General features: G+C 39.7%; 10 protein-coding genes and 1 long non-coding RNA gene across 25 annotated transcripts in view; 5 read left to right on the top strand and 6 right to left on the bottom strand.

Annotated features, from left to right (window-relative positions):
- LOC137191368 (uncharacterized) overlaps positions 1-1,871 on the bottom strand; it is a 7,677-nt gene extending 5,806 nt beyond the window's left edge. Inside the window, exon 1 of one of the 2 annotated variants that reach the window (XR_010930392.1) lies at positions 1,661-1,871. This is a non-coding gene — a long non-coding RNA (uncharacterized lncRNA). Of the gene's footprint in view, positions 1-683; positions 1,597-1,660 lie in introns of those variants that run through there. The other variant, XR_010930394.1, reaches the window with a different exon arrangement.
- A 2,779-nt stretch (positions 1,872-4,650) lies between these two features.
- LOC137191330 (TNF receptor-associated factor 2-like) lies at positions 4,651-20,560 on the bottom strand. Of its 2 annotated transcripts, none has more exons than XM_067601346.1 (10): positions 20,000-20,560; positions 17,223-17,301; positions 16,611-16,709; positions 15,947-16,108; positions 15,656-15,730; positions 15,449-15,523; positions 12,945-13,427; positions 12,383-12,560; positions 12,112-12,260; positions 4,651-4,755 (listed from the first exon to the last, which is right to left on the bottom strand). In XM_067601346.1, the coding sequence occupies exons 1-10, from the start codon at positions 20,185-20,187 to the stop codon at positions 4,654-4,656; spliced, it is 1,590 nt and encodes a 529-aa protein (XP_067457447.1). In that variant the 5' UTR covers positions 20,188-20,560; the 3' UTR covers positions 4,651-4,653. The 2 variants fall into 2 exon arrangements, with proteins under 2 accessions (XP_067457447.1, XP_067457439.1); XM_067601338.1 differs by having other exon boundaries at positions 4,651-10,758; positions 20,000-20,555.
- A 1,511-nt stretch (positions 20,561-22,071) lies between these two features.
- On the top strand, positions 22,072-38,270 carry rabl6b (RAB, member RAS oncogene family-like 6b). Of its 2 annotated transcripts, XM_067601297.1 has the most exons (17): positions 22,072-22,231; positions 23,981-24,380; positions 24,483-24,617; positions 24,934-24,981; positions 25,175-25,204; positions 25,581-25,633; positions 25,814-25,902; positions 26,705-26,845; positions 28,252-28,357; positions 28,542-28,645; positions 29,872-30,257; positions 31,138-31,285; positions 32,081-32,284; positions 34,159-34,420; positions 34,531-34,717; positions 35,334-35,392; positions 35,475-38,270. In XM_067601297.1, exons 2-17 carry the CDS (start codon positions 24,251-24,253, stop codon positions 35,664-35,666), a joined length of 2,274 nt encoding a protein of 757 aa, XP_067457398.1. In that variant the 5' UTR covers positions 22,072-22,231; positions 23,981-24,250; the 3' UTR covers positions 35,667-38,270. The 2 variants fall into 2 exon arrangements, with proteins under 2 accessions (XP_067457398.1, XP_067457406.1); XM_067601305.1 differs by lacking the exon at positions 25,175-25,204.
- Positions 37,830-47,434, bottom strand: si:ch211-102c2.4 (uncharacterized protein LOC568178 homolog). Of its 2 annotated transcripts, none has more exons than XM_067601383.1 (5): positions 47,335-47,434; positions 40,195-40,482; positions 38,882-38,962; positions 38,633-38,655; positions 37,830-38,539 (listed from the first exon to the last, which is right to left on the bottom strand). In XM_067601383.1, exons 1-5 carry the CDS (start codon positions 47,432-47,434, stop codon positions 38,447-38,449), a joined length of 585 nt encoding a protein of 194 aa, XP_067457484.1. In that variant the 3' UTR covers positions 37,830-38,446. The 2 variants fall into 2 exon arrangements, with proteins under 2 accessions (XP_067457484.1, XP_067457493.1); XM_067601392.1 differs by lacking the exon at positions 47,335-47,434 and adding an exon at positions 41,343-41,630.
- On the top strand, positions 41,790-46,437 carry imp4 (IMP U3 small nucleolar ribonucleoprotein 4). The gene is made up of 9 exons (XM_067601359.1): positions 41,790-41,886; positions 42,675-42,783; positions 42,882-42,965; positions 43,062-43,171; positions 43,487-43,619; positions 44,296-44,450; positions 44,547-44,641; positions 44,728-44,801; positions 45,971-46,437. Exons 1-9 carry the CDS (start codon positions 41,884-41,886, stop codon positions 46,081-46,083), a joined length of 876 nt encoding a protein of 291 aa, XP_067457460.1. The 5' UTR covers positions 41,790-41,883; the 3' UTR covers positions 46,084-46,437.
- Positions 46,855-64,898, top strand: araf (A-Raf proto-oncogene, serine/threonine kinase). Of its 3 annotated transcripts, none has more exons than XR_010930388.1 (17): positions 46,855-46,940; positions 48,538-48,751; positions 49,868-49,971; positions 50,812-50,914; positions 51,094-51,248; positions 53,172-53,270; positions 53,377-53,521; positions 53,874-53,901; positions 54,034-54,164; positions 54,285-54,487; positions 54,940-55,116; positions 55,660-55,706; positions 57,148-57,266; positions 57,577-57,708; positions 58,359-58,493; positions 58,907-62,549; positions 62,580-64,898. XR_010930388.1 is itself a non-coding variant. In XM_067601323.1 (16 exons), exons 2-16 carry the CDS (start codon positions 48,641-48,643, stop codon positions 59,045-59,047), a joined length of 1,830 nt encoding a protein of 609 aa, XP_067457424.1. In that variant the 5' UTR covers positions 46,855-46,940; positions 48,538-48,640; the 3' UTR covers positions 59,048-64,898. The 3 variants fall into 3 exon arrangements, 1 of the variants encoding a protein (XP_067457424.1); XR_010930389.1 differs by lacking the exon at positions 46,855-46,940 and adding an exon at positions 47,482-47,578; XM_067601323.1 differs by having other exon boundaries at positions 58,907-64,898.
- A 304-nt stretch (positions 64,899-65,202) lies between these two features.
- LOC137191349 (leukocyte surface antigen CD53-like) lies at positions 65,203-70,903 on the bottom strand. The gene is made up of 8 exons (XM_067601372.1): positions 70,741-70,903; positions 69,784-69,868; positions 68,715-68,903; positions 67,874-67,948; positions 67,677-67,778; positions 67,456-67,557; positions 67,255-67,338; positions 65,203-65,588 (listed from the first exon to the last, which is right to left on the bottom strand). Exons 2-8 carry the CDS (start codon positions 69,844-69,846, stop codon positions 65,517-65,519), a joined length of 687 nt encoding a protein of 228 aa, XP_067457473.1. The 5' UTR covers positions 69,847-69,868; positions 70,741-70,903; the 3' UTR covers positions 65,203-65,516.
- A 7,900-nt stretch (positions 70,904-78,803) lies between these two features.
- pnpla7b (patatin-like phospholipase domain containing 7b) lies at positions 78,804-97,995 on the bottom strand. Of its 5 annotated transcripts, none has more exons than XR_010930373.1 (36): positions 97,874-97,995; positions 96,437-96,500; positions 96,118-96,192; positions 95,829-95,916; positions 95,230-95,309; positions 94,842-94,936; positions 94,348-94,488; positions 93,074-93,233; positions 92,851-92,931; positions 92,607-92,735; positions 92,366-92,446; positions 91,279-91,399; positions 91,109-91,180; positions 90,627-90,709; positions 90,077-90,229; positions 89,780-89,857; positions 89,248-89,453; positions 89,026-89,157; positions 88,657-88,780; positions 88,359-88,548; positions 87,941-88,090; positions 86,721-86,784; positions 86,114-86,282; positions 85,648-85,830; positions 85,351-85,469; positions 84,728-84,884; positions 84,450-84,566; positions 84,125-84,194; positions 83,869-83,985; positions 83,155-83,303; positions 82,868-83,020; positions 82,665-82,778; positions 82,323-82,407; positions 81,951-82,081; positions 79,709-81,798; positions 78,804-79,628 (listed from the first exon to the last, which is right to left on the bottom strand). XR_010930373.1 is itself a non-coding variant. In XM_067601223.1 (35 exons), exons 2-35 carry the CDS (start codon positions 96,476-96,478, stop codon positions 81,739-81,741), a joined length of 3,969 nt encoding a protein of 1,322 aa, XP_067457324.1. In that variant the 5' UTR covers positions 96,479-96,500; positions 97,874-97,995; the 3' UTR covers positions 78,804-81,738. The 5 variants fall into 5 exon arrangements, 1 of the variants encoding a protein (XP_067457324.1); XR_010930376.1 differs by lacking the exon at positions 97,874-97,995 and adding an exon at positions 97,812-97,857; XR_010930379.1 differs by lacking the exon at positions 97,874-97,995 and adding an exon at positions 97,629-97,749.
- Positions 97,996-98,459: 464 nt separating this feature from the next.
- On the top strand, positions 98,460-99,623 carry mrpl41 (mitochondrial ribosomal protein L41). Its single transcript, XM_067601286.1, has 2 exons — positions 98,460-98,564; positions 99,048-99,623. Exon 2 carries the CDS (start codon positions 99,065-99,067, stop codon positions 99,470-99,472), a length of 408 nt encoding a protein of 135 aa, XP_067457387.1. The 5' UTR covers positions 98,460-98,564; positions 99,048-99,064; the 3' UTR covers positions 99,473-99,623.
- A 23-nt stretch (positions 99,624-99,646) lies between these two features.
- Positions 99,647-108,200, bottom strand: dph7 (diphthamide biosynthesis 7). Of its 4 annotated transcripts, XM_067601263.1 has the most exons (12): positions 107,923-108,200; positions 107,738-107,830; positions 106,204-106,245; positions 105,041-105,213; positions 103,968-104,101; positions 103,598-103,685; positions 102,798-102,892; positions 102,532-102,692; positions 102,333-102,405; positions 102,186-102,251; positions 101,857-102,029; positions 99,647-101,016 (listed from the first exon to the last, which is right to left on the bottom strand). In XM_067601263.1, exons 4-12 carry the CDS (start codon positions 105,176-105,178, stop codon positions 100,604-100,606), a joined length of 1,341 nt encoding a protein of 446 aa, XP_067457364.1. In that variant the 5' UTR covers positions 105,179-105,213; positions 106,204-106,245; positions 107,738-107,830; positions 107,923-108,200; the 3' UTR covers positions 99,647-100,603. The 4 variants fall into 4 exon arrangements, with proteins under 4 accessions (XP_067457364.1, XP_067457350.1, XP_067457373.1 ...); XM_067601249.1 differs by lacking the exons at positions 106,204-106,245; positions 107,738-107,830; positions 107,923-108,200 and adding an exon at positions 105,494-105,600; XM_067601272.1 differs by lacking the exons at positions 106,204-106,245; positions 107,738-107,830; positions 107,923-108,200 and adding an exon at positions 105,494-105,600 and having other exon boundaries at positions 102,532-102,689.
- Positions 108,201-110,155: 1,955 nt separating this feature from the next.
- Positions 110,156-135,087, top strand: LOC137191250 (endophilin-B2-like). Of its 2 annotated transcripts, XM_067601206.1 has the most exons (12): positions 110,156-110,313; positions 111,325-111,466; positions 117,839-117,967; positions 122,217-122,350; positions 125,437-125,529; positions 128,054-128,116; positions 129,270-129,293; positions 130,535-130,624; positions 131,150-131,250; positions 132,083-132,284; positions 132,781-132,907; positions 134,100-135,087. In XM_067601206.1, the coding sequence occupies exons 1-11, from the start codon at positions 110,251-110,253 to the stop codon at positions 132,886-132,888; spliced, it is 1,149 nt and encodes a 382-aa protein (XP_067457307.1). In that variant the 5' UTR covers positions 110,156-110,250; the 3' UTR covers positions 132,889-132,907; positions 134,100-135,087. The 2 variants fall into 2 exon arrangements, with proteins under 2 accessions (XP_067457307.1, XP_067457298.1); XM_067601197.1 differs by having other exon boundaries at positions 132,781-135,087.
- The last annotated feature ends 6,071 nt before the right edge of the window (positions 135,088-141,158 follow it).

Raw genomic sequence — 141,158 nt, 5'->3', positions numbered from 1 at the left:
ATTTTATATTGCAGTCCAGAACAGAGGGAATATATTCTTCTGTTGTTTTTTCCTGGTGGGGGTCCTTATACTTATGCAATCCATATAATTACCTTTATCTGTTACATAGTTCATTCATTGAGTGATTACTCGTGTAATGAGGGAACCAGATGTGGCTAAAACTTGTACTTGCAGTACTGACTTGTCTGTGTGTGTGTGATTATTTGATCTTTGCTTTTATGTGTTTTAAAATGGATTGCTGCTGTTCACTGTCATCCCTCTTCTCTTGTGATCTGTGTCTTTATCGCCTGCCTGCAAACCAAATTTCCTTTGAGATAATAAAGTCCTTGGCTGCATGTGCATGAAATGATTAACAAGACAGGAAAAGAGGGGAAAACTTTTCTGCTACACAAAATGTTAGATTTTATTCTCTTATCTGTTTTTTATTGTGATAATATGTGACAAAGTGGGTGCGACCACAACATTTGTCCTATTACACTTTACTGTATTTCTTAACATTTGTTTGCTTTAACCAGTATACCATCTATATTTGTGACATTGCTTTCACATACACTCTCCCAGGTTTTGTCTGTTTTGCTAGATTTACATCTGCATTTCGGGTTTAATCAAGTATTGTTTAAGTTCACTTATTATTTATTGATTTAAGTTTCCTGAGTTATATATTGGCTTGCTTTGTTACTTACCATACTCATCATGCTTTCCAGGAGACAAAGGGGGAGTCACCCGATGACTTCCTGATTTTAAGCTCTTGCTGAGATCACCAGTGATGTCATGAGTTGGACCAAGTTTATGTTATTTGTGCTTATTTTGGCTCAGGGTGAAGACTATATTGTGGATTGAGTGTGTAAACAATATTAAAGCTATAATATGTAATTATTCCACATTAAAATGTCTAAGAACAACTAGACCTATGTTATATATGTTGTTGAGTTGTGTGCTTACATTATCCCAAATGTTTCCAACAATGTTCAAACCCAGAGAAATCTGTAATTTAATCAAAGTAACGGACCGTTTCATTTGGTCGCCTGTCAATGACGTCATACCTCCTCTACCAAAGAGTAAACACGCACCAGATGCATACGGCGGCGCTGTGTTTGTCCGCTACAATGGCGTCTACCAAAGAGTAACTTAAACACATACAAGATAATACATCGGCGTTGTGGTTGTTCCACACAAACTGTTATAAATTGACTTTTATTCAGTTTTAAGTCACATTTTCATGATAAATTTAGGTTGCTTTCAACTATATCTTTTAGCCGGAAGAAGGATTTTAGTCATTGGACGTCTGGATCTTAAGTTATCAGAGAAATAAACTGGACAAACGTTAGCAGCAGCTCGGCTAACAGCCCCTCCAGGAAGTCCGGTGGTCACCAAACATCGTCGGAGAAATATTGATTTTTTTTTAGGTGAAACAGCTTTAATTAGTATTTTTAACGATTTTAATCTGCGTGTACATTTGTTTTTGGAGAGGAGGAGACCTCTGTGGATAATTCGGCTCCCGGGAGAAACCGGCCGAACGTCTGGATCTAAAGTTATAAGAGAAATAAACCGAACAAGCAGCAGCTCAGCTAACAGCCCGTACCGGACGTCCGGTGGTCGCCGTACATCGTCTGAGAAACACTGATTTTTTGGGTAAAACAGCTTTATTCAGTGTTTTTACCTGTAATCTCCGGGTCCGTTTGTGGAGAGGAGGAGACCTCTGCAGGTAAAAACATCCTGAACGATGAACACTGTAGTAATCCTATCCCGGTGAAGCTAGTTATTTAACAACGAAGACAACAACTCCCATGATCCCTTGCTACTTCACACCGTCGTCACACTCCGTCTTTTGTTATTGTTTTGAATGAGACGCCTAGCGGCTGAAATTACATATTGTGCCTTTAAGTGATACAAGTGACATTGTCATATAACAGTTTTTGGTATAAGGGAAAGGACACTCCTGTAAGAAATATGGGTCTGCCCAGATAGATCTGAGGGCCTTTTTAAGGGGAGAGTTGTTGCTTTAGAGGTATAGCAGTAAGTAAAGAGGATGTCTGTGCAGCTGTGTGCACATAAGCATGTCTCAAGTTGAGGTCACTTGAGTTAAGCCAGTTAAGATAACTTTGATTTTTTTTTCTTTTTTCTTGAGACACTGGTCTGAATAAATCACCTTTTTAGTGATTGGACGAGTCTGAGTTTGCCTCCCACGTGCCTTGACACTGTGGCTAAGTTCCCTCACATAATAATAAACAGTTTTTTCTTCTCCAGGTCTGTAAAACTGCTTGAGTGAAACAATCTCAGTAAGACAAATCACTGTCAGTCACATGCAACCTGTGACAGGGGCTTACAAGTAGACATTAGTTTGCTTTTAATGACAAAAGGTTGTGTCGTTTATCAAACTACCCTGTCTGTGTAGGTCTCTGTGGAAGCTATCAGCTTCTCAATCACTCTTCCAGACTCAGTCCCTGTCAAAGGAGCAGGTGATGTACTGAAATGCATTCAAGGTCTCCTTGTAGCCAAGGCAACCAACTCTGGAAGTTATGAATATGACTTGTTAGTCACACATAGCAACAAAGTGGCCCCAAAAGAACTGTAGCTGTAGCCGGTCTGTAACAAACTTGTTTACCAGCAGTTGACATGCTCCCATGCACTTTGTCCTTAAGGTCCCATTTTACTCATTTTGTGTTTTATGTGATGTGCTGTTTAGTCAAAACATGTAATCTTATTTTTTTAATCAGTCAAATCTAATATACCTATAATATATAAATAGATATGGATGGGAATTTTGTTAAAATGGAAACAAAAAACCCCAAACTGGAACAGGAAAGAAACTCAGAGATGGAGATAATTATTACCACATTAAGTGCAGACAAGGATGCAAGAAGAGTTATTGCGTATAAAATGAACGCTAACTTTATTCTTGTGGCTGGCACATCTGATAAGTTCATAAAAAAAAAAAAAAACGTGGTGTAATATCCTATCACGTTTAAACAAATGCAAACAGTAGGCTACAAGAACAGTATCCTGAATTACACGTTGTTTTATATAACATCATCATGACCTCTTCCTGCACTGCAGACGTGTAGGACTTCCTGCTAGAGAGACCTCTGCAACTGTCTTAGATTTAAGAGCATCTGTTAGTCTAAATGTATTTTTAAGATGTTTACTTCAATCTTTCACACAAGTCACAATTTGATAAATTTTAGATTTTTGATCAATTATTCTCCAGACAGGTGTTTACAATGGCATGATTCTCCTCCATGCATCTTGTTGAACTGTCCAAATAACGCAGCAGTCAGCAGTTAGATTCAGTCATGGGTTTTCAGGATTTGTCATTCGGGGGAACACAGGCCGACAGTGAGTGTTTTGTTTAGGTCTTCTAAAGGACCAGTGTGTAGGATCTAGTGGCATCTAGTGGTGAAATTGCAGATTGCAACAAACTAAATACCCCTCCCCTTTAGAGTGTTTGGTTTGGTAATGAAAACACAATTCTTATTGTCAGGTGATTATACACTAATTAAAATATACTTATGAATATTATATTCCTTTCTACCAATAGCTTCTCTAATCTTACACACTGGTCCTTTAATCCATTTTTGAATAAAATTGATTTATAACATTGTTTAGGTATCTGTCAAATATTTCCATCAGTACGTGAGAGCTAACAGAGTTACAGCATATTTTAATATGTGTTATGCTGCACCTTGAGAATAAAGATGTACTTTATTTATTACCCACATACAAACAGAGGCCTGCTTCATTTATGGATGATTGAAAGTCTGTTGTTAGAAAAAACCTGGCATCAACACATAATTAATGTTAGACTACCACCTGCTTGTGTTTGTGAAGAACAAATCTGTTCTGGTCCAACAGGCCAAAGTTAGAATTTACATATTTAAATATACTGTCATTTTTGGTAGGTTTATTATGCACTGTTAGCGTGACATAAGCATGGTTTAAATGCCTCTCCTGGTGTTGGGGCAGTATTACATGTTACTGTAACAAGCTAATATTCTGGGATCTACAAGAACCTTGTGTTTATTTCTTCATCTAAGATAGATTTGTGAAAAAATATGTAAAGTTGTGAAAGTCAAAAATGTAGCTTTCATGTGCTTTTCCTACTCTGACATGTGAAAACGTGTCTTGTGTAAAAAGGGAATATTCTCTGAGATGATCAAACACTGGCATGCTGCAGCTGTGTGTGTGTATGCATGTGCGTTGTGCGCCCCCATGTGGTAAAATAGAGTTAATCAAAGCTGTAAGCAGCAAATGTATCAACACTTACATTATAAAATGGAGAAACAGTCCACTTCTTTGCATAGAGGGCATCTTTAAACCTTTAATAAAACAAAACTAAATACAAATATGGAACAAATTTCCTGTAGTACAAAGAGTTTACTAACACACGACTTACTATCCACACAATGTAGCAGAGAGAACAACAAATAGATTGCAGTTTGATGTCATTGCTACAGATGAAGGCTCTTCATCTTAATCTCAACATGGGCTTCAGAGGATTCATACACAGAGAAATAGATTTGTAAATAAATCAAACATCAAACTGAGCTGTTTCAGTTTGACAACTCTGACATGGTATTTGAAATACATACATCACATTGACATATTGTTTATTCTGTTGCAATAACAGTGAGGAAGTGTGGCATTTCTGACAAGTCAATATCGCTGATTCAGCATAACATCAACCAGCTCGAATGTGATCTCGTTCCTCAGCTGGAGTCTTGTGAAGGTTCTGTCCAATCCATTAAACAGGTCAAGCTACAGCGGGGGAAACAGACATATGCGTATGTATGCCTGTATGTGACATTTAGCAGATGGAAATGCAATGTGAAGCCCTTTTGTTATGTTCACCAGCTATGAATAATTCTGAAATCCCAGCCCACATCAAGTAACACGTTTTACAAGAAAGAGCAAAGAGAAACATCCGTACAGTACTGCCAGGCTGCATCTACGAGCAAGAATCAGCACATAGGGCCCAACAAATGTAGCAGCTAATTTATTTGAGGCCGCGGTCATACATGCAAAATGTAGTCTACATAATGTGCAACGATAACAACGTAGTCTAAAGAGGAAAAAAAGAAGAGATATGTTTCTATCATGTCAAGATAATCAAACATTTCTGCAGAAACGGCCTCTCGAGGTCAGACTGCAGATGCATGTTGTCTCTTGCTGATGGTCACAATCAGCCAAACAAACCAAACATGCTTTTAAACTGTCTCAACATACTGTACAGTATATTTTTTTTGAAATTAATGCAATCTATATATTATTTAGATATGTTTAACTTTCTCACAGCGGCACACACCTCATCAAACTTCAGCATCACCAAAAATGATATCACACACTCACAGTAATGCTCCTAAGCTGTATATATATACAGTATATAGTTCATGAAATCATAAAAAAATAAAATGCTGGTCCACAACATGAACCAGTGCTTGATATATGTATTTTTTCCTACTGAACCATCTCATGCACAGAGAGGTTTCAGTATATATGTTGAGAGGTTTAAAAGCATGTTGTACATGTTTGGATGAAAAGGCCGATATTTTGACTTCATTGAATCTACAGTATAGTTAAAGTAAACACTGTATAACATTCATTCGTTCTATGTCTGCAAAGGGACAATGGAAACATTCTTAGTCACTTAGATTTCATCACATCAAAGGGCCCAGGCGAGGGGGCTTCATCATTGACAACAATAAGAAATTAAATATATACTGCGCAAAATCAAAAGTTTCACATTTTGGTAGTTTAAACTCACATGAAAGCACATCCACAACTCAGTGGGCTCATGAAACATAAAAAAGGTACAGGCACTTCTTTTTCTGTAAAAAGTAGGTCAGTTCAAAGCTGTAAGGAAAGCCAAAAATAGGAAAATATAACGATAGCATCAACGATTTCCTCAACCATATCTAATATGTCTGCTCTGCTGTCATCAAGAGGCCTTCCTGTCTCAGTTCCAGCCTCCACATGTCTGAGGGCTACACCCCATATGGAAATATAACTCGGTGTCTTCACAAAGTGTTCAACGATCCCAATGTTTTCTGCATTTAGTAATGTTGCAGTGGAGGTGCAGCCAGCACTCTCTCTATGTCTTTTTGATATGTTGCTACAATTTGAAGGGAATCCTCATGTGGTCAAGATTTAGAGAGAAACACATCAGACTGTATACGCCCCCAAAGATATCAGTGCATGTCACAACAGAAACAACCCCTGAAGAAATGAAAACCATAACATGAGTCATAGTGAGGAGTCTAAAGGCCTCGGTATACTTAAAACTGTGTACTTAAAACGGTATACTTAAGTGCTTGTCGGATTGTCTGACAGCACCCGAAACAAAATCTCTGAAGGTGGAATTAGCTGCGTCTGAGGTCTGAAAGCTCCCTCAAGCTCTCCTTTTTCATTCTTCACACAGTACTTAGGTCACTTTTCGTGTGTACAACCAAGAGAAAGACCATGAATGCCTTTGAGGAGAGTGTGCAACATTATGTTTTCCCCTTTTGTAGGATTCATCTCATCGAGCCTACAAAGAAACAAATAAGAGTTGGTGGAGAGAGATCAGAGAGGCAACGGGATGCAGCCAGGAAGACTGTCATGGTTGGGTGACACCTCATACAAACTAGGTTGTTTCAAGCATACTGCACCCTGGTCTGGCAAACTGGCTCACAATTGCGACATGGAGCAACTGCTGAAGCCAATCAGTCCACAGCAATAAAACATGCCACTTGTTGCAGTGTCACTACAGACCCTTTGCCCCTCCGATCCCCACTGAACAGCAGAGGAAAGCTGGTTTTATTCTTGACACCAGGTGTTAACAGGAGTCCCGCTGTAGATGGTAGGTTTTAATGTACAATCGAACAAGGGATGTCACTTGATAACACTACTGCAACACTACTGTAGAAGCACGTATTATACACCATCAGGCTCTATTATGTTTCAAATATATTCCCAAGAAATTTCTCTTATTTACCTTGTGATAAAGAGCATCAATGGCCTAACCACATACTTATAGAACTCGAGTGACATCCAGGTAAACGTTATTTCGCATTATTTTTTTATTTGTCTCATTACTGAATAGGAGACTATAGCCGTGCAATTGCCGTGTTTATGTTCATTAATAGAAAGTGACGATCAAAGTGAGCAGCATGTTGTTGCAAGATGTGTGTTACTAAATAGGAGTGGGTTACCGACCCTTTCTTCAACCTGCCAATCTCCATCGGTATCGGTGTTCCAACTGCAAACCTCAATAAAAGGTACACATCTGTTCACCCAGCGTTATTTTAAGTCAACACGGAAGCTGTGTTAGCTACTGCTAGGGGCAGTTGACCTTTTCATGATGATCAAGAAAAGGATATTCCATTCATGGCCATCAGATCATAATAAATATATATAACATAAAAATAAATACCCTGCATATCAGTTTTACTGAAAACCTTCAGGATGAAGTTGAACGGAGAATCTGTTTAGTTTTAGTCATCTTAGTTTAGCATGTTAGCATGCTAACATGCTAATTGTCCTGTAACACAAAGTACAGCTGAGGCTAATGGGAATAGTTTTACAAGCATGAAGTTGTAAAACTAAATATTAGATGCACAGACATTTTAGATCTAGATCAAAGTTATTACAATTACTCCTGAGGGGAACATGAACGTCTGTGCCAAATTTCACTGTAAACCATCCAATAGTTGTTGAGACATTTCACTAAAAAAAAAAAAAAAAGTGATCTGATCTGGCAGCACCAGAGGAAAATCCAGAAGATCACCAAAGTCATTATGATTCATCTTCTGGGGACCATAAATGTCTGTACGAAATTTCATGGCAATCCATCTTATAGTTGTTGAGATATTTCATTCTGGACAAAGGTGGCGGACCGGCTCACCGACCAATCCTAGAGCTACGCTGTTAGCATTGCTAAAAACAGGAATTAAATACTTTGTGAGGACACTGCAGTGGACATATTTTTTGATATACCTCTCATGTGGGTATCCAGGTACAAAATCACTGCACAAATATATTTAATATTCAAGTTTGGACATTTCAATATTTGTACGTATGCATGTTATAAAATATTACAAATTGCTAAAATGAAAATGAAAATATCCTTAGTAAGATGGTCAAAGAACTGTTTTATATGCAGACAGCAAATATTGAAATATAGCCAAAGTCTAATATCAAAAGATATTTATTGAATCTATAAGAACTTGTATGCAAATATATGCTTTATTTCTAATAAAATATGTTATATTTCCATTTGGGCAAATCAGCTTGACTACCATCGCTGTTATAGTTTCCTGGACACAGCCACAGTTGCAAGCTACGGTGCATCTTCCACAGATCCAACATGCAAACAAACACTGCAACTAACAGCAAAGAATTGGAACAGTACGCACACACACGCACAACAACATTCACAACTTAAATACTGCACTCAGAATTCATGGAATTCAAGCAATGTCCACCGCCACAAATGATTACCAATGAACACAGGACTTGAGAGTTGGGAGGCATAGATGTTAAGAAAGAGTAAACAAGTTCAAAATCCCTACTGCACTACAAACTGTGTGCAAAGCTGAGCGATATTGTGAAGGCTACATGGGCATCACACTGTTATTGGAACTCCACATTTGTAAATGCAAAAACTGCAATTGAAAGAACATTAATGGTCAACACAATGTCAGGCAGTACAGCCAACAGTGAGCACAAGCGCCTAGACCTGCTTGATCTATCGCTGTGTTTGTAGTCTGTTTAAATCTACATCGCTACGGTGTCACTGGTCTAAGGCTCATAATTTTCAGTTTTTTTTTTTATTTTCAAAAACAAAAAGAAAAATCTGGGAATTTATTGGTGTTTGAAATTTCAAACTTTAAAAATACAAAAATACAATACAAAAACCCAGGTGAAAATCGATAACAAAAATACTATTTGCATCACAAGCACTTTAGTTTGACGTTTGTTTTTTTTTAAAGCTGCACTATCAATATTTTTTATATTAACAATGGGGCAAATGACTACATGTGACATGAAATGAGTCACTCATAGTGACATACCTACAGACAGTTATCAGTTTCCCTCAGCTCTACGGTGTGTTTTAGCTTCGTTTAGCTAATCGTTTTGGTTTTACAACCTGTAATTTTACCGTTTTGGTTCAGTCTCTCACCAGTTTTTTTCTTGCAGCGGCTCACAGCTATTTCAAGTGAAAAAGCTCTGATAAAGCCGCTGTACACTACCTGTCACAGCACTAAACGGCAGAGGCAAAGTTAGCCACTAGCTGGTAAACAGCGGAGCATTTAGCAGATAAATATGATCAGATGATATTTTTTCTCAGGGGTTGGTGGAGACCAAAACAGAGCTAAAAAGGAGAGTGAATATTGTACTTACATTTATCTGGTCACCAGAAACACAACTGCAAATGAATGCTAATGCTGCTCTGCTGGATGTGTTAGCTTGCTAACAAATGAGCCAGAGCAACTGTACAAGGCCATAGTATGTCAAACGTGTAATTTTTAGCTTGTTCTGCCCCCAAGTGACAAATAAAAAACTTGATGCAGCTTTAATTATTTTTGAGGGACTCTGGGCCATAGCTAGCAGCTGATTGGTGTCCCTGCCCCCCCCCCATTTTTGTCCTCCCTCTCTAATACTTAAATCAACATATGAGCTGCCCTTTTTATAAGAAGACCATATTTACTTGCAGCAGGAAACATCAACCTTTGAACATGAGGGGACATAAAATAGGGATTAAAATAAGTTCTTGTGAAAAACTGAACATGATAAGCCTCATCTATGGTGCAAGAAGCCATATGATGATCACTAGAGATTAGAGACATTAGAGTCATCTTAGTTGTCTACTTAGCATAATATTCTATGTAGGTCTTACTGTGTTTTCAGACAGAATGCAAAGCGAATTTTAAGGGCGGCGCGATTGCATACAAATTCAATGGAAAGACTTGAGTGGACGCAAATTTGCCCAGATGTGAATACACGTCCGTGTTAGTTGATAATGTCTCAACTTGAGCAAAATAATTACAGAGCGGGTCGGTGTGCCCGTTGCTAGCTAGTTTACAGCTAATGTACAGTTTGTATTTTGGCAAATAAATACAAACGGTCCAGCAGTCAAATACGCGCAAATGAGGCAAGGTGAAAATTTGCTTCATGTTCTGTCTGAACACACCTTTAGGATGCGTCTATCAGCTGAAATGCTGCGTGAGGGTCAAATAAACAACTGTCACCAGACAAATACTGGCATATGTGTTGTGTTCACTCGCCCAGTCACTTTGGTAGGTAATATTTTTGTTGAATAAAAAGTGTTTGATTGGTAAAACAGTTACAGTGGCTAAGGAAGACCACCAGCCACAGTGGCTAGTGGCCAAAAAAAGTTAGTTTCCCGCTCTGGTCTTGCATATTGCCACCAACAATCCAATACCAAATGAACTAGACAGACCCCAAAGAGAAATGCCAGTCACTGGTGATAAAAATGCCTGCTGATTCAAACAGGTTAGTAGCAACAAAAGGCAGGGTTGGATTAATGCCCTCATCTTTTGCCTAGAGCCCGGTGAGGTCTACAATGGCCTTGATGAAGATGGTGTCGTCACGAATGTAGGAGTTTTTAGAGTCCAGCTTGGAGAGCGGACAGAAGAGCGGGCAGCCACTGGCGATGTTCATATCGCTGACGGGCCTCTGGAAGGATGAGGAGGAGATGTCGGGCCGGAAGGCATCGATTATGTGCTCCCTGTTGTTCTGGTCGAGCAGCATTAGGGTGACCTGGGTACAGATGTTAGCCAGAGTCTAGCCTTACAAAAACTGGAGCTCACCTACTAATGCACTTCCAGAAGCTAGTTATAAAGTAATATGGTTAACATTGTATTCAAAATTAACAATGGCTCATAGAAGGTAAATCAAATTAATAAAAAAAAGACTTAAATCAGAAACTAATTTAAAAAAATAAAATCAAAAAAGACCTACATGGTACTGTACTTTTGGATTTTAAAATCATCTAAAAATAAAGCCAAAAGTCACCTGCAGGTCAAAATGATAAACTAATTTTTATATCCAGTGTGTATGAAATATTGTGCATGTTATACACCAGTAGCTTTGTTCTTGAGAGTTAGATGTAAAGACTGATACCGGTCTCATGTCTGTATGTGCAGTAGGGAGCTGCAGTATGGATATATAGCATAATACTGTTTAACAAAATACACCTACCAACACATAGAAAAGGTTGCTAAATAAGATGTTCCTTGTTTTCATAAACTGTTCATAAAAATTATGTTAGCTAAGAAATAGTTCCAGCATGTAACTTCTCTTACATTTCTATTTGTGCACAGGTTACACAAACAGGATAAAACGTGTTAATAAGTGAGCTGTAGAGGTGTCGGTAGGCATATTTTTCAACTCTGGACAGAGCCAAGTCAGCAGTTTTCCCCGTTTCCTGTGTTTCTGGTAAGGTAGGCTGTTAAAATACATCCTGATTCCAGCTCCGCATTTAGCGCACAGACCTGAGAGTCGGATCAATCATCTCCTCTCACTCTCAGAAAGAAAGGAACTGAGCGTAATTCCCAACTACGCAATATGTCTTTGATGTTTGAGCTTCACTGTGCAGAATGATGTTTGTGCAGAGTTTGACACTAAATTAAATCTGATTTAAGACATTCATAAGAGCATAACTTTGTGATATCACAGCTAGTGTAGAAGCCAATCCTAGTCCGAAATGCAACTTAACACTTAACATTTGGAAACATGAAATTTGCCACATACACAGACTCTTCAGTCAAATAGGAGACTTCAGAGTCCAGTGGGTGAACTTTTGAAAAGACACACATTTTTATGTTTACAGATTCTGGAGGTTTCATTGAGGGAAAAGGAGTAAATTTATATTATATATTTAACTAGGTAATTGGAATTTTTAGTGGAAATACATTATTGTTCAGAGGATTATTGTTATTTGTCTTAAATCACGTCTGGTTGGGATCTTTAAGCATTTCTTTTCATGTCAGGCCAGTACATTAAACCTATTTGAATAATATAATATAGTTTTATATGCATATATGTATATATCCATTTCAAGCTAATTATTTGTGTCATTATGTCTGTCTGCAAGGTGGAGATCCTGATTACCTTCTGATTAAAAGGCCACTTGAGGAGTGCGTCACTGTGTCCTCTCATCACCACAAAGAACAGAGATAAGTGGGTGCCTCGTCCGGTTCCGTCACCGTTCAGGTAGATCCGCAAACACATTTTGTAGCCGTATTTACTGGTATAAAAGGCTGGAAAACATATTAATGTGTGTTATTCACTGCAAGAAGTGGACAATCTTAATTAGAAAGATTTCTCATCATCAACTGTCTGAATTATAACTCAGATGTTGGTCGTCATGTGAAGCTGTTACCAGGAGAGAACATAGCAGGGGCGCGGCCGGCCACGGCGTCCTGCCTCTTCTTGGTGAAATCAGAGATCTTCCAGACAAAGATGCCGTCATACGTGGCTGCAGACATCTCCCTCATTTTCCCTTCCATCTCCACGATGGACAGGTCCCTCAGACTCACAGTCCTCTCCAGCTGACGAACCTGCAGCACAAACAAGCCTGTTCAGATGATGCTCGCTGTCGAGTAGATGTAGTTTAATGTAACAAGCTAACACCTGAATAATAATAATAATATTATAATAATTCTACTAAATATAGGTGACAGTTGTTCTATGGATCATAGTGCAATCATTTACGAAACATTTGGATTATGTTGAAGATGTTTTGAGAAATATATTAAACCCTTTTTGACTGACAGGGATGAGAACATACCGACAAAGTGACCATTTAATATTCTCTAGTGTTACTAGCTATATTTTAATTCCTGTTGCCTTGACAATATAATGTCCCACTGGGATCATTAAGATTTCATTTAATGCAGTGAGATCCACCATTGGACTGTATGTCATTATTGTCATTTTGTCACCTTGTTGTTGAGGATCTCGATCTTGTCCTGGTCCAGTCTATGTTGGCGGTTGTAGGCCTCCATGGTGGTGCAGGAGCGCTCCATCTCTCGGTTGAGGACGCAGACGATGTTCTCGAATGTGCTCACTTTAAGCTCCAGTTCCTGGCAGCGCCGGCTCAGCTCGGCCACCTTGGTCTTTTCGCTCTGGAGCTGCAGTTCCAGGGCGGCGCCCATGGCGCTGGGCAGCGGCGTGAAGGAGGTGGTCAGGGTTGGGGCGCATGCACCCTGCACGGGAGCTGCCACACACCCACCCAGCTGGCTCATCTTCATCTCTAGGTCCCTGAGGGACTGGTGGAGCTCCTGCAGCTTGTGGCTGGCCACCTCCAGGCTCTGGGGTTGCAGGCTCTCCAGACTCACCTTGATGCCCATGATGAAATGCAGGAGCAGGTTGAGGTGTTCGTACGAACACTGCCGCTCATGGTCATGGATCTTCTCTTTCTCCACCTTTGGGTAAAAAAAAAGATACAAGCACACACAATACACATTACCAACACAGACAATATTCTCATCCGTTACATGTGGATGACAATGATGTGTGACACTGAGCCATAAGCATACAGCAAAGAAATCATGGAGCTAATGATGGATAAATACACTATTCAAAGTATTCATCCCCACAGTTTTCCATGTTTTATTATTTAAGCACAATGACACTGAACAACAGAAACGCTTTGATATTAAAGTGAAAATTGAAATATAAAACATAACTATTAACCCCCTTTACCATCATCATCATACTTTTGGTTGCATATTAAGCTGAAAGGAGACTAGCTACATGTAGTGAAGGTAAGAAACTAATCTTAGGAGAAATAAACCTGCATCTGGATGGTTCAACGGCAGATTAGTCAGTTTTCTGTCAAAAACTACAGGATGAAGACAAGAAATCTGGTCCAGAATAATGTGAATTAAAAGGACCATTCAAGGGAAGAATGCAAGAAAATGAACAAGGCACTGAATATGCCTTTATGCCTGTATGCATATTGGTACAGTAATAAAACTGATCAATCATTAAAAAAAAACACCAGACAAAATGCAGCACAGCTGTTAATCTGGTTTGAAAACTGGGTAATCTTACGACTATTGAAAAAACTCACAGGACATCCTGGCTAGTGATGGTTTATAGTCTACCACAGGTGCATTCTGTGGTCTGTTGACCTGATCTGATACTAAGCACAGCACATGAGCAGAAACATAGCATCCCCTGCTGCACACCCTGCAGAGACTGTGAAAGAAAAGGTCAGATGATCCTGGAGGACAACCTGCTGCAGGAGAACTTCCATTTGGACCGATATTTATATTTCAGTATTACATCAATGCCAAACATCAGAACAACAGCAGTAATGAGTTAGAGCCCAGATCTGTGGCTGGACTTCCTACACCTCCACACACTGATAGAACATGAAAATTCATTCTTGACTTTGGAAACTGCAGTTTAACAAGAAAAAAAAAGGAAAAGTGAACTCCAGGCGGTGCATATGTGAAAAAGTTATATAAAACTAAGAAGCTGTGTGAAATCTGATACATTTCCTGAAATGATGTCACCTGAGTCAGCGTCGACTGGGATGAAGACTACAAGTGTAAAAAGTTAAAAAATCTGGGAGTGTGGAGTTAGAAAGAAGTGACCAGACCTCCTCGTCTCTGCTGGAGGCTAACAGCTCCAGGCTACATTAGCTGCTACTAGCATAACACACCCGAATCTCCGACAGAATTGTTGGTGGTTGAGTTGCATTCTGGGTAATGTAGGCACCAGCTTTTGACAAGGAAGAAGAATGCATGGATTAAAAAAAAAAAAAAAAGACGCTATCTCTGGTTCTGCTGCAATGTGCAATGCTAAATCAGTGAAGTGCTCTTTTAACTCAAGCTTTTTCCTTACTAGCTTTCAACTCCATCTCACCATCTTCTTCAGTCTGCTTTGTTAAATTATTTGATCTCAATTTCACAACATTTTGTAAAGATGAATAGTGGGAAAGCTGCAGTGTCCAGATATTCATAGTTAGAATTTCTTCTGTAATTTCTACTGTAATACAGACTTGCAGGGGTCAACACTGCAATCACAGTTCTGTTGATCAGTGTCTGAACGCAGCGACTTCATGTGTTATTGTAGAACAGTAACACATGAAAAAGTCCATGTTTGATGAATACTTTCTATAGGTATTGTGCATACACACACATGAGCTTCATACTCAACAACATATAATTAATTTACAGGCATGTAGCAACCAACTATTGAATAATGTAATACCTTGGCAAAATAAGGAATCTTCCTCTAAATGGTGAAAATATAATAACAACATGATATATAGTTATTAGTCAAAACATCAGTCTGAAAATTGTATCTTACAAACTCTTTCTATCCACTAAGTGGGTTATTTTGTTGATTTTTGCCAAGTTATTAAATAATCCAGCACTTCTTACATTAGCCATTGTTACACATACAGCAAATTATGACAAAAATGTCTACTTACAGACGTATCGCAGCCAACAACATGAAATCTGCATGGTGCTTTAAATTTACTGCAGAACTTAATATGGTCCACATACTGCAAAACAAAACAAAAAAATGAAAGAAGCTAATGATGTATAGAACACTGTGTACCTGGCTAAATGAGAGTAAATGAGATCAATCTAACAGAATTATGAAAAATCACTTTAAAAACAAATATCTGGCATACCTTTTCTCTGGGAATCTTTTTCTTTGCACAACCTTCACAAATCATCGGGTACTTTGGACAGATTTCATCATGAGCCTTAAAAAAAAAAGACAAAAGATTAGCTCAGTTTGAAATATCTCATCCTAGATTAGTAAATATATTTTAAAGGTGCAAAGTTCTCTTAAAGGTTTTGCTTTTAATTCATAATATATATTGATTATAACATCAGTTGCAAGTATCGTGTTACAGTATTACAAGATGATATATCTCTATAATAAATCCATATACCTGGACCAAACTAGCACATCTCACCTTGATGTTCTTTAAGAGAAAGGGTTCTTTGCAGTATTTGCAGTTGAGTGTCCTCTCTGGACATTCTCGCTCATTGTGCCGTTCCTGTTCGTTGGCTCTCATCAGCTCTTTACAGGAAGGACACAGGATGATCATGAAGTCACAGTGGCCCTCATGGCTGACCTGCAGGTGACAAAAATACAGCAAGGAATACTTTAAAAAAAAAATAAAACATGCTGACACACTGTCTATCCGTGCTAGTGACAGATCCAGTAGTGATTGACCAATATTAAATCATTAATTACTGATAGTACACAAAATGAACAGCAGTATTTTATGATATTATAAAATATTTTATTTTATGATATTAATTCAAATGCGTTTTTTGTCTTTTTGTAACTGTGAAGCGCTTTATAACCCTGCTTTTGAAAACTGCTATAAAATCAAGTTTTACTTCATTAATTACTTACAGTCTTATCTAAATGAGCTGCTCAGACTGAATGCAGGTTTCTTTGCAGTAGCCAATGTATTTACATTCAGAAATTAGTTTTTATTAGTAGTGACGGATTTAGGTCACCTAGCTAAACACGAGGGATTCACAGGAAATCAGCCTGAGTGTTTTTCACCGTGTAAGTGTACTAAATGACTGCTAATGCAAACAGAACATCCCGCTGCTGCTGCCCACCTCAAATTCTTTGATAGTCCCCGTCCATGTGCAGCCTTCATTGGGACAGACGGCTGCCAAGGCCTCCACTTCTCTCCGGGCTGCATTGTCTGGAAACGCCTGGATGGAAAAGCAGAGATTGTTGTCGCTGGTTTGTGTCTTCGGTTACAGTCTGAAGGGTTGTGTTACCTACGAGCAACTCTGCATCAGTTTACTGAGGATCAGGATACTTGGAGCTCACTTTTCTCTTCTGGCTCTAATTTCTCCCCACACATATGGTCATTGTAGGGACACTGGACTATAGTTGCTCCATCTATTGTCTGAGCTGCCAAACATCATGAAGCAGTCACAAAGTTTTCGATCTGGGACAGTTTTTGTTGTGTTGGCGCTGTGCTCCGGCACAGTGGATTAGAAAACAAACAATGAGTGTGACGTTACAGTGCTGACTCTTTATATCTCTTTATGTTACTTAAAGGGTTTTTACATCCAGAAGAATTTTGGCTCTCATTCCCTGCAACCAAAAATACCAAACCTGGCTGAACTCTTCTCCTAATTACAAACTGTTCCTCATGTTAACAAAGTGTTGTATCAGTGCTGTATTTACTGTGACCATGAGAAACTCTGTGTACTTACACCACCCTGCTTGAGAATGGAGGTGGGTTCTTCAAACAAGTCCTCCTTGATGCACGCGCTGCATTTCTGTGGCCCAGAACTTGAAGAGAGGAAGGACACATAAATAAATGAACTGCATTATCAAGATGCTATCTACCCCGCGTCAGACAAGATACTTGATGTTACTTGAGCTGCAACTAACAATTATTTTCATTATTGATTCGTCTGAATATTTTCTAGACTCATTTTTTGGTCTATTAAACATCAGAATTATTAAACTATTGAAAAATGTCTGTCACAGGTTCCCAAAATGGCAACAATACAGTATTTTATCTGACAATGATACAAAAACAGAGAGGCTGGAAGCAGAGAGTAGTTTAGATGTTTGCTTGAAAAATGTCAATTAACAATTCATCTATTATTTAAATGGTTGCCAATTACTTTTTGTCTATCAACTAAACAATTAATTGACTAATCCTTTCAGCTCTAGATTTGACTATATTCATTATTAAAACACTGTTAAACTCTGGCTGTGGTTGGTAGGCTTCTCTCATCTCGAACATATGACATCAGCATGACATCACGGTCGACAGCGGCAGGGTAAACTACAGCGGTGAAACAACGAGGACCCTCAACAAGAGACTGAATGAACAGTGGAAACAGATAACATTGGAAGTCTGTGAACATCAGACCTTAACCAGACACAGTATCCACTGGGAAAAGGTCAAAGGTCAACCACCAGGAGTCAGTGGATCTTTAAACAGAGACCCTCCTGCAACTGAGCTGCAACGATTAGTTGATTAATCAATACGTTGATCGACATAAAACCAACTGGCGACTATTTTGATGACCAAATCATTGTTTTAAATATCAACCTTTTACTGGGTCCAGCTCCTCTAATGTGAAGATTTGATGCTTTTACATAATAGTAAACTGTCTTTAGGCTTTGAAAAACTCAAAAATACGTTTGAGGATGTAAAAAAATAAACAGCAGATTCACTGATGATGAAATGAATCATTAGTTGAAGCTCCACCACCAGTTTACCTTGTGTTGAGATCATTTTATCATTGTATTGATTGTATTTTATCTAATGAGACACTGGTCTCGTTAGTTCAAATACAGCACCTGAAAATGTGGAAAAGCTTGAACCATTGTAGCAAAAGCTGTTCACATTTACATGCACACAAGAGAACAGATGACTGTGAAATTTGATAACAAGACATGAATAACATGTTAACATAGTCTGATTACTGTAAAATCTTGTTTACATGCAGATGTCAGTGATCAGTTATTACATTCTGCAAATGCATGACCATATTAACTTATTAAGAGGCTCTCTGGGGAAAGAAATCTGCTGCTGGGCCACATGGTGACATCAACCTCCCACCTCTGTGTCACTGCGTATGACAAGTTCCCAGAAAACCAATCAGCTCTCCTCTGGCAGAAATATTACAACCTGACCTCAGGTTTTCTGTCTGTCATTTAGTTGTGGTTATTTACAAGTTTATTTAGGAATATGCAGCATGTAATCACAATGTAAACCACAATAACTACAATAAAACTCAACACTGAGACCTTCTACACGACAGGGTAAGATCATAATTCCTTAGCATTTGTATTTTATATACTCCATAACAATGTCTAAATACAAAACTTGGACTTGTTATTGGGGTGGGGATGAGAGCGTCAACACAACTACATTTACACCGACAAAAACCTTATTTCTTGCCCATATAAGCAGTTTGATTATGAATTCTGTGACCTGAGAAAGTTCACCTGTATTCCTGATGCTACATTTCATTTACTTTATTCATTTGATGTATTTCTTTATTGCATTTACATACTTTACTGCACTTGTAGCTGTTAGTAAAAATGTGACTCTACTGTAATCATATAGAGCCACAGATTCTAGTGTAACACCTGTTTTGTAAGATTTTTTTTTGAATATGGGAATGACAGCAGTCATTAATCAGAATCATTTTACTAAACTAAAACTGAAAATGTTTCCATCATACACATGTAAGAAAAACAAACAACAACCAGCAATAAGCAAGCTTGTGTTCTCACTTCCAAATGCAAATAATAATAATACTAATAATAATAATACTACTACTACTACTAATAATAATAATAATAATAATGATATGGGAATATTCAATGTGCTCTTTCTCTATTATGATTGTTTAAAACATATTCTCGTCCCTGCTGCTGTTAAGCTAGAATATAAAAATGTTATGATGTACATAGTGAATAAATTGGATGGATCATAATCAGGTCACTTATCTACAGTATTAATAAAGGTCATCCTAAACTACGATTAGAAATTGATCAGTTTAAGGTTCGCACGCTTATCGACAAATATACACACCGAGTGAAATATATTATAAAGACTTTAACAGTTGCCGGACCTTGTAGTAAATTCGGCATACATACTGAACTGATATGACAGTAATAAAAGACACTGTCAAGTTCAACTTGTGAAATGTACACGGCTAGCTCCGGCCAGCCTCACAGAGGTTAGCGGGACGAGACTGCGAGGACAGCACATCAACAGTGGAGATTTTATCGGGATAAAGTGGTTGTTGGTGAATCATATGTACGCCGAATTTTGCAGTGGCTCTTTGCAATTTTAACACCCTAACTTGTCTGTTTACTCGCTAACTGTGACAATAAACAGAGCAGCATTAAACTGAACGGTTTTAGAGGTAGGGTTGGTAACGAGCTCTGACTGCTCATATGTGACTGCTGCACATCTCACTGTTAGCTAGCTCGCTTGCAACCATGACACTACACTCACCTCACTATTTTGTTGAAACAGAACGAACAAAAGCGGTGACCACATTGGGCTTGCAGGGGCCTTCTCAGGACTTTCTGGCACGAATTGCACAAATGCTTGTCTTCGAGGTTGTTGGCCAGAATTTTCTTTGGGAAGCCAGGTTTGTTGCCTTCCAGGGAAGATGGTGGAGACGGCTCCTGTGCAGCCATTATTCCCCTTGAACAATATCGGGGTACTCAGCGGGGTGTGTTCAAGGCAGCACACACAGCTGAATGTGATTTTAGCAATATTCTCCAGCAACGACTCATTGCGCTTTTGCTATTTATTAAAATATGTATTCCTGCTCATGTTAACAACGCGTAATGATATGTGATCTTCATGCGCTTAAAAAAAAAATAGGACCAGACGCTTTAATGTGATAAAAGTGACAGCAGAGGATGCTACGTTCAGGTGCACTTCACTGAGTCTACCACTAGGCGCCGCAAGCACGAGGGAGCAGCATGCAGGCGAGGACGTTTATAGCCGGGATGAAGTGCTGTCATCCTGTCTGCAACGCACGAGCGAAGTGTTTCTGTTCGTGTGCGTGTGCGTGCGTGTGTGTGTGTGAGAGAGAGAGAAACAGAGAGAGAGAGAGAGAGAGAGAGAGAGAGAATTATTTATATATTTGACGACAATGTTGCAATGTGATACATGTGCGTATATATGTTTGTTTGTATCTATAGTATTTTTAATTTGTAACTTTAATGTAGCTTTTACAATTTTTATTTTATTTGTACCTGCTGTTGTTGTCTTTTTATTTTTTAATTATTTATTTGTTTGGGTTTTTTGTGAATATCATCTGAAAAATGCATTGAACTGTCTATTTGGATATCTGTGAAGGAAATAATAAAAATCATAATTGAAAAAATGTTGCAATGTGATACATTCTGTTTACACATTCCCTTATTCTAGTAGATATTTACTTATAGTAGCCTTTTTTTTGGTTTCTTTTTAGTTCACACTTGCTTTGGTAATGTAAACATATGTTTCCCATGCCAATAAAGCCCCTTTAAATTGAATTGAATGGAATGGAAGTGAAGTGAAGTGAAGTGTCTGAAACTTGATACTATATGCATTGTTATTGTGTGCTTCCATGTGGCCAATATCAAAATCATCAGTTTCATCTGGTAGAATATGAGAGATGTGAGTGACTTGTTTTCATCCTTGGTATGGATACTGGATTGGATGGTGTGAATATGATGGAGCAGGCCCAGCTGTTGCAGAGGAGCCAGTCAGTGTCCATCAAACCACTGTGGTTAAACTGAGCAGTTCACACTGCAATTATGAGGGGCAACTAATTAAAGGGTCACTTCCAATTTATCCAACTTACAAAAAGACATTGTTTTCGTACCTGCCATTAGTGGCACTATCTTGCAAATAGCTTCAGTATTATGTACTCAGATTTTGAGGATTCTTCTTCTGAGATTTTTGCTGCCACTCTAATTTTTATATACCGAATAAATACTCTATATCTCTATATACTCTTATATCTGCTCACGCTGATGTCTGTGGATTATTCTGAATAACAGGGACTTTGTTTTCTGTAAAGATACATTCCTGATGACTGTCTAAAGTGTAGGGAAAAAAACTCCCCTCATGTTCATTTAGTAGCTGCCCCGGGGCTTTTGGTTATATCACACGATCTTCATCATTAGATTGAGTTTGTCTAGTTATGGAATTACAGATCTCAGGTTCAAAGTTCATTCTCGATCTTGGATGAAGATTGCTGACGATGATTATGTGATGAAGCCAGGTTTGTTTCCTTCAAGGGAAACTTCTGTTTCCAAGGATAAGAATGAACTTACATTTTTACATTTTATTTTTTCAATGCTCTTAGAGGCACAAACACTATTTCCATTGTACTGTGGTGGCAACACAAGTTTAGAGGTTTGATCGTTATGGGACCTAAAACTGAAACAAACTGCATGACCAGACAGCATAGGGCTTAAGAGAGAAAATCTGATTTTTGTGAAGGTGACAGGTAAATAATATCTTTAGAGACTGTTTTGTTTGTAGCTGCTGTACTCGTCAGCTGTTGTTTGAAACACTGAGCGGAAGTGGTGCAGTGTCGTGTGGCGCTTGACGCTCGGTCGCTGTTGCTGCTGTCTTTGCAGAGGAATGTCGCTGCTGTTGTATTTCTGTCGGGATGGAGGACTGACAGATGTTTTGAAAAAAAGATGTCGGGACTGCAGTTTCTTATCTTATTAAATAACCGTGAGTATTTGTAGTTGATACGACATAGAAGAAATCATCCAGTGTAGCTGCCGTTTAACGTCAACGAGCGTGGAGGAGGAAAAGCTAAGCTAATGTTGTCTGAGCTAAGACAGAGCCAAAGGATAACGTTACCTTTTAGTCAGTGTAGGTAACAAACTGTTTGAAGCCTCGGGTGACCTTGACATACCCTTTAGAGTATTTGGCTTTAATATTTTCAAACATAATTGCCTCAAAAAATCGGTCAAACCTTCTGTTAACCGAGCTACCAGCCTGGGAAGCTAATGCTAGCTGGGTAACATTAAAGGGAAAATTCACCCCAATTAGAATCCATTCACTGTGTTATAGTTGCAGTGTGGCGTTTCAGCTTTGAATTAGAGCTATTTAGTCTCTCCTCAAGCTGAACAAAGACACACTGTGCTGATGATGTCAACTGGAGTCAAATCCCGAAGCTGATCTTGATAGTGAATAATGAAATACCTCCTGGGACACTGTGACAACCTATTATGAGTAAACGGAGACATGCTGTGATACACAGCTGTAAGCCGTACATTCATCTGTCACTAATATGGCTCTAATATGTCACATATAAATCCATGAGCTACTTACTAATAAGTTCCTAATGGACCTTCTGCACAAAATGTCACCTGACCACATCCTCAAACCCAGCTCCAGTGTGTGTCTCACATGTGTTGCCATTAAAGTCAGAGAGCTAAGAAAGAAATAACCAGCAATCTTTGAAACACCCAGAAGGTTGGGTTACAACACTTACTGTTGTTCTGAGTATTTCCAGAATCATCAAAGACTATTCTAACCACCTGGATGAAAAACTATTTTGTCCGCTGCCTGTCAAAAAAAGATTATTTTTTACCTTTTTTAGATGTTGTGACCATATTTCCCGTCCAGTAGCCAGAACCTACATATGTCTTTGACACATAAAAGAATAAAAACACTTAATTTTGTATGGAAATATAAAATTACACAATGAAACATAAGTGATAATAACACTTAAACCTTGTTTCACATCGTAGAAATTGAGGATACACACGTCATTTCTTGCTACTGTCTTCCAATAGGTTTGGAAAACAGGTTGGCAGAAATGGAATATAATATTTATAAGTATATTTTCATTAGTGTATAATCCCATGAAAATTAGAATTGTTGTGCTTTATATCTACATAAGGAGTGGTTCCTCATCCGCACAGCCCGCCATGTTGCACCGCCATGTTTCTACAGTAGCCCAGAATGGACAAACCAAACACTGACTCTAGAGAGGGCCTTTTTTTGCATTTTCCGTGAGTTTCGCAGCCACCGTATTGTCTCCTACACGCGTGGAAGGGGGGGGGGGAGGTGTGTTCAGTTAGTTGTGATCTGCAACCTCACTGCTAGATGTCACTAAACCCTTCAGACTGCTCCTTTAACAGGCAGCAGATGCAATATTTTCTCATCCAGATGGTCTCGACAGTCGTTGAGGGTTCTGTACATAAAGATCACCAGGCAAAATCTGAAAACCAGATGTTTAGTCTTAATGGTGTGATTTTCATCTTAGAGAAACAATAGTCTGTGTTTCTAGATATTTGTTGACCCAAAATAAGCAGAATGTGTTGTGTGTGGGTGTGTTTGGCTGCATCCTTTTAGTACATTATTGCGGGTATATGTTTTTGTAAAACCTGCCAACCTGCTAATTCACAACACCTGCATTCCTCCTCTTTATTCCTCTGTTTATTTTTGTTTTGTTTTGTTTTTTCACAGATGATGCTCAAAACAACATGGTAGTTCCCTCCACCTCTGACTGGCGAGCAAGAACATCTGGTCAGATTTAAGAGCAGCTTCATTCAATTCAGACTCAACATTTAGTCATTTGACATCATATTTCTTTTCTTAGTATGGACCCTTAACTTCCTCAGCCGTTAGGATACACCGTTACATTTTCCTTCAGTAGTTGTGCGACGAATCGTCGGGGGGGGGGAGTTCCACCGTACTACCGAGTATTAGCGTACAAGCTAGCGAAGCCTCGGCAAGATGTTTTCAGCGCTGAAGAAGCTGGTGGGATCTGAGCCGGGGCAGCTCGGTCCAAAGAACATCCCGGCTGGCCTGCAGTCCATGAACCAAAGTTTGCAGAGACGCTTCGCCAAAGGGGTCCAGTATAATAGTAAGTCATCCAGCCAATCAGGTGTCAAATATGTCTCCTGTATAAATATCAAATTTAGCTTCTTAGCTAAGCTTTTTAATCTGCTTCTTTTCCCCACTCAAGTGAAAATAGTCATCCGGGGAGATAGAAACACTGGAAAGAGTACTTTATGGCACCGACTGCAGGGCAAGAAGTTTGTGGAGGAGTACATACCCACTCAGGAGATCCAAGCCACAAGTATCCATTGGAATTACAAAAGTAAGTCTCTGAGCATCACGGCTTATTTTATCTTTGATTTTCTTACTTATTTTGCTCATATAAATATTTGACATTCGCTGTTTTTGCCTCGACAATTAATTTCAGTGGCTCCATATCAAGGTAAAAATCAGACTGCTTAGATTTAGCCTCAGCTGTCCTTCTTAGAGTAGATATCCTGTATCTGTGTTAGTTGTTCCAGCAAACTTTTGTTGTAGTGTTTATAAAATGATCATTTAGTTACTGCATCTACATATATTACAGTAACTTAACAACTGTACATTTGAATCATGATAATCACCTGTTCTGTTTCTCTCAGCTACTGATGATGTGGTCAAAGTGGAGGTGTGGGACGTAGTAGACAAAGGTGAGTGTTGACACACATGCCAGTTAAATAAGCAGACTTTCTACTGTGGCTGACGTTGCCATGCCAAGTTATAACTTTTTCTGTCTACTGCAGTCGACAGTGTTTCATGACATCAAATAGACGCATGGTTGCTTGTTTTTCTGTCCTCAGTGTTGATGTTCTCTTTTCTGCACCTCTCTCACACTCATCTCAGGCCAAAAATATCCTCTTCCTGAAGGTGTAGGTGAGCACTACTATAGTGTGTAGTTTGCCCTGCCCCGTTCCACTCTTATCTGAATGTCAATATTCTCAAGGTTTGGCTATCCCCAGGTTTGCTGCGTGGCTACGTTTCAGAGTTTGGCTGATGTTTTTCTTGCTGTGTATAGATGGAGCCTGAGCGCCTGCACTGTGTGAGACGTAACTTAACGCAGCAGCGTTTGTTAAAAGGATCATGTGTGTTGGAATTAGGCTGCAAGATGCTTTTCCATAAGAAAAGTGGCTGTGCTGCTGTGCTTGCTTTACTCATCATGGACAAATGTAAAGCAACAAACTTGAGTTGTAGACGATGATGATGTTGCCTTTCAGCTAAACGTAACACTTCTGATTTCTTGCTCTTTCAGGCAAAGGCAAAAAGCGTGGAGACAATTTGAAACTGGAGAATGAGCCCCAAGAGGTGATAGTCACATGATTGTCATGTGTTTAGAGGAAAAAAAAAAAAAAAGCTCAGTCTTGTGGGTCAGTGCTAGAATTGGCCAAAGAGATCTTCTCGGCTGTAAATCATTTTTAAAAAAAAAGTTCTCAAATATTCTGTTTCTCTCCATTATCATGTTTAATATGAATATATGTGTTGCAGTCAGATGAGGTGGCCCTGGATGCAGAGTTCCTGGATGTTTACAAGAATTGCAATGGAGTCATCATGATGTTTGACATTACCAAGCAGTGGTAAGAGTCGTCTGTCTGTGTTGTTATCCAACAGTCTGATCAGTGAACTCTAATACATGGAAAGATTAGGTTTCAGTCAGTCTGCGTGTCAGTGAAGCTGAGAGCTTCCACTGGTGGATTTTGTTCAGCTTCAAAGGCAAAATCCTCTAAAGACATTCTAGCGTTGCTATTTTAAGCAGCATATCTGAGGGAATAAATTCAGGAAATGATCACAAATGATAGCATGTCTCACCACAAGGGACATGATGCAGCGATAGGTATTTAAACGCTTTCTGCACTTTACTTATATTAACAGTTTGGTTTCAGATTCATTCATGTTTTTATGCCAATCTGTCAGACGTACATTAGAATGGTAGTAAATAATAAAAGCCGTTAAATGATTATGTGTAATGTGCAGCTCACAGAGTCTTTGAGCCTCTTTCTGCTCATTGTTTTGGTTTTATGAACCACAACTTTACTGTTTTTCGTTCATTCTCACTGCTCTCATCGATGATCCGTCAGCCTAGTGCAGATTTAACAAAATATTAGCACTTGCATAATTTTTCATGCTAACATTGAAATATGTTAACCTGGTGATCAGTGCCTGCAGCAGCACGCTTGATGCACATTTGATTAATATTTGTACCTGGTAATATTTATACAGTAAGTATGAACCTTTGCCATCTTTAAGTAAGTTTTAGCAAACTAATATGGAGAATTCTTTACATCCTCCACTAAACTGAACCTCCACTCATTCATTCTTCTAATCTGATGAAGTGCTGTGTTGTGATGAAGAGTCGTGTCGTAATCTTTCTAACTGCAGGACATTTAACTACATCCTGAGGGAACTGCCCAAAGTACCCACTCATGTGCCGGTGTGTGTGTTGGGAAACCACAGGGACATGGGCGAGCACCGCGTCATCCTGCCCGATGACATAAGAGACCTGATCGCTGGACTCAACAGGTAGAGATCAGCGCTCGAGTTTCATACACGACAAATTCAACCGAGCTCTCCTTCTTCTCCTCTTAAGCTACATCAGAGAATGACAGTGCTGCGTTTATACCATGTGATGAAGCAACAAGTTCAAAGAAAAAGGTTTTGGAGAAACAACAAAAAACGAGAAGGAAATGAGTCAGGCTGTGAGAAACAGGAAATACATTTATCCAACCCGACTTCTGACTGTGTGACCCTCATTGAAGTCTCCTCACTAGTTCACTCAGTCAAATGAATCGCTTTTCTCTTTCTGATAGAGTTTTTTTCCAGCAAATTAATCATTCGTGTTTGCAGATAGTTTAATTTATCTCTTCAAATTAATAATAAGTTTCCTTGGTTTAGCAAATTGATATAATAATGTAGATACCTGACACCAGTAACTGTAAAAGCCTTAAACAGTGCAGCGACATGCACGGCTGAGAGTTGAGAGAAGATTTAATCTCAGTTCTGGGTGAGAAATTGTGCAACTGCATGAGTCATGTTGGTGTTTTCCAAATGAAATGTTACAGCTGTACTCATCTGTTTTCAATATCAACAATAGATCTAATGACTGCTGCTGCTGCTTATAGCGGCAAAGCCACAGAAAATTATTATTAGTTCAGGTCACCTCTGCAGAGTCTTTCTCCTCATTTACAGCCTCGGCAGACACCTGCTCTGATGAAACCTGCTGTAATCTGATGACAGTGGTGATGTTAGTCCTTTAAAATTACAGGAAGGACTTCAGGCACTACTGAGGAGGAAAATAATATCCTTTTCATCATATGAAAAGTAGCAGAATTTGAAATAAAGATTAGAAAAAACATTGAAAGCGACAGGAGAGAAAACTGATTTAATCTCACTGATAAAACTTGGAACTGGATGAATTAATGATATTAAAAAAAGTAGAGAAGACCTAAAGACGAAGCAATGAACATTTTAACTTCAAACTTTCTGATAGAGAGGGATCACTGGCTGCTGCTGAACAAAGTCACAATGATTTGAATAAGTGTCAGAAGAACAAAATGCATTGCTGATTGCTTCAGTTACAGTTGATCAGACCAGATTCAGTTGGCTGCAGATAGGTTAAAAAGAGGGAAATGGATGGTTACATCATACTATTGATTGAGCATTTAGCAGTTAAAGAGCCAGATATTCCTCTCAGGAGTTGATGGAGACCAAACAGCTAAAAGGAAAGTGAGTACTGGACTTCAAACACAACTTCAAGCACGACTTCACTCTGTGTCTGCTGAGTGTGTAAAATGACAGTTTGCTCATTACAAGTGATTGTCAGATAAAAAATAATGAATGCAGCTTTAACATGTTTACAATCCTAATGTTGATATATTGAACATATAAATATACTGCTTTTGATTTATGAATCTACTTGTGTTTTTCAGACCGATGGGATCATCTTACATCCACTACGCTGAGTCCTCTATGAAGAACGGCTTCGGCTTGAAATATTTACACAGGTTTTTCAACATCCCCTTCCTGCAGCTACAGGTTATCTTTCACTCCTCATCGCTAGCATCATAATGGTTTTATTTATCAAGGATTCATTCCTCTGTTGTTATTGCTACTTAAGATTCTTAATGTAAAGCTGCGTGAATATGAAGGCTTAATCTCAGCTCCTGCCCAGTCATTCATATATATATGTGTGTGTGTGTGTGTGTGTGTGTGTGTGCAGAGAGAGACCCTCCTGAGGCAGCTGGAGACCAACCAGCTGGACATGGACGCCACCCTGGAGGAACTCTGTGTGCAGCAGGAGACTGAAGATCAGAACTATGAGATGTAGCGTCTGCTTTGTTTTTCTGCCGTTATACGACACCACAGATAGTCCTGCAGTGTATTAACTAGTCCTGCAGTGTATTAACCAGTCCTGCAGTGCATTAACCAGTCCTGCAGTGCATTAACCAGTCCTGCAGTGTATTAACCAGTCCTGCAGTCTATTAACCAGTCCTGCAGTGCATTAACCAGTCCTGCAGTGTATTAACTAGTCCTGCAGTGTATTAACTAGTCCTGCAGTGTATTAACTAGTCCTGCAGTGTATTAACCAGTCCTGCAGTGTATTAACCAGTCCTGTAGTGTATTAACTAGTCCTGCAGTGTATTAACTAGTCCTGTAGTGTATTAACTAGTCCTGCAGTGTATTAACTAGTCCTGTAGTGTATTAACTAGTTCTGCAGTGTATTAACTAGTTCTGCAGTGTATTAACTAGTTCTGCAGTGTATTAACTAGTCCTGTAGTGTATTAACTAGTTCTGCAGTGTATTAACTAGTCCTGCAGTGTATTAACCAGTCCTGCAGTGTATTAACTAGTCCTGTAGTGTATTAACTAGTTCTGCAGTGTATTAACTAGTCCTGCAGTGTATTAACCAGTCCTGCAGTGTATTAACTAGTCCTGTAGTGTATTAACTAGTTCTGCAGTGTATTAACTAGTCCTGCAGTGTATTAACTAGTCCTGCAGTGTATTAACCAGTCCTGTAGTGTATTAACTAGTCCTGCAGTGTATTAACTAGTCCTGTAGTGTATTAACTAGTCCTGCAGTGTATTAACTAGTTCTGCAGTGTATTAACTAGTTCTGCAGTGTATTAACTAGTCCTGCAGTGTATTAACCAGTCCTGCAGTGTATTAACCAGTCCTGTAGTGTATTAACTAGTTCTGCAGTGTATTAACTAGTCCTGCAGTGTATTAACCAGTCCTGCAGTGTATTAACTAGTCCTGTAGTGTATTAACTAGTTCTGCAGTGTATTAACTAGTCCTGCAGTGTATTAACTAGTCCTGCAGTGTATTAACCAGTCCTGTAGTGTATTAACTAGTTCTGCAGTGTATTAACTAGTCCTGTAGTGTATTAACTAGTTCTGCAGTGTATTAACTAGTCCTGCAGTGTATTAACCAGTCCTGCAGTGTATTAACTAGTCCTGCAGTGTATTAACTAGTCCTGCAGTGTATTAACTAGTCCTGTAGTGTATTAACTAGTCCTGCAGTGTATTAACTAGTCCTGCTCTGATTTCCACAGTTTCCTGGAGAACTTGGAGTCTCGCAGTAAGGGCTACGGCTCCCCTGGTCCAGCCAACGGTCAGAGTCCCTCTTCGGGCTCCCAGTCCCCCATCGTCCCTCCTAGCGGGGCTTCCACAGGCAGCTCCAGCCCGAGCACCCCTCAGCCCCCCGTCCCCTCCCAGGTGCTCCCACAATCACCATCCGTGTCCGCTTCCTCCCCTCCACCCCCCATGGCTACAGTCAGCGTCGCAGCTTCACCTACTGTAGAGTCAAAGCCATCGGCCCAGTCGCCCGAGCACCTCCAGTCCTCCGCCGCTCCTGGAGCAGCGGCCCCGCAGAAACGTGGATTCATATCCCGCTGGTTTGGTGTATCTGCTGCTGCTGACACTCCTGCTTGTGCACCAGGTGAGTCTCTGTCACACATTACTCCTCACCAGTCTGCATGTCATTATTTAGACCTCTACAGACTACTTCAGTTTAGGATAGTCTAATCTCCTACTCCAAATATAGAAACCAGGTTTCTGCTTTACATGACAGTTAGAAACCAGCTTGTTCTAAACATTTTAATGTAAATCACTTTGAGCTGTAGCTTCTGTAAATGTAATCAAATGTATTATTATTATCTTATTATCCTGTAAAACAGTTCTCATGTTGTTACGTCTGAATTAATGATTTGTGATATTTTTACAACATTTGTCTGAAATATAACGAGACAATCTGCTTTTAATAAGTAGAGGAGTGTGTTTTAGCATGTTGATTGGGTGGGAAGGATGTTACAACATGTTGCTGTTGTGATACTATTTTTTTTTTCTGTATTGGTGGTTAGCCATGTAAAAAAAATATGTATGAGCTTGACACCAGCAGATATTTTATCCTCATTATTTGAATACAATACGATGCATCTGTTTCTAGTCATTCTTTAAGTCATTACGTCCAGGATACAACATGCACTAAAACTCATTCATTAAAAAGCAGCTTTGTGTGACTGGGAATAGTGGGCTGTATGTTGGAGACCACCTTTTAAATGGATTATTCAGCCATAACTGAAACTTATATGAAGTCCATAGCAGGCAGTCACAAGATTCAAGACTGAGCGGTTGAGAAATGCAGAGCTTTTACAATGATCAAAGGAGCGGCTGCTAGAGGAATGTCATGTGATTTCACTGTTTCGTCTGAGTTTTTTTTTGTGAAGACGACGCATGGCGGTGCTGTGATCGGAGCTTTTTAACATTTTATTAAAAATCGATTTGTTTATTTCATTCATACTACTTCATGTTTTCCTCAGAGGAGCCGCCTGCACCGGTGTGTCCTGCGAAGGTGCAGAGCGTTGACGACTTTGTGCCAGATGAGAGACTGGACAAGAGTTTCCTGGAGGACAGCCTGCCCTCGAAGACAAAGCTGCCTCAGCCAGCGCCGGCTGTGGACAGCGACAGGTGAGCTGTAAATAAAGACTTTTCAGATAGTTTGTTCATCTTTGGGAGGGTTAGTATCTGTTGATGCAATTCATGTGGAAAAGCAACTTAAAGGTTTAACAGCATCTAGCAGGACGGACTCAGAAGAAATGAAATATAATAATTAGTGTGTAATAACCTGAAAATAAGAGCCGTTGTGTTTCGAATAATAAGCCCTTTATATCTACTGTCTATTTACAGAACGCACATTTTGTCAGAGGAGGAAAAGCATCGTTAATGTTGTTAGTAACGCCTTTCCTACTATAACGAGTCCAAATGTCGGCTTTAAAAAAGGCACTTTAATGATATGAATGAATATATTTTTTTCACAAATCTATCGTAGATGATAAAATAAACACAAGCTTCTTGTAGATCCCAGAATATTAGCTTGTTACAGTAACATCTAATACTGCCCCAACACCAGGAGAGGCATTTAAACCATGCTTATGTCACGCTAACAGTGCATAATAAACCTACCAAAAATGACAGTGACCAGAACAGATTTGTTCTTAGACAACAACAACAACAGACTTTCAATCAACCATAAATGAAGCCGGCCTGTGTTTGTATGTGGATAATCAATAAAGTACGTCTTATTTAACACATATTAAAACATGCTGTATGTTAGTCTTATACCTTATACCTGATACCTAAACAGTGTTATAAATCAATTTTATTCAAAAATGCATTAAAGGACCAGTGTGTGAGATTCAGGGGGCTCTATTGTCAGAAATGGAATATAAGTTAAAGGACAGTTTTCTTCTTTTTCCGCCCCAGCGACGGTGAAGGCAGAGGAAACCCCATGGTATCCGGTTTCCAGGATGAGCTCGACCCAGACGACACCGAGCCCAACCTTCCCCAGCCCAAGACGCTGCCCCCCAGTAAAGATATCACTCTGACCAGTGACGAGGAGGAGGCAGTACCAGCAGCCCACACCATCATGCAGGACCAGGACCTGGACAGTGAACCTGATCTGAAAGCGTGAGTCTTTTCTCAGAACAACACGGCATCAAACCTCCAGAATTCAGTCGTTCATAGGATCTTATGCAAATATATGTTGTGATATTGAGGATCGATGTCCCCGTTTAGCAGGGATTACATAAGAAATTTAACCAAGCTCACCCAGGAGATTACTAGCAACTAGCAATATGTTATATACTATCTTCTATATACACTTGACCTGTGTCTCCTGTGAGAAGAAAATCTGAAACCAAGCTTCCTGCGGCAAGAAAGTTGATCCAGAGTCAACTTTTGGAGGGAGGGAGGACAAAGACATTACTAGGAAGAGTGGAGGACATCTCTCTTCATCTGATAAAGTTCAAAGTAAAGTTCTCATTTTTAAAAAGAGAGAACTGAGAGCACCAGCGAGTGAGAGAGAGAGAGAGAGAGAGAGAGAGAGAGCTGCTGTGGTCAAGCGAGCTAGAGAGTGATGAAGAGAGGGAGCGGTGGTAGAGAGAAGGCTGAACAATCAGATCAATAAAACGTTATGATTTGGTCTGAATGCAGCCTTACTCTTCAATACCACTGCTAACAACACACTGTCTGACCATGACATGTAACTACAGCTCAAGCTCTGTTCCCTACAGTGTAACACCGCCAGCTGCTGTCAATCAAACACAGACACTGACACGCCCCTCTAGCCAGCTAAAAACCAAAACATTATATTTGACTACAAAAAGGATGACTGAATGTGATGGACTTAAATGACTAGTATGAAAAATAAGAAACAAAAGAGACATAAATGAAAAAATTCTCAGATAAAAATTTCATATAAACAAAAATGTTAAATGCACATACAGCGAAAGATCAACTATAATCTACCTATAAAGCAAGGACTCTCTGTCTGTCTGTCTGTATGTTTGTCCTTCGCATATCTTGAGAACTGTTTATCCGATCTACTTCACACTCGGCAGGTGTATCGCTGAGGACCCGAGTAAGCGCAGTGTCAAATTTGGTGCGATATTGATATTAATAAACTTTGAATAAACAAGTGATCAGCGAGTCGCTCAGCTCTGTGGCGGTGAGGCGGGGCTTCAGGATCGCACATCATGAGCACAGCTGCAGATCAGAGCTGTACAGCGAGTCAGAGAAAATATTTTTATATGACGTGCTGTTGAAGTAGCAACAACCAGCCTGTTCTGAACAGGTACATGTTGAACGGGCACTGCACCAGGACAGTCACATATAAAGGTCTATCAGTTTAGCAGCCAGTCGGGGGGGAATTATGGTGTTGAAAGATGAACTGAAATCTATAAACAGCAATTTCACATAATCCTAATGTGACTTAAAGCAACAGTATAGTCGGCTATGTGAGCATCCTTGACTGCCAGGATATAACGCCTGAAGGCAGGTGTGACAACGGGCGGCCCTGTGGGCCAATCAGATGCAAGCTCACTTGCTGTGACATCTTGTTTTGTTATTAGTTATGTTGCTCATCTCATGTATTTACCCTCTTAAACGGCAAATAGTCTCATCTACTACTCATTTACAAAACCACAAACTCACACGTTCCATTTCAGGGCATTTCTGACATATTTCTTGCTTTCCATGTCTCTGCACCCGGATAATGTCGACTCCCAATCTAAACTTCATCCCTGGTGCATGGCCTGAGCTGGGTATCATTTAGATCTGCCACATAATGCACCGTAGACTAGACCAGTAACCATGACGGTTGCAGGGTTCCTGTGGTTTCTGAAATTTTCAGATAAAGGGAAAGTTGAGTGTTTTCCACTGCTGCAGCATACAAGAAAGCATAAGAAAATGATATTTGGGGTAAATGTGAAGATTATGTGGGGTAAAAAGTAAAATAAATATAAAAATCAAATAAGATAATTCTCCATATCATCCTGTTCCAGGCCTGAGATCCACATCACAAAACCAAAGGTGGCATCTAAAGCTCCAGAGTCCAGAGGCCAGACCGCCACGCCCATCTCCCTCACCTTAACTCCAGCAGCAGAGCAGCCGGCCCGACACCAAGGCAAGAAGAAGGGAAGCACACCCAAGGCCGAGGACTCTGATAGCGACCCCGAGGCCCCCGTCGCCCAGCAGATGCTCTCCTTTGTCATGGATGACCCCGACTTTGAGTCTGAAGCATCAGACACACCAAAAATAACAAAGGTAAAATAGAGCAGGTTCACTCTGAGGTTCACATAGCTCACACTGCCATGTCTGTATCTTCCTTTATGGAAAGATCAAAATATATCCTCTGTGATCATTGTTCTCCCCAGGACACGTTTCCTATCAGGGATGAGCTTCTGTCCGACCTCTCTGACGATGACATGCAGTCAGCCAAGGTAACAGAACCGCTGAAGCCTACTGTGATCTCCTTCAAACACAAGGACGATACCGACCTGTTCGGCCTCGGCTTCCAAGAAGAGGTTCCCGCAGCCAAAGACAGCAGCGAGGAGCAGGAAGGCAAGTCATGAAACATCTGTCAGTTTCAGAATCTTGTCTCCCCTTCAGTCATGAGTCTCATGTTTTACCTGTAAGACTTCAAATCTGTTGTTCATCATTTGTGGTGTAAAAACAGCAGATTTCCACAGTCAGAGAAGTCAAACGTGTATATGGGTATTAGTTCAGTTATAAAACCTGCTGTCAGCTGGAGAGTTGATCACAGTGGACGTTAGAGACAGAAGAGAAGCTGGTCCGCGTCTGTTTAAACAGCAGATCGTCTCTCACAGTTATGTATTTAGGTCATTCAAAGACTCTAAAGGTTTACAGCCTGTCATGCTGTCACTGTCAATTATTCTGTGTATAATGATGTGGCTAAAAAAAACAAAATGACTCAGGGAGTTGTGGGCTGATGCGTTGACTCAGCTACTTTTAAAGCAACAACAGTACATGAACATTGCGTGTTTACTTGAGATCTAACAAATGAGTCAGTGTTCTTTGAAGCTGTTGAAAAAGCTGCTGCAGAGGCTTTTCTACTGTTTTTTTTTTTACTACATAAAAGATTTAACTGATGTTTAATATGTTAAAATGATCCGTTATTGACAGACTGCTGTACTGTATGTATCTGCTCCTCTTTCAGAGAAAGACAGCAAACACTCCTCCAAAGAAAAGAAGAAAAAGAAGAAGAAAAGCAAAGAGGTGGAGTTGTAGTGATACATGTTAAATCTTGTCTAACAGTCCGTAGTATCAGTGTAATAAACTCTACTCTTCCTTTTTTCAGGAGGACGAAAAGAGCAAGAAGAAAAACAAACACAAGAAAAAGGAAAAAGACGAGGCGGGGGCCGGGGACGATAAAGAGAAAAAGAAAAAGAAATCCCGGACCAAGAAAACGGAAGTGGACGAGCTGGAGGACTTTCTGGGCGGAGGAGCGGGAGCCGTCAAAAGAGATGACGGTGATTACGAAGAACTATAAAGCCTCCCGTTTTCTTAGGAAAATGAGCCGCAGAACAGCAGCGTTAACGCGTTCCTAAAAAAAACCTCCTGGTTCCTTGACTTGCATAAAGCAGCATCTCCAAGCCATACGCAATACGCAAGGCTACCGACGACACCCAGGTAAAATCAGCCAGGACTCTGGTTCCTGTATGTTCCTTCTGATTGATTTCCCCCCATCTGCACTACTGCTGTCACTTCCATTCCAACCAATAAGAAACGGCAAGGAGACCAACGTGTACTGTAGTGAGACGTGACTTCAAATTCGATGATCGGTGTAGCTGCGAGGGAACGGCTCTTTGTACTAATGTTAGCTTAATATTTTCTTTGATTTAATAACACTCTCCAAGTGATCCAGCTGCTGTAAATAGGGTTACCATTTCGTCTGAATGTTTGTGTGGTTGGTGTAATAATTGAGAGCATGCTCAGTGACAACTGACTCCTTAGAGACTCCATAGTATTCCTTCTTTTCTTTCTTTCCTACTTAAATAGTTAATGGCAGATCTTTTTCCAGGTTTAGTCTTGTGTCTGTAATTATGAAGACTGAAGAAGAATTCAGAGATTTTTGCCCGTCACCAACAAAGGAAACGACTCTTGACTACGTCCACAATAAGTAACAGTACATTTGATGACATGTTCTTGTCCTCCGTCCACACTAAGCTGCCACAATCAAATCACCTGTTTCCTGTTTGTTCAGTCATCTCTCAACATAGATAGAAAAATATGTAAATGAGAAGAAGTCAATTATAAGTCTGCATGTTTTAAAACAGAGAGTAGGAGCAGTTCAACCGGCTGAGGATCACTTCTGCTGTTTGCTGAATGAAAAAGGACGAAGAGAAAAACACAATATTTGATCTGACCTGACAGACGTGGGGCTTCCTTACTGATATTTGTCTACTATTTTCTATTTTGTGTACCGTGTGAAGACAACGATGAAGACTAACATATCAGAAGAGCGCGCTTTCGCTTCCATTCAAGTGAACCTGTAACTATTTGACTATCACCCACAAGCGAGACCGTCCTCACAAGAAAACAACGTATATATTTACGTTCAGGTGACTGTGCCCTCTAGTGGCTGTAATGATGTAATTACAGAGCGACAAAACATCAGACTTTAACTGTTGTTCATTTCCTGTTTCCAATTGTGAGTCAACACTGCAAAAATATTGCGTGGACTCTTGTTTACAGTGTAAAAAAAACACTAATGTGGACAAAAATGAGCCAGCTTAGTGTGGACGTAGTCTTTTGTTAGCCCTTAAAGCCGCTTTGGCTCAAGGGATCAATTCATCAGTAAATCATTTCCCTGTTAGGACAACTTAATGATTAAATGTCTTTCTTACTGGCCCTCCTTTCTCTGCTTCACCTGAGAGGCTACATTCAAATTCTCTTCATGTTTTCTGCAAATGCCTTAATAGAGGTTACTACAAGGGAATGATGTGCCGCTATCCTCATGAACCATTTGAAGTGTTCTTACTGTAAACTGGTAGGTAGCTCGGTTGGGGTTCAGAACGCTGCCCCAGCCGTTTATTGGTGAAACAGAACCCATATCATCTTTATAAAGCCTGCTATAAGATTGCAGTGAATCAGTACGTTTGTTTGTCTTTTTAGTTTTTGTTTGATTTTCACTCAGACAGCAAAACACGTCATTTTTAAGGAGTATTATGGAATTATGTGTCTGTAAGTGCAACACTTCCGAGGTTTTTTTTCATTGTTTTATCCTTGTTATTTATTGTTTCTATTTTGCTTTGTGTGATTTGTGCTGAAAACTGCCCTCAACAAACACATCATGCAGCTTTTTTTGTGGGTTAAAGTTGTTCACAATTCTAAACTTTTTATTTTTCCTGTAAAAACATCCTCCGACAGTTTACTTTCCGCTGCTTTTAAGACGATGTTTGTGGTTAAACCTTTCATGTCTCGTCTCTTTTTGCCCAATGCTCATGATAAGACAGATATGACGTGCAGCATCTTCCATAGATTGCATCACCAAAAGGTTTCGGATAAATAATGTGTATTTTTAGAACTACAGATTTCGTACAGTTTCCATCTTCCATACACATAAAGTTATACTCAGTTGGTTTACAAAGAAATGATGTTTAATATTCCAAAGTTGAAACTATGCAGCATTGATCCTGAATACTGTATGCTCTTCTTTTTTTTTTTTTGGTCTTTTGTCATGTGATTGAGGATAAATGCTGAAAGCACAGTTTCAAGCGAAGCATGAGACTTAAATGTACAGCAAGAAAAGAATGTATAAAGTATATAAATAAATATATATATTTGAAGAGCTTTATTCCAAAATGATATATATATACACCATCTGGGGGGGGAAAAGTCACTGAATTCCTATAAAATGATGACAGACAGGAAAAATCCAAACGGGGGATTATTATAAAATTCATAACATTACTGAGGACGGATATGCACTTTGAAAATATTGTCTTTCAGGTATTTTTTCCCCAAATGGTATGACATTTTGGAATGAATCCCTTCATTTATTTTTCACCCCATGACATATTCCATCTTTACACTATGTGTGAGTTTGCCTATGTTTGGTTTGTCCAATAAATGCAAACTTATTTCTTCATAAGTGGTATTTATATGGTCTTTTTTTTTTTTCACCCTCAAAACAATTCAATGAACGCCATGACTTTGGCACAAGTGTGCAAAACTATTTCTCTCAACAGCAAAGCATCAGGACTTTTAAACATGATCTAATGTGATGGAGTGTGAGACAGCCTTTTAAATTTCCCTTCATCATCTTCATCATTCCAGCTCATTCAGAGCTGCTGTGTTCTCGTACTGCGGCTCAGCCAGACGTCTGCGCAGAGTAACGTCATCGTGAGGCTCCTCTGTCTTCTAAAGAGAAGAAGAAAAAGATGTTACAACCCTTACTGTCAAGCAACTTAAAAAAAAAAAAATTAAAGCATGAAAAAGTAAGCAGTTTATTACCTTACGCATGTGTTTTGTTGTTGCTGGAGAAGAAAACATTGAGACTTAACTTCCTTGTTATGCTAATTGATCATATTTACCATAATCTGCATTATATTGTAGATGAATCATGTCAGTTCAACACTAGAAAACCTTTTATTTCCATTTTTTAATATATAATTCTATCATCCACAATCTAATCAAACTAAGAAGAGAAACATTTGCTGCTTTTTGTCTGTCTTTGTTGGTGGCGTTAGCTGAACAGCTTACCTCTGGAGTAAATGTAGGTGAAAACGGTCACCATGGGCAACAGAGGCAGCAGAATCCAGCGAATGAGATGAAGACCAGAGTCTGCAGAGGCATGACAAAGAAAGGTAATGTGAGTATTGATGGTGCAAGGCCTGATGAGTTTTATTATAACATTTATGTTTCAATAATTAAACATCTACAGTTTGCAGGTTTGCCTGATGATCTCTGACCGTTATCCCATCGTTCATGTAATAAACTTTAGACGTAACAAACACTTATCCAGTCATGTATTATTATTATTAACAACCGTCACTTATGAGAAAGTTGAATTAAAGCTGCACTAATCATTATCTTTGTATTAACTAAATATAATGTTGAAGTGACACAGAGAATTATCATCAAATCTGCCATTCCCCTCAGTGCTACAGTGTTTTACTCTTTTAGCTTGATTTGGTCTTCAAAAATGAACCTAATTTTCAAACACAACAGCCAGTTATTTTCAGTTTCAGTCAACTTTGATAAAACCACTTCATTCAGCTTTCATTTGTAAGAAATAGCCACAGTGTTCAGGTCTCACCCATCAGTTACATGTGAATGAATCTGAACAGTGAATGAATTATTAAATAAAAATGAATAAATACATAAAGAAGTAATGATGTAATATTCCCTCTTTTTATGACAATGCCATAAAATAGTTATGTTAAGATCTTTTGACTGAAATGTATCTATATTAAAGCATAAAATACAAGCTAACTGACATATTATCCCCTTATAAAGCTGTTATGGTCAGAAAGCATTGCCTAATTAAACACTATATTTGGTAGCCAGTTGCTAACTTTATCTGTGTGATGTTTGGCACTGAGCAGGTAGCATAAAGAAGCTAAAAGCAGCTTCCTGCTGCAGCTGGAGATTAGGTTGATGTTTCTAGTTGCAGGCCGGAAAAAGACTAAAAGACTTCATAAATCTGAGGGGAACTGCAAGTGACACCTTATATATTATATATACATATTAAAAATCCATTAGAATTTTGTTATCCTTTTCAATGTTGTATTCTGTAATTAGTGTTCTAGTCTGTACACATAACATCTATTATACATCCGTCTGTCAAATAAAATTGACTTGACTTGACACCATTACACAGTTATTTAACTCAGTGTTAAAACAAAAAATAGTTTTAAAGATACATCGCCCATGGGAGTTCATTTGGGGGCACAACTGGGCTCTTTAATCAGAGGATGAGCCAAAGGAAACCAATATGTGACGAAGCCACAATACAACAGTGTCTATCAGACCCTGACCCGTTCATGAACTTTTGAATCTCGTCTTCTACTTACAGCTGTAGAAGTAGCCTTCAGCCAGCTTAATGATGGTGTCATTTCCACTCAGCACACCACACCAGTACACCCCCTCTCCATGGCTCAGCTCCCACACAGCCACAGTGAAGGAGTCCGAGCCCTCCACCACCTCCAGTTTACCTCCATCCACCGACTGGGTGTTCTGGCCAAAGACGAGGCCGGTGCAGCATTCGGTGGAGCTCTGCCTGCACCACACCCTCGGCATGCTCTCAAACCTCAGCTCATACGGGCATGTCAGCCTCTGCCAGTACACTGCCTCACAGGCACCTGCACACAGTCATGTAGCAGTAAATCAAATGGTTGAAACTGTGTAACCTGCTGCTGTACCAATACATTATAAAAAAATAATGATCATGAGAAACATGATTGTATTGCATTTATTGGGACCATGTACAGTTTTAGTCACAATTAAAACATATATCAGCACAATAACAAACAGTACAAAGTGAAAAACACACAGGACATATAACACAAAATACAAAGCTACACACAATGTCAACTAGAAATAAATATGTATGCTTGTCAAATGAAAAGCAAGATTACTTGTGTTCATGAGAAGACCATGAGATGACATTTAGAGTCAGTGGTTACAGAGCTGAGTAGTTTTTAGCAGATTTTTTAATTTGGTTTGAACGTACTAATAATCATCAGGTAGGGCGTTCTGCTGAGTTGAGTGATTGCCCAAATGCAGTGCGAGGAAATGGTATCGAAATCTCAGATACCTTATCATTTTATAATTTATATGACTGTTTGAAAAGGCTTACTACACTTAGAACTGATCTCAAGGTGGATAACCTGTGTATTAAGTACCAAGGCTTACAGTCCAGAACATAAAGTACATGATGTACATAATGTTTTATGCTTTCCAATTTTTAATGAATATTATAGGAAGGCATCAAGAAATTAAAAACAGAATAAAATCATACCTTTAGTGGACACTTGGTATATCAGGAGACCATTTAGCTCTAATGATATGCCAAATGTCCTTTGTTTTAATATCAGCACATTTTGCTGTACATTTCATGCAGATGATCTTCAGGTATTTGGCTAAATAAAGCAGTAAATACAGCAATTTAATAATCAAACCTTTTTAAACACTGTAAAGAAAGAATTTGGTCTCCACTTACCTACAGCCAAAAACAACATAGAAATTAGAAAAAGCATAATCCAAGTATTCAAAGTGTCTCTCTGTAGTAAAGAGGAAGAGAAGCTGCTATTCTTGCAGGTGTCACAGACCTTCAGGAAATGTCTAACCACACAGATACATATCAGTGTCTGACATCAGTCTGAGGAGAGTTGATTATTATCATTATCATCAAAAAGAAAAGTAAAGATGGGTTTTATTAATAATTTGCACCATGAAAGTGTCTTATCACAACCAATCTTTATAATAATCTGTTATAAAGGTGCCACTTTGAAGCCAGTAGGGTGAGTATTGTTAAAATGGGACACAGTATACTGAATCCCCCCAATACCTAAACTCCTCACTTACTGTATAAACGTAAGCTGCCTATTGCTCACCCCTGCTTTTATTTTGGAAATCTTGCTAGTCAGTATCAAGCGCTTCTATTGGTTGATTGTTAGCCAATAAGGGTAAGTGTTGTTCGCCTCTCCCTGTGTCCATGTGAGGAGTAGTGCTGCCTGCTAGCAACCAGCTAAAGAGAAAACATGGTAAGTGAGAAGTTGATAAAAATGTTAACGAACATTGTGTCTCATTACAAGCTTGACATTAAATTTATTCATTAGCTTAATCAGCAACTCAGCTAACTAATGCTACATGCTAATTCATGGCGGCGTCGTATCCTCGTTAAATGTAAACATCAGTCTGCACCACAACTTGTTAAAAGGCTTTGTAGTTGGAGAAATGTGTTGTGTATTATCTAGTGAAACCACGACTAACTCAGTCAGAGACTCATATTTGAGTCCAGTGTGGAAATAGCTGGTTTTCAGGCTGCCACGAAGAAGACAAGCAGTTATTCACATTAGCTAGCAAACCCCATCATCTATGTCACATCTGGACTAATCAACATATTCCCGTCATTATCAAAAGTCACAGTTGCATTCGAGATTAATCAGCATTTAAAGTACAATATGTGTCAACTTTGTAATAAATCTCGCTGCTTAGTAAGCAGGAGTTTGACTTAAAAGATAAAATATTGCCATGTTACATGTACGCTGAATTTAAAAGAGGATGCTTTGTCATATTAGATGTATGGCATGTTTCAAAACTTTTAAAGACTTTATAACATTTTCTCCATATATAGTCTGGTGACAGAAACATCATTTTACATTGATTTCAGCATTCTGCTACCAGCTATTTCTTTACAAGAAAATTATGTTTTTCATGTTCCTTGCCTCTATAATACTTCTATTTTCCTACAAGTATGCCATCAAAAGTTTCTGTTCTATTCATTATTCTGCATGTTGTTACATGAGATTATGTGGTGTAATGTTAACAGCTTCGTCGAGAGGTGAGACAAAGGCGAGAGTACCTGTACAGGAAGGCGCAAGAGGACAGACTCCGAACGATTGAAGAGAAGAAAGAGAAGCTGAAGGGTGCCCTAGATGGTACGGATTGTGTGATCATCATTAGATTGCAGATTTCCAGCTACAAGTAGTCAGTAGTGCAAATGATCAGACCTCAAATCCTTTTGTTTTCTCAACAGAAAATCGTCTCCTTCCAACTGAGGTACGCAAAGAGGCTCTGCAGCTACAGAAACTACTGGAATATGACGATGAAGGGGCAGAAGGTTAGTGTCACGTCTTGTCCTATCCGATAGCGCCGACTTGTCAGCGTTCATCCTGTTTTATTCAATCATCACCTTTTTATTATTTCGTCTGTGCAGGTGTCAGCTCACACATGGATGATGAGTATAAATGGGCCGGAGTTGAAGATCCCAAAGTCATGGTCACCACATCCAGAGACCCGAGCTCCAGACTCAAAATGTTTTCCAAGGTCAGGCCCATTTCCCTGTGGTGAATGTATCACTTAGGACAGCAGCAGATTGACGATGGTGATGTCTATGTATGTTGAAGTGTCTCTGAGCGATCCACATGATTAAATTTATATGTACAGGCTTGCAGTCATTAATACTTCACAGCTGCAGGAACTGTCAGTGGGTAACATGAGGTTAGCCACCGACAGTTAAGATTCAAACAACTTCCTTTTTTAACTTTTAACTTTTTATTGGCTAATCAACAGTGAAGAGCAACAGGAGATATGTGAAAGGTAGCGGGGGGGTAACATATGATATAACCTGTGCTGCCACAGGAAGTAAAGCTGATGTTTCCTGGAGCCCAGCGCATGAACAGGGGAAACCATGAGATCGCAGCGCTGGTGCGAGCCTGCAAAGCCAACAACGTCACCGACCTCGTCATCGTGCACGAAACAAGAGGACAGCCGGGTACGCCTGTTCACGTCACTCCTTCCTTTTCAGTCATCATTTTTACAGTATTTTCCCTCAAAGCAACACACAGAGTAAAAGGAGCTTTTTAGTTTGACTGGCAGTAGTATTAACAGCACCATGACGACCACTGAGGCCACATCCGCTGTATATATTTTCTGGGAATTTGTGGGTTGCAGCAACCTGGGGGGAGTTGAAGAATAGGCCTTTTTCACAGCAGATATTTTGACTTGTCATGTTGGGAAAAGCACAGGTGTTACTAATAACATTCACCAGCATGCATGATACCAGGACCCTGAAACTAAAGCATCTTTTTTTTAAAATATCCTGTTTAGAAAAGTGACGCAGGGTTGGTATTATTTGGGCATATTTCAGTATTTTTTTGAAAGGATTCAGTATTTTCCCACCACAATTGTATTTCTGGCAGTGTGGAAATGGCTCTCTCCTGACCATTCAGACCTGCGTGTTGGAAAATACAAGTTAATTTTGGTGTCCAGATTTTCTGGGAGTGTGGGGAGTGAGAGGTGCATTGCTCTTCAGTATTTCTGAAAATCCATCTGTGGTAATCAATCTACCGGTTGTCTCTCCTTATCGCCCTGCCAACATGGCTCAGTGCACGCTGTAATCAGAGTATTAATGTAAAAGTCAACTTTTTTTTGTTCCTGTATGTTTGCAGATGGCCTGGTGGTGTGTCACTTGCCATTTGGACCCACAGCCTATTTCACACTTTACAACGTGGTAATGAGGCACGATGTTCCAGACATAGGCACCATGTCTGAGGCCTACCCACACCTCATTTTTCACAACTTCACCTCACGGCTAGGCAAGAGGGTGAGTGTCGTGTCGGACCACGCACTGTACACATGTCACCGATATTCTCTTTCACTCGTTGTTTGTGCGTACAACTAATTAATTCTGCTTGCACAGGTATCGAATATCCTCAAGTATCTTTTTCCAGTGCCGAAAGAGGACAGTAGGCGTGTAATGACGTTCGCCAACCAAGAGGACTTCATCTCTTTCAGGTCAGTGTGAAAGTTCCCCCTCAATGAAATGTCATACAGATTTTGTGGTATTGAGGTCAACAATAATGAGCTTTCTTTTATTACAGACATCACACCTACAAGAAAACAGACCACAAGAACATTGAGCTGACAGAAGTGGGACCCAGGTTTGAAATGAAATGTAAGTATGGATAGGTACTTCTAGATAGGTCCAGGACCTGTCAGCACTTAGACTGGAAGAAGGAAACAGTGTTGTAACTTGACATGAACAAAACTCAGGTGACTAACTTACTAGTTAACAGGAGTATCTTTTCTGTTGTTGTTAGAGCTGTTCAGACTGAAAACAGTCCTGCGTGTTGCTTCAAGTACCGGTTTAAACATGTAATACCATCCAGGAATGGGGTATAATAGAAAAATTAGTATGAAGGCTTCTAAAATTCTAATTTTGACTAGATCGGCCTGTTCGGTGTGAGGCTGGATGATGTGGCTTTGCATTGCAGCAGAAGAGTCCTCTATTGACAGGAAGATTGTTTTATTGAAATTAGTGACAGATAAATCTTCCAGGCTGGTATATTGGCTTATCATAAATATATTGCTATGATTTGCTATCAACAAATTGTAAGTACAGAAGAAACAGTGACACCTTTACATAGTTTGTACATCATAGAGCACTGACTGTATTCGTTGTAAAATGTCCCGCTCAGTGCATATCTTGAGCCCAATGTTTCAAATAATCAAATGTAAGGGATCCTCTATATAAAGTCTTGATCCTCCATCCTCCAGAGTCTTGAGCATCCATTTTAAACTCTTAAATAGACCCTTTTCACAGCAGACATTTTGACTTTTCAAAGCAGGAAAAGCACAGCTGTAAATAATAATATTAACGACGGCTCCATTACATTATTTGTCACAGTAAGCAAACATGCACAATACCAGAGCGCTGCCACTGGCTCACCTAAATGGAATGCAGCCATCATTGATTTTATTAATTCCACCTGACGAGTCAAACTGTCACTGCTGTGAAAAGGGTCTTTATTGATGTTGATACCCGCCTAAAAAAAATCCAGGATCATCTGGGCTATAGCTGTCCCAGTCTGAACTCTACCTTCATGTTATGCAAGGCTACACAGTCCAGACCTATCTCTGCAATGGATGAAACAAAATAGATTTTGGTGAGAGACACCAGTCTAATACTCAAAGTGTCAAAGTGTTCCTTTTTAAATAAGGGCCAGAAAAACCATTGGAAGATAGCTACGAATTTCGGGACATTTTTAAGTGGAATTCCTCTGTTCTGTGCCACCTTTCTTTTGGGACGTGTAAAATGTTTACATCTGCTCTTCTTCTGTATAGTGTACATGATCAAACTCGGCACCCTGGAGAACGAGAGCACAGCAGATGTGGAGTGGCGTCACCATGCATACACACACACAGCGAAGAAGAGGAGGGTCCTCAGTGTGCAATAGGAACTAATAAAGAATAACTAAACCGTTGTCAAAAACTGCTTTTTGGACTGTTTTTCAAAACGCTAAATTCTATACATTGGTCCTTTTTTAAAATGAAAAGTGAGGTTTTGTACCCTACCAAGTATAATAAGTTTAAGTGAAGGGTTTCCCATAGTCAATCATAATGGTCACCATTAATTAACAAGCAATCAATCAAACTGCATCATAGCCATCATGAGTGACAGTATTTTTCAAGTAAATTGAGGTTGGTTTTTTCGTTTGTTTTGTTTTGCAAACTCATTGGTTAACAGACACCTAATACATACTGTATTGTGTGTATTATAATTATTTTATAATAAAATTTGTTTCTTATGACTTGTATTTGCTCTTTTTTTTTTTTTTACCATACTGAAATAACATACATATTGGGATGCAAGAGAATAGGTGCACGCCTAACACCACGCAGAATTTAATACAGAGATAAGAGCATACGTGTCCATTTATCTAAACAGAAAAGACGCAAATAAATACTGCAAGTGTATATATAGGAAACACTTAATTAATTAATTAATTAATTAGTTTATTTATTTGTGTTATTGGAGATAGTAGTGTTACGTCCCGGCTACTAAATATTATAGTGTAAGTTAGTTGATTTACATGACAAAACCACACATATATATATATATATAAAGTCATGGACGAGACCGTTTATTCAACTTCCACTTTAATTATGCGCAGCTGGTTTTGTCCAATGAAAAACACGCAGCTACAGGAATTGACCAATGACAAAGGGGCATTTCGGAGGTTTTTCCGCTTTCCCTCAAGTTCTTGTGACAGATCCGACTTCAGATTGAGAGAATTCAAGATGGCTGCTACAGGTAAGAGTTTAATTTATATCCAAACTGTATCACAACACTTTGACGGTGGCCGTGGAAGGTTTTGCTGTTATCCTAAGAAAAGTATAGCGACAAGTTTGTCGTGCCGTTTTATGCATGTCAATTAAATAAGTCATATATATATATATATTTATTTTTCGGAGAACAGCAGAAGAAGCTAACAAGCTGACGCGCTGGTAAAACCCCGGACTCTAACGTTAGCTGGCTACGAGTTAGCATTAAAGCTGAACGAGTTAGCCACATAATCTCCTCTCACACTCAAACCAGTGCTATCTAGCTAACTACTGTTTCAAGTCGAGTGTAGAGGAATAATCCGAAGCTTTAATAACTTCGCATTATACTGTCATTATGTCACTACTTAAGTACTTGCTCCTACCTTTTTGTAGCAGTTTGCTAAAGTCGTTAAACTGGCGCACCGAGAGAAACATGGCCTCCCCAAACTGGAAATGACATATTACACAGCAGGCAAATCCCATGCTAAGCTAACGGCTAACGTCAGGTAGCAATTAGCATCATGCAAGTAACTATTTTAGATTGTGAGTTTACTGGTTTGTAACTTTTGACTGACAGCGCGGAATTTCAGCATTAATTTGACGCTCGCACAGCTACATGATTTTGGGGTAAGTTCATATTTTCCGTGTTAGCTTAAGTTAATCCTAGCTGTAAACGTCGTTTTCGTTCGTCTGTGCCGCTATGTTACGCGTATGTAAGACCCGGTGTTGTGTCGAAGTCTGTTCATCCTCTGTCGTATGATTACACAGAATTAAAAATTGGACAATTTCATTGTCTTCCCGATGGTAAAGGATTTTATCTTTGTGAGAATAACTAAATAACCCTTCAGGACTCGTTGGGATTCACTTGGAGTATCTGGCACAGTGTTTCCACCAATAAAAGAAAATTACGCTTTTTAAACGTTATTTTGAAGTTATTTTAAAGTGTCCTCTCTGCTTGCTCTCCAGCAGATTACTGATTCTTGTTGTGCGAGATATGTATCTCGGATCAGCCGTCAGCACTTTAGAAGAGGTTGACATTACCTTCTGTTCATACAAATAAGAGCAGTGTTGAGAGAGCAGAAGTGCATTGCCGCCGCCCCCCACCACACATACACACACTGCTGCTTATCTAATGTATGTTTTTCCAGCTAGAATTCAACAGCCATAAACCAAAAATAAGATATTCCTGTAATCAGTATGCTCTACTGTTTCATGATAACTTGTGTTTATGAATGAGGTGGCATTTGCACATTGTTGATACACTGTACATTGGTAATGTTAATGGAGACAACAATTATGGGTTGTCTTTTCTGATATGGAGAGATTTGTACAACATTTCTGAGTGTGCTGTTCAACTGTATGTCTCATGTAAAAGTGATGTTTTATTTTTATAATGGTGGGTGTTAGGAACAGGCTTTGTACATTATGCTGGATTCTTGCAGTTGATATTTTAGGGCCATCTACACCCTTAACCCATTGTATCATCATGATATCAAGAAATGCTTTCTTCCTCCCATCAATCAGATCCATTGTATTTACATGAGATATATTTGTGTCCAAACTGAAATATGTCCATGTTGTTGCAGTTTCTATATAAAGGGCTAACTCTTCTGGATCCCACTGTGCATGAAGCTCTCCTGAGGTTGTGGTGTCTAGTGCTGCGTTCTCCAGCTCCTCCTGCCTCTCATCATGTCCTCCACCTCCTCCTCCTACTCCTCCTCGGGGGAGACTAGTCCGGAGGATGTACCCCGAGGTGGGGGCACCATCCGAGTCTACCTCCCCAACAAACAGAGGACAGTGGTAAGATGATTGGCTCTTTATCAATCATACAGCAGCTCTAGTTAGAAAACAAGTTTTTTCATACTACAAAAAAATATGAGTAATTAGACTAATGAGTAACAGTTGGCAATTACCAATTGTAAAAGAACGTTGCCAGTGCTATTGGTTGTGAGTGTAATTACTCACACAAAGTTTGACATCTTTCACAGCATGTCAGTGAGTAAGCTAGTGGACAGTTGGTGTCAGGTTTCACAGATGGTGTTGGCCACCATTTATTTGAGTTATAATTCCTATCAGACATAGACGTTATGTTTTCATATTCTGAAAAATAGTTGTTAAAATGTCCTGTCACGGTGCTATTGAGCTAAATTGTCACATGATGATTGTCCATCGTAGTTAAAATTGTGTGGAGGACAATTTGTTCTTGATGTTATCCATATCTCTCTACTGTACAACAGCAAGCCACCTGTCCAAGCTTCCTATATGTAAAACTTGCTGGCAGAAGTTGATTTTTGTGACATTTGCACTTTACTGTAGTATTGCAGATAACCCATTGTTGAAAAATCTTGCTAAATAGAGATGTATACATCCGCTCAGACAGAAACACGTCAATGTAATAGCTTCCTTCTTCTGAAATGATGAATTAAGAAGCCAGGAGAACTTAACTGGATGAAACAAATCCTGCCAAACCAAAATTTGGCAGAACTCTTCCAGTTTTCCTGCTTGGCTGTTTGTGTGAAATGAACAGACGCACAATACTCTGTACTGAATCTGTTTTGTATTACTATGTTAGAAATGTACATCTAATTGTGAAACATTGTGTGTGTGGTGCTATCACCAAGCAACCAGCAGCTGTGGGTGATTGACATCCCACAGTGTTCTATAAGAGCTTTGTTGTGGTCAGAACAAGAATATATTATTTTTATGTGGGTGAAAGGTGATCTGTACACTGGACTGAAGTTTTCTTTCCTGACACTATTTTACAGTCGGTCTGTCAAAACATGATAATTTGCAGTCAGAATATGTGTGACTGTCATTTTGATGTGGTTTCAGTATGCCTCCTTGTTATCTGTATGTACATGGCCAATGAATGTCACCTCAAAGTCACACTTGTCAAATACTGTTTCTTGTTCTCAGGTGAATGTTCGACAAGGACAAACTGTGCACGAGAGTCTAGATAAAGCGCTCAAAGTGAGAGGCCTAAGCCAAGAGTGCTGTGCTGTATTTCGCCTGCTAGAAGGGTAAGATTGCATTATTGTCCACACCATATAAGGATAATGAGTTGCATCCCTCATCGCCTACATAGAAGATTTAGACGCAACAGCAAACAATTGTTGCACCTCAGATCTACATATTGCACAGTGTGATATGTTGATATATTTGTGAAATATAGGCAGAGTATGAAGTGTGAATCAAACTCACTTGTGTCTCCGAGCTATTTATACATGCTCAAAAATACAGTGCCTAGCTAATATCCATTACTTTAACTGTAATGTATCTAGGCAATAGATTTTAAAGGGAAATTCTTGCATCTAAATTTGAGAGTTTTGGCTATAAATCCTATCAATAATAACATTGTACTCAGAAAGAAGAAGTCAGAGGGGGCAAGACACACAAGCACTGAGATAATCAGACCGTTTTAATCAAATCCCAAGGTTAGTCATAGCTATTTAAAGAGAAAACAAAGGTTTGTATTACCCTAACTGTCTGTTGTAAACATCCAGCACAGTTTTCAGACCAACTTTCTAGTTCAACTTTGACCTACCTTACTTAACCTAGTTGTGTGCAGCGTTTTCCTGTGTAATGAGGAATTATTACTGACATTCCAAGTTTGCTCACTTTCAGCTTTACTTACAAATAAAGTGGATTAGATCATCCGGATAACTGCTTGTTTATGAAGAAGGCCATTCTCTCACTTTATCACAAGGAATCTTAAATGCCATTTTATTGTGACAAACACTAGAAAGGTGTAAATGGCTGCCTTAGGGAGCAGTTAATGTGTGGAGATGTATGGGTTTTAAAACTGATAATATGTACAAACTTTCTCTTTTATTTACTTGTTTTTGTCTTTGCCTATCCAGTCGTAAGAGACTGACAGATTGGGAAACAGATATCACTCCTCTGGTTGGAGAGGAGCTTCTGGTCGAGGTCTTGGATGATATTCCCCTCACCATGCACAACTTTGTAAGTAACTGGTAAACGCACATATCCTGTATTTATTTTTATGGCTTCTCTGAAGTTCCATATATTTACAGAATGGCAACTGATAAGGTCCAAATCCATCACATATTTGGATTTTTCTTTTCTTTTTTTCACCTAAATATTCTTAAAGATTGCTAATATTGTGGCTTCTTTATCTGCAGGTACGGAAAACCTTCTTCAAGCTGGCTTACTGTGATTTTTGCCACAAGTTTCTTTTTAATGGCTTCAGATGTCAGACATGCGGCTACAAATTTCACCAGCACTGCAGTAGCAAGGTCCCTACTGTGTGCGTGGACATGGACACAGTGAGCAAACGGTGAGTTGGTGAAGAAGCGTTCAGTGACGTGCAGGGATTCTCTTCAGTTTATCAGTGAATGTACTTGTATAAGAGCACCAAGTGTCTTACTGGTCAGGTGATGCCAACAAGGGCAGGAGTTATTCTCCAACTTGCCATTGTTTCTTCAGCAGAACGTCCACCTCTAGCACCTGTGAGATGGAAAGGGAGAGCTGAATTTCCTATGTATTTAATCAAAATGTAAAAAAAACTGCACTTGTTCGAGTAGAAGGAACTGCAAAAAGTTTAAAGTTCACCTATTGGGATTTTCAGGATATAACACCTCAATATTCCTTTAAATTCCTGTAAAATTAACCCAAAACACCAAAGCATACCTAAAGTACATTCAAAGCTTTTCATGAACAATTAGGAGCACATGCATGGTTTTGGTCTCTTTTGAAAGGTCACACTCTGAAGTTGTTTCCCCAACAGAATCACTGTAAGTGCTACTGGCATTGAGTAATAGAAGTATAAGGTTTTTATTTCTGCCTGAATGTTTTTTTGCAAACAGATGCCTGCAGATGAGCTATAGCTGGGACTTACTAGCTGGAAAACACAATGGGACCACAGCATGGAGCCGTACCTAGTCCAAGTTCAAATTTAATAACAATACCACAGAAAATGAATATTTTACACGTTTTTCTAAGGGAGTTACTTGGTGTCTTGCAAAAAAACACCCCTTTTGAAGCTAAATTTTGTGCATATAAAAGAGTCAAAACAAGTGCTATAGTGGAAAGGGAATTTGTATAAAAAGTAACAAACTGTTTATATTCACATAATTTCCATGTTGTGGCTTTATAAAAAACACTAAAGCTGCATATTGTCATTTTCGGAATTTCATTGGCTATTCGAAGCGCTGGTCATCAGCAGAAACTGTTCCTATTGGCTCGGTCTTTACACAAAAGAAGAGGGGCGGGCACTTCCTTTCAGCAGAAACTGTCGTTGGCTATCGTAGGCTGTGGACAGGACACGGGAGCTCCTATTGGGTCAAATGAGGTGTCAAAACATCATTTGATACCAAGATGTGGCCAGTATTTACGACGGAAAATACATCGAAGATTAGGACGTCTGCTGGCTAATTTGAAATGATGCAACAGCTGTTATGTGGATATTTATTGATGTAATCATGTTTTTGGATTAAATATTTTTACTGGATTGGATTAACTGAACCTTTCCCAGTGTCACAAGACTGTTTCTGTTGGAATTGTATCAGTCAGTGGAATAATATGAGGCTTCATAGATGTTTGTTTGTTGGTGGTCTGACAGAGGCGTTGATTATACCCGCTGTTGTAATTGTATCTTGAAATGGTTCGCATCAATCGAATCATAAGAATCTGAGCTTTCCAAAGATGTGTTGCATGACATCATTAAGGGATGTTTCACTGCCTTTCCCATTTGGCACAGTCGTCAGTACTGTTATTTGTTTGTTTTTTGTAGTTACAGTACTGTTTCCAATGCCAAGAATAAACATTCATGCCGCACAGATGAAGAATAAAGACAGGATAACTATGCACTCCCCAGCATTGTTGGTGCTGCAGATACTACAATAGAAATATGAAGCCATTATCAGATAACAACATGATTGTGTAAAAAATGTGACTAGTTGCTTATTGTTATCAGCTCGTCTTCTGTATTGGTACATATTTTTGTGTCCTTGTCATGTCAAAATGGACTTAGTTGTTGAAAGAAAGCTTGTTGAGAAACCTGGTTTGCTGAGTTACCGTGTGTATATATAAGATGATGGTTTTCTCATTAGCTGGGTTTCATCTTTGATTCAGAGAGCCTATGTTAAAAAGCATCCGTTTCATATAACCAGAGCCTCACCAACTGCAAGTCCTTAAATGAGAGTTCCTTTTCTTGTTATTTTTGTCATGTCTCATCCTTCCCACCTGTGTTTTTGTCCAGGTGTGATCCCAATCCCTGCACAGATGAGTACCCCCAGATATTATTGCCAGAAAATTCCCCGTCACAGAGCAACATAGCCTTAACCCCAGAGCCTCCTGGGTGAGCTCACATGCACAACTATTATATATTCAGATGAAAAGGACAGCATTAATCTTTGAAACTGATATTCAAACTCAAGTTGTGACTATTTCACCTCATCACTCAGGATGGACCTCCTGTCTCCGACCTCAGCCTTTCCCTTCCCCATGCCTGGTGGAGATGGCCAGTCTCTACAGAGGCATCGCTCCACCTCCACTCCCAATGTTCATATGGTCAGCACAGTGGGCCCTGCTGGTGCCAGCATCATAGAGGTTGGTCCGTGTTTTGATTGGTTGCTGTTGTTACGAGAGGATCTCATTGTATTTAGTATAAAACTAAAAAAAAACATGTCAACTGTTAACCCTTGCCCGCAAAAGCAACACCTCATGCAAGATAAGTAAACCGAGAAAACTCATTTCCTGCTGTTCACCAGAAATGTTCAGCCTTGACCACCTGTTGTTACCCGATGAACTCTTTGATAGACTGTTTTGTTTGCAGGATAAACAGATATTAGATATAGATATAGTCTCACTGAAGAAAAATATCCACTTCAACACCTTTTCTAACCTGTGTAATAAGTTATGAAATGTACATTTATTATGTCGTATCTCTTCTCCTTTATAGGAAGCACTAAAATTCAACAACATAATCGGTATGGTTTTGTTTTTGTTTACTTTTTTATTTCCCCTCCATCATTTCAGAATTTGTATTCATTTGTAATTTTACATGTGGTGGTTTTCTCATTTTTGAAGTACTTTCTTGTCCTGTGTTCTCATTTCTGCAGGTCCTGAGCCCTCACCGAAGCCCTCCACAAGCCCACCCTCCTCTCTCGGCTCTCCAGGGAGGAGACCGCCCAAGTCCCCCTCAGAGCACAAGGAGCGCAAACCCTCTTCATCTGACGACAAAAAGAAAGTGGTACGTAGTCTTTGACCTCATTTACAGCTCATTGGTTGTCCTCAGAGACATGTTTAGAGGTTTAATAGTGGCTGGCACCCTTTGAAAAGGCCAAGTAAAGGGATTTCCTCATGCTTTCAGCACCGAGGGGGCTACAGGGACTCGAGTTACTACTGGGAGGTCCACTCTCGAGAAGTCAACATCCAGAAGAGAATAGGCGCTGGCTCCTTTGGAACTGTCTTCAAGGGCAAGTGGCATGGAGACGTGGCGATCAAAATCCTTAAAGTCACAGAGCCGACACCTGAGCAGTTACAGGCCTTCAAAAACGAAATGCAGGTCTTACGGTGAGTAGTGTGGTCTGGATTTGGTCGGATACTGAATTGGTGACACTAATCTTGGTTGAAACTGTGGTGATCGTATAGATCTTCTCTGCTGCCGAGTCGAAGACGTGTGTGTGAAGCATCGTCTACTGTAACGGCTACAACTTTGTGTTCTATCAGAATCAGCTTTATTGGCCAAACATGTGAACACATACAAGGAAAATACACTTCATACCTTTTTATTAAATTCCTTCAAAGTCTTCACTACAAGTATTATGAGTCTGGACAGACATGGTTGTAACTTGACTGGTTGGCAGAGGCAGACAACCATCAGGTGCTACTTCTAGTTTGTTTTTTTTATAACAGTCACTTCTTATTGGGATAACTATCTAATATCTAAATGAAAACTTTTCAATAACTGAAACTTGAATGATAACGTACCTTCTAATACTATCAACATTCTCCATTCTCTGCAGGAAGACTCGCCACGTCAACATCCTGCTGTTCATGGGCTATATGACTAAGCCCAACTTTGCCATCATCACACAGTGGTGTGAAGGCAGCAGCCTGTATCGCCATCTGCATGTCACAGAAACCAAGTTTGACACTATGCGGCGCATTGATGTGGCCCGACAGACAGCACAGGGCATGGAGTAAGGCCTGCTATTAGAATCCATTTCACCACTTACTCACTGCTGATGCCCTTTTTTAAAGTAAAGAAAGGTCAACTGATAAATGTTTCCAGTACACAACTTGGTGCACTCTGTAGAAATGGATATCGGTTTGGTATAGATGCATTATTCAATGGAATAAATCATATTTACATTTCATTGAAAACAGGATGCGGAAAGTTTCAAATCTAGATTTGTATCTTTAAACTTAAAGTGTTAGTAACACATAGCCAGTACTGTTACTCGTAGGAGTTTACTTTGTGGGCATTAAAATTAAGATTGTTTTATAGATTTGTATTAATTTTATTGTGTAAGTTTAAGTCTTTTTTTTTTTTTTTTTATAAACAATTGCAAGAAACCGCAACAGACAGTCTGTTATTACTGCAGGAGAGTCTCTGAGAAAGCTGATTGCTGATGACGGTGGCTTTCTAAAATTGCAAAGGGTGCAATAAGTGGAGTTGACAACATTTGGTGCTGCAGTGCTCCCAGAGATGAAATGAATGATCTTATTCTTCTTCCTTTCAGTTATCTTCATGCAAAGAACATCATTCATCGAGATCTGAAATCAAACAGTATCCTTTTTATTGTCCAATGGTAGGTTTTTAACGCTAGCTGAGAAGTAAGTGTGTGAAAGTGTAAGTGAGTGAGGGTGAGCTCTATGACGTAGTTGACTTTATTCTGCTGAAGACTCGACCAATAACCACAAGGGTAGATTTGCACACTGTGTTCTATAGCTAGCAAGAGGTTTAACCACAAACATGAATCATAACCTTTTAATAGGCGAAGGTATACTGCAGAGTTCATTATTTTTGGCTTTCAGCTCTGTACTCGGTTCAGTAGGTGTTAGCATCCACACCAGGTGAACTGTGTAAGACTTTTACTACTGTAGACATTGTAGCAGACCAGGCAAACGTGACCGTTTTTAATGTTTGAATGTTTTTGAATGTGAAATCAACACCAACTGTCACTTGGTCAACTGCTATTTTGTTTAAAGAGGACCTACTATGCTCATTTCAGCTCTAAATTTGTATTTTTGGACTCTACTAGAGCAGCTCTGCATGATTCACAGTTCAAAAAACTCCTTATTTATCTCATACTGGCCCTTTATGCAGCCCCTCAGTGTACACAGTTTCTCCTACGCTCCGTTTTAGCTCCTGTCTCTTTAAGGTTCCCCACCTGATGAGTCCGCTCTGCTCTGATTGGCCAGATTTACGTATCAGAGTGTATCTTTACCGTCAATGCAAACCAAACATTTCCTGCTTTACTGCTTCAAATTGAAAGCTTTTAAATGACTAACTAATGGGAGACTTTTATTGTGAAGAATTTACAGGAAGTAATAACGTGTTCCCCATTGAATTAGCGGAGCTTTGTTAGCGGCGCTAAAAACCAGTTGAAACAACAATATATGGAGGTATTTGAGCTATTTGCTCTGCAGACCAGTTAGAAATAACGCAGGGAGGAAGAGTACAAGCACAAACAGCCACAGTGATGATGATGTTTGATGAAGAGTTGCAGACGACCAGCACACCCCCAACAGGTAAACTACTTATTTTACTTTGCTGTGCTGTGTAACGGCGTCGTGGCTCGGCGTAACTACTCCCAGAGCGGAGCAGCAAACTTGCACGCTGGTGCACGTAGCAGACGAACTGACGGCAGCTCGGGCTGAAAGTAGAAAAACCGCCAGAAACGTAGAGTTCAGAGCAGAATGAAGCTGCTGCTTTTTGCTAACAGGGATTACTGCTACATACGTTTACCTCGTTGTTTGACACTTCGGTCACTTTTAACATGAACATCCAACATTGTGACATTATATATATGTCTGAAAGTAAGGAAAAGCATCATATGTCCCCTTTATAAAAAAAAAAAAAAGTTTACATGGTTTTCTTTGGTGGTTTCCTGTCTACCGTTCACCCTTTCCTTAATTTCCTGCTTTTTAAAGGTTTTCTGGATAACTAATAGCACCGATATGTATACCAGTTGTCTGTTATAATATTTCCTTAGCTCTGCTGCTAGATATTTTTCTTCATGAGGGCTGGACTGTTAAGATCGGTGACTTTGGCTTGGCCACAGTGAAATCTCGGTGGAGCGGCTCTCAACAGGTAGAACAACCCAGTGGATCCATTCTCTGGATGGTAAGCCTCTCTTTTACTTTTGACACTTTAGGAAATGATTGTGGTTACTACAAAAGTGTGACCTTTAATGTTATTAGACAACCAAACGGTGAGCTCAATCTATTGACTGAAAGTTTAAGATGCACCTTGCTGAATACGTTTTCATGTAAATGTTGAAAAAAGACATAGACTATAGTGTATGTAGGAAGCAAACTGTATATATTTAAGACATTAGTCAGCTTGTTTAGCAGCTAAATTAGCTTAACCACTAATGTTTAATGTATGATTAGATCATTAGACCTCTTTTTTCCCCCACTCTCTTTTTTCCAAGGCTCCTGAGGTGATCCGAATGCAGGACAGCAACCCATACACATTCCAGTCTGATGTATACGGCTACGGAGTCGTGCTGTTTGAGCTGATGTCAGGGACCCTGCCTTACTCGAATATCAACAACAGAGACCAGGTTACACCACACTCGTATTTTGTTTTAACACAACACCGACGTAGCACAGTATCACATCTTTCTGAAATCTTTGCCTAACACGATGGAGTCTCTGCACTGGGTTCACTGGCTGTTAGGGCTACTGTACCTCCAGCTTGCTTATGTGTTCCACTCAATTCAGCTGATGGTGCAAACTGTGCAGCCTGCCTTTTCAGATTTTAGGTATGTCACAGACAGTTTTAGCCTAACTTCAAGCTGTAGGAAAGGTCAAAGAGAGACCACATCTTTATGATTTCATCGTCTACACACCATGAATTTCTACATTTGTCATTGGTAGTTTCTGAGGTATGTTTTAGTGTAGAGCAAGTGAACATTTTAATAGATAAAGTCAGGGCAACACCAAAGTCAACATCCATCCGTTTGAAACCATGAATATCTTTACCAGATGTCATGGCAATCCAATCAAGAGTTGTAGAAATAATTAACTCACTCACACATCACCATATAAGATGGCTTTATCAAATGAAGACTTTTATACCTGATGAAAAACAGTTCTATCTATTATCCTCTTGTTGTTTCTGATTGCTGAAGTTAGAGGCACTGGTCCTGTTCCCTAACAACAGTCGCACTTCAGATTTCAGTAACCGTCTCCTCTTTGTTGTCTCTCTCAGATAATCTTTATGGTTGGACGTGGTTACTTGTCTCCAGACCTCAGTAAGCTGTATAGTACCTCACCCAAGTCAATGAAAAGGCTGATCGTTGACTGCCTGAAGTTCAAACGTGACGAGAGGCCCCTGTTTCCACAGGTGAGAAGTCTATAAGTTATGCATGTACCAAAAGGTATCCCACAAAATGTTGTCATACAATAAAAAAATGAATCAGTGGAGCCCTCTGTTTTCAAATGATACTCCACCACAGGGGACACCACAATCCGAAATCTTTAATCTCACACACAGTGGCTTTAATCCAGGTTATGCATTTGTGGTGTGAGACATTTGAAAAAGTTGTGAGTCAAAGTGTTGTCAAGTTGTGAAAAAAGTGTTGAGAATGAGTGTTGCATTTAAATGTACTTCTAAAAAAAAACAACTTTATTTTTGTCTGGCAAACAGATTAACAATAGACAAGGTGACAGCAGAGTAAGCCAACATGTACAGTATATAAACACCATATGTAAACATCGTATTGACGGTTACCTTTTCCTTCGGTTTCCCTTCATCAGATCCTGGTAGCCATTGAGCAGGTTCAAGACCTGCTGCCAAAAATTGAGCGGAGTCGCTCTGAGCCCTCACTCCATCGGGCCGTCCATGCTGAGGACCTGAACCCCCTCCTGTTCCACACCACCAGGCTGATGCCCCTCTAAGCCGGCAGCACTGGGCAGAGAGGCAGTCACCTTGTCCAAAACCACAGCATTCCCGTGCCTCAGAGAGGCTACAGCTGGCTGGCCTGACAGACCGTGAAGCCCGACTCACTCCTCACCCTGCACAGCCATGGAGCTGCAGCACTCAGTAACAAACTGCAGAAAGAAGCATAGCACATTGTTTAGTCTTTTCCTTTTATACAAGTGACAAAGATCTGCTCGTTAGGTGAAATGATTGTCTACTGTAACTGTAAATATGTCAGTAGGCCTCATATTGAGCCAGTTGACAAATTCATCAAATCCGCTGTAGATACTCTGACCTACTGGGAGCTTTTGTCAGTTGTTTGGAGGAAAATGTAAAAATCTGTTGTTTTGCACAACACTGCAAAACAGCATCACCCCTTTTCCATGGTAAAATAGTCTTACTCTGACCTTTTGAGGAGCACTGTGATCATGGGCAAAAACTTCAATCAGTTCAACTGCCATAATGCTGAGGCTGCTGGTTCAGGTCACCTGATCAGCTTACATACTTCAAATGTTCAGTTGTCATGTGCCCTTTTTTATTTAAGCTAGTGATTTGAAAGCAGACTGAGGGTGTGTTGTGAGCCTTGTAAAAGTTTGGACACAGTCTCACAGGGAACCTCCAGTATTCACTGTTTGTGCAAATGTTTCACTGTTGAGGTTAATGAAAGAAATGGAATTGGGTGCACATGCAATATATTTAACCACAACATCAAACTGACATGAGGAGGAAGAGAAAGCTCAAACTAGTAGGAGCCTAGAATAGATCGGCAATTTCAGACACTGCACTATGCAAAAGGTTTAGAGAAAAATAAACATGTCTCTGCACATACAGCATAACGGTGAAAGGCTTGAAAAACAGATCAGCCCCTTTTCTCTTCCACTAAATCTCTGACAGTTCAGCATTACTTATCTCGTCTGGATAGACGTCCTCAAACAGGCACTCAGGTATTTTTCATCTGGGAACAGCGTGTCCATCGATGTCAGCTAAATACCGAGAGTGTCTGACATGTGGAAGTTGAACAGTTGACCCAACAGGGCCTGGCAAAAATGGCTGTATATCCAAATCCACATTTGTCTATTACCACACTGCTGTGTGAGAAGTAGGGATGTGCATTTTAAATCACCTGGTCCTCTATTTAGTCTTAAAACCTTATTAATTGGGAACAATACAACAACAAGCCAAGTTCAACTGGTTTCACTGCTCCTACAAATAACTAAAAAAGAGGGTTATGCCCCGTCTGAAGACGCTGTCAGCTCCTGAAACAGAATCATTTCAGACTGAATACAGGATTAAATTGTTAGGACCAATATTTTTGCAGTGTATACAGAAGGATTAGTCTGATCATTCTAATATTCAACATTTTCTAACCAAAATATTCCAATTACTGTTTTTGCCAGTGCAGAAAAATCTCTTTGAAACACCAGTTACATCATCACAGGACACTAACACTCAGCAGAATATGAACACTGACAGGTTTGTATCTATCGCTCCACCCTTCATACATGTGTGTGCTCAGACACACATCTGGTAGCTCTGAGCAGACGTCAGATTCCCTTTTCACCAGTTTAATAGCAGAATGTCATCAAGCTTCAGACTGCAGGATTGCAGATCAGATGGCTTTTGCGTACAATATATTTTTTAAAATGATTTTAGTCTAATGAGGATTCGACAGACTTTAGTAAGTTGCAGTCTTAATGTAAACGGTTAGTTGTATTGCTGCTACATATAGTGAAAACGCCTCGGAGATGAGACATATTGGGACTTGCGTGCAGCGCCACGGCGCGGCATCACTGACCTATATTAAGTCTTGTGCAGTCTAGTCTTAAAGTATATTCTTCATGCTCCCGAACACTGCACCATGGAGTAAGCTCGGGTCCATATTTCACACGTACATGCCCACGCACACACACTCTAACTAGCACTGTAGCTGTTGGGGATGCATTAACACTGTGAGTAAGTTGGTTGATGGGTTGCTCCAGTTCAGACAGACTGCAGGAGGTGTGACAAGTGTATTTTATTTTATTTTATTTTTTTTGTAACTACTGAATTAAGGTTTCAATGCTTCAAGTGTTTATATCTTTTCCAAATGACCACACTCGAAGACAGTCATAAGCATCACTCAAAGAATTCAGTGTCCATTAAGTTTTGTAGTCTCGACACAATGAGTTATACAAATCATTATTTTTCTTTTAAACGAGGGAGCATGGAAATCTGTTGATAGCCAGAAATTCACAGAAATAATTAGGAAGTGTTTGGAAATGTGTTGTATCACTGTAACCGAGTGGCAACCCAGAGTTTCCCTCCCAATACACGACGTACGTTGGAATAAAAAGTGCTCAAACAAACTGAATGTACAACGAAAATTTCACATGCAGCTATTGTTTCTCGGCCGAGCTCGTCCGTCCGTCCGTACGCTGCCCGCCTCTCCTGCTCTCACCTTAACAGTGACTTGTTGATCATGTTGCTCACAGTGTTATGCCCTTATGTAACACATCACAAGCTGCTGTTTTCTCTTTACCGTCGTGGTAAATGGACTCTTGTATTTGACCCCCCTTGGCGACAGTCAGTACTCAGGTGTGTACAGCTTCATGATGCAATAAGTTCCCAGTGGATTGTGGATGTATTATTAGCTTTGGCTGAAATGGTCAATAAAGGGCACAGCTGCACAAATACCATCCTAAGCAACAATGGCGGGCGGTGCTTTTCAGCGTCACAGCTGACATTGAGAAGGCCTTACGATTGGGCCGACGTCGCTGTGCTCCTCAAATCGTTGGGTGACGATCTGTGCCTTTCCGATGGGGTCATTTATGAAACACTGCTCCTATTAAGAACAAAATGCATCATGGGATTTAAAGTCATCACAGGCAGTGATTGGTATATTTTTTGGACAGGCTGAGCCCTTTTTGTGGATTATAATCGAATGCAAAAGCACAATAATGTGGAAGCATCTGACGCGTACAGGACGGAGGGACTTTGTGCTAGTGTCTCCTTTACTTGAACCATGCCCAGAGCTGCTTCTCCTCTCAACTTCTCCTGTGCTCTGTGACACTAGTGGAAAGTACTGTATTTCTAGAAAGCTTTGCTCTTGTTGGTGCCTCTAGTACCGATGCTAATGATTTTGGTAAGGCTTCAGCAGAATATAACGTGGTGTCTGCTTTGTGTTCTCAGATACAGTTTTTTTGTAGAAATTGACATGCCTGAAAGTCATCAGATTTTTAGAAATGAATATATAAGCCATAATTGTTCAATAATGTTTGTTTTTACACAGAAACTTTAGCTTCATCTTCAAGCAGACAGGTGATGGTGTGCAGTCCTGTGCTGTCGACCAGGATCTATTTCCTAATTGGCACTCCGTATAGCTAGGTATTCATTTAAATAGCTGGTTGATTTTTGGGGGAAAAAACAATATATAGTAATTGAAAAAACGGTATTTGTGAAATAATGAGATAGTTTCTGTTGGCAGCAATTTAAAAGTTCACAGTTTTGGCTGGAAAGAATCTCTGTTTCCAGCCTGGTAATAATTAAAGGAGAGGTTAAAACAATACTCATACGCCATATATACCCCGAGTCACTGGTTACTGTAATCATTCCTCCTCGCTACGCTGGCTGTGGAATGAAAATCCACAATCCCAGTTCCTCCATACAAATGCATTCTTAGACTCAGACCAAACTAATATGAAGCTGTGTCTTAACTCTCAGTGTCACAACCTTTTTCAAATTCCCACCTGGTATTTCCACGGACAGTGGGGACAAAACACTGGCAACAAACATACGTGCAACTGCCAGGATGAAGAAAGCCTCTTAATTTGACCAACTCAAATTAAGCTGAAGATACAGCTGAAGCCTCAATTTAGCCTTCTCATAAAGCGAAGGAATGATTACTACTAACTCTGTCAACGTACACATGAAATGTAAGATAGACTTGAAAAATCTAAAGTCACTTGTATCCATAATAAGTCATCATAGGCTCGCACCAGTAAAAAGTGCCCGTTTTCTAATTGGCTTGATAGTTTGGTGGAAACAGCTGCTGAGTGATTGTCTCAGCTCTTTCAGGGTTTTCAACCGAAGCCCTTACACCTTTTCTTTTCTTTTCTTTTCTTTTCTTTTCTTTTCTTTTTTTTGACTTGCCAGTATGTCACTGGTCTTTTTGGATTTTAAAAGTTACAATTGAGGTAACTCTTCTGTTTTCTTTGTGAATGTTGGTTGCCTGCTCATTACCTTACAGCAGGGGTTGCTATTATTTTTCTAATGTTAACTGCTCTCAAGCATAAATGGTAATCTCGGAAGTATTAGCTTTATGATACAAACGAGCAGTTTTTAGCGTGTAAATGAACTAGCAGCAGCAGCGAGGGCGATGTGTCAGGTGGTGTAACTGACTGTGCTTCTCTGTATACTGTATCTGATGTTACTGAGCATTAAGCAGAACAGTTGTCAATGTTGAGGTCAGTCGTCACTGAACAAACGATGAAATGACAGCAGATGAGACGTTTGAACCTTGATATTTTAACGTTGTGAAAATAGGGGCTGGGTACCCTAACTGTCGCTACTCATTCCAGTTCTATGGGTGGATCGTGGTTGGGGGGGACGTAGGTTTGACCAGCGGGGGTGGGACGGGGATTTGTGAACCAGGGTTGGGAAAGACTTTGTTTCTGTCTTTCTCTTATTTATTGATGTCTTTGCAGATGCTCTCGTCTGTACACGCGGCTCTTTTGAGGTGGATGTTTACCGAGAGAGATCGCTCTTTGCAACATTCATGTCATCGTCGGGCTCTCTCTCTCTCTTTCTAACCAGAATGTTTCTTTTAGGCACGGTACTGTCTGCTCCTCCAAATGACTTTCATTCTGATACTGTCTCTTGCTGGGGCATTTCTAACAGCTTTTTCTTTTAAACATCTTGAGCACAAAATAGGTATCAAACTTTTTAGCAACATTTTCTACATAGGGTTTCACTACGATAGCATTTGTTAATGCGACACTTCAAAATACTGTAAAAGTAACTTGTTTGGTGGGCGGCATGTTTAACTTGAGCCTGTCCTGTGATATTTAAGTGTAGCTTATAAGTATTGCTGAATGAAACAAACCCCAACTTTTCTAAATGAGCTGCTTTTTGTAATCTTTCAGCAATAGCAAGGACAGAATGTCTACTTTTTAAATTTCCATAATGCAAGATCAGCAGTGCTTTACAATAATGTTGGACCAGGTTTCCTGTGAATCGCCACTCAGAGGGACTCTCTTTATTTCCCTGTTCAGAAAGGATTTATTTTTTTTGGTTCAACCTTGTGTTAACTGTGGTTTTCCCCCCAAAGAGGACTGTGTTCATCTAGTATCTGAAGGAGGGAACAAGTGCCACAGTTACCGGAGATCCCCACTGAAAAGGACCTGAACGGCTTAATGACACATACACGAGTCTGCTGCCTCCGGAGGCTCAGAGGGGCATCGTAGGGGGCAAACCAGACTCAACAAAACAGCTGTTAATTTCAGAGAAGAAGAAGAAGATGATGATGATGATGAGAGAGCTGTATCAGAGTAGGGGTTTTTTTGTTTTTGTTTTTTTTTTTGTCTTTTCATATCTGTAGGTGAATTGCAATATTTGTGTTAATAGTTTCTGAGGTGTCAGGGGTGTTCAGTTTGCAATAAATGGTATATTCTGCTGTGTACAGTTACATTTTTTTTAATTACAAAAAATTTTACTTGTTTATATTTTTTGTGTGATGTTTCAAAAAGAACAAAATTATTTTAAAGTGTAAAGGAAATCTTAGTATTTTTTTAGTTTTTTTGTCTTAAAATATTGATGCAGGATTTATTCTTTAAATAAATAAATTCATCTGTGTCGCTTGTTTTCTCCTTTTTTTTTTTTTTAATACTCTCTGTGAGACAAGGAAATGTCTTAAATATTTCATTTTTTTGATGGGGGTTATGTCCAAAGTTCCCCAAAAATTGGAAGAATGACTGTATATGGAGAGTTAAGTGGATGTAAAGTACTTCACGCTGCCTCTACAAGTGTATTTAGAGGAACTAACAGGGTCAAAAGAGGAAGTGGTTATATTTATGGCTCCACCACACATCAGCGAACTGCAAAGCAAGAGACAGGATATGGTGATCATCTGACAACACACAAGCAGTCAAAATGGAGGTTACAGTGTTATCACAAAACTTTATTGGCAAATTTTGTGGAAGAATTTTTCTGTAGGTATATAGTTTCTCACAGGAACAGCTAGTTTTCACAATTCTCTTTGAAAAATGTACAATGTTGGGAGAAATTTGGCTTAAAAGCAAACTCCTACATACAAAAATGCTCATTTTATACACCTGAAATGGCATTTTACATGAATCTCCGTGTTACAGCAGGCCAACATGAAAATGAAACACTTCTTTTAAAGGGCAGATCTGTACAACAAATAAAATAAGATTATTATTGGATAAATGATTGATGAAGAGGAAACATGGTCTATAACTTGTAGCCCAGTCCAGTCCTACTGATGTGACAGAAAAGTGTCATGGCGAAACACATCCCCAAGACCTGTCAACAAAGAAAGACAGAGAACAGCATGGATACATCTTCACAGATATCCTATTGTATGTAAAGACTTCTAAATTCATATTTATTGCACACAGCCTTTCAAGCAATTCATGCAAACACTTCAAAATCTAAATTTAGGCTGTTGAGTCCAATTATGTAATTATCTCTCACGTTCTGTTGTTATTTAGAAGGAAAAGAAAATTCACTTTTTTGAGCTTGGATAGATTTAAAGCTGCAGTATATGATTTTTGCCCTCTTGTGGGCTGCTGTACAGACACCATATAAAGTTGGTAAGACGAACATGTTAGCGTGCAGCATAGCATCCACCATACATTATTAGCATACATTACTAGCAGACTTTATTAGCATATATTATTAGCATACATTATTTGCCTATGTTATTAGCAGACATTATTAGCATATGTTATTAGCAGGCATTATTAGCAGACTTTATTAGCATATATTATTAGCATACATTATTAGCTTATGTTATTAGCAGACATTATTAGCATATGTTATTAGCATGTTATTAGCATATATTATTAGCATACATTATTAGCATGTTATTAGCATATATTATTAGCGTACAGTATTAGCATATATTATTAGCAGACATTATCAGCATATATTATTACCATACATTATTAGCATATGTTATTAACATACATTCTTAGCATATGTTATTAGCAGACATTATTAGCATATATTGTTAGCATACATCATTAGCATATATTATTAGCATACATTATATGCTATTTATAGCAGACATTTAGAGTGTGTCAGTAACATATTTACTCCACTTTAACTCTGTTTTGGCCTCCAAAAACATCTGAGCAAATATCTGGGTGCCCCAATCCGCTGTTCAAATAGTCACTAAAGGCGGGCAAACACTTTTAATTGATTAAGCGTGATTTTACCCCCAGGTTCATTTTAAAATCAGGACGATTCTCTGCCAGATCGTTAATCTTTAGCCGTGCAGATTGAGGTCACGACGGCAGATAAATTGTCTGAACGATTGACCATCTGCTGGTGGTGGCCAGTGTTATCTTCTTTGTTGTGGTGTGCTGGGGAGGTGGCACAGGGGGGTTGTGGTCCCAGCAAACTGGGCAAGCCGGTTGAGGAGGACCAGCTCTGTGGTGGGGATGGAACTGGACAGTGAGAGGGGAACTGAAAGCTATCATGGACGACCCTTCTCATCCTCTCTATGCTGAGCTGAGATGACTTAGCCACAGTCAAGCCACAGACTCATCCAGACACGTGCCTCAAAGTGCCTCAGCACCCAGTACCTCCTACTTCTACTGATTGAGACTCAAAACCAGACACACTCACAGTTCAACTGTCACCACCACAGATATCGCACATGTATATACAAACAGATACCGTATGAGTGTATGTAGCCTGTTGGGCTTATACGTACAGTATATACACATAGATCTATTTTAGTTTATCTATTATTCCTATTTTATCTTATTTTACTTTCCTGTCAAATTTAATTATTCATTCTCTGAGACAACTTTCCATCAGCAAGGCCACCGTTTCCTCCACAAGTTCACTTTTGCAATAACATTTTATGGAGAAGTTCAACAATAACTGCTTACCTTGCAGTATTTCCTAAAATATTTTTAACATAGCAAATATCTCATTTTAAAATTGATCATCAGTTTACCTCGATAATGCAGAGGACAATGACAGAAATCCCGGTGACAAGGAAATTTTCCGCAAACCACGTCTTCAACGTTGCCAAACAACCCTGCAAACCAAGAGCACACATTTTTAGATGAACTGCAACCAACAGTGGAAATGCAATAACAAGGTGTCTAATAGGCATTTCAACCCAAGCTGTTCACAAAGGTTGTACTGTGTCTACCGGCTTGTACGCGGGCGTTGTGCCGTTCCTGGGTGGCTCGTGGCAAGATTTAGGCACGTTTCTTCCCCAGTCGGACGCATTATTGACTCCACAGCAATGGAACTGAAACAAATCATTAAGGGGAAAAATGATACATGTATAAAATGCAGTGCTCTCTGCAGTGTGATTTGTGTTGCTACATGATGTGAACTGTTAGGATTTTTCTGCTCTGATGTACTCACCGTGTTCTGCAGCAGATCCCACTCACTGAGCACTGTTTCATTTCTACCAGTTTTTGCTTTTTTCAAACCATCGTTGAGATCCTTTTCCACCCACTCAGCGATCTAAATAGCGAGGTGAGATTTGCGGATTATCCACATAACACGTGTCCCTTCATTAGCACAACATACAGTGTGAGTACTGAGGGATGTGACCCTACCTGTGCCTCATACATGAGAAGCAGACATGCAGCAGCCAGCTCCACCAGCATCAGGAAGAACAGCAGCATGAAAAACTGTCAACACAAACAGCATTTCACTAAATTCTATTGTATTTTTTACTCTTTGAATTGCATTTGTATGACTGTAGCACATGATATCATAGATTCATGTTTGACCATTAATGCCATTTTGGATGCCCTCACTTACAGTTTGACCTCTAAATAAAGTGGTTTACATAATCTGGCTAAACTGTTGGCTTGTTCATAACCTTTCTGAACCTAAATTATCCTTGAATCAATTTATTATGTTATAGTAGTAATAATAATATGTAATGTAGATACAAAACAGAAGCATGATGTATGTGTTTTCAAATGTTTCTTTCACTTTGGATGACCTTGATGCAAGTTCGAAAGTTTTTTTAAGACACCTTGGTGGTGGTGGTAAAAATAATTTGTGACGACAACCGATGCGTGAGAAACAGTCGGTTGCTTCAACAACACATTACTTACTTACTTTGGATAAATCCACAGAACACACTGTCAACAGTCTTAACTGGAACTACTTTCTATACAACAAATAGTCCCTATGAGGTAAATGTAAAAAAACAAAAACAATCAAGTTTTTTGGGGTAAATGGCCTCTTGAGAAACCCAAATCTCATATATTTCCCTCTTTTATCTTCTTGTGACACCTTTGGGGAATAATAAGTTAAGGTGACAGTGTACAAACAACATCAACATTGCCTAAAGTAGAGATAACACGTTGCATAGCCCAACATGAGAAGTTAGCAGATGGACTAGAAGTGGCTGGAGCACCCAGGGGTGCTGTGTGTGCGTGGTACCGTCAGGAGAAGACAGCGGTTCTCCTTCAGAGCTCCCAGGAAGCCCAGGAAGGACACGCAGGTGATGACGATGCCGCTGATCAGCAGCATGTTGGCCACACTGAAGCTGGCCAGGCTCGGGGTGAGTATGGTAAACTTGAAGGTCACCATCAAGTACACGCCGAGGCCCAGCACGGCTACACCGCACATCTGACAGGAGACAACGTACACTGCAGTCAGCTTCATGCTACACGCTCCTGATTACATCACACCAAAGCTTCTATTCGAAAACTTAGAAAACAGTTTCTTCATTGATCGAGGGCACCCAGAAGATACTTGCACTCCAATAACTCAGTTTACGTAAGGTTAGGTTAAGTTAAATGTGAACTTCTCCTTTAAAGTTTTACTTTAACTTTCAGTCATATAACACTAGTTACCACAATAGGTTCACAATTATTCAAATCTGTCTTAAAACAACAGTCAGGAGCCCAAATGAACACTGAAACCTGTTTTTCTTGCTGTAATCATTCCTCCTGTTCATACTGACCATTAGAAGATCCCTTCATAATGACCTTACAATGGAAGTGATGGAGGACAAAATCCACAGTCCTCCTTCTGTGCAAAAAATGTATTTAAATGTTTATCTGAAGCTAATATGAAGCTTCAGCGTCCAAATGATTCAAATCAAGTAGATATCTTTCAACGTTACAGTCTTTTTAGCGCCAAAGTCCCTCTTTTTGTTACTATACTTCCACCTGCAGCTCAACAGTGAAACACAAAGAGGGAATTTGATGCTAAAAAGACTGTAAATGTGTCAGATATCCACTTGATATGACTAACTCAGACTGCTGAAGCCTCATATCAGCTTCACAGAGACTTTTAAATGACTGTGTGGACACACTGTGGATTTTGGCTGACATCACTTCCGTTGAAAGCACATTTGAAGGATCTTTTAATATCCAGTATGAACAGGAGGAATGATCACAGCGAGGAAAACGGACACCTGACTGCTGTTTTACGACAGACTTAAAAATTGTGAAGCTGTCCTTTAACATCTGAACGTGAGACCGGATGATTGAGATATACGTACAAAACAAAGAAAGTTGGCGACACACATGGTGTACTTTAAACACTTGAGGCAGCGTTGAGCCATCGTGTCACACCTCTGATCACACCTGCAGCGAGAAAATTAACAAACAAACAAACAAACAAACAAACATCATGTCATACGTTTCATTTTATAGAATTATGAGCAGAGTTGAGACATCTGATCTGCACTGAACACCAGCGTTTGGTTTATGTGGTTTGATTTCTGCTTTTGTGTGTATGTGTGTGTGTGTGTGTGTGTGTGTGTGTGTGTGTGTGTGTATTAATGCTGACATAACTTCACAGTCACACTGCAAGGAAGTGTGATGCTGACACATTTCACTTCCTTTGTCTCGTCTCGGTTTAGTCTCAGTAGGAACTGCCTTTCAAACACATTTTGTGTTCATTAAACACAACATGAACATATTACAGTCGACATGTTGACGTGTTGCTGATTACATCACAGTGGAAATACCACTAGTTTCCCGAAACTGTGAAATACATACTTATGGGTAAAAATTTTAAACCAAAACGAATACTTCTCGGTAAACATCTCCCTGTAACAATCACCAGAGTATAAACAGCTGAGACATGAGTTTTAACATAAAATTGTTCATCTATAAGGATTGATGTTCGCTGTAAGAATAATTAATAAAAATCATTTATTGCTAATGTTTTTATAAGGAGTTTTTAACATTTTATATTATACATATATTATTATATTTTGTGATTTTTACACAATTTATACTTTTAGTTAAGTAACTGACCATGTTGGATTCATTTATCGGCCATTTAAATGATGTCAAATAAAACCTACAAGTAACATTAACACATTTCGACGTGATGAAGAGGAATCTACCGATGGTAAAACACGATCTTTAAAACACTGTAAAAGTTTGAAGATCTTATTCAGACACTTGGAACAGAAAAATAAAGACAAGAAATAAAGTTTAGGTCTTACCTGTGTGAGAGAATAAATCGACTTGTTTCTGTTTTCCAACTTGTTTTTTAGTGAACTTCGCTGTTGCGTACACTTCCCTTTCTGCTCATAGCGCCTGTGGGCCGTGCAGAGCTGCCCTTAGCCCTCCTTCTCACTTCCTCTTTCTTGCATTATATGGAAAAATCTATGACTGAGAAAGTGCAGAGGGGCATACCAGAATAACAGCAAAGAAGAAGAGACTATTTTTATATTTAGACAAAATGTGAACTCTGCTCAGTGAACCGTGTTCAGAAATAAATCAAACTGTGGTCAACAGCTGTAAGGTTGAAAACAAGTCAAATACATGTACAGCTTGAGGTGACAGTGCATCTGTTATTATGAACATGTTTGACAAGTTTCAAAACAGTGTTGAACTAGAGAAGAAGAAGCAAACCTGTTCAGGCCTGTGCGGCGTGTGATCATGTATGAATGCATGTCTGCAGGTCAATAAGGAATAGGTATGTGTGCACTAAAATATGTTTTGAAAACCTGTACATAAATGCTGTAGTCGAACTGGGTTCTGCTTTCGTTTCCACTGTCCTCCACCTGCTTTGGAGAACAGTTTCAGCAGCTGAATTTGTGCACCGTCAGGAGGTGCTATTAATGAAGTCCCAGGACGTCGCAGGGAGAGGAGGCGGGGTGCTGGTCGGGCTGTTGTCAGTGATTGATCAAGCAGTTATGTCATCACATCTAAACTACAACAAACATAACATGGCACAACATTTCACCTGTGTGTGTGTACATGGGCGAGAACAACGGAGAGCATATTTAGGATAAATGACGCCGTTTGTCCCGCTGTCACCTTTTCGGTGACGTATATCTGATCCTTCCCGGATACAACAGCAAAGAAAGGCACATTCTGACCACTTTAGTCCTGCAAATTCTCAAAGGTTCAGGTTACAGGTTTTTAAGTCCTGGTGGTCTACAGGTTCAGGTTTGCTCTTTTTACAGGAGTAAATGTTGGTGTGCAGGACTTATACACTGTATTTTAGTAGTTTTACATCATGTTGAGGACATTGATTACAGACATTTTTGTTATCTCAAACTATAACTAACTGTACCATATTGCTTGAGCAAGTTCTAGTAAATAACAGATAAATGTCAATGCAATTAAGAATCAGTATTACCTGATTATTCTCTAATTATTTCTTATAATTACTGTATAATAAACTGTTTTTTGATCCTCAACTTTTCTGTGATGCACACAAGTCAAAGGGGACTCCAAGTAAAAAAATAAAACAACTATTAAGAGGGAATATTTATCAAAGATGAGCAAGCATCACCAAAATGAAGCAAGGTAGAAACACAGAAGCATTCCCTCCGACTGAACATCGAGTTTCAGTTTGAGATGTGAACCACACCCTGTTGGTGGATCACAGAGCAAACAAAAAGCTGAGAATCAGCTGCTGAACCACAAGTATACCAGCCAGCAAAACAGCAAAACACACAAAGCTATGTGGTCAAAGAAGTCCTGGTCACGGTCTGTTTTTTAAGTCAGAAGCTTTTTAGATCAAATCTCGTGCCTGAGAAGAAAATGTCTTGACTTTTATCAGCTCATCCTCTATAGAACCATTACCTCACTGGTCTTGATATTTATAGTGTAGGAGATTATACTCCAGTATCTTTTGGAGTGGTGACCTCTTATCACCCCAGTTCAGAACAGAAAGGAAGTGAACAACATGAAGTGATGCACACCCACAGTGAGTCTGTCAAACTGTCATCTCTGAGTGGGCAGAGTGTTCATCTATAGAAACACATTTAAGTTTAAAATGACGTAAACATGGACACATTCACTAGACTGACTAAACTGACTTTCACAACTATTATTTTTGGGTCTTATGATGAAGTCGGTAGGCGTGTTGGAAACCAACTATGTCACAGTGATCATGACTCAAGTCACGCCGGGGATTCTCCCCTCATTTCTCATTTACACTCAACTGTCAACCATGAAATAAAGTAAAAAATTACCCAGACATGCCTCACCAGATCTCATTGAACTCAGTGTACAAGTTTTATAACAGGAAACATTATAGCTTAAAAACATGGCCATTCAACTGTATGAAGATATATTCAGAGAAAAATATTGATGCTATTCTCCCAGAATCAATTTTCAGGGATAATCTCTCCTTTTAATAAACCTTTTTATATTTTCAGTATTTCAGTGTATTATGTGGAGTTAACAAATGTTGACTGAAGATAGTTTGTTCATTCAGATGGCTGTGTGGACAGGACTCTTTTTATTTTATTTTTATATTTATATTTATTTTCTTTTTGTATGCTTTGACAACAAATGCCCTCTTGGCCTTACAGAACAGCGTGGTTTAACAACAGGCTGGAATCTCTAGAAATACTAATAATTAACTGAGTGGTTCTTTGAATGCAAAGATAGCTGTCGTGTCATGTTTGTTATTTTTAAACCTGCTGGCTGTTTGTCTGTTACAGAACCTCTGTCTCTGCTGAATCAACACCGAGTAAGCCTTGCTTCATGTGTCCAAACATCGTTTACCAGAACATCACAACATCTGCATTTACACTGCAAGTACAAACCAACCCAACCAACTATAGGAGGTTATTTCAGCAACAGAAATGTCACACACAACCAACATGACTCAGGTCACAAACTAATGCAGACCACAGAGCAGCATGTGGTCCTGTCAGCAGGACCATTAGATAGAAACTGGTCACATATACCCTGCCACAGGCAACTGAAACAATACCTGCTACTGCACACACTGAATTTTTTGTCTGTGTTATCATTTAACTTTTTGGGACTACAATTGAAATTTATATGTTGTATTTATTGTTTGTTTTTTGTGTAGTTTTCATTTATGTATTTTTTAACGTCAGCTAAAAGCAAGCATTACCAGCACATATATATATATATATATATATATAACCAACTGCTGATGGATGGGACCCACCCAGAACGGTTAACCCAAGGGCGGACAATCGTGATCATGAAGGACCCCCAGAAGGACGTGATTCCATCCAACTACCAGCCAATAACCTGCCTCTGTACAACATGGAAGCTCCTGTCAGGCATCATAGCAGCTAAGATGAATAGGCACATGGCCCAATACATGAGCAGGGCCCAGAAAGGAATTGGTAGTAATACCAGGGGAGCCAAGCATCAGCTACTAGTCGATAGAGCAGTCACCCGAGACCGCAAGACCAGGCAGACCAACCTGTGCACCGCCCGGATTGACTACAAGAAAGCCCACGACTCAATGCCACACATGGATACTGGAATGCTTGGAAATGTACAACATCAACAGGACACTAAGCCTTCATTAATTCTCAGTGGGGCTGTGGAAAAACGACTCTGGAGGCCAAGTCAAAGCCAACTGCACAACTTAACATCAAGTGCAGCATATACCAAGGTGATGCACTATCCCCACTGCTGTTCTGCATAGGCCTGAACCCCCTCAGCCAGATCATCACAAAGAGTAGCTACGAATACCGATTTCGAAGTAGAACAACCATCAGTCACCTCCTCTACATGGATGACATCAAGCTGTATGCCAGGAATGTGCGTGACATCAACTCACTGATCCACCTCACCAGGATCTACAGCAATGACATCGGAATGTCATTCGGACTAGATAAGTGTGGTCGGATGGTATCAAAGAGAGGGCAGATGGTCAGAACTGAGGGGGTTGAACTACCAGAGGGCAGCATTGCAGATGTTCAGGACAGCTACAAATACCTTGGGATCCTGCAGGAAGTTGGGAACCATGAGGAGGCCGCGAGGAAGTCAGCCACAGCCAAATACCTACACAGAGTAAGGCAGGTCCTGAAAAGTCAGCTGAATGGGAAGAACAAGGTATCAGCCATCAACACGTACGCTCTGCCAGTCATCAGATACCCTGCTGGTATAATAAGCTGGCCAAAGGAGGAGATAGAGGCCACTGACAAGACAAGGAAGCTCCTCACATTGCATGGAGGGTTTCATCCCAAGTCCAGCACCCTGAGACTGTACACTAAGCGGAGCGAGGGAGGCCGAGGACTGGTGACTGGTGAGCATTAGAGCTACTGTCCAGGAAAAAACAACCAACATCAAGGAATACATCAGGAAGATGGCCCCCAAAGATGAACTGCTAAGTGAATACCTCACGCAGCAGAAACCCAATGATGCAGAGGAGGAGGAGGAACCATCATGGAGGGACGAGCCCCTACACGGCATGTACCACCGACAGATAGAAGAAGTGGATGATATCAAGAAATCCTACCAGTGGCTGGAAAAGGCTGGACTGAAGGACAGCACAGAAGCACTAATCATGGCAGCACAAGAACAGGCACTCAGTATTAGATCAATAGAGGCAGGGATCTACCACACCAGACATGACCCCAGGTGCAGGCTGTGCAAAGATGCTCCTGAGACAGTTCAGCACATAATAGCAGGGTGTAAGATGCAGGCAGGAACAGCGTACATAACCAAGTGGCTGGCATAGTGTACAGGAACATCTGCACTGAGTATGGGCTGGAAGTCCCAAGGTCACAAAGAAAGACGCCTCCTAAGGTGGTTGAGAATGACCAAGCTAAGATCCTGTGGGACTTCCAGATCCAGACTGACAGACTGGTGATGGCTAGCCAACCGGACATCATGTTGATCGACAAACAACGGAAGAAGGCAGTGGTGATAGACGTAGCGATCCCAAGCGACAGTAACATCAGGAAGAAGGAGCACGAGAAGCTCGAAAAATACCAAGGTCTGAAAGAGGAGCTAGAAAAGAGTGAAGGCAGCAGTGGTGCCAGTGGTAATTGGAGCACTGGGGGCTGTGACCCACAAACTGGGAGAGTGGTACCAGCAGATTCCAGGTACAACATCTGAGGTCTCTGTCCAGAAGAGCGCAGTCCTAGGAACAGCTAAGATACTGCGCAGAACCCTCAAACTCCCAGCAGACCTCTGGTAGAGGACCCGAGCTTGTGGAAGACACACCACCACCCCCTCCATGTATCAGATCTCCTGCCTGAGGATCTAAAAGAAAATGTCTTGACTTTTATCTGCTCATCCTCTATTACCTCACTTGTCTTGATATTTATAGTGTAGGAGATTATTTTTGGGGTGGTGACCTCTTATCACCCCAGTTCAGAACAGAAAGGAAGTGAACAACATGAAGTGATGCACACCCACAGTGAGTCTGTCAAACTGTCACCTCTGAGTGGGCAGAGTGTTCAGCTATAGAAACACATACTATCCTATGTATTTGTCCCAAATCAATAAACAGCAGTTTACTTAAATGCTACATTTGTACGTTCTGCAATTTTATGATTATAAAATACATTTTGTCATATGAATAATAACAAGAAAAAGCTAATGGCCCTTGCTGAAAATTGTCACATAAACTGTATAACTGTATAAACTATAAGGATTTAGATGGTGATTTTCTATATTTTTCTTATTGTCAACAAATCCCACGTGCACTGATCCTACTAACAAGTATTGTGTATGTATCTAGAGTCTGAGATATCTTATTCCTCTGTCCTGTAGTCCTCCGTTACTCACATCATCATCACCCGTCACTGGTGATTCAACTGTTGCTTTCGGGTGGGTGCAGACACATGCATGTGAACCTCCATTTTTTTATCATTTGCTTTACTGTGAGGATGTGACACATAGGAGGTTCACGCCGCCCGCCTCAGATCACCCCCACACTTCCTGACTGATACCCTAACCAGATCAAGACATGATCCACATCAATGAACGGATCAACATAAATAACAACAAATTCAAATAAGATTAGATCAGGTCAGATGAAATCAAATAAATGAATTTACAGTAAAGTGTTTGTTAAAGGAGCGCTTCCCTGGAGGGTCACCTGTTTACCTCCCTCCTGAGGGCCCCCAGGCTCCTCACCCACTTCTGCTCAGGGCCATTCAGAGGGGAAAACACACAGAAACAGCCTTGCCAACCTCCTCACTCCTCTCAGGGGAGCCCACTGTCGTCAGCTTTCTGAGGAGGATCTTGTTCTGATCATAGAGCACCACATAAGTCCACTGTTCATCCTCTGGCACTGCACGGGGCAAGCTAGGAAGAGAATCTGAGGGCTACGGGATGAGCTAGAGGAAAACCCGGAGGAGGGGGAGAGCAGCTTGGAGAGGAGCTCAAGAAAGAAAGAGAGGAGGAGGAAGAGGAGGAGTTGGGGGAAAGCCAGGAGGTGTGTGAGGGGGGTGGGCGGGGTGGGTGTGGAGCTGCTGGACCGGTTAGGGTTGGGTGTGCAGCTGTCCAAGTGTAGCAAACAAAAACAAACCCCACCTTTAAACGTCTGCTGCATGTCACATGGATTTGAATGTGACAGTGAAGGAAGAGTTTCCATATGATCACTCATTCTGCACACAATTAATAGTGTTTAAATAGAAACTGAATATTTTTAACGTTAGGTTAAGTGTTAACAATTTAATAGAAACAAATAAAAAAAGCAAATCAAAAGACCTACTTGTGAAACAGATCAAAAAATGAAATTTTGCAATTAGATTTGTTTAAAAATCTAAGTGTTCATAATTTATTTCTTACTAAATAAACCTCAAATGTGATTCAGGATATAATTTTTTATATATAGGTGTATTAAACAAGCCTACGAGGGGTTACGTTGTATAAAGTTCATGAGTGAAGCAGCTGCACACATTTGGATCATCAGAGTGCTAAAGAAAGAGCAGCCAGGTCAGATATCAAACATGTCAACAGTTACACTTTGTAATAAGAGAACGAAACACATGCTGCAGTAAAGTATGATAATATTTATGCAGCTTAAGCCAGAACCTGATTTTATATGGCTTTGTCTATAGTTATGTAACTTTGTAGTGTGTATTTTAATTCTTTATCTGTACTGGTCTGTGCCAGTCTTATGCAGGTTTAAATTGTTCTGATGAGAAAAAAATATATGTAGAAAATTCACAAATATGTATATAAAGCCTGTGGAATAGTTCAAAAGTAATGGATTTCTTCTGTTTTACATTGTAAATGAACTAGTTCAGACCTGGTGTAAATCTGACAGTCATTTGGCTCCAAACAGAGTTCAGTGTTGTCTAATGTCTGTTAAACGTGACTCATTTAGCCTGAAGATGTAATTTACCTGTTGCCTTCTAACCTGAAGGTGCTTGAAGAGGTCATGTGACTTCTAACAGAAAGCAGCAGATACAGTCAGCCTCACTGGCGTTAACTTCGCCATCTTGATCTTGCATCTGAACACAGGCTTGTTTCTGGGTTTCTGGTAGGAGTCATATTAACATAAAGAGGCCACAAGACGGTGCTGATCTCCAGGTGATTGATGCTAACTGTTAGCGTTATAGAAAATTCTAACTTCAGGGGTTACAAATTGGGTTACACTGGGTCAAGCATGGGCCTTGAGGTCATAGAGTAAGCAACACTAAATCTTACAGAGAGAGACACTGTCTCCTCTCCTTGGGTGCGCAGCAGCTGTCTGGATGTTTGGGAAAAGCAGGAGCCACTCTGATAAAGGGCAAACCGGCGTTGTCATGGTATCCAAGGTCAGGGAGATGGCCCCGAGACTTCCCAGACACCACAGATAGGTGATTGTGCAGATTCTGTTGGCATAATCAGACAACAGTGACCTGAAGCTCCGTGCAACGTGACTGAACTAACACAGGTAAAAACATTTCCCTGTTTAGAAACTAATGAACCAATAGACTAACTTTCTGGATGTATAGTGTTTATGGTATGATCTGTAGGGGTTTAAACACCAAAGTCAGAGCTGAAATCCATTAGAGATGGCATCAATGCACATTCAACTGTGATTGATAAGGTTTCTGTTCAATAAATATTCTCAGCATAAGGCATCACTGATGAGTTGACCGTTGATCAGTGCTCCTCCACAACAGTTAGCTGTGGTTTACTATCCCAGATTCACCACTTCTGCAGCATTTCCCTCCACAGCCTCCACTGAAGTGTGTGTTGTGCACATGTTTGGTTATTTAGGACAACAAGACTTCAAATCCAATCTCCATTTAAGGCGCTGGGAACATGTACTGTGTAATACATACTATATGCTATTATATACAAAATTGGCACAATTATTATGCATCTGTTAAAGTGAACGGAAAGTAGTCAGAAACAGTTTTATTTTAACATGGCATCAAACAATATGATATCAATGTCATATTCCACAGAATAATGAATCTTCTGGCTTTTTCTATCCAGTTATCCATTGTTTTGGCTTTTCACAACTCCACAGGTTAAAGAAAAAAAGTACATTTCTATCAAGTAGTGCATATGTTATTCATTACCCAAATATTTGTCATGAAATATTCTAAATCATTCTACATTATTCTACTTAACTATTCAACAAAACTGAACATCAGGAATTCAGTTCTGTTTTCAAAGGCAACATCTACAGGAAGTATACAGTACATCTACAGTATAGTGGTACCTACTCATTAACACAGACGCATTAACATCAGCATCAGTATTAAAGGCACTACATTGATAACACATATTACCATTTAACCCTTCAGTCATAAGATACGGTGTCCCTGAGGTGCAAAACACATTTCAGAAAACACATTTGTCGTTGTGTTTTGTAGAATGTTTGTGTTTTTTTGTGTGAAATGTTGTGTTTTGCACGTCAGGGCCACCGTAATAAAAACTTTCTCTCTGAGTCAATACCACAGGAGCTCTTTAACCACAGTGATTAAAACATATAACCTCGCATTAATTGGCAGGTACTAGTTTTAGAACAGTACCAGTGTTAGGTAGTTCTGAGTCTAAATTGTGATCACACTTATAATAGTGATCATGTTCTATGAATCTCATTCTATCATAAAGTTAGACAAAAAAATGTCAAGGCACAAGAATCACAGGTAATAATATCAGTGGGTCCCGTATTCTGTCCCCAGGTGATCAAAACAAGCAACTTTGATGTTTATCAAAGTTCAATAACCATACCTGATATTAAAATAGGTATTTAACTGGTGATGTTGCAAAGACCAGCACATGTGCGAGGTCAGTGAGGGTGTATCCAAGCAAACATGCTATGTCAGTTCTTCTAGGCGCAGAGTGCTGCTGTATGTGTAAAAAGGTTGCGTGAAGTAGGATACAAACTGGTGGGTGTGGTGATGTTCTCTCTATACATTTTAAACAGCTGCTCCAACCACAGCGGCCCAGAGAACGACTCACCCATGATATTTTTATCTGAGAGGTTCAGAGCGGCAACGAGAACATACAGTTCACTGCTCTAGAAATACGCTGATAAGGCATAATAACTGCTGTATGCAGTTTATAATTCTCATGAAAGCCACAATACAATTACCATGCAAAAATGTAAAAAAAACAACAACAACAACAACAAAAAAAACAAAGGGTCACATATTGCTTTAGCTCGGTCAGGTGATGGTTCTGTTCTTACTGATAGACGTCTGTCATGACGTACGTTTGACATGTCATTATAGGAAAAACACAGGTGTAATCAACAATATCTGCAATTAGTTCTGAAGATCTAAGGTGCATGATGGTAAGGCTTCCCAGAACAATCAAACTGAGCAATCAGTTGCCAACTACTCAATTAATCGCCAACTATTTTGATAATCGATTAATCGTTTTGAGTCATTTTCTTTAAGAAGAAAAATTAATAAATTCTCTGATTCCAGCTTCTCAAATGTGAGTGTTTTCTGATTTATTTATATCTTTGGGTTGTGCACTGTTGGTTGGGACACAACAAGACATTATAGACCAAACAACTAATTGATTAATCCGGAAATAATCAACAGATTAATACTCATTAGTTGTAGCCCTAATCAGTCTCTCATTATATTTCCTTTATAAGAGACACTTAACAGTTGAATCTAAGATGAGCAGCAGGCCATTAGTGCATAAATATCACACTTCAGATTCTAATAAAACGGGGACAGTGCACTATAGTAAATAGGAAGTGATTTTTGATACAGCTCGCCTTGTGCTGCCTACATGACGCCTCTCCTCTCACCAGACACACGAGTGCTGTGCTCGGCACAAAAACACCAAACGGACGGACTGTTGAGCATTTAGGCTCCTCACACTGCCATGAAAATCATGTTCTGTAAATAGTCAGGCATGTTAGAAATACATTCATGATACATTAGTATAGTATAGCTTATTATAGTTAGTGTTCATATTACACTTGTCACACCTATGTGTAGATATCCCTTCATCATCACATAGAAAGGAGGGTAACACTGTATGTAGCTACATAAAATGTATATTTACTGCTTTGACCTGCATGTAAACATTATGAAACACACTTTATGTATCTGAGCTTATTATGGTATGGACGAGTTATGCATTGAACTGTCCCAAAAAGTGGCACTGTATATTATGAAATGTTGACAGACTGTGTGCGATGTGCTTGTGTGCAGATACCAGTCTGTCTGTTTTCCATATGACTGTGACAGATAGTCAGACTCTGAGTGACTAACATATATAACAATGCAGTGAATGTGTGAAACAAGCTAAAAGAATGAATCTCTGCTGTATTCCCATAAATTAGCCTATTTATAAAAATTCCCTGCTATTTCCCCAGAGAACTGACAGAATTCCTTGATTTTCCCTGTTTGGAACACACATCTCCCAGATGAATGATATTTTAGGAATTGCATGAACCAGTGGGAATCCTGTCAAACCACTGAAATGACCCAAGTGCAGGAAACAATAAGCCACACTGATCTCTACCCCGTTAAAACTATGCGTCGCTGGAGGTTTGACTGTCTGTAATCTGTCCTGGAGCAGGACACTGAGCACGCTACCTGGCTGAGTATCAGCTACATGTCTGTAATGCAAACTCAGTGCATTTCTCATATGTTGAAGAGGTAAATGAAAAAGTAGCTTCTGCACACTGACTCCAAGCAACAAAACTGGATTGAAACTTTGTCTGTTTGAATACATTTTGTGGCTTGGAGTCAGTGTGATGCTGCATTTCTCAAACGTTAGCAGAAATACTGCATTTAACAGTGTGTGTTTTGGACCGGTTGTGGCTTTGATGGATGTCACGGTCAAGCACTTTCTGTGGCGTTCTTCAGTCGGTGTCGAACTCTGATTTGAATTTCCTCATCCTGTGAAAAAGACCAAAAGTTACAAGTTAGATTATCACTGTCTATGTCTGTGGCAATAAGAATAAGGTAAGTGTTGATGAACCTTTACATACTCTGGATTTGTTTATCTTAATTGTAAACAGGTGAGGGACTATGATTGGTTTTGTACATACTGTTTCAGCAGTGTCTGCCGTCTCCTCTCCCTCTGTGTGTTCACTGCCGGCGGTGAACGCCTCAAAGTCGGACAGGGCGCTTTCCACCGCATCCTCGTCATAGTCTGTCTGGTATTCATCAGATAGTTCCTCTGGAGGCAGACCAAAGAACAGACAACATGCACACTCATTGTTACTACCTGAAAAACATCGTCCCATTTGAAATCATACAACTGTATTCATTATGTAGTTTTTCACAAGGATATTCGATAATTTTATCCTCAGGCTTCTCATAGCTCTTCAGCATGAACATGAGGTCATTTGTTGTGTGTGTCCACAGATGTTTATGGTACTTCTTCAGCTTGTGCGTTCAATATTTTACTGATCACCAACCTTCAATCAGGGCGGTCTTGACAGGTTCAATTCTTGACACAATCTCCGCCAGGTCAGTGAAGGAAGCGTTTGGACATGTGACCACCTGAAAGATACAAACTGCATCAGTCCAATGAAGACTTCAGATACGTCAAACCTGAAACAAGGTGTGTTTGACTTCACACATGCACAAATCCTGACATATTTAAGCAAGTCCAAGTATCATAATTCCGACATTTCCACACATTCTGGTCTGACGTTTGAAGAACATTGCTGAAATTGCAAAATAAAACAAAACAACATGATCACGGCTCTTAAATCTGTAGTACTGCCAGGTCTATAGTGTCTGAAGATTGCACTCACATGGGCAGATTTGGTCTTGTGTAACTCCTCCTCTCTGTCCTTCAGCATGCTGTCCACCACCCCGCTGCGCTGCCACACATCGAACAACGTCTTCCCATGGTGGTATCCCACCTCCTGTAGCCGCAGTGAGGGAGGATTAGTGTGAGACTCAAAGCTAGTGGATAGAAGAGTCGTGTGAATCAAGGGACAGAGGTGCAACTCACAGCAATCTCGTCAAACTTGCCAAACTCCAGCGTGCCGTAGCGGTCGATGGGCGGCCGGATGTACTCGCAGTATTCACTGTCTTTGACCAGTTCCAGCTGCCGGACACAGCAGACGTAAGCCAGCCGGGTTTGGATCTCTGCCATGTTCAAGACCTGGAAGGAACAATTAAATGAGTTAGATTACTGATATTCAGTATCCAAAGACTTGGACATTTTCCCACTTTGAAAAAAAAGCCACAAAACTAGAATAGGACTACACAGGACATTTATGTTAAAGGTTAGTGTACCTTGACTTTCTCAGCCAGTGGGTTGAATCGTTTCCACAGCAGCCACCAGCCGTTCAGAGAGTCGCCATAGTTGGTCAGGTTGGTTTCATCCTGGCTTCCAACATCAATTGCGATCACAACCTTGGCTCCCATGGAGCGAGCCACGTCAGCTAGATACCAAGAGAGGAGAAAAAGACATTTAAAAAAAGTTCTGACAAAGACAAACATCTTTACAATCTGTATGGACTGTGATCACTCTGTCTAAATACAACATGTTGCTAATCCTGTTTTCGGCACACAGCAGGTCAGTGATTCGTTTCACCCACTGGGATAAATTACAGAGCTTCAGCACTGACCTTTGTCCTGTTGAGTCATGTTGTTTGTTTGTTTACATCATCAGTCCTTAGTTATCTTATGGATAATTACATTTATTGGTCTTAAAAGATATAAATGAGGCTTTTCAAATATGGAGGGAGCATAAAATTGGAGTTATCTGTCTATACTGATATTTTGCACAAATTTGTAAAGGCAGCTGCAGCACCAGCAAGATTTACATTAACTGCTTTAAGTTCTCTGCATTTTCTGTGCAGACCATCAACATCACCATTCTTAAATGGTGTGTGTGTGTGTGTGTGTGTGTGTGGAGGGTGGGGGTGGGGGTGATGGGGTCTTAGGTGTTATTTCAAGGGTTCGAGAACACATCACTGCTCATATGAAACAGGAGCAGTTCCTCACCGGGCAGGTTGTTGATGTAACCTCCGTCCATGAGTAAGTGTCCATCTTTGGGATCACAGAGAGGCGGCAGGTAACCAGACAGTGACATACTGGCCCGGACATACCGCCACAATGACCCTGAAGAGGAGAGAAGTGTGGGATTAACAGGCTGACAAATGATGAGTTTGTCAATTTATTGATAATTTGTAATCTTTAGCTCTTAGTGAGACTTGTTCTTTTGTTTTAGGCCAGAAAAAAACATCACAGTTAAACAGACCGTAGGTGTGAACTCTCATGGTGGAAGCTGTGATATCTGTTGTAATGTTGAAGTACGGCAGCCACAGGTCCTAGCAGAGGAGAGGTGATAAAAGCAGAGAAAGCAAGATTTCAGTTTGTGTAAAATTGCATTTGATGAGATATAGTAGTAACACATGGAAATATGCTACAACGCTTGATGAGCACAAAGCTGTAGCAGCACTAAGGCAAGATCATTGACCTTATGAGTTCCAGTTAGACACTGTATAATCCCAAAATCAAACTCAATAGCTTCCTATTATTGGCAGTTGGAGGAGTCTGTAAAAACATTTAGTTTTAAAGTTTACCTCTATCTGTTTGCCCTTGAAGACGGAGCTGATGCTGGAGTTAAAGGAAGCTCCAGAAAACATGGAGGTGACGGGGTAGGTCAGATCCACGATCTTCTTAAAGAGAGACGTCATATCCTGGGAAAGGAGTAAGAATTATAGCAGAGGTCAAAAGTGTGTATTGATATGTCAGGAACAAACTTTCACCAACAATCCTACCTATGTAGTACTACTAGTAGACACAAAAGAATTTTTTAAAAAGTATTTGTTAGACTATCTTCAGTATACTGTCAACACACCATGGCCCACTCACGAGCCCGAACCCTCATTCGACTGTTGCTCTTCTCCTCGGCGTACAGTGCTCCCATGAAGGAACCGATGGAGGTTCCGCCCACCAGGTCGATAGGGATCCCCGCCTCCTTCAGCGCCCGCAGGATGCCGACCTGGGAGCAACCCCTGAACAGAGACAGTCTTCCATCAAATAACATCACAAGCAGTTTCTGAAACCACGTTTTGACTGCGGCAGTCATGTGTCTACCAGGAGTCTCGAGTCAGATCCGAGTGAATATAGTCCATACCTCACCAGAGCTCCACGACAAGACAGAGCAGTAAGAGAGAGAGAGACACGTCAGTCAGAACAGACCTGCTTATGGTTGCTTTCTTTGTGCAGTTTACTGATATCACATTACATCTCACTACTGTCGACTCCTGAAATGACCGAGTGCAACTTTAAAAACATGGCTGTTATCAATTTATGAAAAGATCTCTTCGTTTTACAGGTGGGTGTGTAGTTATTTGCTTCAATCCAATAGATGCAGATGTCTAACTCCCATTTTACTCTTTATGAGTATTCAGATGGTTACTGCTGGGTATATAATAACGTTCAGTCCTACTATGCTGTTCCTCTGGATCAGTACAGTACCTGGCGCCCCCTCCACCCAGCACGAGGGCGATGCTGTTTCCTGTTAGGATCCTGGCCAGGCGAGAGAAGTCAGAATGACGATCTGGGCACTTTTCAAACACCCGCTGGTACAACTCTCTCTGAAAAACACACATGCACAAACGAACTGACATTACCATGCTTCAATATGACATTCTTATAGATGTACATGTATTCTTCTCATCAGTGGAAATGACCAGTGCATTTAGATCCTACATAAGCTAATAGTTTTGAATGTGCAGGTGTGTTATCGTGTGTGTATGTGCATGCTTGTAGTACCAGTTTAGGTAAACTCCTCCTGGAGAACACCCTGCGGGGGCAGGACAGGTGATGGTGTCTGGAGATCCAGCTCCGCATGTTCAGCCATTCTGCTGTCCCTCTGGGTGGCGGACCGTCCTCCCGGTGCAGCAACACCAGCTGCTTCTGAGCCCGAACGGCACTGCTCTCCAACATCCGCTCCAACTACAGATAGAACAGTACTGTAAAGAGCCTCTTCTCAGCTCATCACAGAGATAAATTACAGAATAGCATCACAATACTGTGATGGTTTAGCTGATAACAATAATATTCTTTTTTACATAAAAGCAGCTTTGAGTCACATCCATCGGTTTAATTGAAGTGGTTAAATTTCAAAGAAATAAGAGTTGGGATTATGTAACTCTTGTGTCATGTTTTTCTAGAACAGGACATCCTGTGTGCTTACAGCTAAAAAACACAACAGCAGCTGTAATGTGTTAACACTGACCTCGCCCACATTGGGTTCCTGCTCACCAAGTCCCACAATGATGATGCAGTCAGCCTGGCGGATGCAGCGCTGCGTCCAAGGCGTGAGGCCAGAGTCAGACTGGTAGAGGACGATGCGGTGGATGTCTTCCTGCTGGCCCAGCCAACTGGACAGACGGTACTCATGGATACTTTAGAGGAGGAGAGGCACAAACATGTCACTGAATCCTAGCCAGTTCAACCTAAAAACATGACTACAGCCCTGTTTGCACAAATCTAGTGCTACCTGGTGGCATCTTGCAATTAACAATGTGCACCTTAATCAAACACCAAAACAGGTGTTTAATCAATTTCACTAACAAATGTTGCATCAGTGTCAAATGTAAATCTTACAGAGTCGAGGATTCTATGTCCATTCACTCTTCCATACTTGTTCACATCTATGAAACTCATTTGAAACATAACATTTCTGTTTCTGTACTGTCGTAACTGATAAAATTAAGTACTGACATCTTCCCCAGTTAACGTCTTGTTGAAATGTTATCACCAGCAATGCCTCATTGGGAATCTGAACTAATTTCCCATCACTTCTCTATTCACACGTTTCAATCATTCAATCAATTATTTACTTGTCCAGAGCAGCAGAGCCCAGTCGCTGTTTGATGATGTCACTGGTCAGCAGTAGAGTGGGGCCTGCAGGAAACATGGACAAATCAATCAATCCCCTGTGAAACTGCTGTGAATTACAGTTGTACAATCATCACAAGTGTGTAAAAGCAGACATGAACGAATCTGCAAAGGAAATTTTCCTTTTGATGTGCAGTTAGTAATGCAGGTCTTTACTTTTGGAGTGTACTTTTATCAGTGTGAACATTGTGAAGACAAGCATTAAGCAGAAAAGAGGAGGCACTGTGATGTACAGACCAGCGAGCTTCACAAAAAGTCCACCAAAATTAAACTCCAACACACCATACATTATTCCCCAAACATTTCCAGCTATCATGCCTTTATCAGGAAGGTATTTATCACCTCATGGTATATCAAAGAGGAAAATCTATATATGTAGATGTAGAAAATCTAGAAAGAACTACTGACATGTAAAACCACGCTGAATGTGTTTCAACTCGATGTTTCTGACCAAAGATGAAACAAACAAAACAAACATCCATTTTCTATCCATCAGTGATTAGTTCATCTGATTCAGGTGCACTAATTAGCTCTAATTAGCATCAGCTGTGCTAATTAGCTAATAAGTTCAGGTTAGTTTTACACATGGTCCATCCACACTCACATGTTTTTTTTATTTTATTTTATTTAGTCAGAGTAAGTGTGTGTGTACACTAGTGCTGCAACAATTAGTTTATTAATCAACTATTCAATTAATTACCGTCGATTAATTGTTTGGTCACTTTTTAAGAGGAAAATTTCCAAATTCTCTGGTTTCAGCTTCTCAAATGTGAATATTTTCTGGTTTCTTTCAAATAAAGACATTTGAGAACACTGATCGACATTTTATAGACCAAACAATGAATTGATTATTGAGAAAATAATCAACAGATTGATCATTAATGAAAACAATCATTAGGTGCACCACCATCAAATAATAAAAAAGTAGTTTTGCGTATATGATAGTGTTTTCTTCTACTAGATTTTTACATACTTCTACACTTGGGTTTAAATTTAAATACAGAACTTCTGAGCACTTTTTTTTATTGTGATATTATGTCTCAATAGGCAACTGTTTGCTATCAAGTTTGACACATTGACTTAAAAATGAGTATGCAAGTTAATGATGCCTACTATGAAGGACTGAGTGGTTTGGTGTGTGTGTGTGTGTGTGTGTGAGTACCGATGCCGTTGAGTGCATGCTGCAGCTCCAGAGTGAAGGCAGTGAGAGGAACCTCCTCAGACACAGGCAGGATGGTCACAGTGGACAGGTTGGACACTGGGTTTCCTGCATCCCACTTACTGGTGGGGGTGTGGAGAGCCAGACTACGTGCTGCAGGGCAGAGGAGCGTTTCACTTATTGGATATTTCAAACAGAAAAGAACATTTTTATCTCATATCTTTCTAAACTGCAATACAATCCATTTAAGTATTGTTTTACAGCCACAGTGGATTTTACATCTCATTACTAAAGCCAGTTAATATTTCAGAAAGCCAACTAGATGACTTCTTGTGTTCCACCTGCTGGTATAGTACATAGTACAAATTCAGTCCCATCCTGACACACACTTATACACACTTATAAATGGGGATATGATTACCAGCCAGAGGCCCGTTGACCTGCTGCATGTTGCCCAGGATCTTCTGTCCCAGCAGATGAATCAGTCTGGTGACAACCTGAGGATACCTCCTCTTGATGGAGTTCAGAGCTCCTTCAGGCAGCTTGGCCAGCTCAGAGTCCCTGACGGCGTGGACTGTGGTAGCACGGTTCATGTGGGTCAGGGCCTCAACCTGGATGATCCACAAAACAGGTTTTTATGCTGCATTCAAATGCTTCCACTAGCATAATGTCTCAAACTTGATTTAAAATGACCGGATACGACATTTCTGACAACTCACCACACCAATCAGATCGCCGCGACCGTACTCTCCAGCTAGCTCCTTCTTCCCATCATCCTTTGCGATGACAGAGCGCAGTCGGCCACTGAGGACGATGAAGGTGCTATCTGACTTGTCTCCCTGTCTAAAAACAATGAGAAAATGGAAAAATCCAGTATTATCCCAATCACACCAGTATGATTTTATTTATTTTATTGACAATCTCTATTATCTATCCTTTTTAATATGGATTTATGTTTATAATTTGTAGAATCGTTGCTGTCATCGTCCCTAGATGATAGACTACGCCTTTATATGCTGTTTTCTTTGTGATGTCATTGTACTAGTTGTTCTTTTAGAAGTCCTGCAGTGGCTCCATAGAGTAGATACCTGTAGACAGCGCGGCCAGCCTCCACAGCCATCCAGTCAAGAGCGAAGTCGATCTGTCTGACGAACGGTGACACCCTCTTCACCACAGTGTGAGCTACGTTCAACACCACCCTGGGCTCCTCTCGCATCATCCTGCAAAGTTGAAAACAGATTTGTTTGCAACCTAAAACTATGTTGAGGAAAAATCGATCGTGTTTTGTGTGTTTGTGTGTTTGTTCCTACTCGTAGAAGTGAGCCTTCGATATGGAGAGGAAGGTGCAGTCTCGGTGAGCTCGGACAGTGAAGATAAGAGGCTCCCCCGTGAGAACGGCCAGGTGACCCACCATTTCCCCCGGGTGGGTGACGAACAACAGGGTCTCCTCCTCGCGGTCAATCATCCGCTGGTAAACGTGGAGCGTCCCCGAGATGATGAACGCCACGCTCACATCCTGTAAGTGATGCGGAGGAGAAGAAAAACAACAGGTGTGTATTAGGGCTGATTCCCGTTCCTGTGAAAAGATGGTCTGGATGAACATAACACATCACAAAAGGGTGGTCTTAATTACAATTAGACCAGTGTGGTATTTGGGGGCCACATCAGAAAATCTATCAAAGTGGAGGCAGTGCAGATCTGCATGTAGCTTCAAACCGTTTAGATTTTATAAGAATAAATAATGTAATTTAGCAGTAAAAATGAAATACATGTAATCTAACATTATAGTTTAACAGTAACTGGGCCACTCTGAGCTGCATCAGTGCGTTCCTACAGACCGACCTGGTCTCCCTGGTGGGCCACAACACAGCCGGCTTTGACCTGCCGAAGATTCACTCTCCCCTCCAGCAGACTGGGGTCCTGATGACATGAAAATTGTAATTGAACATATAATTTGTATAACATATAATATTTCACAGATTGTTACTGTACTTCCCGGTTGCTGTGCCACTTAAATTTACCTTTGTGGGATCAATAAAGTGTCTTGATCAAATACTGCATTTTAGTTTTTGGTGCTAAAGCAATTTTACAGGCAAATAAAATACATGTTACAGACAGTAGATGTAGTTTGTATGTTACCTGTATCTGGATGACCTGCAGCAGATCCTTTTTGGCAGCTTGAAAAATGGCGTTGACCTTATTATGGTGGACATTCCCCCCTCCCCCTGTATCACTGTAGTGGTAAACAGCAGATGGAGTGTGCAGCATCGTCACACTCTTCTTTAGAATAGACTGAAGAGACAGAGAGAGAGAGAGATAGAATAATGGAGACTTCATGTCTTTGAGAAAGATACTGAACACTCAATCTAAGTAATCCAACCCTGTCTATGCACGCAGTGTGGTAAATGATCCACTAAACCTACTGTGTGACATCATTCTGTGTGTTATCTGATCAGTCTGTACATTTTTCTATGCAAGATTGCATATAAATACATCAAGAACTTGCCAGTTGAAATCCTTACACCACTTGGTGGCAGGAAAAGAGACAGAGAGGAATTCTTTCCTCCAATCATACAGTAGATATTACTTTATTTCTCTTCAGCAAAGAATTCAACTGCTGCTGATTGGATAAAGACAACAGACAACAGTTCTAACAACTCCCAAAAGGTAAAGAGACAGAGCGAGAGACCTTCACAGGACTTGGAGGCACCATCTCCTCTTTGGCAACTTTCTCCCGTTCATAAACTTTGTTGAGGTCGACTGACATTTCACCTGCATGACACAAAGAGGTAACAGTTACCATGGTGATCGTTAGGTTTGCTCCCTGTGCTGATGTGTCTCAGAGGCTGCAGTAGTTATTAGATTATATAGACCTGCTGGTTGTCACGGCAGCAGCATTTGAAAGCTGATTTTTCAAGTTTGTTTATACTTATGAATATTATATTCCATTTCTGTCAATAGATACTCTAAATCTTACACACTGGTCCTTAAACAGGAATACTGTTTCTAGAGAGGTTGCCAATGCATCTTAAAATATCTTAAAATAAATCAAACCCTCTGCATGTCGAGATACTGCGACAGGAGAGTGAAAAAATATTTTGTTTCCGTAATTTGTGCAAGAAAGGTACTGAAAAAGTATTTTAAAAAATGATGCTGCGTGTGTGTGTATACCTGTAACAGCCATCGGGTTGGAGAGAGAACGAGGTTTCTTGTATTTCAACGTTTCAGAGAGGCTGGGTTTTTCTGTTATAGCGTACAGAGAGAAACAGAATGCTTGAAAAGAAAATGACGACACGCATTAATGCAACCTGACAGAGGAAACGGACGCTGTTGTTTCTGACCTGTGTCGGCTTTTTCAGAGCCCGGCTCATCAGAGTGGGACGGATGCCTGCGGAGGCCTCGGTGTGGATGAGCCTCACCCAGAACATGAGCCACCGACACCAAGGAGATGGCTTGACTTTCCTGTAACACACACAAACATTTCTTTACTCGTAAACCTTCTCTAACGTAATAAGGTTAATTTCACATATTTATGCATAAATACTTCTGTGGAGAGGAGCTGAAGTCAAGATTTTGAGTCTTTGCAACAAACACTGGCTCGATTGGCTCGAGCCGCCAAGAAATAAAGAAATAAAGTTTATTTCTACAGTTTTAATGACACTGACTGACAGCAGTGTAGTGTACTAAATGAATCTGAACAGAACTGGCTTATTTCAATGAGTGGTGACACTGTGAGCAGTGTCAACATACAACAGCAACTATACCACACCTTTCAAAAGCTTTAAAGAACCCAGTGACTGGGGACAATTCACTAACTGTAACTCTACAAATGCCCTTGAAGAAAGTCCTACAGAACACAGTCTCAGAACATAAAACAGACATTTGAACAGGAAATCTGAACTCAGAGAAGCCTTTTTGTTTTATTTGCCTTGATATCCTAAAGCGTATCTCCCAAAGACTGATGGGAATGATTTTTTTTATTAACAGACAACATAATTTTCATTTTGTTATCATTTTGACTGAGCCTTCAACAAAATGACATTGTGCATTGTTATAATGTCTCTTTACTTGCACCTTGTTGCAGCCTGAGACCTTTAACCTCTATGTGTGTGCGGTTCGTTGTACACCTGGGGTGGTAATAGCTCTGTCTTGTATATACAGAACTTGACCAATTGACAAACATGCTACTCCTGCTCTGAGGAAGGCCTCTGGCCAAAACGGCTCTGCAAGGAAATTTCAATAAACCGTAAAGTTGAACTCACTGCTTTGACGCTACCTTTCTCTGCTCTGAGAGAGAACGACGCAGAAAAATAAAACAAAAAGAGAAAAAACATGTGCAAGGTCAAAAATTCCAGTAATACAGAAGTGAAACATTTTTACAGAACGTCAGAAAGTCTGGAGTGCAGTTTGGCAAAAAAAGAACAGTACCGGGTTGAAGAGCTCAGTGGTCAGGCCGAGGTAGTTGTGTAAGGCGAGGAAAGTGACTCTCTGGAGACGCACCATGATGATCTACAGAGGACAGGAGAGCAGCAGGAGAACACAGACTGCATTAAAACAGGACATATTTGGAGGTTGTCTGTGCTTTTGTTGCACTTGCTAAGATGTTACATGCGATGCCTGTAGCTCACTTCATAATTTACATACTTCTCTTTGTTACTTGTCACTTTACCTGGATGACACGGACCAGAGTTTCAGGATATTTCTCAAACACTGACTGAAAGGCTGCAGCTGGTAGACGCAGGACAGTGGAGGGAACTGCAGCCCTCGCAGACACAGTCTTGTAAGGAGCTGGATAGCCCTGAAATACATCAAATACAGTTTGTGGAGAAAGATTTTATTGATAAATCCTAAAGCAGAGATTAAAAAACAAAAGCATGAAAAAGTAAGCAGCTACAGATGGATGGCAGACGTACAGTGATGATATCCAGGATGCTGAGCAAACTGTGGACACTGTCTCCTGTTAAAACCTCCTTCACCACAGCGTCCGTACCATCCTGCAGCAAGAAAACAGTCAAGATTTCCTACAGGTTTGACTTTTTTTCCATATTGATCACCGATATGCAGAAAAACAGAATGTGACTACTAAACACAACATGCTTCTGATTTCTGAGACGCTGTGGGTGTTTCCGGTCTTACGCTCTCATGGATGCACAGCTCCAGGCGGCCATCTTGAACCACGTAAATACTGTCATCGGTGTCACCCGGTCGGAAGAGCGCCTCTCCCTGGTGCAGCTGGATCAGCACCATGTGACGACAGAGCTCCAGGAAGAGAGGCTTCTCGAAGTGTCCGAGCACCCTGGTCACAACACACGTGTACATATGGTGTCATTATTTTACTACTAACGATGATAACCATGTTTCCACTATTAACAATTCAAGTGAAGGTATTTTAACAATAACATGTAATTGGATAAACTGCATCACATCCAATATATAACAAATCTAACTTCTGACACCAAAGATGCTCTGCTCTGTCAGAAATACAACAGAAGAAGAAGAAGAAGAGCAACTCCTGTATCTGTTCACAGTGCATCCAAGAGGATTCATTCTGTCACCTTGTTTTCATAAAGACGAGCAAAAACAAAGGAAAACCAAACAATGTGACCATTTTGTCATTAATTTCGCATCATGTGAAATATGTGCATGGGTCAATTTTTTTCTAATTAATCGATCAACAGAAAATGAATCCAAACTATAACCATATATATCCAGCTTGTGTGAATAATTATTGTTTTCTTGGACCTTTAGGGGAGTAAAATCTTCTCTTTGGTTTTGGTTCTGTTGCTGTTTCAATACGTCAACTGGGGATTTCAGAAACTGTGAAACTGTGATGGGGATTTTTCACTATTTTCTGTCATTTTGAAGTGAGTTTTTCAGTGTGCAGTGTGTTTAAATTGATTAGTCAAAAAAATAATTGACAGATTAATCAATAATGAAAATAACTGTTATTTGCAGCCTACAATGAAAACCAGAGAGGCGATTACACAATACAAATGCATTCAATGACTGAACCATAAATACTACCAAAAATGAGTTTGATATGATTAAAATATCTTAACTTCTGTCCTTTTAATAGTAACTGTGAGGATGATTTAAGCACCCATTTGGTGTATAACATTGTAATTGTTCATCACAATTTCCTAAATCCAGAGGTGATGTCTTCAAATTGCAAAACTCAACTATAATGTATAAAACAAAGAAGCAGCAAATCCTCTTATTGGAGAAAGACAGAACCAAAGATTTTTTGTCAGTTTTGCTTCCAAATAACTTCAAAGATTCGTTGATAATCAAAAAAGTTGGCTATTATTGTATTTTCAGTTGATGAAACAATTATTCTAATACAGCGACTATTGACCAGGTCTGTACTGTACGTCACTGTGTGGAAACTGTCTTCCTGTTAATTGACTTACCTGACATTTTTCAGCATGTACAACACTTCGGAGGGCAGATGGGAGTTCTGCACATCAAACTCAGTCAAGTCGGCCTCCAGCAGACTGGGAGGAGGCTCTTTGGGCTGCAGGGTGGGGGGCTCCCTCCGGATACGCAAGATCCTAACACACACACACACATTAATATGTAGGTTAATGTAGGTTACTTCATATCATGAAAACATATGCCTGCCATTTTTTCTGTAGTATTTATATCAGAAATGCTCCTTTTTTGTAAATTATTTTTGAAATGTGTGCTTGATTGAAAAAGTTCAGCTCAGAATCACTCCAAGCTGAAGCTGTTCTTAAAATCAATCATATACAGTAGATCCAACATATTCTGATAATGTCACCTCATACAGGACACCTTAACGTAGCATCTTATCTTCAAGGTCCAAGTACTGGAAGTGGACCATGAGTGAAGATTATTTTGTCTAAGTGGAAGAATGAACCAGATACTTGAAGAAAGGACTCACTTGCGAGCTATAGACAGGACTTTGGTCCTCTTCCTCATCCTCTGCCGGGAAGCTGGGTTTGAATTAGAGGCAGAGGTGGAGGACAACGTCTGCACCTGCAACACCGAAAAGTGGAAAAACTTTACAGAACAATATTAATAATAAACTAATCATGCTTATAGCAGACATCTGAAGGTATTAAAGGTACGTGTGTCCTGCTACCAGTATAATGATTTATTAACATATCAATACAACTCATTATAAAACTCAAATCAAACATTTTGATTGACGTCATACATTAATATTATATATTTTATATAAATGATTAGTAAAAATAAATCCAGTGTGCAGCAGCAGGGCGCCGCTCCACACAGTGTGTTATATGTGTAGAGAAAAGGGCGGGACCGACCTTTCTCATGATCTTTCGGCCGTAGAACATGACCTTGTCTCTCTTCCTGAAGCGATAGTGAGGAATGCCGGCTTCCTCCTCTGAAACACATCACACATCTTCTGTAAGAACATCTGCAAACAGCTGCATCAGTGCTCCTCATACTAGCATCGCTCTGATGTACGGGGCTGATGCTGCATTTTCAGGGACTTTAAATTGTTCAAAATAACAAAACGTGTGCACGGACTACTTGACTTCTTATCCTTTTGTATTAACAAGGTCACATTTCTACAATTACATTCTGTACAGTATTAAAAAATATGATCAACCACCTGGACTATAACTACTAAATGATTAGCACTGGCGTTGTTTGTTATCAGGTTTAACTCATGAAAACATGCTTGTATAAAATATGTGAAACACTGAAACACTCAGTGTTGTGTAACAATCATCATTAAGAATCCTCTAGAGCTGCAATTATGTGTCAATTAATTGATTAGGCCATTGTCAGTAAATTGATCTACAACTATTTTAGAAATCATTTTTCAATCAAAGTCTAACACTGCTGCCCCCCCCCCCCCTCCCCCCCTGCAGACTAAATAGAGTGTGCAGGCACTGACTTGACAGTTTGTATCTTCTGTAAAGAAGGAACACGACAACACCGAGGACACAAACGACTGTCACAGCTCCGATCAGAACCGCCGTCCACTGCAAGAAAAACAGACAAAACATTCACAGGATCATGATCAGCTGTATTCACCTCATTCTTCACATCTATACTACCCACTAGTTCCCTTATGCACCTTAAACAACACTTGAAGGAAAAGTTTTGACTGTTCTGGTTAATTAAGTGGCTAAAAAAAGAACACTACTCCAGTGCACTATAATACAAAGACTGCTGGTGTTTACCATATTGGCTTCTGTTCTTTCCTCTACGAACTGCTGCATCCTGGCCTTTATCTCGCTGCCGAGGGGAACCAGACTCTGAAACATAAAGAACGGAAACAACATCATGGGATATGTTGGAGATCAAAGCAGAACGAGGATCATTCAATTGAAGATATGACTGAATAACAACTTAATCAACAACAATGCAGAATATCTGGAATGCATTTGTTTGCATCTGAGTTGTGATGGCTGTTACACTGTCATAAACTTGTATCTAAACGCCACGCTGAAGACAACAACATTGAACTTTATTTTCAAACAGTTTTTAGTAATTACATACCGGGTATATACTGCAGCTGTCTGCTTCATCATTGTCCTCCATTCCTCATACACAAGATAACACGCTAAAAAAAAGGCAATGAAAATTACATTGAAACCATGAAGAGTGCCTTTAAGAAAGATTTCATGCCGGATATGACTACCATGGTAATGTATTTTGATGAAGCTTTTGTGATTATATATTAATAGCCCTGGACATGCAACATTAGAGCCTTAACCAGCACAGGGCCTGACAGCAAAAGGTTCCAGAAATCTGGGTTAAAGATCACCTACTGTGCCCAAGAAAAAAAGAGGTCACAAGCTCAGTGTTTGTAACCAGACACTCCCTGCTGCAGTCACACTGCCATACAATGAGCTGCATGCAGCCACACACTCACTGATAGTCCAGTCCAAACCAGCAGAGAGCTTGTTCCAGATAAACATTTAGACCAACATGTTTAGTTTGTTTACTACGTATATATATCCACGAGGGTCACTTCTCTCGCTTATCTATTTTGTTATCTGTTTTGTCTTTTGGTGCCAAAGTCCATTCAACCATTCAAGATGTTTGTTATTGGCGCTCAGTAGGTTTTATGCCGAATACAAAAGTGGATTTGAGTCATTCAGAAACATCGTATGCAATGATCGTCGAATTCGCTGAAGAGAAAATCAATCAGTCAGAATGAATCACTGGCAAGATATTTTTAAAGGAGTTTACGGCGCGTGATGGGTGTTACAGCGTATTTGGTGACCCATCAGATTCTGTGACCTGCAGTGGTGGAAGAAGTCCTGTATTTAAGTAAAAGTATCAATACTATAATGTAAAAATACTACTCTACATTTAAAATCTATTTAAGTAAAAGTATAGAGGTATTACCATACTTTTAGTACATAAGTACTAAAGTAAAAGTACTCATTTTGCAGGAAATCATCGGGCTGTGTGTGTACTTTTAATTAGTTAAAGTTTAATACTTTAAGTAGTTTTTTAAATGCAGATTGTTTTTTTTACTTGTAATGGAGTATTTTTACATTGTAGTATTGATACTTAAGTAAAAGATCTGAATATTTCTTCCCCTGCAGGTCACAGAATCTGACGGGTCCCCAAACATGGAGTAACATATCTATTACTAGTTGACGCGATTTAAATCTAACTTTAACATTAGTAAGTTGTAGATGAAGCAAAATAATTCACACTTCTACATTGAAATATTTACCATCAGCTGACACCTGAGAAGTACGCAGAGAGTCCAAATTTAATGTCAAATGTAGAAACTTCAACTTTGTTATAGCTAATTCTGACAGACTGACCGCCTCTGCAATCCGCTACACAAGTTAACACACAACACAATGCAAGAGAAAAGTTTGTGTTGTTGACAGAGTCCAATACAAATACAAACCAATAAATAAGCCTTTGGTTCAATTCTTTCTGCTTAGCCGACCAAACACTTTTCCCACGTACCTTTATTGTGTGTCCAAGTATTTGTGTACACATGCCGGGAAGAGTGTAAAGTTGATTCCGTATAAACAACCTACACGTCCTGTTATTCCTATCAAAATAAAGACGGTGGTCAAGCTAGACGTTCCGCTGAACGTGATTTCACATTCAGTCAGTCAGTCAATAATGAATGAATGAATAAACAAATAAAAATACATAAATAACTAATAAAACAAAATGAATAAATATTAAATAATGAATAAAATGTATAATAATAAAAAGAATAACTTCCTCCTCAGAGAAAAGTTCCAATTTCAACTGTGTGAACAATTAGTCAAACTTGATAATGACATGATAAATAATGAATACATTTGCAAAGACCAGACTGTCACTGAGACTTCCTGTTTCCACACCGCAGTAAATAAAATGTTTACTGATGCAAATCAACAGCTTAACTCCCCAGTGACAGAAAACACACAAACAGTTCAGCTGAACACTTAAAGCGAGTATTAGTACAGACACGTTTCTCTCCATTTATTTTGAAGGCTCGACAGTTCAGCACTAGTATCCTGGATTGTAATTGGTCGGCAGTATCCTAGATTGTAATTGGTTGGCAGTACCCTGGATTGTAATTGGTTAGCAGTGGTGCCTTTTGGCCAATCGCTGAGCATTTCACTGCACAGCACTCTTCACTATAACCAGCAGTGTGCTCAAGGTGAGTCGTATTTTATAACAATTTAGCAACATATGAGCATTTTGTAAAGTGTACAATTTAAACGGTGTTTACTGTCTGTATCTTTAATATTGTGTTAAGTTAGCCTGCTAGCTGCTAACAGTCGATGCTACATTACCTGATAACTGAGAGGTTATCGTTAGCCGAATAGCTACGCAGGTTTCCTTTAACTTATGTTCACAATTTCCACTAACTTGCATATTGATCAATGTGTTAATAACAGGTAACGTCGCAGACACCATAGATTAATTGATTCAGTAGGCAGCAACTAACAACATTAGTGTCAGAAGATGATGGTTTCTTTGGACTCTCTGGGGGGGGGGGGGGGTCACATTTTCTCCACTTGTATAAAGAATATATAAATCATTAGTTGAGTCAGGGAAACAAGTGCTGACGTGCTGGATGTAAAATTGATGTTGTCTTCATTAGGATACAGGTGTGAAATAATCTGTTTGTCCTCCACAGTTTCTCTGTGTGGAAGGATGGGTGTGTTATCCACTCTGGTGAGGGGTCTGGTGAGAGGAGCCGACAGGATGTCAGAGTTCACCAGCAAGCGTGGTTCAAGGACTCACAATAAAGGCAGGGGCTCAAGGCCCACTGGACTGAGGCTCTCTAGCAGGAAGTTTCTGTCCATACGGGCCATGATTCCTGAGTTTGTGGTGCCTAACTTGGAGGGATTCAAACTCAAACCCTATGTATCATACCGCTCCCCCAGAGGAGCAGAACCTCCACTCACAGCACAGAGTTTGTTTGCTGAGGCTGTGGCCCCTCAGATCAAGAAAGACTTTGAAGAGGGCACTTTCAATAAAGAACAGCTGGAGAAATACGGATTTGAGCCTACACAGGAGGGGAAGCTATTCAAACTTTATCCCAAGAATTTTGTGCGTTAAAGATGAACTGTGTGTATTTACAAGGAAAGGCACAGACTGCTGATTACCTGAAAGAACAACATGGAACTGTAAATAATGTTAAATCTATTTTCTAAGTGGCTGACTTCTGTTATCTTATCAGGCAAAATAAAATCTAATCCATATTGTGAAATTGTACATTGATTATTGCAAACATCACTTGAAAAAAACCATTTTATTGTTTTAGATAAAAACTGTTGTGAACAGAGCTGGTGATCATTTACATGTCTACTGATAGAAGCATTCTCAAATAGGCGTCTGTGACAAACGTGGGCTGGTGACAAATAGCATAATTCAAATGTACATGCACATAACCGTCCCAATAAGTTATCCTGCATGTTGGCTTATACAGATGATTTCTACAGTATAGTCATTCATTTTTGCTGAGAACCCCCCCTTGAAGTCCAAAAAATGTTCACACTTGTGTTCAAGTTAATATATGCAGTGACACTATAGGTTGTCTAGGTAACGTTATTGGTGAGAAGGTGTAAAAAAAACCAGGAATAAAAGTGGCCTCTACATATTTTCATATACCACTTTGATGATGTTTCCAAAATCATCATAGTACGAAAGTTACTACCTCAGATTTCTCTTTTTTTTTTTTTGATAAATGTAATAAAAGGGGGTTTATCTAACGGCAGCAGCACCTTTAACCAGCAAATCTGGGCCAAAATATGAAGAGAGTTTCCCTTTGAGGATTGATAAAGGTATCAGACACATTAGCACACACCCCATGCACGTGTTAAAATCAGTACTTGTTGGTAGGTTTTTGTTTAAAACTTTCAAGCAAGGTGTTTTTGTGAGCAGCTTTCCTTAACATGATCACAAAGTGTTTTTTAAAAAAAGCTATAACACAGTAAGGTATGTGGGTGCAGCTATATGATATATAACCACTCATTCAAATACAAGTTTATATAAAAAAAAAAATCAGTGTTGTCTATGAAAATATAGGGTTTTTCTAATTGCATATTGTGTGAGAAGTTATTCCAAAGTGTGGGGACGTATCCTCATAAAGATGGTGAGTGGAATAACAGCATGTCACGCCCATGTCGTGGCTGGGCTGTACATTCGTTAGATATTTCAAGAGTCAACTCGGCCAGTGCTCCAGCCTGGTCAACATTGCACTGTTTCCTGTGGAGCCTCATCTGGAGCCCAGTCCCACCGCCACACATGGAGCATATGGTCATAGAACGAGCAGCTGGCCAGCAGACAGGAGACCGAAGAGGTGTCGCCGTCGGGGTTGGGAGCGGGGCCCGCGGTAGAGCTGGTAGAGGGCGACGCGGTGCCCTCCGGGATGTATCGTCCAGCATCGTCCTCCAGTGACGTATCAAAGCTGGCGGTGGGAGACTCGTACTGGATCCTCAAGTGTCCTCGGCTCTCGGTGAGACTTTCCTTTGGTTCTGCGGCGGTGGCGGGGGAGCAGGGAGCAAGTTCCTCCAGGGACAGCCGGGACCAGTCGGCTCCGTACGCCAAGGAGTTGTGGAGGATGTAGGAGGCTACAAGTGGACAAGCTCCTCCGCTGCCCTCTGGACAACAGCAGGGAAACAACATGTTTTTAGAGGAAATTAAACTGCACACTTCTGTGGTATCTTGTTCCTCATCAGATACATTTCATTCACATCATGAGTCTCTGCATTTCTTCACAAGGGACTTGTGTTTTAATCTGAATGAATTTGGAGTTTAAATATGAAACCAAAATTAACTAAAATAAAATATATAACTAAAACTAAATTAATGCAAAATTAACGTTCTGTTCACCATATTATCATCATCATGGCCAGTTTACTGAGAGGGTTTTTAGATTTTATGATTTTTATTGTCATATTTTGGTGCAGCAACTTCTCTCACTCCGTCAGCTGCCTCTGTGTCTCTCTGTTCACTGTTCACTACATCACCTGTAGACTATAATATTCTCTCCTCTAATATCTCAGCAACTGTCACATCCTCTAACCACCTCTTTATTTCTGTCACACTACAGCGCTGCTCTACGTCATCATATTAATGTTTTCTAATAGTTTCAGGTTCTCTACTACTTGTTGCCTTATATGGTAATTGTAGGGGTGTTGATGATGCTAATGATCAGATCTCATGAACAGGTGACATAATGGATAAGGTTCCAACAATCACTTGTTCTCCAACGATAAAGAAGATATCTTTCTATGCGTTAAAGGCACAAGATTAACACACTTTCTCTGTGACTAAAAACACAACAAAGCTAGGATTTAGTATTCATTTCCCACTGAAAGAGGAGCAGCATCACATCAGGTGATGTTAATGTTAACACTGGTACCTATCAAAACATAAGAAATGTTCCTATTAAGAATCCATAGCATGTATTTCCTTGCATGTCTCTTCTTCATACTCACCTAGGGCTTGCTGACAGTGAAGTATATGGAAGTCATTGTGCATGCAGGCTGCCAGCAGCAGGTGCTGATGGGTCGGATGCCACTTCAGCCTCCACACACCACCACCCATGGGACTCTCACTGAGAGGCTGCCGCATGTTCCTGCTGTCCCACAGCAAAACCTGCTCATCATAGCTGTGGGAGAAGTTCAGAACACGAGACAGAAGGTTTAGAGATGCTGAGACAGCTGACAAAAAACAGGAAGCAGTGATAGTGAACAGTAGTGACAATAGTCAAAGGCTAATTCTCACATGACGCCGAGTTATCATACAAGTTTGTTGGGATATTTACCTGCCTGTGGCCAGGATGTGTTCCCGATGTGGGTTGCTGTGAATACTGCACACACCCATTGAGTGCCTTCAGGAGAGAAGACGTGATGTTGTCACTGTACAAAATGGACAATCTGAATGAATGAATGAACATCACTACTCTCAATACCTTTTACTGACGAAAGTGGGGCTGGAGGGACCAACCCTGAGATCCCAGCCTTTGAGTTTACAGTCATCTCCACCTGGGAAGGAAAGATACACACACACACACTATGAAACTGGTGATATGCCAGGGAAAACAGGCTGATTTAGCAAGGAATTAAAAGAAAATGGTATTCTTTGCACAAAAAGAATATTTTCATACGTACCAGAGTAAACCAGCTGTGTGTCCCAGTAGGAGAAGGCTGAGATCCAAGCCTCAAAGTCATGAGCCTTCCAATGTGACAGAGCCGTCAGAGCGCTTTCAGCCAGAGAGAGCACACTGACGCAGCCTGCAGAGTCACTGCACACCACCCGCACATCACTGCTGCTGACACCAGTGAGGGACGTTTGTAATGAACAAATGATTTTGACATTGATTGTTGTGAGTATGGGATGTACAGCTGCAGGTCTTCTGGCTGTGTTAGTGTCTTACCTGTCCATTCTTCCAGTGGACCAGTCTAACGACAGAGCCAGCCGCTCTGCTCCCACCTCCAGACTGCTCAGAGTCTGCAGACTGCGGCCGCCTTCCTACTGGATACATACATTCATGAGCGCAGACTACCACATCAACAGCTTCAAGAGTCACACCACACTCGTGCTGCACAGAAAACACACCTACAACCACCAGTGCACAAAGCATTTGGGAGGCATTTATCTCCAACAAAATCCTCCAGTGGTTGAACATCTTTGTGTTTTGGTTATTTTAACCTTTAGTGAGTTGCAAATGTTGGAAAAATAAACCAAATAAGATTCAATAGTTTGAATTCAACAGAACGCTATCAAACCCCAGGTGAGGTGAGGTTAACAGACCTCTGTAGCCGGCTCCTCATCTCTCCTTGAGGCTATATTAGCCGCTACTAGCATAAAACACTTGAATCTCTGACAAATGTTGGTGGCTGGATTGCATTATGGGTAATGTAGGCGCCAGGACAAGGAAAAGGAAGAAGACTATGTGAAATAAAAAAATATATCTATGTTTTTTTAAACATCCATCGTGAGTCCTAATAAGAGTGCAATGCTGAATCGGTGCAGTACTCTTTTAATAAGAGAGTGATGACAGGTTGGCCTGTGCATCTTTAATGTTTCAAACTGTACACTGTCCCAATCAATAAATCAAATCATAAAATTCAACAACCATGTGTGCCATCAAAAACAGTAACATCGTTTCATTCACAACAACTGACAGACTATCAAAGATACTACCTGGGATTCCTCTGATGCCACATTTCTCACCTGACTGTCTGACAGAGTGTACAGCTGCAGCTCCCCAGTGGCAGCTGCCATTCCCAGCACGGCCCTCCCCGACACAGGCACATGGCACCTGACAACATGCACAAAAAAAAAAAAAAAAAAAAAATCATCATATCATCTGCTATGATAAGAGTCATTCATATGTAGTAATCCATTCAGCATGCATAGATACTGAACAGGTGAGCTGAGTCTCTCTGCTTTAATGAGCCTTAAAGAGGCTTTTCAGAGCAGAATAAAGGTCTGCAAGACAACTGAAACTGAACTTCAATGTAAATAAACTGAATAATGGTAACTTCAGTCAAAAATATCATTATTCATCTTTAAACAGCCACACTGTTTTCTGATCTCTTACCATTTCAAATCTAATATGGCGGCTGTGTCCATGCACTGCAGCTCAGTGAGAGGTGGGCTCATCGATCCCTCTCGGCGAAATTCAAAAAGGTACAAACGACCAGTCCGGCTCGGGGTGCCATCCTCCTCCCCTGCCTACAGGAAGATATACATGTGGTAAACATCATTAAAACAGACTGTAGCCTTATTATGTATCAGTTACTGTCCTGTAGAGTCCTGTGATAATCATGATGATTATATTGACTATAGTCAGTATGCACAAAGATATAAAGTAACTGCTGGGTTGTACTGAACATCACATAATAACACATAACAGAGAACTGAGTCCAGTAGACCAAGCAGCACTTATTTAAGAAGAATTCAAATATTTAGACATATTAACATCTTATTCCCACATTGGTCCACCATTCACTACAGTGTCCAGTGAACAGTGTGGTGCACAAATATTTGATGAATCATCTACGGTGCAGTCTTAAAGGTATCTGAACTCTCACTTCTTTTTTTTACTGTGGTGACTTTCAACTTCAATTTAAGGGTGATTACATCCATACTGGGGATAGAAAGTGCAGCCCTATCAATATCATTACAATACATGCATTTGGAGATGACAAAGATCAAACCACAAATCCTATGATTAATGGCTGAGCGACAGCCCTCCTGTGTGTGTGCTCCTGTGATGTACTGAATGTGTAAAGATGGTTTGCTGTAATAGTGATGATCAGTGTTTTGTTTCATGTTAGTGACCATTGGTATTATTTCATTTCCAGCACATTTACAATGATGTCTCTCAAATTGTCAGTTTTAATTGGTGTGCAAAGTTGGACTCTTTTGAATAAAACAGACTAGGGTTGCATCCCTGAATGTGGACAATGTGCTTGTGAAGAAAAATGCCACTTCAATGTAGATACAGATATTCCCTGTGGACATAACCTGCAGTTTACAGATCAGACTGGACTGGTGACAGCAAACCGTCCGACCTTTAACAAAACTACGGATGAGTGATTGTTATGTGGTTGTTTCCATGCACAGGTAAATGGATGAACAGGCCAGTCTGGACTAGTAGTGTAATCTCACCCCTCTCTGTAGCTGGTACGTCCCGCAGGCCAGGACATCGTGTCGCGGGGAGATGGGACACCACTCCACCGTGTCCGCACTCAGCTCCGTATCAAACACCTGTAGACTGCGGGTCCTCGACTTCCAGGCCATGACCATCTGCTTTGCATAACGTTACTGTGCCGCTGCAGTAGCTGGAAGGCAAATAAACACTTCGGTAACCTTACGTCTCAACAATAACAACACATGCAAACTCAGATAAGTAAGTTAGCAGTCAGCTAAAATAATCTGTTTAGTGGCTATGGCTAACAAGCTATAGTTAGCTAAATACTGTCTGACGCAGCTCAAACTGTCAGCAGTTAACACGCCGGATAGTGAACAGGTGTTAAAGTGGTGAATGAAAGGTGAAAAGTAAATTGAACCCTTGTTTATTATTGAATATCCAAAGATCAATTCATTATCAACAAAACTCACGTGTGAGCCAGCTTCGACCCGACGTTCTTTGCGTCTTTACGCAAGCGATAGACGTACATGACGTAAGCGTGCGTTCAGGTTTTATTTTGCTCAAACATAAAATACAAACACATATACAATATTCACACACACACACACACACACACACACACACACACACACACACAACATAACTTATCATACTTACTTATCACAAACACAAACAAAAACAACAGACGTACCACATAAATACATGACTCGATCTCCTTATTGTGGTTACATGTATCAAAAGTCATTTTAGTGCGAATATAAATACTACCTGTACTCATAATATACGCGTGTAATGTAATACAATGCAATGCAATGCAATACAATACAATACAATACAATACAATAGCCCTGCAGTCAATACGATGGTGTCATGAGTGTTTGGCCTAACTACACCTCTGTCTATTTTGAAAGTGGTTCAGAGTGCTAATGTGGCTGCCCTGACGTATTAAGTGAGGATGCGCCTCCGTGTATTTGCCTGCTGTCTGCACACCTCACTACAGTCCTATCAGAGACTGAGACCACTGAGGTGCACCACAGACCGCCACAAACTGTATAAGTGTATTAGTTCCACCTCAGCACATTGTCAAGTTCATATAATATTTCTACACATTGAAAGACTTTTCAACATTTTGGGAAGCTTCCTAATTTGTAAACATTTTTACAGCTAGCTGATTACTTACAGAGTCAGTAAATGTACAGAACTGGTACTGGAAATGAACAAACTGCAACAACAAAAGAGTAAAGCAGAATTACAACACAGCATATTACTACATGGTCCTATGGCACAGAATCTCTCAATGACACATGACAGGAATTTCATGAATTAATTTCTTTTCATTAAGTTAGCGCCAAAATTGTGCTTAAAGAAAAAAACATACAACTTACTATACTCACATACTATATTTCTGAGGTCATTTCAATTCATCAAACATTTCATGTCATATTATTATATATATATATATATATATATATTGTTTTTTTTGTTACTGAACATCAACATTTGTATCAAAGGAGAATAAGAGAAGTATGCTGGAGTCTAATGTAATATCAAAGTGAGATCTGCTGTCAAGGGTTCAGTTTTTGCTCTCAGAAAGCTTTACACAAAGATCCTCCACAGGGGACACCCAGAGCTCTTTGCTTTGCCTCATTGCTCAGCAGTACTTCTTACAGACCAGCCAGATGCATAGTCGTTTCATGTAAGTATGAATGTCACCCTCAACAGTGTCATGATGCAGAGCTACAAATGTATGCAGATGACACCATTGTGTACACATATGCAAAAACAGCTGAGTTAGCTGCTGCAAAGCTAATGATTGCATTGGAAAGGATCACACATTGGCTTGATCAGTCATGTCTGAGTCTAAATGTAAACAAGACAAAGGGTATGTTTTTCTCTAAGACTATGGTACAACCTCCTAACTCTGATATTCTCATCAAAGGTGAAAAAATTGACATAGTTACTGATTTTAAATATCTTGGTAAGACAGTGGATCCAAATTTGAACTTTAAGAAACATGTTAAAAAATATATTATATATATATATATATAATTATTTGGTAATAATTGTATTGAACCTGTTGTGCATGTGAGGACTTTCTTCACATACAGTGTTTTTATGTGTACTTAGACCTACAGTATCCATACAGTACAAAAGAAAGTCACATTGCTTTCTATAGGATGGAATATATCTGGTTTCTCATAAATTCACATGATTAAACACATTGATAAGCCACATTTTAATATATATCCATAAAACAATGTGCAAAGTTAATAAAGTTAATGCTAAAAGTAAAAACTAGTGTGCACTACCACTTAAAAAAGCACTTACTTGTAATTGTGTTTGCATGCTCATGATGGCTACCCTGAGCATCCTGCATTATTCTGATGAGCTGATTATGCACGTTTGAACTAACAGCGACAACAACGGCAAAAAGATTTGAAGAGGGAGTAATTTATAATGCTGCAGTGATGTCAACATTAACAATAGCTGCTTGTGTATGCATTGTTGAAAGCGAGTATATAAGCGCTCTGTGACATATTCAGGTGATTTGCTGGTGTTAAGCCTGTGGGCATGGTCCAAGAAAAGCCTTTCACAGAGCAGCAGCACTGTGAGCAGAGCTAAAGACAGCAACAAGCCATCATTTCACTGCTTCACATTTTAAAATCACTCATGAGCCTTTAGCTGATAGTAAGATATTTTGAAAACTGCCTCACTTTCTTCATTGGCCTGTGAGAGGAACTTCTCTGTAGTGAATAGCGGCTTCTTCTCATCTAAGACCAGGTTCCAAAAGCTGGAGAATTTAGATTCTGCTGAGACAAAAAAGACAAAAAAAAAAAATCTTCACCACCTCCGATCCTTGTGTTCAGCAACAGGCTCCACAAACAAAAAAAAGCCTCACCTGTCTGTGTGTCCAGCAGAGCCAGACGACTCAAGAGAACAGAAGCTGCATGCTGGGAGTTTTGTGCCGCAGCTTTCTCTACAGTTTGGAGAAGCAACAAAGGAAAAGAGCGATGAAAGTGTGATGATACCTTCTTGCTGTAAATAAGGGATGAACATCACAGTGACTGCAGAGCTGAGAGTCTGGCTGGAGGTTCCCGACACAGCATGAAGAAAATCATCTGGTATAAAAGTGTCTGTAATTTCTTAATGAATAATTGCATAATTACACTCATCTTTTGGGCGACAACTGTGAGCTTTCCCTCAGAGCCTGCAACCACAAACATTGCACATTACGATATTTGTCATACACAACAATCGTGTGTCAGTTGACCAGTTATATAGGAAACTAATCGCTTCACCTCCGAGGATCTTGAAGAGGTGTGTGACGATGTCCTGCACAGTGGTGGGGTCGCTGCACTGCTGGGCCAGGTTCTGCATGGCCTGCACCGCCTCCTCCATCAGCTGGGCGTTGTTGGCTTTCAGCTGGCCTGGAACACAGACCACAACAGACATTAAATACAGAGAAATGTGCTACATTGAGTGGAGCTTCTCATTCATTGTTATTTTCTTCGTGGAAATTTTTCAGCAATTATGCGTATATGTTCTTAGTACATGCATTAGGATCTGAGTTGGATTAAATACAGTACCAGTCAAAAGTTTGGAGACACTTTCTCATTCAGGTTAATGGGAAGATGAGTCCAAACTTTTACCTGGTACTGTATGTTTATAGACCATTACAGTATGTATATAATACAGTATGTCTTTTGTTATTGCTGAAAACAGCAACATGTTCTCGACCTGCATCGCCCTCCTCACTCTGATTTATTTAGTGATTTAGATCAAGTCAGTCAAGTCAGTCTCATCAGGGTCTTCACCATAGCAACGGTCGCTGAGGATCATGGGTAGGCTAATGTAGCCACTTCCGCTATCGTACAAAACTGACAAAATACTTGATTTCTAAACCAAAATTGCACGGTCGTTGAATTTGGTTTTCTGGATTTTCGTTGGGAAACAAAAAAGAAATAGATCACGTGATTTCGTTTTTGGTTTGAAATGAAAAAAAAACATGTGACTTCTGTTTTTAGTTTCAAACGCAAAACGAACTGGCTGAATGTCCGCAGACCTGCAAAAACCAAAAACGGGCCGGGTTTGATTGGTTTTTCGTTATTTGATTCTGACACCGAAAACGGTTTTTTGTTTTTTGTTTTGAAACAAATAACAGATTTACCGTTAAGTACAAATAAACACAATACAGTACATAAGTACATACACAATAAAGTACATAAGTAAATACATGTAGAAATACAAAAATAGCCTAAATAAAATATTATTTATGGAAATGTAGAAAAAAAATCCAAGACGTTTATTTAATTATGTGCTTTTTCATCACCTAAATGTTTTATTTATTTATTTATGTATTGATTCATACATAAGTCATCAGCACAGACTGATGAGAAGATCAGTGCTTCCATCTGCTGGTGATATTAAAGAAAGCATGGATCCGTTATCAACTAATATGGATCGCAATCAACTACCATAACTTTTAAATTTGTAATACATTTTAGGATATATTAGTGGAACAACACCAAGACAGGTGCTATACAAGTTCTTTGGATAAATAAACAATGAGTCAATGCACTTTTGACTAGTACCTTCGTGTTTTTTCAGACCTTAACATTTAAATAAATAACTGATAATTGTAACTGATGGTTATTTAATCAATCTTTATGATATGATATGATATGATATGATATGATATGATATGATATGATATGATATGATATTGTACACCATGTATTGTAATCATTATATCTGTTTCAATTAGATTTGGGTCAGTCAAAGTGGTCACGAGCAACTGTAGCTATTTCAATTATTTCAAATCTAAGATAAATCCACCTAAATATTGGCATCGCTGTTATCACTAATCAGTGTCCGTTCAATGTACAGAAAACTGTTTAATTACTACAGACACATCCTTTTAAACAGCGCAAACATATGAAAACTCGATTTCCCAGAATGCCTCTACGACAAGCAGCGGCAGCGGAGGCGGGGCGAAAGTTATACATTCTTTTTTTTATTATAATAAACAAAAGGATAATATACAAAAATTCAGGTAAACAATATCAGCACCGGAAGTTATACATCCATGAGTCGTACTCGTATGTGTGTGACGTAACGAGGCCTCATCGCCCCATCCGTGCTAGTGGTCACGTGACTGTGGGTTTGTGCTATAACATCTATCTGCTGGTGTCTTCCGCTGTCCTGCTGAGTGTCACATACAAACACGATGGATTTCAACGTCAAGAAGCTCGCCTCCGGTGCGGGACTGTTTTTCACACGAGCTGTTCAGGTAAATGAAAATACTCGTGCTAATCGCTCGTGCAGTGTACTTCCTTTTAAATGGACAGACAGCTGTTTTTGTAACAGCAGCGTCACTCACTAAACGCCGCTGTTCGGTGCCTGACTGTCATATGTCTAACGCGACGTATGAACACAGCTAGCAGATAAAATAACGTGATATTCAGCCGCGTCTTGCTTAAAGTTTGGGCCTGCATTGTAAGTAAAGGCAGCGTTGTTAAATTTACGATCTTTGTCAGTGTTTTCCGTCACTAGGATCACGTTGTCATTCTAGTGTGATGTTACCAGTTGCTGGTATGAATTTACCGTCGACACAATTAAAACAGATGAGTTGACAATTTCATGTTTATTATAGATCTTTAATCTTAAATCAAACCTTAAAATGGTATCTACTCCTTCTCCCTCATTAAAAATTCCAGAGTCTATGAATATGCAAATATATTTAATTTCATATGTTGAACTACTTCACAGAAGATGTCTTTTGCTTCACTGTAAAGTCCATTCTCAGTGTTTGTGCACTGGAGGCTTCAAGTTTCCACATCACACATGTATAAGTTGAACATTGGACCAGAATTGGCTTCCAAAGTAGTTGTGATGTCACAAGTCATGCTTTAAGGCCCGCCCCTTAAAATAGTTTTTTCAATGAGTAGAGAGAAACTTTCCACTTTCACCTTCTTCTAGTGTCAAACTCTGCACATACATTGTTCTGCACAGTGAAGCACAAACATCCAACTGTAGGAACAAGAAGAAAAACATATTTTTGAGTGGAGGGGGACTTTAAGTTTTATTCTTTTTGATAAGCTGTCAAGTGTCAGTGTCAAGTGAGAGCAGAGCTCATTAACTGGACTTGACATCATGACTTCAAGGTTGATACCTAATCATGTTTATAACAGCTGAAGGCCCAGCCAGATGCTAGAGATGAGGCAGAACATCTGTGTCACAGTAATATAGCTGTGTGTGTGTGTGTGTGTGTATGTGTGTGTCTGTGTGTGTTCTGCTTCAGTTCACAGAGGAAAAGTTGGGTCAGGCGGAGAAGACCGAGTTGGACGCTCACTATGAGAACTTGATGAGCCGTGCAGACTGCACCAAAAACTGGACTGAGAAGATCTACCGACAGACTGAAGTCCTGCTGCAGCCCAACCCAAGTATGACATCAACATAGCAATCCTAAAATTAGAGGTGGAAAGTAGAGTACATATTCTCTTCAAGCAGAACTACTGCTGCACTGAATGCTGATGTATAAAGCAACATAAGGGGGATGGTAGCTCATCTATAATACACTTTTAATGAAAGATTTTCTTACAAAAAGACACTATCGCCATCTAACATAAAACAATAATACTAGTTCTTTTTATTAGAATAAACAACAAAATAAAGTCCAGCCAAGTAAGGCATGACTCAAAACACTGATGGAAAAATGAAAGAACCTTTTCTTTAATGATTAAACTGTTGGTAAAGTTTCAGTTTATTTGAAATACAAACAGTTCAATTAGGCATCACAGCGAAAGAAGAAGGTCATGTTGTGTTTTCACCACAGAAATCAGAAACATTTACACCTGGATCTGAGTTTCTGGTAGTTTTTTGCATTGTGACAGCCCAGGAGCCGGGTGGAGTTTGAAGCTCTCAGTCATTTACAACAATGCACTTGTTGCTGTTATTATCAATATCTGGCCTTGAAAGTTATTTTTATATTATTGAGGTTTGAACCAAGAAATGTAGCAAGATGAGATATCTAGTAGCAAGATAAAAAGTGAGAGTGGATGAATGTAATATACCACCCGTTACCCTGCAGGACACGTAACGGTCACATAAAACACTGAAGGACGTTATTCACTTGTTATTGTCTTGAAATTTCAGTCACTGAATGTTGAATTTCTTTTTTCCATCAGTGTAATTCAGATAACAATAGCAGTAGTAGTAATAGTATAATAGTGCAGAACCTAAAGTAAAGGACCACATTGGTGATTAGAAATTGAAGAACACTCTGACATCTGAAATCTGAAAGTCAGCTGCTGAACAGGAAGCCTTTGATGCCAGAAACAATCACATTTTGGATGGAGCAGCTAATCATGTAAATTTGGCATATTGGGGCAAAATAATTCAGTTTATTTTGGTTCAGTAGTTATTGTCGTTTGGCTCGGCACCCCGTCTGCAACGCACATTTTATAATAACAAAAAAGTAAATTGATCCCCCTGTAAACACCTGTTGTTCAACTTCAGTTCAATCGGGGAAGATACAAGTTGACAAAAAGTTTTATTTGTAAGTCTTTGGCGTTGACCCCCTCGATTAAATGGATATATATATAGAGAGAGACAGAGCCCAATCAGATATACATCCCCAGGAGAGTCATAGACGGGGATCTTGACGCTGGTGGCGGTGGAGTGGGGGTGGGGGAGGGGGAGGGGTGAAGCCCTGATGAGGCAAAGACTGAAGTGACAGTAGATAGAGACAAAGCAGGTAAGGTGGTTTAAAATATCGGATGATAGAAAAGCCTGCGGACAGAGCCCTGTGAGATAATTGGATAATAGTCGGGAGACAGAGCTCAGTGTGATGATGAAACAGGCTGACAGTCGTCTTCCTGTTTGAACTTGAGCTAAAAGCTTCATTTAAAATTATTACGACCTGAGGGCAGACAAACTAACACACACAGTTCTTCTTGTTGGATTACTGGTTTTTTGTACAAATACTCTGAGCTGCTGTGAACAGCTGATCAGAGCCACGCCTCTGTATCTCTACAGGACAGCTATAGAAGAGGAGACAATTTTAGGTTTTGCCCAAACTATGAAGTGTCTCATTTTAGATAAAATTACGTTGACTTTTTGTGACATTTGTTAACATCACTGGCATCGTTAAAGTGACTCCTAATACTGTCTTGACGTTAAAACAGATTCATTTATGAAGCACAAGCACTGTGAACCGTCGTGAGTGGATGAACGTAGCACAAACGCTGTAGCATATCTTTATTTTGTCAATGTTTGTTTATTGTCTGTCTTCAGGCGTTCATTTTTAACAGTCCTTGAATGCATCACAGAGCAGAGTTTAAAGGTGTCCTGTGGACTTTTGGAGTAAACAAACAAAGGTTATGTTTGTGTTTCTTGAGGTGTAACAAATATGTTAAATGCATTTCCTTCCTCATAAAACATTTGCAAAGCCGTTTTTTAAAAAAAGTTATTTAAATGAGTGCATTACATCCATGTTTGCACATTGCTACATCTGTCAATCAGAATAAAGTAAAATCGTCAGCAATAATGTGTCTCACCTTGTGCGTCCTCATGCACGTGAATGATACAAACCATTTATCATGTATAATGGGGATCCATTCATAAAAAAAAAATATTGCTTCATATCTTTATTTGTGGTTAAAAACTCTAAGCAGAGTAAAAAAAGTTGTAGCTAAAAGGCTGAAACGTGCAAATTTGCTGATATGGTCCTTGTTAGTAATCATTATGACTGATGCAAAAGTAAAAGTAAAAGTAAATTGTCTCTGAATAATCACTCAGTCGTGCATTGTGACTCACATAATCACGAAAAATATGTCAGACAGCACAGTTTTGAAACATTGTGCAAGAAAGTAGAGTAAGCGTGTTTGCAATGTCACATCAGCTCAAAGAGGTCAAACACATTGTACATAATGTAGCGTATTAGCATTAACTTTAGGTTTACAGTGATATGAAATGACAAAGTGGAGAATAGGGAGCTCTAACGTTTGACTTTTTGATTCTCCATGCTACAGTTGATCACACTGGTGAGTATTCTGCCTCCCTACTCTAGTGCCCTGCTGTGGAAACCTTTCATGCCTTTGAATTATCGGTACAGAGAAGTGGTTGCTGAACGAATCAACACATGATCCGTTGGTCATTAAGATCAAAGTTGGCTGTAAAATGCATTTTTAACGCACTGAGACTCAAACAGTGTGACTTCAGTGCCGACCACTACTAGCAGGATATAACTAAGGATGAATCCTCTTCTGGCACATAGCTGATTGTGAGTCAGCACATGCTGTACATGGATGAATGGTCAGCCTGTGCCAAATGAGAATCCTGGTGGGTGTTTATCTGTGAGAGTCGACGTCCTGCCTGCTTTTTATTTCAGCCTCTGTTTCACTGGCCTCAGCTGAACAATGTATGTCATTATTCATTTTCCATCTGTTTTTCTACAAGACTGAAACATCATGTTTGGATGGTAAAAACGACCAAATAAATCATATCACACAGCATGATGCAATCCCACCAACGGGAAACAATTAAGAAGGATGTTTATAAAAAGGGTTTATAACTGGTTTACTCATTCAGACCAAGCTGTGAGCTTGAAACTATTCTGTGTTTCTTAACCACAATATATTTACTAGATTACTGGATAAAGACTTTCACTATAGCTTTTCATATGTTGCCCCAAAGTGTTCAATATAGAATAAATAAATCATTCTGAAATATATAATCACATGAATAATTTCTCAACTATAATAATTAACTACAATATAACAATAATTAACTCAACCACTAATTATGAAAATGTTATTTCATCATTCTTATTGTTATAAAAGGCCAATAATTAAATAAATTGTCATTATGAAAAGTGACATCATGAAAATGCATAATAAATATGATATCCAGTAAAAATATGATTATGAATAATTTATTGAAATATTTCATAAGTTGTCGGTTCATTCATTGTGTCGAGTACTTTTGGGATTCAGAGTGCAGAATAAGAAAAACAGATAAAACAAAGCAGCAGAGGCTGTGATGTCCTGGATCCTACATTCCCCATAATGCAACTGTTTTCACAGACTGTGAGATGGTCTTAGTTACTAATGAACTTACTTTTGCATGTGAAGTCTTTGGGGTGTCCCTTTCTGCTGTGTTTTTAAGGTTATTTATTCAGATATGCAGACATGAAACACTGAATCTAGCCGCAGTTGTTTGGAGCCGGGATGAAAAGTGAAGTGAAATCAGTCTATCAGCCAACGATCGAGAACGTATCCCATGAGTCTCAGCCACAAAAGTGTCTTCTTTTTTATGTGAAGTCTATTAGCTAGTAGAGGAGTAGAACAGAACAGAAAACCACACCATCATATTATTAGGAAACCCTCTGAGAGAGGTTACATTGAGCAATAAAAGCCAGTGGAACAGAGGCTCATCCAGAAATGGGGCAGGGTTTAATCTGTACCTTTGGGGAATTTGGCTGCCCATATTTCTACCATTTACACTCATCCTGTTCATAATTTCCTCACATCATCTCTGACTAGTTGAAATGTTATGCTCATTACTCCAGCTACATATAGCAGTCTGTGATTGTGTGTAGTGACATGTGTTTGTGGTGTATGTGTACTAGAGTTGAAAATATTTCCATGAGTTTTCATGTGTTTAGGTACGTTCATGGGAGCTGCAGATTTCTTTCTTTCTGTCTTGACGTACAGACTTTTCCACAAGTACAGTATGACCTGACAACTAGCTAGCTGATTACTCCAAACATTTCTTCATGTTTTTTTGTTTTTTTTAAAAATCTGAGTGATTCTCTTGTGTCAGTTTGGCCAAAAGATGTCATGACCCTCGAGCCTCTGTGTTTAATTTACAGTAGAATATGTTTTGTGTATATGTGCTATATAATAAAACAGTGACCAAATTCACAGAATAATGCAGAAACATGAATGTGCACTAAAGACGTCCTGACTTGTTTAATACTGTGTAAGTTCTGTTTAATGGAAATATCATTAAATATTGTGTTATTATGGATTTGTAAAGGATACCTAAAGACCTGGTCTGAATGATGTGAAGTCACTGGCTGTTGGAGCATGACACTCGGGCCTCCTGGCTTAATACTTTAAATCATTTGCTACATAGTGTACTTGTGGAAAACATGTTTACTTTATATATGCAGTATCTCTTTATATTTCTTATATCTTTGTAATTCTGTAATGATTTCATTTATCCTACAAAACAGACATTAGACATGGGTGGTATTTTACTAAGATGGTATACACTGGTATTTTATATCCTTGCAGTATTATCAATATTGTAATAAATTAAGCTAGTTTCAGAGCTATCTGCACTCTTTGCCAAATGTTGAATGTATTTGAGCCTTGATTTTTCTTTTTTTTAGTCTAATCATTATGATTCACTATGTTCCTATGCTCTGCTGCAGTATTGTATACCCTCATGTACAGTTCAAAGGCATTTTGGTATGAAAACCACCCGAGCCTAATAGACATCACAGTCATGTGATATTAAAGTATTAACGTTTAGGGGTGGACACCAAAAGAGCACCAGTACACTCTTAAGGTGGAGGAACTGAATTATAAATCCTTTGTAAAGTGTATAATGTTGAGATTTTGATTGAACTCTATAGCATTGTTAGAGATTATAGTGTGTGTGGTGTTGATTTCCCGACATTTGCATCACAGGTAGTGGACAAAATAACAGACCTTATAATACATCTTTGTTAAGACTGTCAGTGTTTGAGTCTTGTTATGAAGCAACCCAGTTGGTGAGTCTTCATATGTGTCTTGTAAGGTATTCATGTTATTTTGTCCCCCCACATGTTTCTGCCTTAGCTACTCTTTTAGTTACCTTATTTACTTACAGATGCTGCAGTTGGATAAAGAAGCCTCTCATACACTGATTAAATAAATACTACACCCAGAAATGATTGTGTAACCTGCAGTTCCCCATGATAAACATTTTCCCTCGCATGTGTTTACAGAGAATGCATATTTTAGGAACAATTAAGTATTGTACTTAAGTATCATTTCAAGGTACTGATGGGTTTTTTTTCACTTGAGTAGTTCCATGAGTAGTAGTTGATTTTTTTACAGAGCAAGATTTTACTTGCTAAACATGCTACTCAGTAATATATACATGTGTAATTTACCTTGACGATGCCTGGACCAACTACAACATTAAATGCTGGATACAGGTTAACCATGTATCATTTAACACACTGAGCTGTGACATTGGGGTATTTTTACATTGTGATGATGACAATTGTACTTTATTCATTGATATTTGGACACATCCAACACATATCATTATAAAGTCATTATTTAGGTTTAGTTGTCAGCAAACAGTTTCCTACTTTTATACCCAGGAGAGACAGAGCAACATTAACATGGCCACCCAGTGAATTTAAGTACAATGACTGACTTTTCACATATTTGTACCCTTCTTTTTGTGTCCGTTTATGCCTGAGGAAAAAAAATAGAACTTATTTGCTATCTACAGTCGTGGTTGAGCACTGCTCAGACTCAACCACACAATATGACACACTGTGAACATGCCATAAAACCAAAACTGGTACTACTACTCTGCATTACAAGAGTTAAATGATTGAAAAATATTGATTCATGCAGGTTTAAGTAAAGGATTAAGACAGTTTTTCTACCGCTTAGGGGTAGTAAATGATACATAATTTATTATTTTTGGGTGTAGTTTTCATTTAATCGGTGTGAGGGATAAAAGAACTACAAGTTTCAGGTTTTTCTTTGTTTCCCTAATTAAACTCCTCTTCACTTTCTCTGCAGGTGCCAGAATTGAGGAGTTTCTCTATGAAAAGTTGGACAGGAAGGCACCGTCCAGAATCACCAATGCAGAGCTGCTGGGTCAATATATGCAGGATGCAGCCAAGGAATTTGGACCTGGATCTCCATATGGTAAGTCAAAAATCCAGTGAGATTATGACCCTGTGTACACTTGGTCTTGAAATGCGTCATGAACGTTTAGATCACAAGTGGACAGTGCTAAATACAAGTGTAAACAACCACCAAGATGCATTGTGATCTGGTCATTCAGACCACTTGCAGAAGTGGTCTGGGACACACCACATATTTTTTGTAGTGTAAACGCTAATGCGTCCTCATGCGTCCAGACAAGGACATAACAGGAAAATACGTCATCAATGCAGGATGCGGTGGTTGTTTTGGTCAGTGTGCCAACACCAAATGATTTTGTCCTGCCAGTATCAACAGTTGGAATAGCTCATACATGTAGTTCTGGCAAATCTGGCACTTGTCTGGCGAGAGACTGACGTAATAATTATGCAGAAGTGACGTAGGCAGTAATGAAATCTGAACACAAGTGGTCAGCTGGACACTTTAGAGACACATGATAGACACCGGTGTGAACAGCAATGTGTCTCAGGTGTCCACAAGCGCATTTTAAAACCAAGTGTGAACAGCCTCTATGACGTCTTTTACACCCAGGCAGTAATATATGATTTTTTAAAATTCTTGCTGAATGCATTGCAGTTGAAATGCTATCAAACTGACCACATCTAGAGGTGGTTCGGCTCATATAGTGTGTGGATGTCAGACAGGTACAAAGTGACCACATTCCACCCAATGATGGTGGACTAAACTTAAATATTAGAAATATCTGTCAGTATAATGCATTACAGTTCAACAACATCTCAGACTACAGCCTTGAAAATGACCATAAAGTTTCAACAAAAACCTGTGACACTTAAGAAGGTAAGAAAAAATTTATTGGGCTGTTGTATTGAAATGCATTAGTTTTAGCCAGGTGTGCATAATAAAGTGGAGTGTATATATATATATATGAAATAAATAAAAACGTGTGGTTTTAAAATTCCATCAAATGGAAATGTTTACATGGTTATTGCTCAGTGTGTTGCCCAATTTGGGGAAATACAGAAAGTGGAGTGTCAGCTAAAATTTTATGAGCAATGGCATTGAAATCTGATCACAGTTCTTCATAATGGTTTATTCGTGCATCATACAAAAGTATCTTGATGTGTACAAAGAGGATTAGTATGCAGTGGTTTCAGACAAAGGTTTGTATACCAGTGGGACTCGTAATGTTGAAAAGATGCCTTGATTTGATTAACTGAGAAATAGGGCACTTTATGTTTGTAGTGATTTATTAAAGCACATTATGTTTGTAGTGATTATTTTTCTCATTTACTTTGTAAATGTTTTGTTTGTTACCTTGTCTGTGCTCTCATCATGTCCTTCACCCCACTGGCTTTTACAGGCTTATGTATCAGGCCGATAAATCAGATCCCTTCCCCTCTGTGGAAATGCAAGGATCAATTTTGCTTCGAATGAGCTTGCTAGCTCTCTGTGTTCCCCTGCTGCAGCAGTATTCAATGTACAGACGGGTGACAAATTAAAGGAAAAACAGGTAGAGGCCTGAATTCTTGACCCCTACAGTGAGGAGATCTTGTTGAATAGTTACGATGATCTCTGATGAGACTAAAGTAGTTACTTAAGTAACCGGGAGCTGTGTCCGTATTCTAACTTAGTTTGCATCATTCTTCTTTCCACGCTGGGATAATTAAAGTTTCGGAAGTTTGCCGGCTCTAAATGTGAGTATAATTCTAATAAGCTTGTTTTGAGCAGTCTGCAGCTTGTTTCTAATGAGTTGTGGAGAGCTGTTGTACCAGAAGGTGGCAGCATAATCAAAGTGACACTGAATCAGAGCCCCAGCCAGAAATGTAAATGTTGCACTTTCTAGCAGAACTGCATTTCTGGCTAAATATCTAGTCTTTTGACAAATTTTCTCTCCCTTTAGGTAAATTTCCTAGGAAATCCCTCTCTAAGCTTAGAGTATCTATAACGCCATTAAAACTTCAACAACCACCAATGCATGCCTTCGAACTAAACTCCCTTTCTTTTCCTAAAAATTTTGGAAGTAAATAACAAATGCAATTACCACAGAGTTAATCACAATTACCAACAAACCAAAGATTGCTTACCACTGTCCCCATTTCCTGGAAGGTGACCCCAGCCTTCTCTCAAAAAGACCCTAACATACATACATAGGTCCCCGAGGTTTCTGCAATCTCCAAGGGTCGGTCCCGGCCACTGGACAGTTCAACTCTCCCAGGAAAAAGGTCAGCGGGTTAGCATTCCCGGACGAAAGCCTTCTTTCACAATGGCCTCCCCTGTGAACGATTATCTAGAACAGACAGATATATAGCCTTAATAATTTACAACAGGTTTTGCTGCTATTTCTGTCTGCCCTAACTGAAAGTCATTAATATACAATAAAAAGAAATGTGGCGCCAGGACACTCCCCTGAGGGACCCCACTAGTTATGGGCTTAGGTCCGTTCCAGTTCCATTTTTTTCCCCATTAAAGGTTTTTTGGGGGAGTTTCTCCTTATTTGAATCGGGGGTTTAAGGACAGAGGATGTAATATTGCTGCACAGATTGTAAAGCCCCCAGAGCCAAACTTGTGCTTTGTTATATTGGGCTATACAAATGAACATTGACTTAAATTGACTATATGACACTAAACTGAGGTTTGACCATGTTGTTACAACCACAAATCAAGAAAAGTGCTACTGCATGTAACAGAAGAAAGAGAGAACAGTATTAGTGTAGTTAATGGCTGATCTTAAAAGTGTAAAATCATCCCAACATTATTAAGGTTTTTGCAGATCTTTGTTTTGATAAATCCATGTATTATATTGTTTTTATTTTTTGGGACAGTGTAGTTTTTAACATTAATGATGCACTGCACCAGAGTTAACTCAAAGCACAATCAAAAAACACACAGAACACATTATACAAATTAGAAATCTACACGCAACAGCACATCCCGTACACCCACAATGTCAACCAGATATCAACAATACAAGAATGATGGATAGTAAGGGAAATGAATTTCACTATGTTAGAAAGATGTTTTCTCTGGCATTGCCTTTGAAGGAAAGTGACGCTATCATTTGAGACTTAACGAAACACAGCTGCCTTCCAGTAAGCAGGGGCAGATGTATAAATAGTGCACATGCACAGAAAATGGAAAACATAATATCCCAGCCAAGTGAGTTGAGTTGAGAAACTTAAATCACTCATTTTATTACTCACACTTGTGCTTTTCCTGCTGTTACACGGTACGTTAACATGTCCTCTGTGAATAATTGATTTATTGTTGTGAGTCTTTTTTTTTTTTTTTTTTTTTTTTTTATAGAAAAACTGCTAAAATTCTCTGGTACCAGCTTCTTCAATGTGAATATTTTAATAAATATAAACTGTACTATAAACTGAATATCTTTGGGTTGTGAACTGTTCGGGACAAAACATTCAGTTTGAAGTTGCATTTTGGACTGGAGGGAAATGGTGAGTGACAGACATGTTAATGACCAAACGACTAATCGATTAATCAAGAAAATAATCATCAGATGAATTGATAATGAAAATAATTGTTAGTTGCAGCCCTAGACTGTACTTTGTGAAAGGAAGAGAGAAGCAACACATTTAGTCAGCAAATCATAAGCCAGATAGAAATGTTAATAAACTGTGTTATTAACAACCAATCACATTGTTTCCCTGGGTACATATAAAGTTTGTGAAATTACACTGCTGTGGTGGAGCAGACTGAGGTACTGAAGTAATGATTAAGGTCATGACTATGACCATTTAAAGCTTCCTGTGGGAATGAAAATAAGGTCTGTACCTGTGTGTCAGCAAGGTTTGTAAAGCTGACAAAAAGAGTATGTATGCCTATTTTTGTGTATATAGAGTTTTAAGCATCTGGTCCCACAGTTGTCCTGGTGTTGTGTCTACTCACTTCCTCGCTCACTCATTCACTATTCCCTATATGATAGTAGTTTACGCTATAATGAGCATTAGATTATCAACATTTTGCATCATCAGTGACAGGTGTTGCACTGTAAAACGGTAACTGCCTCTATAAAATATGACAAATTGAATTTTGACACTAAGAAATAGCTATGGATGAATGTAGAGCACTCTATACTAAAAAAAAGGAGTGATTTTGAACACGGTCGGCCTCACTGCAGTAGGCCTGTACTGCCTCCTATATCCAGACGGATACTAAAGCCATTTCCCACTATCACAGCTGTAATCCAGAGGATGGTTCAGTTTGAACAGAGAGAAAGAATCTATGGTGACTGGGTCCGTTTTGTTTCTTACAGGAGGCACTTTGATCCAGGTGGGCGAATGTGAGAGAAGATTAGGCGCAGCAGAGAGAGAGTTCCTTCAGACGTCAGCCATCAGCTTTCTTGCCCCCCTCAGGAATTTTCTGGAAGGAGACTGGAGGACCATTACAGTAAGTCAGACACGTCACTGTTGGTTCAGTGTTTCTTTCCCATACATTGCTCTAGTCATAGGTCATTTGGAATCATGTTGACTATTTTATAAGTATGGCCTGAGATCCACGGGCGGGGATGGAGTTCTTGTTCTGGTCTGAGAGTCGGCCAGTGAAGACTTCATTCTTCACCTCTTTTGAACTGGTTTTAAGAATTCTTTTATATCTGAATTCAGCCATTTTTTTTATTCTCCATCATTAGGTTGGACAAAGTTCTTATGGTTGGTGATTTTAATATTCATGTGGATGATGTCACTTGCAGCTTTGATGCTGATTTCCTTAACGTGACTGAGTCCTTCAATTTTTTTCAATATGTGTCTGGGCTCACACACATTAGGGGGCGTACCCTGGACCTCGTTTTTACACATGGTTTATCTATTGATTCTATTTGTTCTGAGGTGCTGTCTATTACCGACCATAGTTGTGTTTTGTTCAACCTTTTTTAAACTAGATTCTCTGCCCAGTAAAAGTTTGAAATGCTCTCGCATCTTAAATCACCTCGCTGCTGGGCAATTTTCTGCAGCTTTTAACCCAAGTGCAGTTTTGTTTCCTCAAGCAGACACAGATTATCTAGTCCAATCTTTTAACTCCCATTGCTCCACGATCTTGGACAAAGTGGCTCCTTATAAATTGCGTCCTGTTCCATCCATAAATTCAACTTCTTGGTTAAATGACACCATTCGTTGTCTCCGGCGTAGATGTCGGACGGCAGAGCGACTGTGGAAACCGTTCACCGTCTCCACTTCAAAGATCTATTAACTGAGCTAAACAGCTTGATTAAAGATGTGAGGACTTATTATTTTTCCAACCTTATCTCCACCAGTAAGCACAACCCAAAAGTCCTGTTTGATACTATTAACAACATTGTCACTCCAGCACCTCCGGATATGTCTGTCTGGTCAAATAAGGACTGCAGCGACTTGTCAGAGCTAGCATTAGCCCCTCATCTCTTTCCCTCTCTACTCATGCCTTTCGGCCATCAACCCTCCTCCCCTGTGGTGTGCCGCAAGGCTCCGTTCTGGGTCCTATCTCTTTGCCTTATACATGCTCCCCCTAGGTCAGGTTATCAGCAAATTTAGTGATGTTTCCTATCATTGTTATGCCGACGATATTCAGCTCTATGTATCATTTAAGCCTGATAACCCCGATAAACTGTCTGTGCTGCACAACTGTCTGACTGCTGATAAGGACTGGATGTCAAACAACTTCCTACAGCTTAATACTGACCAGACAAAGGTTCTCATTATTGCATCTGACAGTATAGCTCCCAAGGTAGCTAAGAGTATTGGGTCCCTTTCATCAGCTGTTAGGTCAAACTTAAGAAATCTTGGTGTCATATGATGAGCATGTTAAATCATTGACCCGTACATGTTTTTTCCGTCTACGAAATATCGCTAAACTCAAGTCCATCGTCTCACAACTGGAACTAGAAATGATCATCCATGCGTTCGTATCATCACGTTTGGACTATTGTAATTCCATTTTCACTTGTCTCAGCAAAGCATCTGTGAACCGGCTACAAACAGTCCAAAATGTAGCTGAAAGACTGCTAACCAAGTCCAGCAGGATGACTCACATCACTCCTATTCTAAGATCTTTGCACTGGTTGCCCATTCGCTTTAGGTTTCATTTTAAGGTTCTTACTATTACATATCGAGCTCTGCATGGACAGGCTCCAGAATACATCATGGATCTTATCCATCCCTACGTCGCCAGTAGGTCACTCAGGTCTTCCAACCAGGACCTGCTGGCTGTCCCTCGCTCACGGCTGAAAACCAAAGGTGATCGTGCCTTTGCGTTTGTGGCTCCAACACTATGGAACTCTGTCCCTGTACAAATACGGTCAGCAGTCTCTGTAGAAGCTTTTAAAAAACTATTGAAGACCCATCTTTTTCAAATTGGCGTTTGTGTCTTCTTGAGTTGTTTGTTTGATTATGTTTTTATTTTTATTTATTTATTTATTTTAATTTTATTTTATTCTAACTTGTGGCACATGTTTTTACACTATGTATGTTTTTATGGTCTTATTTTCAACTCTTGTTCCTGTGAAATACTTTGTGAATTTCATTTCTGTGAAAGGTGCTATACTAAATAAACGTATTATTATTATTATTATTGTTATTTTTATTATTATTATTATTATTTTAGACATGTACCCCTTTACGCTTATATGATGGTAATTTAGCATGTCGGTTTTGTGTCTGAAATAAGCACGAAAAAGGCCGATCACAGGTAATGAATGAACATAAAGACAGCGATTGTACAGCATAAGTCTCCTATTTATTAAACCCTTTCATGCATGAATTATTAAATCACAGAGTAAAAAAAAAAAGTAGTTTATTTTTACTCTTAAACAAGTGAAAAATCCACAAAATGTGTCCACTGTAGTGACCATGAAGACACCATGCATCAACGGAGTAAAAAGTGATTTATGGAAATCAATACATGACCGAGGCCCAATAGACAGAATGTACCTTTGTTGCATGACGTCCACTGGAGTGGACAGATGTATTTGATGTATTAAATATGATTAAAAACTTGATAAGGTTGCTTCCAAATACCTGTCGACTGTAATGGACACCATGCATGAAAGGGTTAAACGCAAAATAGAAGTTACATGGATGGAACGCCCAACCACTTATCACAAAGTAAATAAAAGAAGGGAAACACTGTCACCAAGGGGATTATAATATTGTTAAAGCGGGATGTGGCCGCAGGATATGACACATATTCATACTGTTGTAGTGGTGTTATCAAGGGGTGAAACATAGGAGCAACTGCCGTTAACCCCTTGCAGCAAGAATGAATCCAACTTAAATGTTGAATTTCACAGTTCACAGCCCAGAACTCTAAATGTTCAATAATCAGAAGTCAAGCCTTTCCTCCTGTATGACACTAAGTTCTACATTTCCTCGGAAGCTTGTGGCAGTTTGTCCACGGTTCCGTTATAACCATCTTATCACGTTGTCGTGAATCAAGCCGTGACCCAGATTGTTTGCTCAGGTCAGATAGATGTCCCCCTGATAGTGTCATTGTGTGTTCTTCAGAAAGAACGGCGGCTTCTGGAGAATCTTCGTCTTGACCTGGATGCCTGTAAAACACGTCTGAAGAAGGCCAAGGTGGCAGAGGCCAAGGCTGCAGTGAGTCCTTTTTATATATATATATTCCTTTTTTCCCCTTCTCTATTCCCATTCCCATAATCATTATTATGAACTCAAACTTATGCTGGTGCTCACATGAACCATGACTAACTATCTCTGTATTCATAACCTTGCAGTGCGAGGGTGAAGTGAGTATCAAAACATTTCTAAAGATTTGCACACAGGTTGTTTTTCCTGTCTGGGTTGTTTTCTTTGTTTCACTTGCTTTTAAGAACATTTCCATGCCATTCAGTTAGTGGTGACAGGAGACTTGTTAATCATCGATGACATCAAAGCAAAGCAGTGAACTACAAAACCTGACCTTATTTGACCTCAAGTTTGACTCCCATGTCGATAAAGTCTTATATATATATTATATGATGGGAAAATCCTGCAAAAATCCTGTGCTTTCACTGGATGCGTTTGTTCACTCTAACAGTCACTGTTTATTAATAAGAGCATTTATGGGAACTGTTTACTGGGGATTGGCTGGGTCATTTAATTCTTGGTTTGGCAGCCACTCAGGTCAATGTCTTGTTCCTGTTTTTGTTCGTATGATACGTCAATGGGTAACTTACACAACATGCAGATATTTACTCCAAGCTGAAAAGATTGATGAGTTCTCTTTTCTGTGAATAAAGACTGAAGTACAATATCCTCTTTGGAAGACAAAATAAATTTGGATTATATAACAGCAACAGTTCAGTAATGGTTTCTATGACTGGGCTCCGTCACGTAGCCTGATATGCATAGCTTATCTGTCTTATATGGTTATATGGATGCCCCACAAACTGAATGCCACTCAAAACCTATCCAAGGCAAAGAGTTGAACCAATGCACCCTTAACTGTTCTCATGGGATTAGTGTGAATCTTGTGTAATTCTTGATGAATTTCTCCTAACATCTGCATTGTTATTGAAAAATCTGAAATCGAAATTGAGATAATTCGATATTCTCAAATCACAGCAAATGTCGCGACCGTTATTCACAACGGGCCTTAACGAATGACAGTGGCGATAATATTATTTTTTCCGTACTGGGTTTTCAGTGCACAGCCTCATCCAGATAAATGTTCTGGACTGAACGTGGAAACATTTTTGCTAAGCACAGGATTATGAGGGTACAGCATGTAATTTGTCACTTTAATGCCTTTAATGCAATTATTTTTCTAAAATCATTGGTAATACTAATCCCATGCAAATAGGACTTGACTGTAATTTTTTTTTTGTTGGCTTGTATAATAATGTGTAATGGCTGCTTTTAAGACTTTGGAAGACTGCAACCAAAAAAATGTTCAAATCCATTAGGACTTTTGTGTCAAGGCAAGTCTCTACCCCCCAAAATTCAAGGATCCTTTTATGTACACAGAACAGTGTAGATGTAAATCTATTTTGTACATTGTCAGGGAAAAAAACAAACCCCAGTTGTACTCATTGTTGAGCCTTTGCCAGCAGGTGGCTGTGCAGCACAGACAGGCAGAGAGGCACAAAGATTTTGTACTGCACAAGAATTGGTGTTGAGTTGCAAACTTTGTTTTACAAGAGTACAAACTGAGTCAGTATTAGAAAGCCCTAACTGATTAATTTTGCCCTTCCTTATTTCATCATGATCCAGCAATGAGTGTTCCTCAGAATATCATCTGCTTTTCTTCAAGCTTGTTTTTTATTTTACTGATAAACTTTTTTTTATCAGATTTTGTTTTATGATTGATGACTAAGAGTTGGCTGGCTGACTGAAAAAATTAGAACTTTTGCAATCTATATGCATGTTAGCATGTGCATGTTGTACTACTGGATTGTTCAAGTAATGAATTAGACTGATTAGTCATTCGTTTCTGTGGTGCTGGAGGAGATGTTGACATACACTTGTGTTGCATCAGCTCTCTGCACCTTTCTCTTTTGAGTTCAGACACGCCTGATGTAAAGTGTGTGGGCAGGTGTCAAGTGTCATCTGTCTCTCCCATTCAATTGATTGGCACGAGAACTCTGATGCACATGACTGCCCTTTTTCAATGAAGAACAAAAAACAAAACTGCTATTGAACATTTTTAAAAAATGTAAAAAAACAAACAAACTTGAACTTAATCTCAGGTGTTTTTAGGCTTTTTATCTGAAGGAATCCATATCTTCCACATCAGAAGTGGACCACATGACTGATGTAAATTAGATCCAAAGGTCATACATTAATTGAAACTATATTAGTATATCGATGAACTGAATTATCAGCCACTAATACAGATGCACAGATTGTCTTGTAGCTTTTAGTGTAGAGATCACGGTTTTACATCTGCTGTGCTTTCTGATTGTTTTGTCTGCATTTCTTAATGCTTAGTGTTTGCTGAAATCCATGAAACCCAATAAATATTAAATCACATTACTTTGTCCGTAGATGGCTCCAGATTTTCAGGAGACCAGACCCCGCAACTATGTGCTTTCTGATTGTTTTGTCTGCATTTCTTAATGCTTATTGTTTGCTGAAATCCATGAAACCCAATAAATATTAAATCACATTACTTTGTTTGTAGATGGCTCCGGATTTTCAGGAGACCAGACCCCGCAACTATGTGCTTTCTGCCAGTGCCTCTGCGGTAAGGAGACAATTCTGCGTCACTAAACACAATTGCAACTATTCATGCACAACACAACGATCATGGAGTTCAATCAGTAACAGATTGCTTGTTAAACTTAAGATTCTTTAGTGATATTATAGGCCTTAAAAAGGTCTTTGGCATAAGCATGTGTTGTGCAGTACCGGTGATAATAATCAGAGATGCGTACTAAACCTCTGTGTCATGTTTGCATTTATGAAATAGTAAGCATGAGTCATGCCAATGAAAACAATTTAACAGTCTGGACAGATGTTGCACAATAGTTTGACCTAGACTCGTACTCGTACTTTTCATTGCTGGGGGACTTAAGACCAGGACAGGTGAAAGTTTCAGGTCTGTCTCACCTCTGACCAACCCCAGTAATGAGGTGTAGTCGGATGAGCAAATACAATAGGTTTGCTCCTGTAATTACACCAAACAGTGATGTCACTGGGGCCTGGAGTGCACCTGCAGGTGAGAAGTTAAACCACAGGACACCAGTAAAGATGAGATTTTCAGGAGTGACTCTTTAAATGGTACCTTGATGGGCCTAAAACAGACAAAAGTAAAAGATTCATACATGTGTAATGTAATTTGAACATACGCTGTCCATAGGATTAAAATAAAATGCGAGATATCAACCGTAGTTGAAACGTGATTATAGTAACAGGTTATGTAAGGAAGTTGGTTTGGGCCTAAATGAGATATTCTCTGAATGTGTGTGTGCTGCCTATTCGTAGAGCAGTAGATGTAGTCTGTATAGATTCACAAGAGGCGTATAATCCACCCCGTTTACTGGCTGACAAAACTGGCTCAACACTGGCTAAATGTTGGGTGTTGCAAAAGACATGATCAAAGTGAAAGAACGCACAAAAACTGGGCTGCATATTTGTGTAGGTGTTTACTAGTGATTGATTCAAACAAACCTTAATCTTTTTTCTAAAAGGAAGTGGCTAACGCAAAAAACCACCGCTGAGAGGACATGTTCCAGGAATTATACATTGGGTTTTATAATTTAGCTCTCGATCCCCGGCAGGCCCTCAGTGATCTGGGCACCACATGACTCAATGGTGAGAAGGTCTTCTGGAGTATCTTTGTCATAACTTCTCTTTCCTCATTCTCTCCCTTTTGTTTTATGCTTTGACCCTCTTAGCTCTGGAGTGAGGAAGTTGAAAAAGTAAGTACGTCAGCGATGTGGTTGTTGTGGTATGTCTTCCTCCCTGTTCTCCACTTCCATGATCTTTTCAGTGTCTTTTGCGTGTGTGTGTGGTCTTGATGCAATCAGTTGTACACTCTGTTGGAAAAGTTGTTTAAAATGCTGCTAGACAGTCAGACATGCACTTTATTAAAGGCCTACTGAGACCTTTATTCCCACTCTATGGATCCATAACTCCAAACCTATCAGGTTTTACAATTCAGTAGTACAATACAACGAAAACCTTCCCTTTTCAATCAATCTTTATTTATATAGCGCCATATCACAACAGAAGTCATCTCAAGGCACTTTTCACATAGAGCAGGTCAAGACCGTACTCTTTAATTTACAGAGACCCAACAATTCCCCCATGAGCAAGCACTTGGCGACAGCGGTAAGGAAAAACTCCCCTTTAACGGGTAGAAACCTCAAGCAGACCCCGGCTCTTGGTGGGCGGCCATCTGCTTTGACCGGTTGGGTTGAGAGAGAGAAAGAGAGAGGGAAAGGGGGAGGGGGGACAGAAGAAAAACAATCACAACAACAACAACAACAACAACAACAAGCACAAGCAGCAACAGCCAGGGAAGGATGCCATCAGGACTGTGAAGGACCGCGAAGGTTCGGCCCGGGAGTCAGGTTTTCCTGTGAGATGAGAAAGCACAAAAAACTCCGGGGAAGAAGCAAAGTTAGTGACATGCATTGATGTTACATGAATGCATACAGATGGAGAGGAGGAGGAGGAGAGAGGAGCTCAGTGCATCATGGGAAGTCCCCCAGCAGTCTAGGCCTATAGCAGCATAACTAAGGGCTGATCCAAGGCGAGCCTGGTCGGCCCTAACTATAGGCTTTATCAAAAAGGAAAGTTTTAAGCCTACTCTTAAACATAGAGAGGGTGTCTGCACCCCGGACTGAATCCGGTAGATGGTTCCATAGAAGAGGAGCCTGATGGCTGAAGGCTCTGCCTCCCATTCTACTTTTAAAGACTGTAGGGACCACCAGTAAGCCTGCATACTGGGAGCGCAGTGTTCTAGTGGGATAATACGGTTTTAAATCCTCCTGTGTGTCGTCTGAGGGTTCTGCAGCATGAAAACATTTGAGACCTCCTGACCTAGATCAATCTAGATCGTTACCAGTCGTTAATTCCCAAGTATGTCTAAAGATTCATGTCTGGATATTTTGAGGGATATGAACTAACATGACTAATATGGTTCTCTTTGTTTCAGGCTGAACATGAGCTCCGAGTGGCCCAAACAGAGTTCGACCGACAGGCGGAGGTCACACGGCTGCTTTTGGAGGGTATCAGCAGTACACATGTACGTCAGTAACACCCCTCTGAGACCACTCACTTGTGTCTTAGAGTTAATGAAACCTATGTGTCCTTAGAAAGACCTATAATCATAAATGATCTAAATTTAAGTTCCGTAAAATTGTATTTATCAACGGTTTTGTGCTATGTGAAACTTTTTTGAGGTTGATTTGAATACGGTAAATGCTGTCAAATAGATGAACAAACATCACAGTTAACACGCTGTGAATAGGGCTGAGAACATAAAAGCCAATTTAAATTCAGTTTAAACTGATCTGCTCCTCTTTTGCGCACAAGCCCAAAAAATGACATACCCAAAATAAAAGGGTGATGATTACAGTCATAATGTACCAAAGGGTAACTTTTTGGAATTATACTGGTGAAACAATTTTACAGAGGCACAAACATGGTAAAAATAAATGTTCTTTTTTGTGATATATTTTGTGCTTGGATAGGACAGAATATATGACATCAATAGGAGAACATGAGCTTAAAATCTGTTTCTTTAAGAGGGATTGTTCCATCTCTGCAGGTCAATCACTTGCGCTGCCTGCATGAGTTTGTGGAGGCCCAAGCAGCTTACTATAAGCAGTGCCATTTCCACATGCAAGAACTGCAGAAAGAGCTGGGAAGGTGAGAAGCAGCTGTGGAGATGACACTATGAAAATAACAAGTTTCTAAATGACTGTGTGGCAGTTTTATGAGCTGTTGGAGTAAAGTTTTATGTGCCCTAAATGTTTAATGTTTAACAAAGGATTTCAAGTTTTACAGCCTTATTGTTGTATAATCTTTTTTTTTTTTTTATTATTATCTTGAATGTTGTTGTTGTTCCATAACAACAGGCAGAGAGCAGGAGCAGCAGTTAGCTTTATTTCAACTGTTTTTAATAAGCTTTCCTCAAGTAAAAGCATGCATTTGTCATTTTTGTAATTGAAATTAAATAAAAACTTAGATTTTCCTAAACTAAGATTTAAGAAAGTAAATGTTGAAACCTCTGACGTCAGTTCATTTCAGTGTTGATCTAAATCCAGTTATTACATATTGTGAGGAGGCATACAGATACAAATATATTGCAAAGATATAAACGGAGTTCTGCTTTGTCTAAGGCAGTTTTGCAGTTGTTAAAATTATTGTTAGAAATGCAACAAAACAAAGTATTTGTCTTCAGTAGCAGTCAGGTCCTATGGATGTCTGTCCGTTTGGGTTGTTTCTGCATCGTCAAATCATGACAAATCATTTTCACTGTCTTATGCCCTCAGTTCTGATGAGGATGTGTAAGTATAACCCATAATACACTTGTCCTCCTGTGTGCTGACGAGATTTATCTTTCTCTCTTTCTTGTGTGTATGTTCTGACCATCACATTTGCCAGCTTTCTAATGCTGTTTTTGTATGTTTTTATTTTTGTTTTTTGTGTGTACTGTACATGTATGTTCTGACCGTCATGTCTGCTTGCTTTCCCTCAGGCTTCCCAACGCTTTTGCGCTGAACTCTACTCACTCCGGGACTACTGCTGGCTCTGCATCAGAAGACGTCAGCAGCCCCGTGGAGACAGACACACTGAAGATAGAGGAAGTGCAGGCACCAGCTACAGGAACCCGAAAGGCCAAAGTTCTTTATGATTACGATGCTGCTGACTCCAGTGAGCTCTCCCTTCTGGCTGATGAGGTGAGTTTACAACATCAACTTGCTGCAGGGGGATCAAACATTGACTGTTGACCACTGGCCAAAACTCTCTCTGGGTCGAGGTCAAATCAAAGTGTTGCCAGGAAGTTCAGGGAGAGTGGGATACGTGAGGACAGCTGGCAAATGTCCTCAGCCAAACCCAAACTGGTAACAGATTTACAAGTTGTGAAACACATGAGTCATTATCACTTTCATCCTCATCACATAGTGAAACCATTCAGTGAACCCCTCAACTCTGTTGTATAACTTCTACATTGCACATGAAGAGGATGTCTGCTACCAAAAAGTTGCATCATGCAGCACAGTCAGCATATTTCGTTTTTGAGTCACACTGAGTATTCCCACTGAACATAACAACTGGCCATGAAATTAGAGGTCATTAAATATTTTTTTCTAAACCACTTTTACCTGTACAAAAATGTTTTAGCTTTAGATTTTGTATATTTGAGTTGAAATCTCTGTGTCCCCTGTGTTGCAGCTCATCACAGTTTACACAGTGCCGGGCATGGACTCTGACTGGCTGATTGGAGAGAGAGGAAACCAGAAAGGAAAAGTGCCTGTCACATACCTGGAGCTTCTCAGCTAAAGAGCACACATGCGCATGTGTGAGGGGGTACCACTAAAGCCATGATACGATAATTTCATTCACTTAAATTAATTTCACACTCTTACACTAACCCTCAATAGCACTCCACCACCGGTAAGCATCTGCAAAAATATTAATTTGAACCTGGTCCAACACAGGCTCACTCATCCCATCTATGTGCTTCTCAGAACACACTGAAATCTTCCCGTCGTGGCGCTGACAGCAGTGATAATGGAGACATTGTTACGAAGAGTACAGGAAAATCCCCACGAGGGATAGTTCGCATTCCTTTTAGATTTGGTGATTTATTATGATGATATTTATTTATTATTTATTGTTGTGCATCCCAAAGGTTTAGGCAGACCTTTCCAAACTGAATGAAGTTAAGCTCTGACAAACTGTGACTTACTGTCTTCAGAGGGATTTCCTTCAAAATTATAGTTTTGATTTGTTTTGGGGGGAAAAGTGTCTTTATTATCTCTTAAAGCCTTTTTTTTTTTCATAAGTTCAGTACTGAGCTCTGATGGAAACTAATTCAAGAGATGTGTTTCATCTGAAAATATTAATCCACCATAACGCCCAGAAATGTTGAATTCTGTATCAAGGTCCCAAGTGCAAGGTTGCACTAATCTGTTTCCTAATGAAGACTGCGATATAGATAATACAAACATGCAATAACAAGGCACAGGCGAGTGTTATCCTCCAGTTTTATAAACTTCACACATCGAATCTTAATCATCTCTGTATAACACACACTCCTCATTGAAGAAGAAGAAGAAGAAATAAACATAGGCAACCGGACAATGGATCATTGTGATCACATTATGTGGTCAGAATGTGACTGCATCCTAGCTTTAGCACAAATATGTCTCCTGTTCTTTTCCTTTCTTCCCAAAGGAAGGAATGGAATGAACAGAACTGCATTTCTGTTTTTTATTTTGCCTTGGAAGCGTTAAGTATGATGAACTTCAGTTGACACAGAAAAACAACAACTATGAAACAGAAAACAGTTTTTCTTGTTCGCTGAATCATCCTTGACTTTAGGGAAGCAGATTTGCCTTAACTGTTCATAGAAGAGAATGTAATTCCTGTGTTATTTGAAGGAAAAATAACATTTTATGGACAGTTGGATGATACATTTCTGCTCACACCTGTTGATTAAGTCACCACATTCACTTGTTTTATATTGTAATTATATTTTTCCTTATGAGGTCTCCCCCACATGCTTCCCATGCCTCCCACTACACTGAAGATGCCTCACCCACATGCTTCCCATGCCTCCCACTGCACTGAAGATGCATCACCCACATGCTTCCCATGCCCCGCCACTGCACTGAAGATGTCCCTTTCAGTAATATAAACATCTGCAGCAAAATGAACATGAACATCCAAACTGCCTTAAAATAATGGGAAGGAACCGCTAAGGCCATCAGCTGCAAACCAGAGAATGTGCTTTTCACAACAAAATGCCCAGAGACCTAATGTGCACCACATATGGCATGCAAGACTGTAACTACTCCTAATAAAGAGTGTGTTTGTGTGATTTTGGTTTGGCCTTTAGTGTTTTTACAATGTTCCTATTTGTTGCTGTTTTGTTTGTTAATACATTAAAGTGTCCTCAGTCTTAGTGCTGCATGTGCTACAGCTAGTAGCCTGTCCCGCAGGACAGCGTGTGTATACGAGTATATGATGTAGCAAAGTCGGTTTGTGTCAGATCTGGACCACCCAAAATGTTTGCACAAGAGTAATGTGCTCTCCCACATCCTGTATATGTACATGCATGCACTCTGTCAACTTTCATTTAAACCAGCCTGGCCTCATGACGTTTTGTGAAATGAGCGCAATCTTTGGAAACTGCAAAAAAAAAAAAACGCCAACAGAGAAGTGACATGAGTCTCAACCAAATAGTTTTCTCACCTGCAGTCAGTGAGAATGTTAAATATAATTCTTGTAAGCAGAGGAATCCACATCATGTCATCTGCACTCTACTGTTGTGCCCATTTCACAAATTAAGGGGGAATTTTTCTTTTCAGGATGTTTTTTTTTACTTCTGCTTTTGTGATTCTGTTGTACCTCATCTTGTATTATTATTATTATTATTATTATTATTATTATTATTTATCAGTGTATTGCCTGTTCCTTAACCATGCTGAAAGAATGAAATGTATGGGATTTAATAAAAAGTAAGATTTATTTGAATTTGCTGGCTTTTCACATCTTTATACTCCATCAGGTCTGTTTGATAAGCACACTGTTCATTTGTCATTGTAAACCATCTGTAATCTAGTAGCCACCACCATTTGCATTTTAGGTCTGTGCCACATCACAGTAGCAGTGATCGAAGTGCCCGTTGAACAGCATAGACGTCTGTGGCTTCAGTTCCAGTGACCACAGTTAGTTTTTTGCCAAGCTAGCAGCCCGGCTCGATGGATGGATGGTTATATCCGTCAGTCAATCTGTCCACCAAAGTTCCAGAGTGAAATATCTTAACAACTGCTGAATAAGGTGCCATGGATTTTTAAAAAAAAATTTAACATAAATTTCATGTCCCCAGCAGGTTCACATTTATGTTTTTTTTTTAGTGAAATCTTTCATTGAATTGATTATCATATAATTTGGTCCAGACATTCATGCCCCCCCTAAGGATGAATTGTATATTTTTAACTTTTCATCGAGCGCCATCATTGGATCAAAATTTCAGTTTGTCCAATACTTTGGTTTATGACTAAATACCTGAAAAACTAATGGCATTCCAACAGCCTCTGCTGTACAGCTGTATTTTGGCTAATTAGAAAATCCTAGCATGCTAACGGTAAACATGTGCTCCCAGGACAGCTAGGAGAAGAAACCTCTTCAGTGTGACCTGGATCTGCCCCAGAGGCTCCTCCCATGTTGTTGTGGCCTTAGAGGTGCCGAAAGAACTGCGGTGGGTCCTTCTCAGTATTATGAGGCCATGGCATGCTTCAGGGCTTGCATCTCTCTGAATCATTCAGGGTTTTTCCACTGTAGTAGCACCACCTTGTTCTTGATTTTTGAACTGACAGTCAGAATGAAGATAAACCAGTTATTTGAAGAGCTAGGACTGGAGTGTCTTCACATACTTTGCAAGTGTCAGTAGCTAACAGATTAGACTGAGTGTGAAGGACTGTGGTTCCCATTTATGCCCCGTAAATCTACTTTGGTGTGCTTTGGGTTTAAAAAAGATTACATACATCATCAGTCCTATCAAACTCCCACAGTGCACTTTTTTTTTATCATTGTGGGTATAATTCATTACAAAATGCAATGTGCTGTTTACTTTGATCGGAGATGTGGTTGAGGCTATATTCACTCAAACTGTGTATCTAACTGACAAGTCAAGTAGAGGTTACCACTGTTGTAGGACAATATAAATCATTCATGTATCTTTGTAGCATGGTCAATATTAAACAATATCATGATCACTGAAATTCAGAAACTTCAGGGATTTTTAAGGATAAAGGTTTATTCTCCACTGAAAAAAGAGACTGCAGACCAGATTGCCATGAAATTTGCTATAAATGTTTATGTCATGGATGATCCTCTGACCTTTCCTCTAGCACCACCATCAAAAAACAAAGGCTTGAGGCAGCCATGGTAGCCATCTCCTTGGACATTCCTATTGTAAATAAACCTCAGACGCAGCTATCTCCAAAGTGAATTAATCTAAAGAAAATAGACTGCTTTGCAGCAAAGAAAAGGAAATGGTTGTTAGGCCTGCCCAAACTTTAAATTATATCACAACAATGATTTCAAGATGATACAAACCCTTCATGGAAACAAATAGAAGACATACTAGTTTCCCAAATACAATTAAAGGACTTTTTATTTTCTGGGATTTCATATAATAAATGTGCCCTGAGACATGGCCCTGTATCGGCCCATATGTTACAAACATGCAAGTCTGTTGAAAGGTACATAGGATATTAAAACAAAATTCTTCACCATTCTGAAGGAATAACAATTTACCCTCAGGCAGCAAACTCTTTGTGCACAAAATGTGGGCTAGGAAAGGTATTCTGGTTCTAGATTACCTTAATGTGGAGGATTCATTGCTCTACTTTGCAGACTGTTTCAAAATATAATACTAACAATCCCTTATCCTATATTTTAAACCTAGATCTGCATTAAAGATCAAATGGGGCCATGATAGCATAGACCACCATTAGTTTCTTGGTCTCTGTTAGTACCTAAGAGGGAGTGTGTCTTTTATGTACAGTAAATTCATATCATATTCTAAGGTTTCAATTTCAGGTATGAAAGACTGGGAGAAAGCACATTAATAGAAATGAATAGAAAAATCGACTGGGACACAGTTTGGGCCAATGCCATCAGGACTTCATGTGCTTCTAACCATCAATTTATTCACTTTAAGTTTAGCCATAGGTCCTATGTGACACCCCAGGTAAGACATCTTATGGGGTTATGTACCCACCCTCATTGTACATTTTGTCCTCGTAGTACACTAGGCAATTTCACCCACAAGGTATGGGATTGCCCAAAAGTATGGAGGGTTATAGAGGTTGAAACTAAATATATAAATAAATAAGTAATCATATAATGCATATAATGCTTACATAAATTAATAAATATATAATCATTTAATAAAATGCTTAAATAAATGAATGAATAAATAATTATATAATTTAATGCTTAACAACGCTTGATGACTCTGCCCTGTGATTGGTGGTTGAACATGAATCTACTGCTTTGTCTAATTAAAGATGGCAGCACCTGGTGCAGATCTTAATGCATGTTACAACGGTAGATATGTTGGCTGTAATTGAACAGATGGAGGCAAATGCCAACTCTTATGCATTTTTAGATCAGATTGAGGTCTTTGCTGAAGGAATTAGAATGATATCAGCCCTGACTGACAGGAACCAATGAAGCTGTACTCACAATCCCAGATACTGCTGGGTCTGTAATACTGTTCTAAAATTGAAGGTAGAGAGGGTGGAGAAGTTAGAAACTAAAAAAGATGGACAAGTGCATTGTTGGTTTTGGTCTTTTCATGGGATTTGTTGACCGTAACAAAAATGTAGAATAACACTAGCCTTATCCTTTCAGCTTCCCAAAGTGAGTTTCACTCAGGACAGACTTTCGGCTGTATCACTGTTAAGAAGAGCACCAATAAGTTGCTCAATACCTTCCTGTTGTGGGCTGTAGGTGGTCCTGTAAGAACCAATGGAAAACTGTCACATCTTGCCTGGACTTTGGGTGTTTTTTTGGTCTTATGTTGTGTTCTGTGGGGTCTCCTGGTTTTGCACATCTGTTTAGTCCCTCAGTTCATAGGGTTTTCTTGTATGATTTGGGTGGTGGGTTTTAGAGGATTGAATCATTAGTTTGTTGGGTTGTGTGCTTGGGTTTGTGTTTGTGGTTGGTTTTGGATGGGTTAGTATAGATGGCATTGAGTTTGTTTTCTGGGTTTTTGTTCTGTTTCCCTTGTGTGTTCATGTGCTCCTCCACACCTGCCCTGCATTTGGACTCGTTAGCCCTGCCCTGCTGTCTTCCCCACACCTGCCCTGTGTTAGCCTCGTCAGCCCTGCCCCGCTCCCTGTGTGTCCTCAGCCAATCAGCTCCCTGTATGTTCATTCCCCTCTCGAGTTCTCCACCCATCTCCCCACCTGCACCTCATCTCCTTGTTAGTTCAGTTTCTTTAAGTTCGGGTTTTCTGTTCAGTCTTTGTTGGATCGTTTTGTGTTGTTCCTTCTGCTAGTTCTGTTCAGCCCTGTTTACCTGTCCGTGACCATCCACTATTAAAAGAGTTTTTCATCATATCTGCATTCCGGCCTCTGCGTTTGGGTCCACTACTGCTTCCAAGAGCCTGACAGAAAACCAAATGTTTCCACCTGTTAATGTAATATTGCGTTTATTCACAGAGCAGGAAGCATCTCGGCACTAAGACCATGAAAATCTGATTAAGCTATATTAGCTTACAAAGGAGCAATGATTGTATATATTCACTGATTTAGCAGTGAACGTAATGACACTGCTGGATCTCATTGAAACTGGACAAGGCAATGTGTATCAAAAGGATTTCTATCCTATGGTTGACAGCAGTGTATCACTCATTCACTGGAGGTACTGAGAGAAGACGTGATTTACAGCACAATTTCTTACTAGTTCAGTAGTACAGTGTTTCACGGCAGTTTCATTTCCCTTTTCATAGACTGTAGTTGGTGTTGTTTCTTTTTACTGTGATATGATGAGTTGCTCATAAAACGGTTCACTGCCTGTTGCTGACAGTTTTATTGGACTCAAACTTAACTTTATGGCATTCCTGTTGTTTTTTCCTGGCTATATTACCCAGAATGATTTTTTAATTTCTATTCCATGGTGTAATCTCTGCAAAAATCCTATTCAGCAATTTACTGGAAAAGCGATGATTGTTGTGGAACACACTGGGGATATGAATCATAATGGAATCATATAGATCATGTTGTTATTTCAACAAGTTTTGCCAGCTGTCTGTGTCAATCACCACAGGCAAACAAAGCATCATATGAATAGAAAATAGAAAGTACATAAGTTAAAACATTTTTTAAAAACAATTTAAGAATTTGTTAATTTATGGAGAGGTGGCAGAGGTTATGAAAGAGTTTTTATACTTGTTACTTTTGGCTAATTTGACTCTAAAAAGGTAACCACAAGGCAGGATCTAAAACTCTGACTGTAGGGATGAGAGCTGTCAGTGTTGTCCGAACTGAGTCAAAGAGCAAAATAGAAATTATTCAGAGATGCTTTTCAAGCCTGAAGAAGATGACTAAAATAGATTTTCAGTGATATGCATTAAAGACTTATAAGAGGTCTCAGTGCTAGGTGGGATTCGATTAAATTCAAATTTTATTATTTACTTTACCACAATAAAAAACTATGCTTGCGAATTGCAGCCAATCTATGTCAAAGTACACATAGATAAAACATGTTGCAAGTAGATAAGTAGCCTATTGAAGTATTAAAAATGAACACAGTAAATTAGTAGTTAATTTGCAGATTGCTTTATTAATTCCGCTCTGAATCAAGAAAAAATTATTATTTTTAAACTTCTTGGTTGTTGAGCTGCTGCCATATTTAAAATGTATAACACCAGGGCCGGATTAACCTAATACTGAGCTCAGGAGCAAAATAGCTGTGGGCCCCTACTAACCCTGTTTTGACGTTGCCACACAGTGAATCGGTGGGCCTCAGGGACTCAGAGTGTTGGTAAACAATAACAAGACTAAATGTGTACAACCATGCTAGCAGATCTGTAAGACTGTACTTTGGCACAGCGGTGCTTTGAGCTAATGCTAACAAGAGTATGCTAATATTTGCTAATTGGCCCTAAACAAAGTACAGCTGAGGCTGATGGGAATGTCATTAGGATTCATTATCTGGGAACCATGAATGTACAATTAGTACAAAAACTTGTTCCAATAGAGACAGAGCACAATTAAGTCCTTTTTTTTTCACCCAAAATATCCTCAACATTGCACAACATAAAAAAAAAAACTAAACTAACTAAAAACAAAACACTGCATGATTTTAAGAACATCCTCTCCAGTGTTTTGATGACCCATAAGTTATATTTGGCTCACTTGATCAGTGAATTACTGTAAAATACCACATCCCATTGCTGACTAAAGGCATCAGTGACTCCTTTATCCTGGGCTGTTTAACACGCTGTCATTTCCTTGCACTTGAAAAGAAACACTTTCTGATAGTGTTGCAACAGACTTTGTTGTGTAATATCAGTGTGCTGGCTGTCAGCACTTGCCCATGTCAGTTTGGATGTGCATGCATACTCTTATCTTGTTTCCCAAGATGAAAACAATCTGAAAGAAAAAAAGAAAGTTATTTTAAGTTTTCTATCTTAAAGGTATTGGGTCTCATACATCACATGCATGAGACAAAGGGAGACCTGCACACAGTCACAAAAACTGATAAGAAAGAAAGCTCAGACACCAGACACCAAAGCCTCTGTGAACTCTGAACTGTATGGACTGTTTCAAACTTTTCTTGTTCTCTGGAATATACAGACTGTTTCCACCTTCCAGTTGTCTCAGGAATGCTTGGACTGTGTAACCCTCAGGTTACTTTCAACCTACAGGAACTGTTCAGCCCTTGGGTTGCTCTAAAGACTGTGGGGGAATGTTGGACCTCATACGCCATGTGCATCTCAACCTTGCTGGACGAGTAGAGATTTTCTTTGTGTTCAACTGAGCACACGGATCCGAAGAAGACCGCTATGCAACACAGTACTCTTGCCC

Source organism: Thunnus thynnus, chromosome 2 (assembly GCF_963924715.1).
Source record: "Thunnus thynnus chromosome 2, fThuThy2.1, whole genome shotgun sequence".
Lineage (NCBI taxonomy): Eukaryota > Metazoa > Chordata > Actinopteri > Scombriformes > Scombridae > Thunnus > Thunnus thynnus.
The sequence above is the reverse complement of the archived record's forward strand: the minus strand, read 5'-3'. Positions and strand labels throughout refer to the sequence as shown.

What these genes read in the sequence shown, in the direction of transcription:
- imp4 (XM_067601359.1), top strand. An exon ending in TGACGATGAAGGGGCAGAAG is followed by an intron (nt 42,966 to 43,061) that starts GTTAGTGTCACG and finishes TCGTCTGTGCAG; the next exon opens with GTGTCAGCTCACACATGGAT. An exon ending in GACTCAAAATGTTTTCCAAG is followed by an intron (nt 43,172 to 43,486) that starts GTCAGGCCCATT and finishes GTGCTGCCACAG; the next exon opens with GAAGTAAAGCTGATGTTTCC.
- LOC137191330 (XM_067601338.1), bottom strand. Translation starts at nt 20,187, where the DNA reads ATGGCTGCACAGGAGCCGTCTCCACCATCTTCCCTGGAAGGCAACAAA. An exon ending in CCATTCTCAAGCAGGGTGGT is followed by an intron (nt 16,710 to 17,222) that starts GTAAGTACACAG and finishes TTTTCCATCCAG; the next exon opens with GCGTTTCCAGACAATGCAGC. An exon ending in TCGAGATCCTCAACAACAAG is followed by an intron (nt 12,561 to 12,944) that starts GTGACAAAATGA and finishes TTTGTGCTGCAG; the next exon opens with GTTCGTCAGCTGGAGAGGAC.
- LOC137191349 (XM_067601372.1), bottom strand. Translation starts at nt 69,846, where the DNA reads ATGGCTCAACGCTGCCTCAAGTGTTTAAAGTACACCATGTGTGTCGCC. An exon ending in ACCGCTGTCTTCTCCTGACG is followed by an intron (nt 67,949 to 68,714) that starts GTACCACGCACA and finishes TTGTGTTGACAG; the next exon opens with TTTTTCATGCTGCTGTTCTT. An exon ending in CAACGCCCGCGTACAAGCCG is followed by an intron (nt 67,339 to 67,455) that starts GTAGACACAGTA and finishes CTTGGTTTGCAG; the next exon opens with GGTTGTTTGGCAACGTTGAA.
- LOC137191250 (XM_067601206.1), top strand. Translation starts at nt 110,251, where the DNA reads ATGGATTTCAACGTCAAGAAGCTCGCCTCCGGTGCGGGACTGTTTTTC. An exon ending in AGGGTATCAGCAGTACACAT is followed by an intron (nt 130,625 to 131,149) that starts GTACGTCAGTAA and finishes CCATCTCTGCAG; the next exon opens with GTCAATCACTTGCGCTGCCT. An exon ending in TCTCCCTTCTGGCTGATGAG is followed by an intron (nt 132,285 to 132,780) that starts GTGAGTTTACAA and finishes CCTGTGTTGCAG; the next exon opens with CTCATCACAGTTTACACAGT.
- dph7 (XM_067601263.1), bottom strand. Translation starts at nt 105,178, where the DNA reads ATGGTCATGGCCTGGAAGTCGAGGACCCGCAGTCTACAGGTGTTTGAT. An exon ending in ACACTCTGTCAGACAGTCAG is followed by an intron (nt 102,893 to 103,597) that starts GTGAGAAATGTG and finishes TGTATCCAGTAG; the next exon opens with GAAGGCGGCCGCAGTCTGCA. An exon ending in CACACAGCTGGTTTACTCTG is followed by an intron (nt 102,406 to 102,531) that starts GTACGTATGAAA and finishes TTTCCTTCCCAG; the next exon opens with GTGGAGATGACTGTAAACTC.
- si:ch211-102c2.4 (XM_067601383.1), bottom strand. Translation starts at nt 47,434, where the DNA reads ATGGGATTTGCCTGCTGTGTAATATGTCATTTCCAGTTTGGGGAGGCC. An exon ending in TAGCAAACTGCTACAAAAAG is followed by an intron (nt 40,483 to 47,334) that starts GTAGGAGCAAGT and finishes GACTGTGTGCAG; the next exon opens with GTGCCTGTGAGGCAGTGTAC. An exon ending in CACCTACATTTACTCCAGAG is followed by an intron (nt 38,656 to 38,881) that starts GTAAGCTGTTCA and finishes TTTCTTCTCCAG; the next exon opens with CAACAACAAAACACATGCGT.
- rabl6b (XM_067601297.1), top strand. Translation starts at nt 24,251, where the DNA reads ATGTTTTCAGCGCTGAAGAAGCTGGTGGGATCTGAGCCGGGGCAGCTC. An exon ending in TATCCATTGGAATTACAAAA is followed by an intron (nt 24,618 to 24,933) that starts GTAAGTCTCTGA and finishes TGTTTCTCTCAG; the next exon opens with CTACTGATGATGTGGTCAAA. An exon ending in ACACACCAAAAATAACAAAG is followed by an intron (nt 34,421 to 34,530) that starts GTAAAATAGAGC and finishes TGTTCTCCCCAG; the next exon opens with GACACGTTTCCTATCAGGGA.
- mrpl41 (XM_067601286.1), top strand. Translation starts at nt 99,065, where the DNA reads ATGGGTGTGTTATCCACTCTGGTGAGGGGTCTGGTGAGAGGAGCCGAC.
- pnpla7b (XM_067601223.1), bottom strand. Translation starts at nt 96,478, where the DNA reads ATGGAGGACAATGATGAAGCAGACAGCTGCAGTATATACCCG. An exon ending in ACAGCTGCAGTATATACCCG is followed by an intron (nt 96,193 to 96,436) that starts GTATGTAATTAC and finishes TTTATGTTTCAG; the next exon opens with AGTCTGGTTCCCCTCGGCAG. An exon ending in TCAAGGGCAAACAGATAGAG is followed by an intron (nt 84,195 to 84,449) that starts GTAAACTTTAAA and finishes CTCCTCTGCTAG; the next exon opens with GACCTGTGGCTGCCGTACTT.
- araf (XM_067601323.1), top strand. Translation starts at nt 48,641, where the DNA reads ATGTCCTCCACCTCCTCCTCCTACTCCTCCTCGGGGGAGACTAGTCCG. An exon ending in ATGGACACAGTGAGCAAACG is followed by an intron (nt 51,249 to 53,171) that starts GTGAGTTGGTGA and finishes GTTTTTGTCCAG; the next exon opens with GTGTGATCCCAATCCCTGCA. An exon ending in CTGGTGCCAGCATCATAGAG is followed by an intron (nt 53,522 to 53,873) that starts GTTGGTCCGTGT and finishes TCTCCTTTATAG; the next exon opens with GAAGCACTAAAATTCAACAA.